Source organism: Ascidia mentula, chromosome 1 (genome assembly GCF_947561715.1).
Source record: "Ascidia mentula chromosome 1, kaAscMent1.1, whole genome shotgun sequence".
Lineage (NCBI taxonomy): Eukaryota > Metazoa > Chordata > Ascidiacea > Phlebobranchia > Ascidiidae > Ascidia > Ascidia mentula.
In genome coordinates this window covers 14,764,233-14,908,411 of record NC_138566.1, presented here as the reverse complement: position 1 = coordinate 14,908,411, position 144,179 = coordinate 14,764,233, and the positions used below count along the sequence as shown (strand labels likewise).

General features: G+C 39.3%; 7 protein-coding genes and 9 pseudogenes across 7 annotated transcripts; 6 read left to right on the top strand and 10 right to left on the bottom strand.

Moving 5' to 3' along the window:
• Positions 1–24,549: 24,549 nt before the first annotated feature.
• On the bottom strand, positions 24,550–25,561 carry LOC145892950 (uncharacterized). Its single transcript, XM_082982046.1, has 5 exons — positions 25,414–25,561; positions 25,201–25,360; positions 25,086–25,144; positions 24,837–24,973; positions 24,550–24,762 (listed from the first exon to the last, which is right to left on the bottom strand). Exons 1-5 carry the CDS (start codon positions 25,559–25,561, stop codon positions 24,550–24,552), a joined length of 717 nt encoding a protein of 238 aa, XP_082838172.1.
• A 4,590-nt stretch (positions 25,562–30,151) lies between these two features.
• LOC145888359 (general transcription factor II-I repeat domain-containing protein 2A-like) lies at positions 30,152–31,551 on the bottom strand (annotated as a pseudogene).
• A 9,803-nt stretch (positions 31,552–41,354) lies between these two features.
• Positions 41,355–42,149, bottom strand: LOC145888350 (uncharacterized protein F54H12.2-like). Its single transcript, XM_082979084.1, has one exon. It carries the CDS (start codon positions 42,147–42,149, stop codon positions 41,355–41,357), a length of 795 nt encoding a protein of 264 aa, XP_082835210.1.
• A 10,103-nt stretch (positions 42,150–52,252) lies between these two features.
• On the bottom strand, positions 52,253–54,171 carry LOC145888339 (uncharacterized; annotated as a pseudogene).
• Positions 54,172–54,877: 706 nt separating this feature from the next.
• LOC145888335 (alpha-protein kinase 2-like) lies at positions 54,878–56,009 on the top strand. Its single transcript, XM_082979060.1, has 2 exons — positions 54,878–55,175; positions 55,378–56,009. Exons 1-2 carry the CDS (start codon positions 54,878–54,880, stop codon positions 56,007–56,009), a joined length of 930 nt encoding a protein of 309 aa, XP_082835186.1.
• Positions 56,010–57,079: 1,070 nt separating this feature from the next.
• Positions 57,080–59,177, bottom strand: LOC145888326 (uncharacterized). The gene is made up of 4 exons (XM_082979047.1): positions 59,078–59,177; positions 57,996–58,021; positions 57,679–57,924; positions 57,080–57,586 (listed from the first exon to the last, which is right to left on the bottom strand). The coding sequence occupies exons 1-4, from the start codon at positions 59,175–59,177 to the stop codon at positions 57,080–57,082; spliced, it is 879 nt and encodes a 292-aa protein (XP_082835173.1).
• A 2,615-nt stretch (positions 59,178–61,792) lies between these two features.
• Positions 61,793–66,231, top strand: LOC145888312 (uncharacterized; annotated as a pseudogene).
• A 724-nt stretch (positions 66,232–66,955) lies between these two features.
• LOC145888296 (uncharacterized) lies at positions 66,956–76,359 on the top strand. The gene is made up of 9 exons (XM_082979038.1): positions 66,956–67,039; positions 67,261–67,284; positions 67,530–67,553; positions 67,853–67,926; positions 70,489–70,620; positions 70,905–71,041; positions 71,145–74,472; positions 74,519–74,783; positions 74,866–76,359. The coding sequence occupies exons 1-9, from the start codon at positions 66,956–66,958 to the stop codon at positions 76,357–76,359; spliced, it is 5,562 nt and encodes a 1,853-aa protein (XP_082835164.1).
• Positions 76,360–83,384: 7,025 nt separating this feature from the next.
• Positions 83,385–88,356, bottom strand: LOC145888280 (uncharacterized; annotated as a pseudogene).
• Positions 88,357–90,246: 1,890 nt separating this feature from the next.
• Positions 90,247–91,082, bottom strand: LOC145888263 (uncharacterized; annotated as a pseudogene).
• A 2,476-nt stretch (positions 91,083–93,558) lies between these two features.
• On the top strand, positions 93,559–94,541 carry LOC145888247 (uncharacterized; annotated as a pseudogene).
• Positions 94,542–95,414: 873 nt separating this feature from the next.
• Positions 95,415–96,651, bottom strand: LOC145888231 (uncharacterized; annotated as a pseudogene).
• Positions 96,652–107,389: 10,738 nt separating this feature from the next.
• On the top strand, positions 107,390–110,858 carry LOC145888215 (uncharacterized; annotated as a pseudogene).
• Positions 110,859–119,769: 8,911 nt separating this feature from the next.
• LOC145888184 (uncharacterized) lies at positions 119,770–121,319 on the bottom strand. The gene is made up of 7 exons (XM_082979037.1): positions 121,159–121,319; positions 120,917–121,041; positions 120,701–120,842; positions 120,539–120,647; positions 120,362–120,486; positions 120,202–120,298; positions 119,770–120,144 (listed from the first exon to the last, which is right to left on the bottom strand). The coding sequence occupies exons 1-7, from the start codon at positions 121,317–121,319 to the stop codon at positions 119,770–119,772; spliced, it is 1,134 nt and encodes a 377-aa protein (XP_082835163.1).
• A 3,111-nt stretch (positions 121,320–124,430) lies between these two features.
• Positions 124,431–125,410, bottom strand: LOC145888168 (uncharacterized). The gene is made up of 3 exons (XM_082979036.1): positions 125,266–125,410; positions 124,990–125,091; positions 124,431–124,762 (listed from the first exon to the last, which is right to left on the bottom strand). The coding sequence occupies exons 1-3, from the start codon at positions 125,408–125,410 to the stop codon at positions 124,431–124,433; spliced, it is 579 nt and encodes a 192-aa protein (XP_082835162.1).
• Positions 125,411–133,388: 7,978 nt separating this feature from the next.
• On the top strand, positions 133,389–134,293 carry LOC145892966 (uncharacterized; annotated as a pseudogene).
• Positions 134,294–144,179: the final 9,886 nt, after the last annotated feature.

Here is a 144,179-nt window from a genome sequence, read left to right as displayed (position 1 = left end):
AAGTGAGAAGTTTTTTGAATGAGTACTGGTCACTAGATGATATAAAAGAGTTGTGGCTGTGAAGGCTTTCGGTTTGTTCACTTGCGTTCTGAGTTGTAACAGGGTTCAGTAATAATAGATTGCAGCTGCAGTGGAGTTGAAGGTTGGTCTTTAGATTAGTTTAAGGTTAGAAATTGTATGAACAGTGAGAAAGTAATAATAATGAAAGTTTGAATATAGTTTATAAGCTAGAGATATAATATAGTTCAAAATATGTGCAAAAAAAGCTATAATATTGCAAAGCTGCAGACAGGGTGTGTATACGCACTGTTTCGACCTGTAAGGTCTCATTAGTGCAGCTGTTGAGTGGCACTGTGCTAGCTTTCACACTAGCAGGCACACTAGTCTCCACTTTGTGGTACCTTTCGGTCAACGTCGATCTGCAGGGTACCCTATACTAGGTACCGAACAACAGAGACGACGAACCACTGTGGAGCGCGCTATGGCCAAACGGAACTGCTTGGTAACCGATAGTGCAAAAGGCAAAAAACACCAATGTAAAAACTGATTTAGTTGCTTACTTTTTACAAAAGGTTTTTGTCACGAAATGGATAAACCACCGGGAAAAAAACGGCCGTTTCCATGCGCCACTTGTGGTGCTAGATTTTGGAAGAAAGAACATTTGTAAAAACACATGTCCTCTTGCGATAAACAAGTTACATGTGCTCATTGCGAAAAAGTGTAAGTACTGAATATTTTTTTTTATTTTCGTTTCTTTGTACTAATTGTATTTTATTGTGCTTGTTAGTTTTGGGGCGAGGTCGAATCTACAAAGGCATTTAAAAAATACTTGCCCGAAAATCCACGGTTCAAGAAATAGGTAAGTTTGGATGAAATTGTTTTACATTTCTAAAATCTAATATATGTTTCTGCAGTAAAACCACAAAACGTACATCGGACACTGACAATTGTGGAGCAGAAGTCCAGGAAAGGCCAAGGTAAATGGCAATGTTGTTAAAAAATAAAATGAATTCAAACGAATTCCGTTTTTGCCCAATGCGATATGTCGTGAACAGAACAGAAAATGCGGACCTTAGTGAATCAATTGGCGCCACCGTAAATCCACGACCAACGCCAACAAGAAAAACTATTGGACTAGCCGCTGAGAAATTGGTCAATTTAGCAACAGAACCGTCAAACCAAGTCGCTACTGACAACATTCAAAATCAAGAACCTATGTTTGGAGCATCCAATATGTGAGAGTGATTTTAATGAATGTTTTTTGAGCCGATACTATTGTACAGTTTATACCTTCAAAATAGCTGTTGGGTTGATGTGTAACGTTTGTCACAACCCTATACTTTCTTTGTAGTAACAACAGTGATGAACATCAGTTTGCGAGTGAATTTCTTGACAACATTTTAAAGGAACTTGAATCTGTCCCAATAAATCGCAATGGAAGCTTTGATGCAGTCGGTCTTACATGTCCTGTCGACGCGAGGTACTGAATACGCCGACAATTGATATAGCGACGCCAAGTGAAATTCCACAAAGTTTGCCAGAGAGGTATGGTTGGGTTTACCGCCGTTTGACAGAGGGGAGTTAAACAGTCTTGTTTTCGCAGCGAGGCCATGTTGCGGTCGCCGACAGACTATGAAACACCTGCAGACATTGATAGTGGCGTTATCGAAGCTAACAGCGCAATGGCGGCCACCGGGGGTAATGATAATGTTAGTTCCGTTCAAAGGTTTGTGAGCTTTTGCCTGTTTAATGTTTTGACGACCATAACCTGAAATGTTTGTTAGTAGCGAAACAAGGGCCGACCCAGCAGTTGATTCCGACCCACCTTTGCCACAGTACACAGCTTCACAAGAACTGAGAGTAGAAAAAAATTGCAAGGATGGACAAGCGGTCAATGAACGCGCAAATTCATTGGGTGCTTCGCGAGAGCAAATAAATCGAATTGAACCGAGTGGAAATGGCGCCCACCGGCGGTGACGTTAGTGTTAGTTGCGTTGAAAGGTTTTGCGGCCGTCGAAGATGGTGAAAGGTTTGTAGAATGCGTTAATATCCTTTAACTAAATTATAATATTAGAACAAATGCTCATGAAGTACAATTATAACTTAGTGAAACTATGGACGTCGATGGGGGTTATAGTGAATATACGGGCCCCCAAACTGCAGAAGGAGTGGCACCGAGCGGCGGTGACGACAATGTTAACTGCGTTGAAAGGTTTGTAACGTTTTGTGTGTTTGACTTTTTGACGATCAGGACCTGAAATTTTTGTTTGCAGCGAAATTAGACCCGAGGCAGCAGTTGATTTGGACTTCCTTTGGATACAGTACACGCCTTCTCAAGAGTTGGAAAGGGAAAAATATTGCGGGGAAGCAGAAGCGAATTCTTCTAATCCGTCCTCTCTTATTCAAAGAGGTTGGTAAGTTCTTAGACATGGTTGTCCTTGGACCCAGCATTATACTCACTTTTCGTGTAGGGGAAGTAGTGGTGAAGCCCAACAACGACGACAGGAATATGAGCGAGATAGACTCATCGCTCGGAACATCAGAGCCATTCAAACACACCGAAGAATCGGTAAAGTGACAAGCGTCTTCAACTTCCGCGCACCAATTTCCTACGAAAATTTAAGTAGTATTGCCGATGAAGTTTTGCGCTTTGGCAATCGAGCCTTCAGGATCAATGCCAGTTTTGGCTTTTCTATGGAAAATGTAGCCGGAGAACAACGTTATTTCCACTTGAGTTCTAACAATTTTCAAGTTTTTGACACACCTTATGTTGTTCGCACACGCGACGACTTGATTGCTTTTCTTGAAAGCCTAGAAGACAAAGATGACTTAGAAAGTGTGCGACTTCTGCGACCTGATAGCTCTTGGAAACCTAACGAAATTTTGAATGTAACCTTTTATGTTTACTACATGGAAAGTCCATCAATTGGAAAGGTGGTTAATTTGCCCCGGTACGTTTCGCGAAATTCCGGTCTATTTGCTTTAAACACAGCACCAAGTGGACAAGTTTTTTCTGATAACCTCTACTTTTTTCGTTGCCTTGCTATACATTTGGATTAGAGTGGGAGGGACGGTATTTCATCGAGGGCTATTGAACTATGTAAATAGTTTCGTATACACGCCGGTTTGGATCACATTAATTTTCCTGGTGTACAAATGGACGATCTGCCTAATTTGGAAATTTATTTTAAGATTTATTTTAACATAAATGTTTTCCAACTGGTTGCCGGGGAAGATGTCAAGTGTAAACTTATTTGGCGTAGTGTTGCACGCTTAAATGACAAACGGGATCGAATACTCAACCTGAATTTATTTGAGAAACATTTTAGCTACATCTTTGACATAAACAAATATTCATCGACCTTTTGTTGTCGGATTTGTTCAATTTCTTTCGACAGACTCGGAAAATGTGAAGAACATCAGAAATCATGTCAGGCTGTTACAAAGTAGGTCTTTAAGACAGGTTTCTTCTCTGAAACAGCAAGTGTGATTGATCGATTAAGAGAGGTTGGCATTGACGTTGATCAATCAATGAATTACTTTCTTTTTTGTGCTTGCTTTGATTTTGAGAGCTATTTTTTGCCACCCGGCCGCTAAGACCACTTTGCTTTCAGAGCATATTGCCTTGAGTATGTCAATTTGCTTAAATGTGCCTGGGTATACGTCATCAAGGTGTATTGTATCCACAGGGGACTGTGGGGATGTAATAAAAAGATTTGTTTCCTACCTTAAAGAAATACAAGAAGCTGCGGCGTCGTCCAAGGCAGTAGGCAGTAGACAGCAAATCGCCTAAAAAAATGATGCGACACGATTTATTCAAAATCATCCACATATTTCAAACGACGAGGGACCAAACTTCCTGTTTCTTAAAAAAAGTTTTAAATTTTGTTCTATTTGATGGGTTTTTAAGCCCCTTAAAAAACACCAAAATCGCATTTAACCCAATGCATTTTTCATTTCGCGTAATACTCGTGCGTGACGGCGCACTTTCAGCAGAGTTTCCATTCCATGTTTTAGTATTCTATGATTCAACCAATGAGCAGGCGCGCAGACTTTAACTTCGCTACTGTTTCATTTTATTTTTTCGAATAGATAGTTTTGAAAAAAGGGAACGTGGCAAGTACCTCAAACCTGGTACAACAGAATTGGTGAAAATGCAACAGACTGTACAAGCTCAGTTATTGATAACTGCCAAGATAATGATGATGTCGATTTTTCTGATTCTAATACATGTGAAGGGAAAAATGAAGCAGCTTCAAGTGATACAGATGTTCAAATTTACAATACATGATTTGCACCAACGCCAATGCGCGAGAATCGGGGTCATAGGTTAAGTTGTGCTACGCGCGTTTTGTTGTGTAGAAAATGATAGGACTTGGTTGGTAAATGTGAAGTATAACAACAGTTCTGGGGAGTTTTTAATTTTTTTTGCAGCAAAATGAAAAACAAAGACCCTAAGTATGACATAGGCGTTGCGGACGTGGATAGTTGGGAGTTTGCGCGAACATTGTAAGCTGTTTGGTTTGCAAACCAATAACAAAACAAAGTCGGAACATGTTGGTCTTTTCCTCAGATGTTATGGGTGTAAAATTAAGTTGTTAAAACCAGCAAGGGAAGTAGCCTACATAAGTATTTTATGTTTTTCTGAAAAAGAGCAACTCCTTGACCCATGTGATGGCATTGCAAAGGACAATCTGCTGTGTCTAAATGAAAACGATGTCGATTTACGCGGGCAAAATGCTCCTAAATGTCAACCTATAAGCAGAGCATTTGAATACCTGGAGTCTCATTATATTAAACCTAAAAAATGCTGCCTATTGCTTAAGTACTGATTTTTCGCATCCAAAAGTGTACACCATCCAAAAGATTCTCCTTGCGTTAGACCATGTGGAGAAATTTTGCAGGCTGCATCTGTACAGGTAAGTTGTTTGGGTAGTCCTGTTAATTGTGAAGTAGCCAAAAATAGGAAATCAGTATGCCTTGAAACCATAGCATTTTTTAGATTAAATCAAAACTGCAATCACATTGCAGCATCGAGCCGAAGCTACAGCAACAAAATTAAGAGAAATCGTGCACTTCACTTCTCTTTCAGAGGAATGTATCGAACTCAAATTTTATAGGTTCATTGAAAGCTAAAGAAATAGATTTCTAGCAATCTGGCTTAGACAAAACAAGTGATTATTTTTATATATTTAAATGCACATTGTTAAACTGCCCTTCTTATGTTGTACTTTGTTAAATGCCTTTGTTTGTTCCTTTCAGTTTACTGTCATATTACTTCGTGTAATTGAAATTTTTGTGTTCACACAGTGGTCCTGATTTATTAATGTTATGTGCAAACATTTGTATCAACACTCCAGTACGTTTCTTTGTGACAAAAACTTTTAAGTAAGCAGCAACTCAAAATAAAAGGCTCGGATAGGTCAACATTCAAGTCAATACTATGAATTTTTAGTTGCCACGAAAGAAATTTTGTTAATGCTGTTATGATTCTTGAAACCGATGAGCAGGTAATGCCAAACCTCAGTGTTAAATATTTTTCCAACAGTTAAAATCATCACTAACTCATCATCAAATAACAGACATATACAGATTTGTTTGCTTCTTGTTGCATTGAAGTTTGAATCTTTCCAGTAATTCATCCCAACAGATCTCTTATCATTTTTTGTTCAAATTTACCAGTTCAAAAGATGTCAGAAAGTTAAATTCACATCGACATTATTCCAATACATTTTGTTTTCGGTTTAATGAGTTCACTTGCATCTGCAACTACCACCTGCACGGTGCACCCAATATAGAACTTGGTTCAATTGTTTCATGGCTTGTACTTATGTTGTGACTATTAAAAGTTGTTAGGTCTCTTTACTTGCTCGTCAACCAGATGGTGGTTTCCTAGCTTCTACAACACTGGTTGTATGACCCATGTGTAAATTAGGAACTGCATTTTGTGTTGTTGGCCTGCCTTTAACAAAGTGCTGTTTGGAGCAATTGTGAGTCAATTTGCGTTTTTTCACGACCTTCCCAAAATTCACCCATCGATCATGATCTTCTTTATGTTTTGAATTCGTTGGAAACGGGTGAAGCACAAATAGAGAATCACATACGCACCGCGGCACCGACTACATTCAAGATTGCATTCATGAATTTCACCCTGTCACTGTTTAGATCTCCACTGGTGAAGTTTTCTTCGATTGTTATTGCAACCAATTACGCAACATCCAAGTCCTGACATTCAGTTTAGAATCAAAGCCGTATAACAACGTATAACAAACAAAACAAAAATAAGTGATTATTTCCAAAACTTCCTATAACACAAAACAGCATTTCGCTCGCGTAGCACAACTGGACCTCTGACCCCGAGCTGACACTAGAGGCGCTGTTTTGGTGCAAATCATGTATTACACTGTGCAAAATTTGTCAGATTTGTAAGCACAAATGGCTTTATCCCTGACCAAGCTTAAGAGCGATTGCAAAATGCCAGAGACATCTATGTTGTTAGTAAAAAACTGGGTTGAAACTTTGTTGGAGCAAACTGTTAGATGTGTTATTGGTGGAAAAAGATCACTGCTCAAAATGTTGAGATAGGACAAGACCAGGATGCACAAATGTGGAATACTTTGCTTGGGGCAATTAGCAGTATGACACGATGTTTGGATGCTGCTGCTCGTGGCAACCCTAATCCATAAATTTTTGTTAGTGCATAACTGTCAAACTGTTGGTGTTGTTTTTAAATTTCTTTCTCTGAAAGATACATAAGTTTCATGTAAATGCAGCAAACTGACTCCATTAAAAAGCTGCTGTTTGTACCACAACGTTTAACAGATTTTACAACATTCACTATGGTCTATGTAATTTTTTTTTATTAGCCAAGTACATGCTGCAGTTGTTTCACAATATAAGTCTTGTTGATCATCTACCTGTATCGGTTATCAACAACCGCTTGCAACACCATCGATGGAAATCGTTTTCTATTAAAATAATCTCTAAGGCCTTCTTTAGGAGCTTGAATAGCAATGTGACATCCATCTATAGCGCCATATGCTTGTGGAAAGCCACATTTTTGAAAATTTTGTTTTGCTATTTGTTGCGCCTCTGCATCATCAGGTAAAAATATAAAATGCCGTCGCATTTTTGCCAGAGCCCTGCAAAAACTACACAACAAATTTACATTCTAACTATAACGGCAGAAATTGCGCGTCTGGTACCGCGCCGTCGTTACACCAGGAAAGAATCTCAATTCCCGAAAACGCGTGTATTTGGCACACATCACAACACGAACACGGTTTTTTTGTGAAGAAACGTACATTAAGATACCAGTTGTTCATTGTTAATAAAAATAACCTTACCGGAGTTTTGAGCCAGATCACAAGTAATCTCAGCAAATCAATCAGATTGATATTGCTATGCAAACTTATTCAAACAGAATATAGGCAACTTTAGCCACAGTAACATACACTTGACAGCAATTACAGCACGTTCTCGTGGCACCTTAACAACTCAGTTGTACAAAGCATGGCAGAAGGAAAAAGGTTCTTTTTCGTTATGACGTCACATAAAAGGCCAAATTGACATTGTGTTGAAATTCAATTACGTATACTGTGTGACGCAACGTTGTGTACGAGTGATTTTCGATGTTACACTAACAATATTACAAACATCACCCACCTCAGTACATAACGACGGAACTTGTGAACACCAAAAGTGTTACCAACAACTCTGTACTCGCATGATGAAGCTAACTTATATAAACCTATGGCTATTATCATTTCTAATGATATAGGTTGCCTAACCCACCTTAATCTGGTAAATAAAAACAAATCATGAAAAACCTGGTAACAGCATTATAATCATTACACTGAAATATGAATTTTACCAGGCTCCTTTTCCGAAAATGATTTGAACACCTTTGACCACCAATCGGTTGACCTGCAAATTACAAACATTGTAGTACAAAAGTACAAAAAAAGGTTTGGGTTTTGCCTATTAGCTGTTGCGCATCCAAAATCTTCTTGTTCGTAGTCGACAATGCAAAAAGTGTGCTATCATGAGGTGTTCCTTTCTTCTTCTTGGCTGTCTTGATTTTGAAATCATTGCACACACGTACAATGCAATACAATTATATATTACTAAAATGTGCTTCTCCATTTTAAAACAGTGTAGTTCAACAAAGTCTATTACTATGATTTTATCACTCTGTCTACAAAAGTGAAACAAGATAAACACAATGCTAACCACAAAATGGTATTACTCACAGTAAAATTACTACCTAACTAAAGCTAATTAATTAAATGCAGGAAAAATTGGCAACTGATGGTACTGAAGTGGGTCACAGATCCTGCTCCCGCAGGTTAAAAAATAGAAGTTGCAAAAACGATAAACACCCGCAAAGTGTAACCTACAGCGCAAAATTGAAAACCTATAACGCGAAAAAAATCACCAAATTATCAAAATTAGTTTTCCAATGCTGTTACATCTTGTTTGCCAGTAATTGCCGATTTCTATGAATGCGCATTTTTCTCTACACTAATGTGTGTTGCAATATCATACGGTCTGTGACGCAATAATAAGAGACCAATTTTTAAGTGACAACGCAACGTGGTTTTGTCCTTTTTGTGTCCGACAACTGTGCAGCACAGTGCTACGTCATTTTCATTCTTGCAAAAGTTTTTTTGTGTTGCGAGCGGACATTTTCTGGTGAGTCTATTTGTACATATGTGTGAAACGACTCAAGAATCAAATAACCGAAATGTGTAAATTGTAATTTTGGCAAATTTAACTGCGACGACTTAGAAGTCAGTTCGCTGAACAGCATAGCTGCCCTTGTTAATGTGATTAAGTTTACACACGATGTTGACGCTGTCTTTGTACTCACAGTGTCTCTCTTGCATTTGTACACACGTGAAGCGTGTGGTATTCAATCTTCTGTCGCCCAAAGTTATCGGTAAGCATTGTGTGTGTTACGTCATAGTGGCGCATTGTAGTTTATGTTGCCTGTTTCGTTTAGGTGTGCGACAGTAACTGCTTGGACCGTCTTTGTGGTCCAGAGTTTTCCGGTTCCCAAATAGTTGGTGAGCCTTATGCTGTAATTATCTACGTGAAGTGTATTTGTTTGACACATTGCCTTCTGTGTAGAAACCGTGTTCTAAGGGTCCACGTGTCCTATACGTGTCTTTCGTCTCCTCCCGACGTCGCGTACTGCACATTCGATAACAAACATAACATCAACTGAGTGAGCGAGCGAGTTTGAGGCCCATTAAAGATACGCGTTTTAACTGCGGGAATTCCGCCTCGTGTGACGTTCCGCGCCAAGAACCGGGGCGCGTTCAACGGACGTTACAAATGCGTTAATGCGCAAAAAGCAACAGAATGGTCAGCACAATAAACCCGGCAAATTTTTAGGCTGAGCTTCAACTGTGTAGGCCACCTGGTATAGTAGGCCTAAAAAAACGACGTTTTGGGCCCAGTAATTTCGCTGAGTCATGATGCGATGACCATGTTTGGAAAGTTAGGCCTAGTACTAGGCCCAAAAATTGGACATGTAAACGCAGTAATATAGAAACACATCAATATGATGTTATGGGCAAATGAAGGTTTCTTTTAGCCAGTGATATGTTGACTTGCTGTGTAGCCATTGCTGTGGCGTATATAAGCCCATTTGTTCAGCAATACAGGCATATACAGCGAAATGGATGTAGAAATATTAAAATGTTTTCAAAAATCCAACAACAGTAAAATTATTTGCGAGTTTGACATCTACCCTGCATTTAAAAGAATAGCAATGACTTGTGTTACCTGTTTTTTTTTTCTTCCTCGGGAGTGAAGCATGAACCGAAAAGTTCCTCCGTATCGTTGTTGTCCTGCAATTCAAATAAAACAAACATTCCGATTTGTTTTCAAAGAAACCAGTTGTAAACCTTGTATAATTTCTGCCTATTGAGTCTAGTATTTTGACATGGTATGCAGGCTTTGAAGTAACACGACTTTTGAAGGTATGGAAAGAACAGACTTTTAGAGAAAATTAACAAATTTGCAGAATAAGCTAAAACAAGCTGGGAACGTAATTTGCTTTTGAAGTAATGGCATTATATGCGATAACCGTTTTAGAAAATCGTCCCTTCTTTACACATAAAGACACACTTTTAACCGTATTCGTCAGTCAGTTTAATCTTAAGACATTACTTCTTTTTTGCGACAAAGCGAGTAATTGCAAACCAGTAGCACACAAAAATGTTAGTTGCAGCATTTATCACATTTTTAAATTTCTGTTTGAACGATCAATTTTATTTATGAATATTCAATGTGTTATGCAGTAAATAATGCTCGACGTGCCCACACAGCGAAGTACAAACTCAGCTAGTAAAAATCATCAGCAGCACTGACGCACGACAATAGCCTTTGTGAACGCACAAACCACGTCGAATCTGCGCCCGAATTTGAAGTTACGGGTCAGTGTGGTAACCTTGTCTACACAAAAAAACACACAACATCATGTCAGTAAAAAAATTATAATACTTTATGAACCAAAAATAGCAATGTGATTAATAGAAACAAATACTTACATTATTCATGATAAGTGTTGAGCAATCAGGCTACTTACTTTGCTTTCTTTGGCATTTTGTTCATACTAAAAAAGTAAAATAAGTGGGTTATTTTTTTTCTAGTTTGGTACGTGTAAATGAACATTTACTTACTCTTGCATGTCCAAAGCAAAAGTGAAAATCAATATATATAATCCGCCACTTTACCATCTGGGCATATTTTTTCTTTCCTGCAAAACAAAACTTGGACCTCAACAGTTGAATTTCCAACTCTTACTTGAGGTTGTCGATTTCGAACCCGAGGATAATTAGCACCTGGGGCACCATTTTGGAAATGTGCTGCGAGTGCCCCAGGTGCTGTGCAAAACAGCTTGTCTATATTTATTGGACACTTATGAAAACTCGTATTCTTTACAACAAATGTTTAGTAGTGTGCACGTCATAGACAAAGGTTTATTTTTGCAACAAGAAACTTTTTGGTGTCCTATACCAAATACGTAAGTCTACTTTTCAGGACTGTAAGTTTCCGCCAATCATGTGTGAGAAGCGAAATGAAAAAAAAGCGTAGTTGCTGTGTTATTTGCGGTGACTAATCGACTTCCTGAGAAGAACTGCAAGGGGTAATAGTTTGAAATAGCAAGCATGATTCAGTCGATTTACCATCTTCTTCAAAAGATGATGATGATTCAGCAGGGCGCACATTTGACCTTTCAAAGTTATCAGCGTATTTGGTGACGTCTTTTAACAGCAATTGAGTAAGATCGGCATGTTCGACAGTTTTTTAAGTGCGCGATGTCAATCGGCATAATTTTTTAGCTAGTGTCGGTACACCGGTGGAAACAGAGTTTGCTTTTTGTCAGCGTATTAATGTTCAATGACTCTAAAACCATCCCACCGCATGTCCTGTTTCGGCGGCATGTTGAGAAAGAGCTGTTTTATCCTCAACCTTGTTTTTAGTGCACGATTAAATATTATTTCAAAATGAAATTGTAAGCTACATATTTTAACACTCAAATACATATATAGTCAAGTGGGGTAATTATTGGACGATTTCTAAAAACGTTGCGAAATTTCTCAAAGTTCAAGTTGAATATTTTTGTTTGTTCTGGATAAGGCCTGCTGTGATCCCAAATGAAAGTATTGATCTATTGTACCTATTTTAGAAGATATTTTAGTGTTTTTCCGTCCAATTAGGTTAATTATTGGACACATGCGGGGTAATTGTCGGACAGTGTCCAGTAATTACCCCACATGTAAAACATTACATAAAATTATTATGATACTTTTATGGTATAGTGTCTTACTCTGAAGTCACTCTGAACCTTACTGCAGTTAAAACAGGGATTGTAACAATAAGAAATTAGTAATTTCTGATTTAGTTAACATTTTCCTCCTAATATTTAAGACTGGTAAATATATCCATAATCATTTTTTCTGTCCAGTTTATTGTAGGTTTCTTCAATTTTTTGGGTAGTCGTCATCTTGCCATTCATAGCCTTTCATGGCAAATATGACAGGAACACCATGACACAAGTTTATGTTATGTAACTATCACATCTTCTGTATATTTGCTTCTAATTATTCAACATTGGGCTGGTATGAAACATTCCGTCCAGCCTTTTCTGCCACTCAATTGTACATGGGATTGGACAGGTTCTGAAAGTGTAAAGAAGGATAGAGACAATTAATTCAACTAAACATACAATTTTCACTTAAGTGAAGTATTCCATGAAAATTCAGCCTTTTAGTTTGATCAGAAATTAAAAAATATGGGTTGAAGCAGGCTTTCTGGTTAAATCATCTATTATATATATCTGGCAATGTAAACTAACATTATAATCAAGGACCAATTTGCAGAAAGTCTTTTCTCTGCATGCTAAGATCAGAAATATTGATGATTTATTTGTTGCAGAGTCTGAATTTACAGCCTGTCAGCCCGAGACAGCTTAACTTAAGCTGACTTAAAAGCCCCATGTAAATTCGTCGTTTTCGCGCGTCGAATTTGAAAATCACGTGACCCGGTTACGAGTCGACTTTTATGGTGGTGAACACTCGGGCCAAAATCTTTTACCTCTAGACGGTATATATTCTCATCCTGTCTAAAGTGTAAAGTAAATCCATGAGTTCCTAAGGGTGTGACTACTGGGCAGTCGACTTTATGCGGTACAGTCCATGTAAAAATACGTGTTCCTACTGTGCAGCTACCACGATGGATATTGCATTTTGACATAATTCCTCATGCACCCTTCATTTGTTTATGTATGGGATCATATAAAATAGTGGACTTTGTCAAAACACCATTATAAACAATTCCCTTTGAAGAAGTAGGCCATCTATAATTTACCTTTACTTCATTAAGAGGATGACCAAACATTATTAGCGGATTGGGTTAATCGTCCTATTAGGGCTGCGCTATGAGTGCGTTGCCAATCTTCACAGGCCCATGAAGACGGTGGTGCTTTGGCCATGGATTTCTTAGTGTGGAATTTACCTCCAAAAAAATAGAAATGAAATTGGAAAGATGATTCAAAAAATTTGACAGGAATATTTTGAGTCTTGTTTTTTACAGATGGTGGGTTCTGGTATGGCGTATTCCCCCTTATATAATGCTTCGTGACAAAGTTTAAATGGCTGCATTCCACTATGAACCAGCTCCATGAAAATTTATATTACAAAGACAAAACCTAACTGGTACATTTTGTTGTTGGTTCGTGTCTAATCTCGATATCGAAAAGGTTTTCGGATTATGCGTCATCTTCTAGTGACGTGTGTATCCTGATCAGGGGAAACGATAAGTGGAGCAACGTCGGAAATAACAGAAGTATCAGTTATTACGCCTGTATCTATAGATGAATCTGTATGAACATTTGGATTATTTGTTTTTGGTAATAGTGACTTTAAGTCGATCAATGGTTACTGTGTTTTCTCGTCCGTTTATAGCCAAGGTGAAAAACTTTGGATGTTTATTCAACACCTTATATGGACCATCATAAGCTGGATATAATGTCCCTTTCTTGGCGTGTACTCTCACAAAAACATGTGTGCAGCTCGCTAGAACGGGTCGACATAAACATTAATCGGTCTCTGCGGAGAAGTAATGCCATGCTTACGCATTCTGCGTTGTCTGATTACGGTGGTGGAGATCCTCTACGCATGTGAAGGTCGCCTGACAAGTTGTGCGCTTGCGCACCAGTGTACCTTGGCTACAATATACCCCGTGAAGCCACTGAGCTCCTGTAGCTAAGTTGGTAGAGCGTTTGGCCTGGTTAGCCCAGGGTCGTGAGTTCAAACCTCACCGGGAGCTTGATTTTTCAGATCTCGCTCCGACTTGTCGGGAAAAGTGGCTGATCCAGCTTGGCTGCGAAGCCTGTGAACCTTATGATCGGTCTCTGCGGCTTACGATTTGCAAAGTTCAAATGTGACATAAATGCGGTTAATTGCTTGGAATAATTTGATAAAGATGTTTCCGGTACAATTTCCTCAAAAAATTCACCAGGTAATCTTAACGTTTGGCAATAGACTAATTCAGCAGCACATGCACCTATGTCTGGCTTAAAAACGCTGCGTAAACCCAAAAGTACAAGACCTAAATTGGCGTTCCAATTATTTGGTTGATTATGAGCTTTGAGAGCAGATTTTAAATACTTATGTTGTACCTCGATGAATCCGTTTCCTGCTGGATTATAAACCGTGGTTTGTTGTAATTTTATGCCAAATTGCACACAAAAATCATTGAATGCTTTAGAGGTAAACTGACTACCGCGATCTGTCGAAACCCGCAATGGCGCACCAAATCACCAAATCTCATTAACGTCTCGATTAAGACCGTGCCAAACAAAACGACTAGCCACCAAGCAGCGTGTCGCTTTTACACCTGGATGAGATAATCCGTGAAGCGTGTGAAAAGCACGTTTCCTCAAAGCATGAGGAACAATATGTCTAAAGCTTCCTGTGGAAAAATCGCCAATCAACTTTAAATCACTGTTAGGAACTTGCCTTTCTGTTAGCTCCAATGAACCATACAAGTCCTGTAAACTTTCCTAAAAGTCCGTATCTGAGCTAAATCATTCAACGAAAGTAAGCTGTCATTTAGTGAAATTGCATTTACTTCGATTCGGGAAAGACCATCTGCTACTACATTTTGAAAATCACTCAGGAATTCAACATCGCTTGTATACTGGGCAATATAATCCAAATGACGGTTTTGCCTCGGAGTGAAATTGCTCGTCTTTGATCGGAAAGCCTTAACCAAAGGTAAATGATCTGAGACAACATTAAAATTCCTTCCCTGCAGTATATCCTTAAAATGCTTGATCGCTAAATACATCCCAAGCAACTCTCTGTCGAAGGTACTGTAATTTTTCTGCGCGTTATTTAATGCCTTGGAGAATGCGATGGACTCCCATACGCCTTTATTGTTCTGATTCAATGACGCGCCTACAGCATAATTGCTCGCATCGTAAACCAACGAGAACTTACCATTGATCTGAGGATAACAAAGAAGTTGGTTCAAATCGAGTTGACGTGAGTTTGGAAAGTGCCCGTGGCTAATTGTAACAGGTTGGTGTCGGTACAAAGCAATTGCGTGTTAAACAATAGCATCACGATACTGGGAACTGTTCTTTAATATGACATGATAGATGCACTATTATTTCTGTAGGTTCCAGTACTGAAGCAAAGGATTTAATTCTGTCCAGTTGTGGATTGTGTGCAAGGGCAGGACTTCTTCTGCATAAGTTTTGTTCAGACAGTAGGGATGTGATCAAGGATATTCCGCAAGAACTTCGAACTGAATCCTTGAAGGATTTTGGTGAATGTGTGCTGTCAATTGAAAGGGTTTTAGGTTTGACATGGTGTATTGAAAGTAATTGTTTTAAGTTCCATGTTGTTTTTAAGGATTTGCCTTTTACAAGAAGAGGAATACTATCCACTGTTAGTTCTATTTGTGATCCTTTGGGTTTTGTTGCTCCAGTGGTGGAAGGAAAGCGGATACTGCAACAGCTGTGCAAAAAAAGCGGAATTGGGATGAACCCATTCCGGATGAATTGAAAAGCCTGTGGGAAAGGTGGCGTAAGGAGGTTTTGTTGCTTGGCCAATTGAAAGCAAAACGTTGTTACAAACCTGATAATTTTTCAACCCCCCAAACTTTTGAACTGCATCACTTTTCAGATGCCTGTGAACATGGTTTAGGGCAGTGCTCCTACCTTCGTCAGGTTGATGAGAATGGTTTGGTGAGTTTCTCTTTTGTCATTGGCAATGCAAGAGTTGCACCCTTAAATGCTGTAGTAATATCAGCAAAAATGAGCAGTTACCTCAAAAGAGAAATGTCTCTCCCTAATTGTAACATCGAAAATCACTCATGCACAACCCCTGCGTCACACAGTAAACATATAATTGTATTTCAACACAATATCAATTTTGCCTTGTATGTGACATCATAATGCAAGAGAACTTTTTTCCTTCTGCCATGCTTCGTAAAACTGAGTTGTTAGGTACCACGTGTAGCGTGCTGAATTTAATGTCAAGCTTATTTTACTAAAGCTAGAGTTGCCTTGATTCTATTTGAATAAGGTTGAATAAGTTGCTGTAAGATATATTAATCGGATTGGTGTGTTGATGTTTCGTGTGATCTGGCTCAAAACTCCGGTAAGGGTATTTTTATTAACATTGCTTAACTGGAATCTTAGTGTACGTTTTCTTCACAGAAAACCGTGTTCGTGTTCTTGCTCGTATCCGTGTACGTGCTCGTGTTCGTGTTCTTGCACGTGTACCTCGTACGTGTTGTCAAGTGCCTGTGCCCGTGTGGCAAATACACGCGTTTTTGGAAATTGACATTCCTTCTTGGTGTGACGACGGCGCGGTGCCAGACGCGCAAATTCTGCCGTTACACTAATGTTAAAGAGTATTTCTGGACTGATAGCCAAGTAATTTTGGGTTACATAAATGATGAGGCAAGACGGTTTCCTGTGTATATTGCCAATCGGGTTCAGGATATACAAAATAAGACTGATAAAAATTCCTGGTATTTTGTCAGTGGAAAAGATAACCCAAGTGACGGTGCAAGTAGAGGCATGACTGTTGAACAACTAAAACGGTCACCATGAAGATTCAGGGGATCATTGATGAAAAATGATATCCCAGAATGGCAGAATGTCCTCTTTTTTCAAACTGTGGAGTTGATTTATTTGGTCCATTTGCTATCAAAGAAAAAAGGTCCAATTTAAAACGGTATGGAGTTTTATTTACATGCATGTCATCCAGAGCAATACACTTGGATAAATGCCCTTAGACGTGTTCTTGCCCGTCGAGGTCCAGTTCGTCTTATGAGATGTGATAGAGGTACAAATTTTGTTGGGGCACACAATGAATTTTTTAAATTGCGTAATGAAAATGCTAAACCGGACTTTATTTCGAGGCATAATTGTGACTGGGTTGACTTTAAATTTAATGTTCCTTCTGCGAGTCATATGGGAGGTGTTTGGGAAAGACAAATTCGGACAGTCAGAAGTGTTCTTGAGCCTTTGTTAATGCAATGTGGAGTGATGAATCATTTCGAACATTTTTAACCGAAGTGGAAAATATCGTTAATTCCCGACCACTGGGATTTAATTTTGTCAGTGAAGCTGGGGTACCCGAACCTATTACCTCAAATCATGTACTTACAATGAAATCTAAGGTACTCAGGGGCGTATCCAGGAATTTTTAAAGGGGCGCGTCCAAATTTGTTTAGGGAATTCCCCGATTTTCAAGTACAAACTAAGTATAAACTATTGTGGGCGAGAATCGCAAAATACGAACGCCGGTGTTCGCGCCAATCGTCACATAAACGGTGGCTTTCTGGCTTGCGCATTTGTGTAACGCTATGGAAAGTTTAACAACTAAACTAATTGACTATCACGCAAATAAACCGCTTGTCATTACAACGTGGCCACTGAAAAACGACGTTTCGTCCATGAACTGACGAAAAATGACACTTGTTTCGTAACAATGCAACATGTTTGGCAACAATGCCAAGTGTTCGGGAACAATGCTCCCTGTTTGGAAACAATGGCGAATGCAACACGATGCGGTTTTGGGGTCAACGTCAAAGAAAATTTCTGGTTTTCACGCGGATTTTGACAAAAAATACAGTGGCGTTTGTTTGGTTATCAAAAAAGACCAAAATATTTCACAAAAGGGGGGGGTCCGGACCCCTCGGACCCCCCCCCCTGGATACGCCCATGAAGGTACTACTTCCACCCCCAGGTGTTTTTCAGAAAGCGGATCTCTACCTAAAGCGACGCTGTAGAAGAGTTCAGTTCATGCTCAACCAGTTCTGGTCTCGTTGGCGGAGAGAGTACATCTAGACTCTTCAAGTTCGTCCGAAGTGGCAACAGACAACTCTCAACTTTAAAGGAGGACAACTTACCACGAAGCCAATGGAAGCTCGGACGTGTTAGTAAAGTCCAACCATCTGAGGATGGACTTGTTCGAAAAGTTACACTGGTGGTTGCTGACGGGGCTGGGAACTGCACGACCTTGGACCGACCTGTTCAGAAACTGGTGCTTCTATTCCGGTCCGATTCACCCAACGAGGAGACACAAACTGTATTAGGGAAAATGTCCCGGCACATAGACATTCTTGAGGAGCCATGTGACTGCAACGCACCGGATACTTGTTGCTGCAGTGCAACTTTCTTTTATCGCCTTTTTCTGTTCCACGCGTCACTTGTCATTTGTTCCGCTTCATTAATTTTGTGTTAATTTTTCTATAGTTTCTCATTTTCAAGGTCAACCTCTATATAAACGCGTCTTTTTCCTCTTTATTTCTTTTCATTTCGTAAACGTTTCAAGGATATTGCTACTGTAACGCTGTATGCAAAGGATAGTCACAAAGGCATTTTTGTTATTCTATTAATTTCGTAACGGTGTTTTATTTTCATTTTTCAGTTACCACATTTCTCTCATTGCTCACGAATAATACAAACAATTTGGTGGAATATCTTTTGTGGCAGGCTTCCGGTTGTGTAGCGCTGCTGCCGCATCACTGTGTTAATGCCAAAGATTGTACAGTACAATTCACTAATTTATATACTTTATTTAGACAGCAGAAAAAAAAAGAGGTCATATCCAATGTCGGAGGAGCGTAAGTTGCATAAATCATGTGAATGTAGTCATTTCATATCTAGGATTTCAAAAGAGAGTGTTCAGCATGTTGCTTGACATAAAGGAAAATATTAAATCAAGTAATTCTAGAGATGCATACCAGTCGGACCAAATCATATATATACAGAATCAGCTGCACACTTTAGACGACCCAGAGCATACACAGAAACTGGTATGATACATAACAAAACATTAAAAAGCAGTCAAGATTATGTCAGTCGGAAATTATTCCTTCAGCGGATGCCAAAAATGTATGTTTAATTTCTGGTTCATCGGTTTTTAATTATTCCAACAAGATAATGTGCAATACAGCTAGAACTTGACATTGTCAGTAAAGCACATGCACTGTTTTTCCTTGTCGGTTAACTTCAAAAATAATCTTCTCAAGGTATATACATTTTAAAATTTCAGGTTGCACAGATAAGATTAGGAGGTTACACCAAGCGTGAATCTGTTAACAAAACAATTAAAACGTAAGTATTTGTAGTCTTTATATTGTAAACATAGGTTTTATTTCCAGATTGTTTTGAACTTGAGAGGAAACCATGGGAAGTTTGCTTTTGCAGATTCATCATTTTTAGCAGTAATATTAGGTAAGTGGTGTTGTTTCATGTTTTTGACTGACGTTACTTCCAAGCAGGTTTCGCACTACCTTTATTTGAAAGCATACGCGGCAACCATCACCCAGATCTTAGCGAGGCAGAATTTACTCGCAGGGCTGCTGAATATCTCAAGTAAGCTCCTGCACGAAAAGGAGGCAAGGGGGACTCTGCTGAGGATTCATTCAATTTTCCTCTGCCTAGCTTGCCTATGTGATTTATTATTCTTAAATATATTGTGACACTACCATTCTTGTTGAGTGCTTTGCATTAACCCATTTTCTTGATGTTGAACAGGCGTGCATTGGTATCGATTTGACGTACACGAAAAACGTTGAAAATCTTTTAGTCAACACATATTGTAAACGTGGTCATGACGTCATTTTAATGACTTAGAATTTACGTTGTTATAATTTCCCCCCAAAAGACGTGGAATAGTGTTTGCAATTTACACCGATTTTAAACGAAACCACGACATCATTTTAATGACATACAAAATACGTTGATAATTTACACACCAAATAATGCTTCAAATTTAAACGTCGAAAAACCATACGTAACGACCACTATCTATACGTCGAAACGAGCATGTGCCCGCTGGGTAAGTCCATAGAAAACACAAGTTGTCCAACCCATTGTTACGCGATAGAAGCTCATGGCCGCCTTTTTGTGTCCAAAATAATACAGTGGACATAGGCCAAACTATAGAAATTTTTTTTTTGCAGAAAGTGTCGAGCTCAAGAAAAATTTTCTTTTGTCGTGATTAATAAAAATTTAAGTTTAGATTAATTAGATATGAGAATTCAGTGAAACGGTAGCGATTTTGATGACAATTTACTTGAATACGCACCAGGATTAAGGTTAGCTAGTGCAGCTTTCAAAAGATTATTACATTATGGGAGGATGCTCAGCCCCAAACTGCGTAAACAGAAGCGAGAATGGTTTTAAAATGTTCCGCTTTCCTACCGCTGTATCCATTCGCAGACGCTGGCTGCAAAATTGTCGCCGGGATAAGTGGGTACCAACGAAGAACAGTCGGCTTTGCGAGGTTCGACTGAAAGATACTCCGTGCACAGATCAGTTATTATTAACCCTAGTGTGTTTAGAAACATTTTGAACCGAACCAGTTCGAACAAAATAGAAAAGACGGCCTGAAAAAATTGAAATTGGGAGCCGTGCCAACATTATTTAATGTTCCAAACTGCCCAGCTAAACTTTCTAGTCAAAGGCGCCTTTTGAAACGGCACAGGAATATCAGCAATCAAGGAGATTTTTCCAGTAGGGAACTAAGCTAAACATTAGGCCTAGATAGTAAACGTATTTATTAATTTAGCATGCAGTCACGACCACAAATACAGCAAATCAGAAGCTGAAAGTGCAGAAAGAACAGAACCAACAGAAGTAGTACAAGTGACTTGTACAAATTGCACAAAATACGAAACAGAAAATAGCCAATTGAAGCGACAGGTACAAACATAAATATTTGTTTTGCTCTGTATTTATTGTTTCAAAATTAGATCACACTTTTGAATGCAAAACTGCAAAACATGGCTTCTAACTTGCCGAAATTTTTGCATGATGACCAAATCAAGGCTTTGCAAGGTGAAACAGTTAACAGTTCGAGATCTGAGTGGTCAGACGAGACTATCAAAGTTGCACTAAAAATTAGATGCGCAGTTGGCAAGCAAGGGTATCTAACAATGTCAAGTTTGTTGTAGTGAGCTTTAACTGAAACCGCGTATTGATCTCACGCAGATACGAGTTTCTAAGATCGCTTACGTACCCACTGCCCTCGTAATCAACGCTCTGCAATAGAATTGTGCCTCTAGGGATGAGTCCGGGAATACAAAATGTAGTTTTGGACTGGATGAAATCCAAGTTGGAGGCGACCGAAGAGCACGAGCGTGTTTGTAGTTTACTGCTCGACGAGGTTCAAATTGCAACAGCCGTTGAGTACGATCCCGGCATCAAGCAATTTGTGGGGTACGTTAGCCCTGATATGATGCCAAAGTCAGGAAATTTAATGGCATCACATGTGTTGTGTTTTATGGCAAAAGGCATCACAACACACTGGAAACAAGTAGTTGGTTGGTTATTTCGGTAAAAAATTTAAATGTGTAATATTCGTAATGTTGTGTTTTTTAACAGCATATTTTTACACTGGCACTTCAATTAGTGGTGAAATTTTATGGAAAACAACAAAGGAAATGATTAAACAGCTCGCCTTAAGGGGTTTCACAGTCAAAGTGGTGATTAGTGACATGGGGGCTTGCAACCAAGCAATGTGGAAGTCTGCTGGAGTTGTTAGCAACAGGTGATATCCTGTTTCATTTTTTGATAAATAAACAGTAGCAAAAAACTCACCTTTTTCTGCATTACAAATGTTCAGAGATGAAGTTAGATGTTGCATTCACCATCCTGCACTGCCTGAACAACTTCTTTACTTCATGCCAGATGTGCCTCACCTTTCAAAAAACTTAAGGAGTGCTTTTTTAAAGCATGATATGTATTTAAGTGACAGTGTTGTGACCAAATACAACCTTCCCACAAATCAGGTTTGCACAAAACTAACTTAACCCCGTTAGCACATACAGTCAGTAACTTAATTCAAGTTCTAAAAGTAATAAATGTTTTTATCAAGGTTTCAAAAAGCTGGGTGGAAAAACTTATTAATTATCAAGAGGAAGGTGAGTTTAAGCTAGCCCCGAAGCTGACGAAAAGCCATATTCATCCAACACAATATCAAAAAATGAGGGTGAATATGGCAGCTCAGGTATATATGTAACTCAGTAAATAATATTCAATTTTTCTATCTGTCCTCACCTTCAAATTCCAATCAGGTATTGAGTCATTCAACTGCTTCAGCCATAAACAAACTTTATCCTGAAGCACTGACAACTGGATTTTATTGTCAGTACATTAATAATTGGTTCGACATCATGAACTGTCGATGCATGCAGGATGCCCTTTTTCCAAATTCAGCAGAAAAGTTAGACCAGCTAACAGAGGTAAATATTATTTTAGTAAAACAACATCAATAATACTATAATTGTTACAAAAAACTTACCAAAAATATTGCATATCCGCATTTAAATCAACATAAAATTATTTTCAGATGTTGGACACATTTCAAAAAATACATATTTCCAGTTCATGGAAGCCTGTACAATCAGGAATCAAATTGGCCACTACTAGTTTGTTAGCTTTGCACCAGGAGCTTGTCGTTCATGGCAACTACAAATTTTTAATGTCCGGGCGGCTAACCCAAGATGCCCTTGAAAACTTATTTTCACAAGTTCGCAACAGGGGATCGTCACACCCAAAGCCAACACAATTTAGGCTCAGTCTAAGAATGATTTGCCTGTCACAAATGATGCAAACAACTAGCAAAGGAAACTATGAGCCAGATGACACTCCACATTTAGTCAGTTTTTTAAAATCCCAGGGAAATAGCTGTGACCCATCTGAAGGCCTTGTAGATGACGACAGAAGCAACTTGACAATCCTGGCAGATACAGCTTCATCTATGCTGTCAAGTTCTGAAGAACAGGGGTTTTATTATGTTTGTGGTTGGGCAATCCATGATGTCCTTAAAAAAGTTGATTGTGCAACATGCACATTATATTGCCAAAGTGAGGATGCAATGCCCAGTCAGGAAGGATTTCTAACCCTTTTCAGATCATTTACCCCCAGCAATAATTTAATGCATAATGAAACAACAACTCACCTCTGTCTTCCTTCCAGTCAATTATTGGAAGTTTTGAAATATGCAGAGAGCAAGTTTCGCCAAATTGTTGTTGGCATGGAAGGCAAAAAGATGTACTTCAATATTTACTTACTGAAGCCCTGCCAGAAAATGTCAAGTTTCCCAACTGTCACGAGGTTGTGCCAAAAATTGTAAAAAAGTACATGAAGTTACGACTCCACATTCATGGCAAGACTGTGACTAAACAGGCTTCCCAAAAAACACAATTTGGAAGCAAAAGTGCAGCAAGATGTTCTGCAATAAAATAATTATAAAGATTTTTATGCTAATCAGTAACTTTTGTTGTGTGTTATGGCTGATGCTGATATAATTCATTTAATAGGCCTACATGACGTATTTTACCCACAAAACTTATCAGTTAAACATCTTGTGCGTGATACTTACCTTCTACATTGAAAAAACACACCAGCAAGCAATTTTAGACCATCTTGTGGACAGCAATAAAGTTCGAAACCGTTAAACCACGATGGCATCTACTGAACAGGCTACACGCGTTCCAGGCTTCTGGACACAAAATGGCGGCCAAAAGTGGCAGTTGGAGTACTCGTGATTTCTATGGCTCTGGGTAAGTCATTCAGTCAGGATGAAGTTGAAAAGGAAGTATAGAATTGCTATGTTTTTATACGGTATAATGGCCGAATTTCCATTGCTATTTACAAAAACCTGACATGGCAGTCTTGTATAAACTTCAACAAAAAGTCTTCAAGTCATGCAAGCAAAATGTAAAAAAACATTTGCCAGGGACCATTCAAGGGATTACGGGAATGATACTATACTGCTTGATGGACTACTTTGGTGAAGAAGTAATTGCTGTAAGTATTTTATGATAATATTATATGGTGATGATGTGTTAACGCAATTCCTTTTTTGTGAACTCCTGGAATGATTCCTATATTTCCATGCATAATTGCACAAGGCATTTAAAGGCCGGGCCTTTTAAACTTTGGGTTGCGACCCAGAGTGGGGATTGTGAAATGTAGTTTTTGTGGTTGTGTATGAAATTGAAGACAATTACGCTTTTACATTAAGAAAATTCATTTTGAAAGTGTAAATTTTTTGAGGCATTGAGCTAAAGTATTGTGCATTACAGCAGTGCTTCCAAGAAATTATTGCATTATCATTACGTAACATCGTTTAGTCATGTCTCATTGTGGGTCCACAATAAAACTTGCATTAAAAGTGGGTCGCGAACTGAAAAAGGTTGGGAAGCACTGCATTACAGGATCCTTCAGGCTGGTTTAAGGGGATGCACACTGTAAAACAATTGCGGCTGCGGCCGGGGAATCCCCAGACAGTCTGCGGCGCTCTTGTGCGGCTGTACGGGCGTATGCGCACACAGCGTCTGGGCCGCACACCTGCAAGGCACATAGACATAAAGGCTTAACTGTTTGTTTTGTATCACCTCAAACAATTCCTCACAAAAAAACAACTTCATGTAGTTTTGTTTTATCATTTTTAAATTTTATTAAAAAGAACATTGAAAGAAAGTAACGAAATTAGTCTAACTGGACTGTTGTGCAACATTAAACTCCATGGCACAATCCGCAAATAATACACTGTTTATTTCCTTCATGTACGCCTCCACAAGCTCTGCAGGTTTTTCTCTTAATTGTGCCACCACAAATTTACCGAAGTGGTCTAGTCGATCTAATTTCCTTTCCTGGAGTTCTGCAAGATGACTTGAGCTTTGCCTTAAATAATTTAGCATCTCTGTCTGCAAAACAGAAACATTACTGATTTTACTTTTTATTCATAATATCATGAACTAAAGCATAGGCTTGAGCATACCTGTACTTTCTGTTTGTCTGTTTTTTTTCTTTTGCAACTTGGTTCTTCTGGTTGAGTTGCATTTGCAGGCATGTCTGCAGTAGCAGCATCAGAAGAAAATGAATTATCTTCTCTGGTACTTTCAATGCTGGAATCCTCTTTAAATATTATAAAGCAAAAATATAACTTCTTTCATGGTATTGAGCGAAAGTGCTACAATAATGAAAGACACACTTGAACATTATAAGCATAAACATTTAACATACTGACCAGGGTTGTCGAAAAAAGACTGGGGAGAACTACTGTCATCAGCAAAGTTGTCTACAGATCTACATAAACAGGAAGAACAATAAATCCTTTTTATTACTACATACCATCCACATACCCTCTATGCTTGATATAACTATCCAAAAATGATAGTTGGTTGTAATACGGCCATCTCTCTGGCGGGAGGGTACCAGACCCACTTGGAGCTCCAGTGTTTTTTTTTGTTTTTTTACCATATGCTGTTCGCAGCGTACGCCAACGCTTTTGACACTGGTCAACTGAAAGTAAAAATCAATTTAGTAATTATTTTTGTAATAAGATGCAAACTTACCAGTAGAGTTTAATTCCTGGGCAATGTTTCTCCATGCAGAATCTGTTTTGCCTCTAATTTTGTGGTCTGGATGACATGGGTTGAAAATTAGGTTAGCTTGAGACACAAGGTCAATAAGCTTCATATTAAAACTTTGTTCAATATCCATTGTACTGCACTACTTCCTAGAATAACTTGGTGTGAAAAGAAATAGAAACTGTCAAATCATAAATTGATGGTTAAGGCACTGCAATTTAGCAAAAACTGGCAGCTTGAATTAAGGAAAGAAGTAAATACAAAAAAACAAAAATTGTTCATTAACCATGCATAAACTTTATCTACTCCACTGCCATGAAACTGTTCCATCTTTTAAAAAATATTTTTTTAACTGATCCCTGTAAAAACCTGCATTTCTGGAATAAAAGTTCGAGCCAATATGTCCAAGTGAATCCATATTGACAGTTGAAGGAATAGTTTGTCTCCAGTTACCATTCACTGTATTGCCATTTCCATCAAATTGATCCCCATAAATATGACATCCTGCCTGACGTGGACTTTGTAGGAAGTTATGAAGAACCACACAGGCCTGTACAATACACTGTTGCGATCTTCGAGCCGTTCGCGGCGATTTAGACATGCAAGGAGATTCCGAAGATTAATTTTTGCAAGTATGGCACTACAGGCAAAGGAAGTTCCAGTTCAAAAAAGGTCAAAATTACATATAGATATAATAAAACTTCTGCATGAAGCTAGATATAGGTGCAATTATTTCCATTGTTTCTGTGTTAACTTTCATTTTAGTGTTGCATGCAAATTGCTTTTTTTTTGATAATGTTATTTTGCCAGGTTGCTATTTCTCAATAAAAGTACAAGACCACACCATACCTAAACAGAACCAAGAATATATTTTACAAAAACATACAGTGGAAAATTGATATAAAAGGAAACAGGAATATATTTCACAAAAACATGCAGCGAAAATTCAAAGGAAAATTGCATCTGAAAGGAAACAGGAATTTATTTTATAAAAACATTTACATTTAAAGTCTGTCTAGTTGCCATGGAACGGAGCCATCCACACTAAGGAAATAGTTTGCAAAGGTGTCTCGAACTTGAGATGCCTCGACCGTAGATCGTCTACCTGTTCTCTGCAATGGACAAAAGAGGCTGAAGCATTTTGACTTCTCCATTGGCCGTCATGAACAACTCCCCTTGTGTCTTCAAAGTCAGCTGAATTTGGCTCCACATAATGAAGGGATACTTTATGTCTTAAAAAGTTATGCAGAACAGTGCAAGCTTTCACAACTAAATCCACTGTTTCTGGCTTAAAGCATTTTCCACTATTCTTCGGGCACGGGACAATCTATACTTAAACACCCTTAGCTTAAGTTCCTGGATAAGGTCGCATTGGGTTTGTTCTTAAAGGAAAAGCCTCGTCACCTACAAACACAAAAGGAACTTGTATATCTGTTCCAGGTAATGAGTTTAACACAGGAAGGGAAAGCAAGTTATCCTTCAGCCTACTACCAAAACTGAAGTTTGATAAAATACTTCCATAAGAATCAATATCCACAACAACAAAGTTATACAGGGCATCCACAACTGCTAACAAAACAATACTAACTTTTTTGTAATTAAAATAGAGCGATTCCGACTTAAAAGGTGCCTGAATTAAGACATGCTTTCCATCAATGCTTCCAACACAATTGGGAAATTGCCAAAATGATTGGTACTCTCTTGCAATTTTTTCTCATCGATTTTTCGTCAGGAACAGGTATCTCCAGTTGCAAGAAATCTTTAATAGAACATTTTGAATAAAGGGTGCAAAAACAAAAGTTAAGCCTTTTACGGCAAAGTAATGGCCAGATTTTTCCCAGCAGGTATTGATCTTCTTAACTGCGTGTCCATCTTGGATATTTTGGAGCAACTTTGGATAATAGCTCATCAAACCTCAATATTCTCATTTCCCTCATTAACTTATGATATTCCCCTGACAAAAAAGTATTGTTTTGCCAAAATCCAACTAATTTTAAAGAACCTTTACCATTTTCGATGCGTGATTGAAGAATAGGATGAACCCAATGACTTCTCGATTTTCTGATTGCTTAACTGTGTTTGAATCTTATTAATACATACAATAGCTTTAATTTATAATTTGACCTTCCATTGCCCCGAAACCTCTGGATAGTAGGCTTTTTCATAAGTACAAGCTTCATGGTTTTTAGCTAGTTCAGTTTCAAAATAATAAAAAGTCCTGCAATTGTCTTTCAGTTAGTTGGTGTTGCTAACGAATACGTCAACTTGGCGGCGAGTGGGGGCAGAGATGCGTGAAGTGATCGAAGTGTAAAGTTCGCACCGCTTTGTTTCGCGTCGCACGACTGCGCACAGTGTAAACATAGAATACTAAAACATGGAATGGAAACTCTTTTCGTCACGCATGAGTAACACTTTACGCAAAATGAAAAATGCATTGGGTTAAATAAGTTAGTGTAACCACAGGAATTCATTTAAAAGAAATTCAAGTAGTTCTATCTTTAATCTTTTAAAATATGTGGATGATTTTAATTATGACGCGCTATAATACACTTTTTACCCGTGTGTCACAAGTCACCGAACTGACTGAAAAATTGTTAATACGTCATCGCGGTGACCTCAAAGATGACGTAAGACATGTATTATGTCATTCAAGTGATGACGTAATATTTTAGATTTGCATATCTGCCTGAAGAGCAATCATGGGATTCAGAAACCTAACATATGAACAAAACAGGCCGACCCAGAGGTCACATTTTTGCAGTCATCATTGGGTATGTATCAAAATATTTCATAACTCCTCTTTTTGTAAAGACATATGTTGGATAGATAGTGCAGTACTACATGAAGTAGTTTTTGGCCCAAAATGTCTTTGGCAGATTGTAGTCATTGTAAGCGAGATAAGATAGGGCCAATTTTTGCTGTTTTTTTTTCAAAAATTGTCTTTAAACTGGTTAACCATACTTAAATCTGGCCTTTTTTCATCTTTTATGAAATTATATATGAAATGATAAATAAATGTTGGTAATTATCTAATAAATATTGACAGAATCAAATGAATTCTTGTGTCTTTTTTTATATTCCATTGGTTTTGAGCAATTCATGCCACATATGAGCCTATGCTTTGTGAATAGCAATGAACCTGCTTTTATTGTCCTAGTAATCTACTTTATACATTTTTCCCACACATCACTGAGTTTTCTATTTGATTTCATTGTAAATATTTGGTTGTATATTGGCTTTTTGTCTGAAAGTTGGACTTTGAGTGTTGATTTGTCCAATATCTGAGAAGAAAACAATTTGAATTTGATGGAAATTATTTTGTCAAACTATTGCACACATAACAGAAGTATATTTTTTTACTCAAAACACTTGATTGAATGCTCATGACACAGTTGAGAATATGTAATATTTTGTTCAACCAAACATAATTGCCTTCTGTTTTTTTTTCGAATCGGACCTTAATATATTAAAAATACCTTTTTCACTAGTCATTTTTTTTCTTCGCAGATCAGTTTCAAGTAAAACACAACAGGATTTGATATGGATATGTATTAAAATGAGTATATTCTGAAGAAACATGTCACGTTGAAGTAAAAGATGAAAGTTTTCAGAATTTGCTCGTATGCAAACACTTCTATACAAATTATAGTTGGTTTATATTGGAAGTATTCCCACTGCCCTTGAGTATTTGCAACCAATCAACATATATTTTGTCAAGGCTTAACTTTTTCAAACCCATGTTATGCACAAAAATGTTGTTTTTGTTGTGCACTTTACTGGCAACATTTGCGCTCAAGCAGTATGAACATGGTGTTTCCTGATATCAACTGATTTTAATAGTTTAGTTCATCATAATATCTTCATCTCCATCTTGATCAAGATACAGAAATCGCAGAAAAAAACATTCATACTATCGTTTGTCAACTATTTATGTCAAATGACATGTTTTTGCAAAATAAATATTCCCAAACCACCGTATTACTGTGTGCAAAGATACTCTCCTAAAAAAAACATAACAAGCAAAGTATTTAATTTGACATAAGAAGCATAGTGGTTGATAATATTACTCGATTTGGCCTCCCATTGCTTGCGAACAGCAAAAGCGCGCAATTATTTGTTCATATTTTGACTTAAAGGCAGTAGACAGCAAACCGCCGTAAAAAATGATGCGACACGATTTATTCAAAATCATGTACATATTTCAAAAGACGAGGGACCAAACTTCTTGTTTCTTTAAAAAAGTTTTAAATTTTGTTCTATTTAATGGGTTTTTAAGCCCTCTAAAAAACACCAAAATCGCATTTAACCCAATGCATTTTTCATTTTGCGTAAAGTGTTACTCATGCGTGACGGCGCATTTTCAGCGGAGTTTCCATTCCATGTTTTAGTATTCTATGGTGTAAACCAGCCTTTAAGCAATTATTAAAGTCGCTGCGGATCAGCAAGTACTGGTGGTGGATATACCAGCTGAAGAAAGCATTGACAATATGCTTTAATGCAGGGGTGCACAACCTTTTTACTACTGCCGGCCGCAACGCACGCACTACTGTGTCCTAACGGCCGCCGTTGAATATACTGCTTTTCCAACGATATACCCCTGATAATTTCGACAAGTTGACGTGAGCAATATAAGAAAGGAATGAAAATGATTCCATACCTGAAAAATGTGCACTATTTATTATTTACAAATTACGAAAATACAATGTAACGAGTATTGAAGTATTTAATGGCTGCCTTGTTCTTGCACGCCCATAGACAAACTTTCGAAATTAGGTTGCTCGTTTGATATCATCAGACGAAGACCCGACTCCAAATTGCTGTCCAACATACGTGTTCGGTACTTGTTGTTCAAATACTTCATTTTTGAAAACGCTGCTTCGCACACGTAAGTGCTTCCAAAAAGAACAAGAGTTTTCTGGCCAATTCTTGCAGTTTAGGATATTCAACTGCACTTTTCCAGGTATCCAGCAAATCTTCTTCGTCTTTAAATTTCTTGACTAGCTGCTCGTTATTTTTCAACTCAACCAGCTCCATTTGAAGACGTAACGGTGCAATTTCGGTTTCCACCAGATGTGGATAAGCAACGATTCTGATTGTTTGCGAAATTTTCTCAAAATCTTTAAAACGGTTAGCGAATTCCTCCAACAGCCCGTCGAAAACGCCGGAAAACATATCGATTGGAATATTCCCAACATTTATTTCTTTGCTGTCAATCAGCGCTGTCAATCAGCGCTGTCACTTGCGGAAAATGAAAGAAATTGCGTTGCCTTAGATGACTTTTAAAGAGTAGACATTTGTCACTTTTTTGTACAGGAGACAATCTGTTGTTGTTTTTCCTTGCAAACTTTGGTTCAGATAGTTGACATGAGCCACCAGAAAAGCAAGAGATGTGAGGAAGTCAACGTTGATCAGGGGGCAATACTTGTTTTTAAAGCCATAATATTCTGTTATTTCTTTTCGCAAAAGCAGAACACGGCAAGACGTCTCTCCCTGAGACAACCAACGGACGGAGGAGTGATAAAGCACATCCTCTACTGACGTATCACTTGAGCTTAAAATTTCTTGAAATTGCCTGTGATGAAGAGCATTTACGTCTTTCAGAACGTTACTTAAAGCAACGGATTTGGCACACAATGCTTCCTGGTGGATAATACAGTGAAGATTAACGAGCTCGTTATTTTCATGCTCCTTACATACGTAATCTGACAATCTTGTCACAAATCCTTGTTGCTTACCCGTCATGGCAGGTGCGCCATCCGTGCAAATGCCACAAAGACTTTTTAAATCTAATCCGGACCGAATGCAGGCATTTTTGACTGCATCAAATATGTCTTCATCACGGGTGCGGGTAGCCAGTGTTTCCATTGAAAGAAGATCCTCACACAACTCAAATCTGGTAGATAGAGAACGAACGAAGACTAGCAGTTGCGCAGAGTCGTTGATGTCCGTAGATTCGTCAACAGCGAGCGCAAGTAAACTTCCTTCTTTAGTAACTTTTGCTTTCAGAGAGAGCTTCAACTGCTGAGCGATGTCAGATTGCCGGCGTTGCACAGTAGCGCGCGAGAGAGGAATCGATGAGTAATCTATTTCTTTGCCGGGATGAATGCATTTCACAACGTCCATGATACATCGCTTAACAAGTTCCCCATCGGAATAAGGCTTTCCTGCAACACCAAGATGATATGCCACTCTGTAGGAAGCTTTGCAACGATGATTGGTGGAATGAACGAAAGACGAGATGCAAGCGGTTTGCTGACGTACACGCTTTTTTAAATTTTCGACACAGACCTTCCTAGACTCTCAATCCAACTTTGCATAGGCGTGTGACAAATGCCGCTGAAAATGCTGCTTTGCATTATCCCCTTTTACAGTTTTAACGATTTGGCTGCAAATTAAACACTTCATGGTATGTGTTGCTGTCTGCATCATAAAATAATCCACCTCCCATTTGGGATTAAACGCCCTTTTCTCTTCTTTTAGCAACCTTTTGCGTTTCAGTGACATGACTGATTGAGTCCACTGTTTAGCTTTTTGACAAATGTACATGCGTACATGACAATTTACAGACATGCTATCAATGTTTTGTGACGTCACCATCCGTATTGTTTCGCTTTGTCTCGCATGTGTTTCAAAAGTTGCGGTGGCTGCAACAGTTACTACTCGCTACAGCGAACGAATGTGTACAACGCGGAAATGGAAATGGGCCTAATTAAAAGCTTAACTCTTGAGACCGCTTTAAAAACAAGTTTCAGAAGCAACGACGGCCGCCAATGCATGTATTTGCATATAAATGTGCACGGCCGCAAAAAAAAGCGTCCGCGGCCGCAGGTTGTGCACCGCTGACTTAGACGTACTACTTAAATCGCAGTCTATAAAGCTGAAGAAGCAAGACACACGAAAATCAAGAAAATTGCGTATTCAGATAAGCAACCACCTTGATTCGTTTCTTGAAGAACCACGTCTCAATAAATCTGAAGACGTACTGCAGTATTGGGAAAGACAACGATACTTGAAGCCAGAATTTTACCAACTTGCAAACGTGGTCTTTGCTGTGGCCGCAACACAAGTTAGCGTGGAACAAGCATTTTCAGGGCTTAGATTAATTTTGTCTCCTCAACGGTCAAACATGAAAGACACTGTTTTGGAAAATGTATTGCTAATTCGAATGAACTGTAAATGTGCAGTTTACTTTAAATAAAATGATTTAAACCAACATTTTAAACACATAACTTGCTTCAACAGTACATCAAAGGACTGAAGGACAATTAAATTAGTTTTGTTCAGTTAACGGACCGGCGGAAAGTATACTGACTATAGTCATTTCTGTGCATGCGCCAGCTCGCTCTAAGATGTTAATTTGCTTGAACCGGAACTGAATCTGAACCCGTCACTTTTAAATTTGACGAACCGCGAACCGGATAAAACAAATTTTAAAAACCTGAACCGGAACAGAACCGGATAAAATAAAAATTTCAAAACCGGAACCGACACTGAATCCGTTTGACAAGCGGTTCGACTCCCTGATATACACAAATTAAAACAAAATGACCATCCAAAAACATCAAGTGCAACTTTAGCACTCATCCGTTGTCAATTCTGACTATTCTTTTTTCATATAGGGATATATTAGGGCAGCAATACTTGCAAATTTAGATGCGAACATAACATACACGAAGCAGATAGTGGTGTAGTCGCTTGATACAGGCGAATATTAGAAACCTTTGCGGGCCGTAGGATTTTTTTAAATTTAGCAGCTTGCCTGGAGCATGCAGATGAACGTGGTGTAAGTTAAAATCTCAACAGTTTTCAAGTTTCCCAGCGATATAACCTTTACCGCAAGCACTGAGTTGTGTATGAAACAAACCAATGAACGTGATTAATTTTGCAACACCTATTGTTTCATTATCATAAAAAATCATTTATTGATGACAGAGGTTTACATAGGTTTAGTCCCATCGTTGAAACTGTGTATCCCATAGAAAAATATTTTTACCGACAATCAATTGACATTTTTTGTTCGTTGTGTTCACGTTGTGACAGGGGACAGGAGTACTAGATAGCGGCTGCAGTGGAGTTGAAGGTTGGTCTTTAGATTAGTTTAAGGTTAGAAATTGTATGAACAGTAAGAAAGTAATATTAATGAAAGTTTGATTATAGTTTATAAGCTAGAGATACAATATAGTTTAAAATGCAGGTGTGATCGAAACTGATTTAGTTGCTTACTTTTTACAAAAGGTTTTTATCACGAAATGGATAAACCACCGGGAAAGAAACGGCCGTTTCTATGCGCCACTTGTGGTGCTAGATTTTGGAAGAAAGAACATTTGGAAAAACACATGTCCTCTTGCGATAAACAAGTTACATGTGATCATTGCGAAAAAGTGTAAGTACTGAATATTTTATTTATTTTCGTTTCTTGGTACTAATTGTATTTTAATGTGCTTGTCGAATCTACAAAGGCATTTAAAAAATACTTGCCCGAAAGTTAAAAGTAAAAAAGTTAAAAGTTCGCGTGCAAACCTTCTTCAAAACATCTTGTTTATAGAGAAATAATTAATAATGCTCCACAACCACAATGTTGATGCATTCAAATTTATTCACGCTTTCAAAACACATGATCAACAACATGAAATAATTGTAAATAGTTTGCTGCTATTATTTCACAAAACTTCATTTGTTGTTTTTTGAATATGTGGGTCCAGAGCATGCTTTATGTGAAAAACAACCCAATTACAAGCCTAGTAAGTAGGTCACTTCATTACCAACTGCTTGAAAATATAATCTGTTGTTTTTTTCTCTTCTGTAAACAATAAATATGTCAATTTAATAAAGAACTAAAGGTGTTACCAGCAATACGTTATAAATATCCGACAATATAAGTGCTTAAGCATTAAGTACAATCTAAATTTACTAATCTAAAATTATGGGTATTCTGCAATCAATCACAGTGCCATTAGATGATTCATTTTTGAAGTGATAGTGTTTAATTATTACTGACAAAACACAGCTTTGTGGCAAACCAGAAAAAGCTACCGACACTACAATATTTTCAACTCTACAACACGCTATTTCGCTACGATGTGCTTACGACGGAGTAGAACTCAATTCTACTCGATCGTAGCGTCGTTAGATCGACATCCTTCGTCGTAAGCGGCGCCGCCGAATGCTTCTCCGACGGCGCTCCGATGCAGTGGGCATACAACTGCTCCGACGGTCGTAACCGACGTATCGTAAGGTCCTTACGACGCGCTTACGACGGCAGTGGGCATCAGCCTTAACAGCCCAATGGCAGCCACCGGGGGTAATGATAATGTTAGTTCCGTTCAAAGGTTTGTGAGCTTGTGCCTGTTTAATGTTTTGACGACTATAACCTGAAATGTTTGTTTGTAGCGAAACCAGCGCCTACCCAGCAGTTCATTCGGACCCACCTTTGCCACAGTATACAGCTTCACAAGAACTGAGAGTAGAAAAAAATTCCAAAGATGGACAAGCGGTCAATGAACGCGCAAATTCTTTTCAAGGCGGAGATAATCGAAATGATATCAGTGGCGTAGACGTGTTGAGGCCATCGGCCGTCGAAGGTGGTGAGAGGTTTGTGGAATGCGTTAATATCCTTTAACTAAATAAATTGTAATATTAGAATAATGCTTGCAAAGTATAATTGTAATTCAGAGAAACTCCAGACGTCGACGGAGGCAATTATAAGAGCTTGTCCACGAGCCGAAAAACTGCAGAGGCTGTCTTTAAGTCGCCGGGTGCTTCGCGAGAGCAAATAAATCGAATTGCCCCGAATGGAAATGGCGTTGCGCCCACGATAGTGTTAGTTGCGTTGAAAGGCTTGTAACGTTTTGTGTGTTCTAATTTTTTTTTATAACCATGACCTGACATGTTTGTTTACAGCGAAATTAGACCCGAGGCAGCAGTTGATTTGGACTTACCATGGACACAGTACACACCTTCTCAAGAGATGGAAAGGGAAAATGTTTGCAAAGATGCGGAAACGGTCAATGAACGCGCAAATTCTTTTCAAGGAGGAGATAATCGAAATGATTTAAGTGGCGTTGACGTGTTGTCGCCAGCGGCCGTCGAAGATGGTGAAAGGTTTGTGGAATGCGTTAATATCCTTTAACTAATTATAATGTTAGAACAAATGCTCATGAAGTACAATTATAATTTAGTGAAACTATGGACGTCGATGTGGGTTATAATGAATTTACGGGCCCCCAAACTGCAGAAGGAGTGGCACCGAGCGGCGGTGACGACAATGTTAACCGCGTTGAAAGGTTTGTAACGTTTTGTGTGTTTGACTTTTTGACGATCATGACCTGAACTGTTTGTTTGCAGCGAAATTAGACCCGATGCAGCAGTTGATTTGGACTTCGTATGGACACAGTACACACCTTCTCAGAATTGGATTGGGAAAAATGTCGCGAGGAAGCAGAAGCGAATTCTTCTAGCCCGTGCTCTCTTATTCAAAGAGGTTGGTAAGTTCTCAGACATGGTTGCCCTTGGACCCAGCATTATACTCACTTTTTCGTGTAGGAGGAGTGGTGGTGAAGCCCAACAACGACGACAGGAAAATGAGCGAGATAGACTCATCGCTCGGAACATCAGAGCCATTCAAACACACCGAAGAATCGGTAAGTGACAAGCGTCTTTAACTTCCGCGCACCAATTTTATACGAAAATTTAAGTAGTATTTCCGATGAAGTTTTGCGCTTTGGCAATCGAGCCTTCAGGATCAATGCCAGTTTTGGCTTTTCTATGGAAAATGTAACCGGAGAACAACGTTATTTCCACTTGAGTTCTAACAATTTTCAAGTTTTTGACACACCTTATGTTGTCCGCACACGCGACGACTTGATTGCTTTTTTTGAAGACAAAAATGACTTGGAAAGTGTGCGACTTCTGCGACCTGATAGCTCCTGGAAACCTAACGAAATTTTAAATGTAACCTTTTATGTTTACTACATGGAAAGTCCATTAATTGGAAAGGGGGTCAATTTGCCCCGGTACGTTTGCCTCGCAATACATTTGGATTCGAGTGGGAGGGACGGTATTTCATCGAGTGCTATTGAACTATGTAAATAGTTTTGTATACACGCCGGTTTGGATCACATTAATTTTCCTGCTGTACAAATGGACGATCTGCCTAATTTGGAAATTTATTTTAAGATCAACATAAATGTTTTCCAACTGGTTGCCGGGGAAGATGTCAAGTGTAAACTTATTTGGCGTAGTGTTGCACGCTTAAATGACAAACGGGATCAAGTACTCAACCTGAATTTGTTTGAGAAACATTTTAGCTACATCTTTGACATAAATAAATACTCATCGACCTTTTGTTGTCGGATTTGTTCAATTTCTTTCGACAGACTCGGAAAATGTGAAGAACATCAGAAATCATGTCAGGCTGTTACAAAGGAGGTCTTTAAGACAGGTTTCTTCTCTGAAACAGCAAGTGTGATTAATCGATTAAGAGAGTTTGGTATTGACGTTGATCAATCAATGAATTACTTTCCTTTTCGTGCTTGCTTTGATTTTGAGAGCTATTTTTCGAGAGACAACTTGTCACCCCCGGCCGCTAAGACCACTTTGCTTTCAGAGCATATTGCCTTGAGTGTGTCAATTTGCTCAAATGTGCCTGGGTATACGTCACCAAGGTGTATTGTATCCACAGGGGACTGTGGGGATTTAATAAAAAGATTTGTTTCCTACCTTAAAGAAATACAAGAAGCTGCGGCGTCGTCCATGCTTCACCGATTTCAGGAAATCAGGAAACAGCTTGAAACAATGCTAGACCATTCTTGTAAGTTGGAGTCTTGTGATCCAAGCAAGCACCCTCTTCAACGACTATCATCCGACTTACATCTGTACTTAACTAATTTAACCTGCTTATCTTTCAATGGAAGTAAATATGACCTCAACTTGGCAAAGATACATTTGATTCCATCTCTGATGGCCGAGGACAAAATATTAAATGTAATCAAAAGAAACAATGATTTCATGTCTATTAAAACTACGTCCTTTAACTTTCTTGATTTACGCAATTATGTTGCGGCTGTTGCAAGCCTTTAACTGCAAAACACGCAAAGGTTTTTTTCCTCATGAATTCATGACTTCAGTTGAAAAGTTACAAGAAACTTCATTGCCTCCAATCACAGCTTTCTACAGCTCACTGAAAGGTTCAACTATAACCGAAGATGAGTACCAGTTTTGTTTAGACACATGGCGTGACGAAAAAATGCACACCCTGAAAGATTTTCTTGTGTGGTACAATAACCGTGATGTAGTTCCTTTTCGCGATGTTGTTTCTAAGCTTTGCTACTTTTACGAGGAACGTGGTGTTGACGCGTTTAAAGAGGTAATAAGCGTACCTGGTTTAACTCTACAATATTTAATGAGGTCTCTTGATCGAAACACGCCTCTTGCACTGTTTGGAGAAAGATTTAAGGACATTCACAATTTCATTCGGGCCAATATAGTTGGAGGTCCAGCAACAATTTTTCACCGTTACCACGAACAAAATTAAACCAAAATCCGCACTGTCGACTACGGTACTAAAGCCCGTGTATGTCAAGCAGTCATCGGCTTTGACTGCAATGCTCTTTACCTCTGGGGGATTATGCAACAGATGCCAAACTCTTTTTTCACTGTTTCAAAATACGAAAATGAAACCCAAGGATTCAGTTTGATGCAATCTTCACGTCACGGTCACATGGCTCAGGTGTGGCTTGATTGGTGCGCACAAGAATGTGGTCTATTTATTCGTCATCAGTTCAACAAGGGGGGAGAAGCTCGTCTCGGTCAACGAAATTTACCCGTGGATGGGTACTGCGCAGAAGTTGAAAGTTTTTCAATTTCACGGCTGCTTTTTTCATGGTTGTGATCGCTGTGGTGTCCATTTCGATGACCTCGAAAAAGCTACAAAAGCCCGTGAAAAGACAGCTGAACATACAGCATACCTCGGTAGTCTTGGATACGAGGTTGTTGAAATGTGGGAAAGTGATTGGTATGCTTTGCAAAAGAACAATCAGCGAGTGCGTGATTTTGTTAGATCTCACCCAGTTCCCAGATCCCAAAAAATATAAACTTTTTCACCATGCGAGAAGCATTGCGGAAAGGTGACTTGTTCGGGCTAGTGGAGTGTGACATCATTGTCCCACCTGAAAAAAGAGAATATTTTAAGGAATTAAGCCCTGTGTTTAAAAATATAGATGTATCCAGAGGTGATATTGGACAGTATATGCGTGGACATGCAGAGAAGTACGGTGTTTTGAAAACTAAACGAAGGTGCTTAATAGGGAGCATGATGGGGAAAAAATCTTGCTTGCCACCCCTCTTCCGAGATGGTACTTGGAACATGGACTTGTTTTGGAACACATATATCAAGTGGTTTGCTTTGATCCTAAGCCCTGCTTCAAAACCTTTGGTGATGAAGTTACTGCAGCACGACGTTTGGGTGATGTCAACCCTGACAAAAAAATCATTGGAGACACGTTTAAACTTTTAGGTAATTTTTTTTTTTTTTTATTTCCGAAATTTATTTATTGTTAAGTGTGTGCTTCATTTCCAGGCAATTCCAGTTACGGCAAGATGCTAACGAACAAAAAGCTTCAACGTGATATCTTCTACCAGGAAGCTAAAGATGCTCGGATGTCAGTTAATAACCCGAGGTTCCAGCACTTGGAGGAAATCAATGATGACCTGTATGAAGTCTAGATGAAAAAGCGTCGGATCAACCAAAATTTACCAGTGCACATTGGATTTTTCGTTTACCAATACGCCAAGCTGAGGATGCTACAGTTTCATTACGACTTTTTCGATCGATTTGTCGACAGGGAAATGTATCAGTTGTGTCTCATGGACACAGATAGTTACTACGTGGCGATGGCTGGTAAACGTTTGGATGATGTGGTTCGTCCCCAACTGTTGAAGGAGTTTTATGAAACTTATCACATGTGGTTTCCATCTCCAGCATGCGACCTGCATCGCTCAGAATTTGTCAAGAGGCGTGTTTTGGGAAAAGAGTTTACCCAACTGGAATGCTGTCAGAGGCGAGATGACCTACGCACCCCTGGGCTTTTTAAAGTTGAATGGAGTGGCACAGGTGTAGTGGCTCTTACGGCCAAGGCCTATTATTGCAAAGGAAGCACCAACAAACAAACTTGCAAGGGGATCAACAAGAAGCAAAATCCACTGACTTTTCAATCTTATCTCGAAGTGTTAAAAACGGGGGAAAGCGCATCGGGTACATACACTGGCTTTCGCATTTTGAATCAAAGAGTTTACACGTATAAACAGACAAGAAGTGGGATCACTAATTTCTACGGCAAACGTAAAGTTCTTGCCGACGGGGTTTCAACCGTCCCCCTCGATTTATAAGTGTTTCATTGTTTTCGTGCTTGTGTTGTATGTGCACTGATTAATAATGATAAAGTGATCTGTTCGAAACCTAAGCTAATAAAGTAAGAAGAGAAGTGAGGCAGCCCAATTAGCATAATGTCAAAAAAAAAACTGTTCTTGAACCTTCACTGTTCAGGTAGTGATTCATCTTAAAAGGGTTGCGCCATCGCTGGTAAACCATTCATTGGGAGTGAGGCACAATGTGAGAGGTGAAGAAATTCCGAACAAGATGAGCGCTCATGTATTGCACAATTTGTTGGAATATTTTATGGCTGGTTTTCAACGGGATCACGTCATTTTGATTGTATATAAGACGGTATAGATACTTCATTCCTCATCAACGAACAGAAGCAACCAACGGAGAAGATGTCACTCAACAGACGTATTGTTCCCGACACCGTCGATTCAACCAGACAGCAAAGCGCTACACAGCTGCTGACAGAGATATGCAGAAGTCGCCGACCTGCAGGTATGTCCTGACGAGGTTTTGCTTTTCTTCCGTTTCCTAATTTTTGGTTGCTGTAGGTACCAGACTTTGCTGTGCAACCTTGTATGTGAAGTTTAGAGGAGAATGTTTTGACCACGACGAACTCCGGAAACTGGCTCCTTCCCTGTTTCCAGAAACACCCTACGTGTTGCTATTTCCCAAACCGTTTGCCGACGCTTTCAGTCGCGTGCAGGTGGCGTACTGGTCCACAGCAGACGCGGTGGAAGATTGTATCATCGCCGACCGAGTGAAGAATATGGCAATCGACGTGGCTGTCGATGGGATTGCATTAAGTTTTAAATCTAAATCTGTGTTTTCACCCGCGGCGTATTTGAGACCAATAATAGAAAATGCCGATTCTTTTGAATTTTACCAAAGTCGCTCGCAGTTGATTGATTCGGTTGTTCGCGAACAAGTGCTTCAAGTGCAAGAAATTTTTATTTCTGCCGCTCAAGACAAACATTCCGATGTTGGTGCTGCTTTTCTGTGTTTTCCACTTTCACAATAAACCTTTCATAAAACTCGCCCCGTCCTTCGCCATCAAAAAACATCGCAAGCTAATGCATTCCGGGTCTATTACTGGGATCAGTATTGACAATATATGCTTTAGGATAGGGGTGGTTCAACGTAGTGAGTTCATCCCGCGCATAGACACCATAAAACACGGATCCAATGGCTTGGTCACGAGATAAAATAGATGCGATTTGAAGTTTGTCCATTTAAGCCGAGTAATCAAAAATTACGTTTTTTAATTTGTCAATCTCCAATACATTGTCATTTTCTTCGTACACCAAGATAGTTATAGTGTTCGCGAGAGCCGTGCCAAAGTGAACCTCTAAACGAATGTTACCGTGCTTAACCAAATCAAAGGTAGCCAGATCCGCCATATCAGGACTGAGGTTAAAGCAATAGAGTGTGAATCCCTGGCCATATTCGGAGAGTGATATTCCACTACCGGCGTTTTCAAAAAATGTTCCCATCCCAGTAAAAAGGCTAATGAAGCTCCTCGCATAATTTTTGATGTGAAATTTGGTTAAAGCGCCTTTCCCGGCACGATTTTCCCGTCATGGTACAGAGCCAGGTAATTCACATCAAAGTGTTTAAAATTAAACGGATTTTTTGCATAAGCTCCATTAAATGCGTCGTTGTCAACAAACCCCACCACTACTCGCTTTGGGATCTGGCCACGTATAAATGGGTCATGTGTCGTTGAAAGGTTTCCACGTGGGACTGAGTACACTTGCACAGATGTTCTCGTGATTGGATATTTGGCAGTAGCCTTCTCCAATGCTTTTATATGTCCCATCAAAACAGGGGCACTCGGACGTACTTTACGAACATACAACCGAACGTCTTTGAGGTTGACCTTGTAACCGGTATCCGCCTCGGCCATAATCGAAAACGGATCTTTGCTAATGATCAAGCGGATCTTCACGTCAACGCCATTTAATACATAACGAAACTGATTCATCATGTCGATATGGAGCTTGCCTAACATTTCAATGTCACGACTACCACTTGCACAGTCGCGTCTGGTGATATATCCAGCATTTCCAACATCCAAAGTCTCAAACTTTCCTGCCGTATCTTTATGCCACATTGCCGCAGTTAATTGGGATTCTTTTGCATCATTCCCGAAGCTTAAAAAGCTCTCGAGGTAAGCACGGTACGGATACGTGTTACTAGCAGGTGTGACAACTTTGTTGTTTAAAGACAGGTCAACTTGATCCCAAAGAGCATGTAGCCAATAATTACAAGGACCAACGGCAGCGTCTGCGTCAATATTTGTCCCATCTGCCTTGGTTATGCACGCTGTGCACAGAAGCATAGTGAAGGATCGCAGTTTGTTAGTCGAGAGGTGTAGAAGGTGTTGCATCACCGCGAACCCAACATTAAACCTGTCCAGAGAGTCCCAATGAGACAACATGCTGCCTGCAGGTCCTGTCAGAACAAAATGAGACCAAAAGCCATGATCTGAGAGACCGAAAACTATGATCTAGGTGAGATCACGTTGTGATCTGTTGGACCGAAAACCAAGATCTGTTTATTTGTGGAAACAGTCGCAAATATATAGGGATACATCAAAGACGAGAGAGAAACAAAGAGATAATTGCTGCGATTACGCGATAAAGGGGACTAAGAAGAAGTAGCGCAAGTTGAAAGACGTAAAGAAAGCGAGATAACCAGCGATGGCGTCAGAAAGACGGGTGTAAATGTAAAAGAGTAGAAAGCAGTTTCAGAAGACCAAGTTAAAACAAAATATTAAAGTGTTTCGAATCATGACAAGCCGAATTCCCTACATATAGCTTCCCCACCGGACTAGTGTTTTCCGAAAACTAGTTCATGCGCGTGCAGTTATCCAAGTCCTCCACATATAAAGTTGTCCGACATGGCATGCTCTCTGCATCTCGTGAAGTGCGTTGTAAGTATAGATGACTTCATCGTAATGACGATTTTCTTCACGAAGCACGTGAAGTGGGAGTTGACGAGCATTGCCAATCCAAACCATTCCAAACCACACTTCTGACCCAATATTTTTCCATGAGTAGGGATATTGAATGTCACATAACGCCACCTCCCATTTTCCCTGATCCAAGTGAATGCTTTTGGGAAGTTTAGTTTTGAATTGCGTCGTTGTATTTTCGGGGTAAAACTCCAAACTACTGTTGCTCGGAAGAGTCACGTAAAACATTCTTGTTTTTCAAACTCGGTGCTGGCAACAGATAGCCAACCCCACTTGCCAGTAACGCTGTCCAGAGATTCGGGTTTGGGTGTCCCAACGTCAAATTCACAAGACTGGTGATGACTACAACAAAAATGAGAAACACTTGACAAAAAAACACAACTTCTTCACGAGGCAAACTTCGCCCACACCACACCCAATCTCCTCCTGAAGTCATTGACACGCTATACTCTGTAATGTACGACGTCCTCGGCATTGAGCCACGAATTGAAACTATCGGGGTAGTCGACCCATTTTATAAGACATTGCGCTACCCCGCGCCTTTTTCGCTTTTTCAATATCTTCTCAATGTTATAAAGGTCCTTTTCCACACTTTGGAGTTCCTCATCATAAAACGACCCTTCTATCGGTTCACGATTATAATCGACTAGAGAATAGGTATGGGGATTGGTTTGGCGCCGGGATTTTACAAAAAAACACTTCTTCCGTCCAGTTTGGTAAGTAACCTTTTTTAAACTTTGTACGGGTTACTGCGATTCTAACTGGGGAACCCACTGCAAACTTCCAGGACATAGGTGGATGCGATATATCGCCGTATAAATTTTCCCAGACAGTATCCTGATTATCTCGTTTCACCGGCGAGGGAGTAGTTCGAATGCTGCGGTGATAGCTGTTGTTGTAGCTTTCTACTACATCATCTAGCACGTCAATATATTTCGATGTCTGGGCATACGTGAAGTACCGCCATAAACGCTCCTTCAAAGTCCGATTAAATCGCTCAACAATGGAGGCTTTTGTTTCGTCATTGTACGTCGTAAAAAAATGAATACCGTGATTTTGTAACCAATTCTGAAAAAGTTTATTCACAATCTCTTTGCCACGATCTGTCTGTAATTTCCGCGGTTGGTGGTCCCCATCTTGCAAGATTTTTTCGAAAGCTCGCACAAGACTTGGCCCCGTTTTTTGTTTTATTGTGGGACAACCCACGCATACTTTGAAAACACATCCATAACGGTAAGTAAGTATTTGAACCCATTGTTGTAACGACTTAGTTTTACCAAATCAACCAAATCAGCCTGCCACTGAAAATCAATACCACACGAAGACATTTAAAATTTCGACGTAGAGGTTTGTGGAGTGTGTAAGTGTCCTGCTTTCGCAGCCAATCTTTTACTTCAACTCTATTTCGTTTTGAAGCACGGGCGAGGCGCTTCACGCCCCCGAGACTTCCTGGTTGCAAGGGGGAATAATATTCCTTGGAAAACTTTACAGATTCACCCATTGCTTTGCAAATCGTCTATTCTGCACCGGTGGCGGTTTAGATCCAACTGGGCGCTGACCTGGCGCGGGTCTTGTATTTGTATACCCAAGCAATGACTTTGGTGCATTTGCTTTTTCCAATGCCCACTGGAAATCAGTCCATCCAATAGGCGTCGTTGACGTCGATCCGCGGCGTCGCACAGCATTGTGAATCAGATCCTCAATGTTGCTTCCCTGAACAACTTCCCCTTTAACCGAAAGCTCTCCTGTCGAGTTGAAATCAATTTCTGGACTTTCCTTGATAATATCCATGACTCGCTTCGTTTTGTATTTAAACGTCTTCGGCATAGAATCAATTACACGACTTTCGACATTTTTCTTTGTTTCCTCAACTTCTCCAGCCACAGTTTTTCCTCGGGCTTCTTCGGTAACCGTAAACTTAAGTGGTTTATTCACAAGGGTGTCAAAAAAAATAAAATTGATACCGTTGAAGTGCCTGGTTGTAAAGTTCTACTTTGTTTTCCATCGTCCCAGGTTCGTTTATGATGTCCTTCATTTTCCGATTGAGTGTGGTTAATGCGTTTTCAACAGGCGTCGTTTGTGAAGGTGTGTTTCCCTGTAGACTTTTCAAAATACGAGGGTCCACCAAAGCGAATTTTTGAACACTTTCCATTTCACCTCCCACCAGACAAAAAACTAGTGATGGCGGGTATTATGTTGCCAATCAACGGAGCTAACAACGCTGATAAAAATCCTCCACGTTGGATAGTCTGACGTTTTCTTTTTGCAGGAGTTAACTTTTTTCCAAGTTCACGGATGCCGTTTTTATATCTGCAAATTTTGACTCGTTCCGTGGGTGTCAATGTTACGTTTCCTTTCAAAACGTTGTATGCACATTCGCAAATGCACTGGATTAATTCACGATCTGCGACTATTATAATCGATCGAGCAAGCTTGGGTTTGGCTTTAGTGAGTTTCGTAAGAACTGGAGCTTGGTCATGTAGTCGCCTTGACATGCTACAGAGATTTTGGTACGTACACAATCTGGGTTTCACCGCGAAAAATGTTGGTTCCTAAACGAAATTTTTCTGCTGTGCTCTGCTTGAAGTCAAAAAGCAAATAACCGTGTGGACGAGAGGTCGCGTCACTATATGATTCCTGAACGGCACGCGTCCGCCCTGGTTGAACTTGCTTGGCAAGATGAGTTATTTGAGATGCGTCTCTTGGATTTTTAAAAACAGCGAGGTAATGCGCGTTCAAGCTGATAGTGCGTTGCTCCTTTCCTTTGTGAAATAAATTCTGAACAATGTATATCACACTTATATTTTTGTGGTGGCTCCCTTTTGTGAAAAGATTGGTCACGCTGTTGTCGCATTCACTGATTGTCAATAATCAAAAGTGTTCTCTCTGATCAATCAAAATCAGTTGCCAATCCCCGAACAAATTCCACACCGTTAATCCCTTCGTACGCCCCTTGCCACTCGCCGTAACACCATACAATGCGTTTGGGATTTGGTAAAGTTAACTTCTCGTTTATGAGACGTTTCAGTCTCTTCTCTTCACGAAGGCATGCTTCTTCCCGATTCGGACCGCACACATCTTTTCCTTACCACTAATTCCGGCAACGAATTGCCCACCTTTGATTTTGAGAAGAAACTCACATCCAGGAGAATGTTTGGCATGTTCTTCCCAAGCAACGTCATTCAGTTCCCAGTTAAAGAGGCAACATCCACAATACCAACATTTCACTTTATCGTGTATACCAATAAAGTAAAATCCAGCTTCGGCTAAATCCGCCGGTGTTGATCGGGTATGATAAGGCCAAAATCCATATTTGAACGAATCTATACGTTTTCTCTCTTCTTCCATATTAACATTTGTAGGGTCCAAACAAGGATAATTCCTCGTTCCCTCGACCAATCCACCCGGGGCGCATATGACCGAGGTTAAAGAGTATTGAGCATCACTTCTATATCTTCGTCCAAAGAGAGAACGACCAGTAAGAAATGACATATTTCTATTCAACTCAGAAGGCTAGTGAACAAACCGAAAGCCTTCACAGCCACAACTCTTTTGTACCATCTAGTGACCAGAGCTCATTCAAAAAACTTCTCACTTGGGTTTACGTCCTTACTCGACCAACTCATTCAACAAATGAACCACTCTAAGTTATTTTTCATACAATATGTGACCAAGCCCACATAAGTGAACAGTGCGCGATCTCAGACCAAGTGAAGAGTGTCCGATCTCAAATCAAGTGAAGAGTGCCCGATCCCTAATAAGTGAAGAGTGGCCATGCTACTGGGCTCATTCCTACTACTCAGCTCTAATATTCTGATCATAAGGTCCACAGGCTTCGCAGCCAAGGCATTGCAGCCAAGCTGGATCAGCCACTTTTCCCGACAAGTCGGTGCGAGATCTGAAAAATCAACCTCCCGGTGAGGCTTGAACTCTCGACCCTGGGCTAACCAGGCTAAACGCTCTACCAACTGAGCTTGATTTTTCAGATCTCGCACCAACTTGTCGGGAAAAGTGGCTGATCCAGCTGCGAAGCCTGTGAACTTTGGATATATGTTTGTTATAGATGTACCTTTAGTTTTACGCAAAGTTGTCATGGCCGTGTCATATGCTCTTTAAAGGACTTTCTGTGGTTTGTGTTCCGAGTGCTGTGAATAGTCGGTTGTGGCTGCTTTTTTGTGTCGTTTTGTTACGAGTGAAAGAACAAATTCATAACAGCGAGCGCAAAGTGCGTCTTATTTTGCATCGCGCAAGTTTGCCTTCCAATGCTTTAATATGTTATTTATTGTATTGGTATATTTATAATTGTGTACACAGTTTAAATGAAACTACAACCAAAAAATAACAAACGCCTCATGATAAAATAAAACACAGGCTACACATTAAAGGCATTGATCGAAAATGTGGTGGATTACATTGATGTCGGCATTGATGCTTTAAATTTATTGAAATTTGGACATATGTTAGATATTAATTCAAACTTGGTCCACCTGAAGTTTAACCCCAAATTACCCAGCGGTTCACCCACAGGTCCCCGAAACGTAAAATTTTTAACGCTGGTTTGGTAAAGAAAGAGTGCTTTAAATTTATTGAAATTTGGACATATGTATAGAATATATAAAGTGGTAGTATATCCACCATTCCAGCAACGAAAGCCACCATTCTTGTTAATACTTAAAAAAAGATGCAGAAAAGGATCCATACAGATGTAGTTAACGCCTTACATGTAATATTTTATTTCGATTAAATGCATGGTATTAAATTGGTTGCTGTAATTACTGCACTGAATAGTTAAAACTTGTTGATGTACTATTGCATTATTCTGCCACACATGTTTCTTTCATACTAAAATAATATTTTAAATTTGATAAGCAATTATTGTATTAACTGTACAGATCACAAGCAAATCGATCATCACTGGGTCACAATTTGATGGAATATTATATATTATATAAAGGAGAAACGGATTCCAGAAAACCTTCCTGAGGAGGCAGTGCATGACAATCCACCCCCCCAAACATTAACCCCATATAAAACTGCATGTCCGGTTTGTAACAGTTCTTTGGAAATGAAAAATTCTACAAATGCAACGGTGTATGGACTGGGCAAAATATAGCAAGGTTAACCGAAATCACAACATGTACATTAACTCATTCTAAATACATGTTGTCATTAAAAAGGTATTGAACTTATTTCACAACTTTAATAATGTGACACTTATTGCATTGAAGCTTTGTTTGTATCTGACCAAAGGAATTGAAGTATGCCTATATACTGAACTTTAATTAATTATGAATAGAATTAACATAAATAATTATGTAATAGCCAAATTTGGCATTCATCTTAAAATATAAAAGTATTAAGCCAATAAATAATAAGCTGTAGACAGTGCACACTGTTTCGACCTATGAGTTCATTAGTGCAGCTGGTGCATGAGATAGCCCATATTTGCTTGTCTTCCTCAGTCACCAGCTGCCCATAAGACCTCATAGGTTGAATCATTGTGGACTGTCTGCAGTTTAGTATTTATTGACTTGATGCTTTTACATTGATACTGTGACACTGAGCTGACTTCACTTTGTTTCCCAAGCAGATTCTTGGCCATTGTGAGCCAGTTGACTCTGTGGTTTATGCCAATTGTGGCATCGTTCAGAATAGGTGAGGCATGGCCTTTTAGTCTGTTGCTCCCAACAAACTGGAGTGCTGTTGGATGGCTACACTAGCCAATACAGCCCATCTCTTGTATACAGCTGTACCGATGAGAGCTTATAGGTTGAAACACTGTGCACCGTCTGCTGCTTACTCTAAAATGTTTGTGTATATCGACCTGAATTATATTGTTTGTTGTTTCCCGAAAGCAATGATGGGAAAGAACTTATCATTCCATATGATAAGATCAGAAATGCTTTTTATCATTTTTGTGCCCTCACAACATATGATTATACATTTGCATGTGTTAAGTGTGGCACAAATCCCAAAGTCGTAATTTGAGATGGTAATTGGAAAAATACTTGTAGAAGACCAGGTAAATTATGTTTTGAATATGCATGCATACATTTTGGTTTGTATTAGTCACAGTACTTTAGTTCTAAGTTGTGCGTATACATGTGTTAGTAACTATAATTAATGATTCAGCTGAGAGTATCAAAAAGACATAAGAGTATGGTGATAACGTGAACATTGCCAATCTATGGAATGATTATGAAAAAGAGATTATTGGGAGGGGTTTTTGCGGTAACAAACAATTAGTTTTTTATCAAAAATATTTTGCATGTTTGTTTATCAAATAAAACAGGCACAAAAGAAAACCCATGGAAAATTGAAATGGGCTATGAAACAAATGCTCATTGGATAGGGCCATTAACCAGAAAAAGTGATAACCTGCCAAATATAGATTTAAAAAGATTTCTGTGATTAACAACAAAACTGGAGTTCACCAAAAGAAAGTAGACAACATTGACCCCAATGCATCACCGGTTGCCTTGTGACGAGACTGAGACTCTCTATGACGCAGGAGTACAAGAAACTATTTTAATATAATTACTGATATGCGGTCTAAACCCTGGGGGATGGGGTTAATGTTCAGCTGTATGTTCACAAAAATTGCAGTGTTTTTGCTTCTGTTGTCAAGTTTCCATCTTGCAGTAAGACTGATCCTTGCACTAAACTTCTGTGTCTCTAAGCTCTGAACGGAATTTACCAAGTTTACCAGTTCAAACCTTGATAAACATCATGTTTTTGCATGTTTCTTGTGTTGACAAAATAACTGTTAGTTAAAAATTAGCGGTCCAGCGTAAAAAAACGTCAAACTGGATTGATCTGTCACAAAATGAAAAACTTTTTCCCCTGCCGTTCAACCACAAACCAAAACCCGACTAAATAATACAGGAATTCCTGTAGCAAAAGTTTTTTACCAAGTGGAGCTGTAATCATGTTGAACACGTTAACAAACCCAAAACTTGACTAAATATCACCGAAATAACAGCAAAAGTAATTTTACCACGTGTGGAGCTGTAATTCTTGGTCGAACTTAGCAATAATCCGTATATCCAGTGATGTTCACCGGCATGTTGCGGTTCGCAACTTTTGAAACAAGAAGCTGGCGGAGTAATCAAAATATACTTTAGCTAGGAAATGTAGTTTTAAAATGAAACTGTTGGATAGTTGTGTGTTTTGGGTGGTAAGTACTGAATTCATAAGAAGAGTCGTTTTGAGTATATAAAAATCTCGCACTGCAATTCTTGCAAAAAGTAATTTCTTGGACTGGCCTAAATTGCTGCTAAGTAATACAACCAAGATATTGCTTTTTTAATATATGTATATAAGTAAAACCGTTTTTGTACTAATAAACTGGCGAGGCCTAACATTATAAAGATTGTTGACATAAGTTTGAACATTTTGTTGTGACTTTTTTCAGAAAATGTTTTAAAATCATTTACTTTAACTACTATCTTTTTATAGGTACATTTACTAATGGCATTGTCAGGTTTCAGCAGTTGACAAACGTGAAAAAGATATTATAAATTCTCCTTCTGGGTCACATGCTTCAAACCACAAAGTCTGGGAGCTGTTTTCGTCACTGTCATTTATTGAGTGTCTTTGGAAAAAGAGAGAGTACGTAACAGTGAACAATCCTGTTTCTTCTTGTATGGTCAATAAATATTCTATTCTTTGCTCAGGACTGAAAGTAATGTTACATTTCACGCACCTGTGACTTTGGACTTGACTGCATCTGATATTAATCCTAAAGATGATGAAACTTTTCATTTGGAACCAGGTATAAGCTTTGTTAGTTTGTAAAACTATGATAAATATAAATACTTTTGTTTGAACACTTTACCATTACAATTGTCACTCCGGAGAAACAAAGCCCCAAAATAAAAATTTTAAGCTTGGATAAAATCCGAACATTGCAATCAAAAACAAAGCCGGTGCGGGTCATTAAGTTGGATGCAGCAAAAGGTACTACAATTGATGACTTTTAACAATCTTTGGCAGGTGAAGTAGCTGAATGGATGTCAATTTTTTTAGTTTAGTTGGTTTGCAAATGATTTAAGACACTACTTGTACATTTTTTTCTGGAACCTTTTACTTGAATTAACAATTTGTTTGATTTACTTAACTCAAATGCTTGTTTTCTGTTTGTAGGAATTAAACAATTACCTAAACCGAAGATACAAGAACCGCAGCTGCTTAAACCTGGCAAAACTTGTGGTAGGCTTTTTTTACGTTTTACATAATATAAAAACTTAAAAGACCTGTTTTGAATATAGGATCACCAATTAAAAAGAAAGAGCCCAATTTCACCAAAAAAAGACATGGACAATGTGTTGAAGAGCTGTGCCAGCTATCTGGAACGCTCATCATCATCAAAAGAAGGTGATTTTTGCCATGATATAAATAAACATTTGCAAGTATCTTCACTTTGGATTTGGACAAAAGACCAGTTGTATGTGTTAAAGATGTTGGTTTAATGGTATCAGATATCTGGCACTTTCATTTTCCCATTAGCCATTTATTTCCCCATTAGCATTTTGAAGTGATAATGCAACCACTTAAATCACAAATGAGGCATGTTTATGAACCTCACAGCAGGTCTTGCTATAATCCGTTATCACGGCCGTCAGGATATTATCAAAAACATTCTCCGATTTTCCCGATGTGTTGTATCCCGCAATGATTTGGCCCCCTTCATGCTGGCATGTCAACTGCGGGTTATATTACTCAACAATGTTGTGTGTATTACGTCTGCATGTCAATCTTCAAGTCTGGCCTATAAAACCATTAACGGGTGGTGTTTGTGACATAATTTTATTTGCAAACATTGATTAAAGTGAAAACAATTGAGTTCGTTAATAGGTTTAGTGTTTTAACAACTGATTTGTTTTTTTAGACGAAACTGACAGATTTTGCAGCTGTCTAAGTTTGGCTCTAAAAAACGTACCGAGAAAAAAGCGGAATATTTTGCAATTAGTTTATGATGCACAAGACTTTTAGTCGTTTCTTGTATTTTTTTTGTGCAAAAATGTATTTGTGTAGTAACGTACTTCTTCATGTTTATTGTTGTGTTAGTGCAATTGTGTTGAAACGTACCTGATGTTTATTTCAGTGTTAATGCAATTGTCTTGTATCATATTTCTACATTAATGCAATTGTATTTTGACGCACTTCTCGATGCCAGTCACTATGCGATTTCTTCAATTCGCTTTTAATACATTTTGTACAGTGTTTACTGTGTTTTGTCGTATTTACTTCCAATACATTTGCAATGTTTTACGGAAATTGAATTTTGCAGAAGTAACTAGTAAACGTAACAAGAAAAACGTAGTCATTTCGCCACCAGCTGCCTGCTGCCACATGCCACTGTTCGATTTCTTCAATTTACTTTTGATACATTTTGGGCAATGTATATTTCTCTATTTCCCAGGCACTGTTCAAATAAAATTGCACTGTTTTATTAAAATCGAAAACTAGTTGACACGAAAAACGTAGTCATTTTGCCACGGCAAGCTGCCAGCTTCACTGTTGAAATAGTCGCGAAAGTTGTCACGAACACTATGTGCATCAGATGAACTTCTGCCGCGTAATGATGCAACCGGCAACAAAGTGTTTTTGCTGACAAAACTTCGCCACGAATAGTCGTCAGTTTCAGCATGGACATATTCTACACCTTTTTCAATGCGCAAAAGGTTGTGCAGGACGCAAATAGCCTTTATGACGTGATCCGCATACTTCGGGGCCATCCGGATTGGTGCTCGCAACACTAGAAACCTTTGAACCAATATTCCAAATGCGTTTTCAACTCGGGCTCGCGAGTGCCTATCACACATAAAGTTATTTGTATGGCAAAGCTGAAAATAGTTTATTAATCTCACCTGAAATCATATATTTTGTTCTCCCTCGTTTGATTTGCACCTCCATATGGTCGCATCAAATTTGGATGTAAACCAAATGCAGCATCTCCCACGAACACAAACGGCATATCAGGAGAAGTGGTACCTGGTAGTGTCTTGGGCTCAGGAAGATCCAAATATCCATCTAAAACAGCTTTACCAAACAAAGAATCCCCTTCGCGGCCATAACTTCCAACATCTATCATTATGAAGTTGTGATTGGCATTAACAGCTGCCAGGAGCACAATACTAAATTTTTTTTTGTAGTTAAAGAAATAAGATCCGGACTTGGCAGGAGATTGAATGGTACAATGTTTACCTGAAATAGTATTTTTACATGTCAATTTCACTTCCTCCAAAATAGCATAATAAAAAAGACACCATACCATCTATTGCACCAAGGCAATGTGGGAAGTTCCAAGTGCTTTCAAAATCATTTGCAATCTTTTTCCATGCTTTTTTGTCAGGAAAGGGCATATATTTTTCATGAAACACATCCATATGGCTTCACATGTTTCAATTATAATTTTGTGCACTATTTGTTTGCTCATTCTGTATGAGCATCCTATTTGGAAATAAGAATCGCCAGTTGTAAGATACCTGAAAATCTATTGATGTTACCAAGTCACTTAGCGAATTGAGATCGTTTTGAAAGTGAGACTTAACATCAGTTGATAGTTTTTTGGTGCCGACAGTGGTTTCTAAAATACCTTGCAGAACTTTGCTCAAAAACGAAATCTTGTCTTACTGTGTCAGACATTTTCACAGCATGAATATGTTTACATGCCACAGCATGTACCAAGAAGTCGGGACATGTACATGTGTGCATATGGACACATATATTGCATTTAACTTGGCAATTTTTCAAACACTGTGGTTGTATTTGTCTCACAGTATATTCGTGGTCGGCGTTGTTACCAACTTTCCATTCGTTGTCAGCTACAGTGCTCACTTCCGACACTGCTTGCGAGCTTGAGTCGTTTTCGTATTTCAGCAATGCGGTGAGTACACTTTCTATTTTGCATTTTAATGAATTGTTCCAAACACTTTGTTCCAAAAACACAAGTCTCTGGCAAACTTCAAAAGCGTCACGTACATCTTGGTGTTGGTAATGGATCCAATCCGGAAACAAGAGGCCGTCTTCCAGCACATAGTTCTTTAGAAAGTATTCTTGAAATTCTGGGGAAGTGTCAGCAAGTATGGTTTGTACTTCTTGCAACATTTTTGCGGAATTTCTGCTCGTTTGTTTAATACTGCAGTGTTTTGAGGTATGCATATAATGTTGCCTGTACGTCTGGATCCGAAACGCACCTAGCAATGTTTTTCCTCCAGCATTTATCAACATGCCAGTTTCAATAAAGCCTCTTTTTGTGGGCTGCAAATACAGTTTGCCAGGCGTTGTAGAAGTCACTCGTAAATATATCAGTGATAATATCGTCACACCTCTCCTTCAGTGCAGAAAAGGCATAAGTGAGAAGTGCAGTATGGTGGCCCATTGCTATCAACAGCCTTTTTTAAAAAAACACCAACTTTACACATATAAAAAGCAAAACATAAATGAAAAACAAAAGTGAAAACACAAGTGAACGCAATTCAAAATCAAAACACAATTAAAAAACAAAATTAAAATCAAAACGCAAATGAAAACACAACTGCATAACAAAAATGAAAACACAATTAACAAAACTACACGTGGCCCAGCGCTATCAAAATCTAAAGATATCGTATGCGTTGCCCAGCTGAGTTCGAACTCGAACGGTCTGAGGTGCTTCATTCATATGCAGACATTAAAAAGTAATTGGGAGTTGTCCTCGGAAGCGTCCTACAATTCTCTAGGTGACTAGAGTTCTTCTGTGGCAAACATCATTCGATCCGGTTAAAAGAAGCAAACAGGCTGCATGTTTTGGGTTTACATTAGAACGTTGTTTGGAAATGTTCAGCTGGCCTAAGGTGTATCCATATTAAACCACACGGTTATGTAATTTTGTTGTAAATACGTGTTGGCAGAAATGAATTTTTTGTAAACTTACTTAGAAAGAGCCAACAATGGTTCATTTCAGGTATATAGATTTCACCTGCATTGTCAGTCTCTTATTTCAATAATCTGACAGTGTGGGTGATATAAATATCCTTAACTCTGTTGTATAGTTATGATGTGGGAAGCATTACTTAGATTACAAAGTCACTTGAAGTGTTGTTGGCATGAAACGCAAGAAAAGTCAAGGAAAAGAATGTAGTGTGCCAGATGACATAATGGTTCAAAGAATGTCATCAACCCCATCTGGACGACTGAAAAAGTTTAACCCATTAGACACAAGAGACTTTGTACCATTCCCATTCGATGAGGTAAATCTTAACAACATTAAATTAGCTTGTGAAAAATATTACCAGGCTCCACAGGGAACATGTGATGTGTTAGCATCAGATAGAGGTCCATCATGCAGAAGACTGGACCAAGTTAAAGGCAAAAATTTTTTTTACATCAGATTTTTGGAATCCAGTACAGACGTCCTAAAAGTTTCTGCAAATACAATGCTATCTAAAAACAAGTCAGGCTATGTGCCCAAATCAATTTCCATTAGCACTTTACTTAAAAGCTGGCAAAGTCATTAAAAACGAAGTTAAAATCATTTCAACACAACTAGAGTCTTTTTCATTGAGTGACAGTACATGGGTTAAAATGAGCAATTCAACATTACAAGTTTCCACTTCATCTGCAAGTGGTGCATTTCGAAATGCGTATATGGCACACCAGTTGCCACCAACACAGTGCAAAGGAGAAAAACTAGTTTTAAAATTGTACAAACAGGAGGCAGTGGCTACTATAGAGAATGATATGAATATGTCTGTCGAAGATCATTGTCGAAAACAAGTCCAAATGCATGCTGTGGCCAGGCACATTTCACAGAAATTGTCAGCAAAAGCACCAGTTGCTTTTGGTGAAACTCTAAAGTATGATGACATTTATTACTGCAAGTATGATGAAAGCCCTGCTACCATTGAATCTTTTTGTGAGGGAACGTTTGAAAAACATGCCAATAACGATGGTTACTGCACCAAATTAACTGGCGATAAACAGCTTCAAGAAAAGTGTGAATGCCTAGTTCATTATAGTTATGTCCAAGGTGTGAAATATAACCTATTAGACCCAGAAATTGCTACCACAACTTTAACAGATGACAACTTCGAGGTTTTTTTCTGTGCTGGTAATCTATCAACAACTGCTATCGACAACTTTATCTGCCACCATGCTTGCAACAAATTTTGTGAAATGATGAAATTACCACCATTGCAACAAGAAGATGCTGAAAAGAGTCTGTCTGAAACCAAATAAGCCTGACTACATTTAAAATTTTACTACAATCAGGCTTATGACTTATCACATGTTGTGGTCTTGTTCTCCTTGTTTGCGTCACACTACAATCTGGGCTCAAAATAGGAAATAAAAATTATATTCTGAAATCCAAATAGCTTGATCGTCATTGTGTTACTGATCAAGATTCAATGAACATGAAGCAACACACAAGAATAGGAGCACACACACTGTATTTTGCCTGGTGGTTCTTGAGCCTCTGCACACAAGTGTACATACAGTGTCATTCATGTTTCTTGGGTTTCTTTCTTCTGTTTTATTTAGTATTTTACAAAGTTTTGGTGGCATTCTCAATATTTTTATTCCACACACACTGCCATCCCAAAATGATATTTTGTACATGTGCCATTTTTTTATTGAACCAAATGCTTACATGTTACTGTATCATCTTTTACAGCATTATTTAGTCAACACATCTACTACACAAACATGGAAAGCAGTGGTGTAGTATCAACAGCTGGGACTCATCTGTCATAAAATTTTGATAAACTCCTTGCATATGTTGGGAGTTGTTGCGCTCTTTGACACATACAGCTACATGCGGCAGCGAAGTGGCAATTACCGTGCCACACTTTACATTACAAAATAGCAAACATATATTGAGGTCATCACAACTCCTGCCTGGCCGCACCCTATCGTTTTGCATTGTGGATGAACCAGTCAGCGTTTAAACAGGTATTTGCAACTGTAAGGGTAAATAAAATTTTAAACAACCAGTGATAAGCAGCCTACATACGTACATGTTAAATTTCAATACATTTGGTTTAGTATGTCTAAAGTTACAGGCATGTAAACAAAAACAAAATTGGTGAATCCAAACTAAAGTAACAAAATACTTCGCATTTTATTAACCATCAAATTGGGAAAACTTTGTTATATATTGCTGTTTTGGGGGGCCTGTGGGTAAACCGATTGGTCTATCATGTGTGAAAATTAAAACAACTCATTGACCAAAACAAACTTTTGTTAGACAGAAAAAAAAACATGTGCCCCCTTCCTGGAAGTAGTAATGTTGTTACACAATAACAAATTTAAAAGTTTCGACGTAAAAAGCAGTATTTCTGGGCAGCATCTTCTGATAGTATCAACTGAGGGTTAGGTAAAAGTTCAGAACACCTTTTTTTAAGTTCGTCATCAAGCCAGTCGTCAGGAGCAGAAAGCACACCAGATAATTCTGCAACTTCTTTAAGATCTTCTCTTGTAATTGAAAGGCCTTTACAAGATGTTGGCAGATGAACATTGGTTTGATGTCTTATTCGGTGACTGTTCCAATTATTAACAAATATATCACACTCTCGGGCTACAATAGGTTCATAAACATAAAATAGAAGTTGGCGATCCAATGCACAATGTGGGTTGTATTTTCCATTAAGAATTAAGGACCTAAGCTGTGTTTTGAAAAACATCTCCAACCTTTCGTGGAGTTCCCTCCACCAATGCTCAATTTTATTGGTATTGGACGGCCCATATACAACACTATCTGTGGGGTCCACAAGGTCTTCAAGTTTGTTTCTTAAAAATGTGTGAATAGTTGAAGTCTCAAAAATCGTGGCATAATGTTCCATTTGTAAAGATATTCCAGATTGACATTTCTAAGAGCAACTCCTTCTGGATCTTTTTGTGCCAATACATGTTGCACCAAGTGTCTTGGAACAAAGATGTTATGATTGCATCTGAGTTTTTGGTTCATTGCCCTGTAACCTAATAGTTTGCCAGGACCTTGCAATTCCTTATCAACTGCATCACACACGTCTTCAAGAGGTGTATCATAGCAAATATGAGAAATGTCGAAGAAACGAAGACGACGGTCCAAAGTTGCAATACTCCATCGATATTCACTGAACTTTTTTTTCACCAAACTTAGGATTTCCTTTCGCTTAAAATTTTTTGCAACACACTTTTGCAAACAGCAGATGGGTAATGGAAATAATTTATAACAGCATATACCTTAGCCAGTCTGCTGAGTATGGCAGCTGCATAAAAAACATCAAATGGTATTAGGAGATATGGATACACCTTAGGCCAGCTGCACACGTTGCCAAATTTTTCCCAACATTAACCTAAGGTCATAAAACATGCAGCCTGCCGTCGCCTAAGATGCTCTAATCCGTAGCATTTGCTTCTTTTAACCGGATCGAATGATGTTTGCCACAGAAGAACTCTAGTCACCTAGAGAATTGTAGGACGCTTCCGAGGACAACTCCCAATTACTTTTTAATGTCTGCATATGAATGAAGCACCTCAGACCGTTCGAGTTCGAACTCAGCTGGGCAACGCATACGATATCTATAAATTTGGGCCATCACGTAATTGATCCCATTGAGATGTCATTGGGATGATAGCGCTGGGCCACGTGTAGTTTTGTTAATTGTGTTTTCATTTCTGTTTTGTCTTTTATATGTGTTTTTTTTAAAAAGGCTGTTGATAGCAATGGGCCACCATAGTGCAGCTTCTCTGTTGGAAATTGTGCACGTCGCTGGTATTGCCTCTCCGTCGTCAATAACCATAACCGTTGTTAAAATAAATTTATATTTGGTGGTGGAATGTGTTAAATGTATGCAGATTATTTTTTGTCCGAAACGTGTTTTTGACATTCTGTTTGTATGCACAAAACAAGGTCGTCCTTTAACAAAATAGAATGGCTAAACATCTTCATCCATTAAAATTGGATTAAGTCGTCTCAGAATGTTTTTCAATGTTCAGTATGTCTCTTTTGGTAACAATGGCGTCTCTGTCAATTTTACTAAGATTGTCACGAATGTTGTCTAAAAGTTGTTTGGGATCTACCCCACTTGCCAATTTCCCACAAATCAAGCTGCAGACAACTGCAAATGGCAAATTTTATGTGCGTGGCCCATGTGATCTGCACAAAATTCAATCGAAATAAGACCTGATGTAACATGAGTTCGCTTCGTCATGAAAGCAGGACATCTACCGCCCTTTTTTGCACTCCCCTGAGAATTCAGGGACTGGACAACAGCACCCTTCGAATCGTAAACGCCTGATCTATTGCAATAATAATATATCACCTCGTAATCCTTCGAGTGTTTCTTTCCATTTTGTTGTACAAACCAGGTATTCGTTCTCTTTTCTAAAGTCGTTTTCAGGAGCAAATTCTTCTTGTGACATGTTTAATTTTTTTGCATGATTGTTGTAGTGCCAAATTAAGTCTTTGTTACGCGATGCTTTAAAATCGCAAATACTACAGTAAAACCGCTTGCCTTGAGCGTGTGGTTCATATTGATCTCCGTGTTTCCTATTTCGATGATGATTTTCTTGATATCCGACATCATGCAAGTCATAGTCTATTCAGTATTGTCTAGATTTGCAAAATAGGCGTTAAGTTTATAGTCCTTTTTTGTTTTAGAGTAATAGTATTTGGTGATGTGATTGATACCTATTTGCATCGTTTTTCCTGTCCAGAAAAAAAATGAAGGCATTCAAAAATTTGGTTTTTGAGAACTGTAACGAAAACTTTTCCCAAGTTGTACGTTTTGTCTACCTATAGAATCGACTCTCCACTCCAGTAAAAACGTTTTAAATCTTCAATGTTCTGCATTATGAAGAATGACTGCAGACGGTAAACCATGTATTACTTTTTGCAACCATTTGCATGTTTGGTCCATGGTAATAACCTGAAGGAGCTCGTCCGGATAGTTGCTAACCTTCGTTTGAAGGGCTTTCGTTTTTGCTACTCTTCGTTTGACATCATACTTTTTGTTGTGGAGCTGCTTGAGATCCCTTTGCCGGCTGCAGTTTTCCTTTTCCTTAGGTAATTATTTAAAGATTTCTGGCGGCAGGAATACAGCTTAGGCAATACCGAACTCGGGATTAGCGGACCAAATTGGTTTGGTAGCCAAGTTCCAGTTTCTTCTTTTGTGTAATACGTTCCGACTTTGGTCCAAATGACTGTAATTGGCTAATTTGCGTGTGTTGATGATGTTGCGAAAACTCTATTTAAAGTCTACTTCAGTGCTTCAAAGTATATTCAAAAACACGCCTGCGGGACGGTTTCACCAATATAACACTCTTACCGAAACGTCAAACTGCAAGTAACAATGTACACAGTTATGGTGAAGAAGTGTTTAATCATAAAATGCAATGTGAGCCTGTAGTTTTTGGAATTTCCGATATGGAAGAAATCTAGAAAAGATCAATAATTAACGCAGTCTCTTAATTTTGTGTTTGTGTACCTAGATGACATCTTAGTAGCAAGCAAAACATGTTCTGAAAACGAATTTTTACACGATTGGCAGATCACGGTCTAGTCACTAACGTAGCCATATGTCAGTTTGGCGTCGACCAAATTGATTTCCTCGGTCACAGAGTCAATTTGCATGATGCCGCTGCCTCACAAAGTGAAAGCAATCAGCAGTTTCCTCGTCCCACAACCATTTCTATCACAGGTTCATACCAAACGCAGCACGCATCATGTCCCCAATCTAAGAAGCGTTTTCGGGGAAAGCGACACAACTCGTCTGGAGCAATCGCCTGACTACATTGTATTTTTAAAAAAGCGAAGGCAGCAGTTGTACGCGCGACGCTTTGACACCACCCTCTGCCCCAAGCGCCAACTGCTCTCACTACTGACGCGTCAAAAATAGCGGTGCTGTAGCAATTCATTGATGGTGTCTTTTTTAGCTAACGTCCAAGCGACAACAGCGTCACTTGACAACAAAAGCCGTGCTGGAGACATTTGTATTCGCTTTCGGCGATTTCCCCCCACAATATCCGTTTCAACGGTCAAGTCGTTTTTGTTTGTGCACATAACGTATATGTGCAGCTGTGGCACACTTGTTAAACCGACCAAGCCAGAAGTGCTTCTTGTTTTGGTGTGTAGGTGAATCAAAACAATTTCTCAGTTATGTGTTATGAAATATACACTAATGTTATTACTTCACATGTTCTTTCACATTTCCGTTAAGATTTGTCAAAGAAATAGTATATTATAGTTATTAATGAATTAATTGTTTCGACTTTAAGAAAAGGCGCCATTTTCGAAACTGCATTCGTTACGAAAACGGACCGAAACTAATGTGCACAGCCACCTTAAGGAGGAAGTTACTACTACACCGGGGCCCAAAGTTTTTTTCAAACATGAATGGGAATTTTTTGGGGGGAATTTTCCAGTTCCCACGAGCATCAATGAGATTATCAACAGACTTATTTACGCCCAATCGTCTGCGAATGATAACGATTATCTCACATCAGTTATTATGTGAACGTGAAGTCACCTGCGCCACGTCAGATTCTACTTACTGGATGAAGGTAAACATTTTTGTTGTCACTTTAATATCAAATATTGTACATTATGTTGGGAAACAACTTTGTTGTTATAACTTTAACATCAAATATTCTAATTATTTAGACTCACAAACTAACCACAACATGTGCCACCTAGGCCTATCCAATATGTGCTAAAATAGCCTTAAAATATTCTCGAAACATTCGCCTGAGAAAGCAGCTCCATTGCAGCAACTACAATACAAACCGACTCCATGGAACGCATGCTTATGTGATGACTAATAATTCACATTGTTACGTCATGAAGCGAACCGCGGGAAAGCAATCACGTGAACAAGGAACGTTGAAGCTTGCGAGTTGCGAGTGCAATTTGTCTTGTAATCTTGTTAGAAATCTTAGTCCTTATTTTTTCTCAGCTATAAAACAATTTCTACCATATACGCATTTGTATTTGACATAAATCGTTGCCAGAAATTTTTTTTCTATTTTTGCAGAAAAAAATGGACGTAAAGTTTATTAATTCTTCAATCAATACTGTGGTATTTAATGCTGGGCAAAAAAATGCCAATGAACGGGTAAGTACGTATATGTTTTATACAAATAGTGCGTATGAGAAAAATGTGTTTGACTTTTTTTTAGCAGAATCCAAGAACCAAACGAAGGAGGTAATGATATTCCCTCGATGTAATCCACTGTGTTAACTTTTGATCTCTTCCATCTAGAAGATTCAGAAAACTACATGAGTAAAATTTCTTTTCATATTTGTTATGCTTAACTTAGTGTTGCTTGCAATTAGGTTCAAAGGCCCCAATTGCATTTTATGAATAAACAATCAACACTTCTTTATCATAACTTAGCTCACTTAAATACCACAACAAAAAGTACCATTTTAAATTGGTTGTATTTGCCAGTGTCAATTTGTCAAATTTTAACTGCTTTCTTTGGTTTCAGACAAAACAAAATACCAAAGACTGCCCAGTAAGTGTAGAACTGTATGATACATTTACAAATTATGACAAGACTTTATTTTTTTTTCAGATGGGTACCTGCAGAAATATTTTTTGGGACCAATGTAAGATTAGCAACACCTTAAACACAAAAAAGCATTTTTAAATAGGCATTAAAATTCTTAGTTATACCTGGATGTTGTAACATCATAAAATTATGCTAAACACGCAAACGCACAATAATATGTTAAGAAACAAACTAAACAGGTGTTTGAAACTACAATATGTATGTTACAAGTGCATTTGGTAATGAGTAATTGTATATATAACATGCTCCCTTGTCTTATTATTGAAAGTATTGTACTTTTTTGTTTAGTGGCAAGTAGACGTTGTTTAAATTAGTTTATTAGCATAAGTAATGGGATATATAACATGCTCCCTGTTTTATTTCACAGAGGAATGAGGGAAATAATGTTGTGGTAAGTATGCATTCGATCATTTTTAAAAGTAGTGTACTTCTTTGTTTAGTACCAAGTAGACGTTGTTTAAGTTACTTTGTTGGTATGAGTAATGGATTATACATAACATGCTCCTTTTTTATTTCGCAGAGGAATGAGGGAAATGATGCCGTGGTAAGTTTGCATTGTTTTGTTTTCAAAAGTAGTGTAGTTCTTTGTTCAGTGGCAAGTAGACATACAAATTAGTTTATTAGTATGAGTAATGGGATATACAACATGCTCCATTTTTATTTCACAGATGAATTAGGGAAATGATGCTGTGGTAAGTTTGCATTGGTTTGTTTTCAAAAGTAGTGTAGTTCGTTGTTCAGTGGCAAGTAGACATAAACATTAGTTTATTAGTATGAGTAATGGGATATATAACATGCTCCATTTTTATTTCACAGATGAATGAGGGAAATGATGCTGTGGTAAGTTTGCATTGGTTTGTTTTTAAAAGTAGCAACTGTCTAGGAAACTTTCGTTTCAGGTTAAAATCTTTCAGTCTTCTTTAATTAGACATATATTTCGCTTCGTTAAAAGCATCATCAGTGTCTATAAAAGCAAATTAAGAATTAGGTTCAAATAAAATAAAGTAAAGGCTCTCCACTACCTCACAACACACCCTTTACACAACTAAAAACCTGCCACATGCAACGGGTGGAAGCGTTGAGAACGGATAAGATAATAACACAGGAAAAAAGTAAAATAAAAACACGGGAAAGATAAAGAAACAGTATCTGCTTAAAGCAATGTAAACAAAAAACATCATTTGCACCGCGGTAAAATCATTTTTTGTATATTAATTTTAGCGTTTATTTTATTTAACCATTATCTTCAGCCATGTCCAAATTTGCGGTGCGTGGTTGTTCAACGAAAGTGACTTCGTAACATTGTTCAATGGGTGGATGTTGAGAAAACGATATTCACCAAAAGTAAAGCGTATCATTATCCAACTCACGATTTTCACGGTTGGAAATGTTGTCACCCAGTTCAAGGAAAGGTTTTCTGAAATAACCAATGGTATAGCAACTGGTGACAACCACTCAGTTGCTATTGCAAATATAGCAATGCATCATGTTGTTTCCGGAGTGGCACATGTGTTATGTCAGGCCGAAATTTTCAAGAGATTTATTGATGATATCATTTTTATCTGCATTGGCAAAACTATAAAGCAATCAGCGCGCGAGCTCGCCAGCCCAAAGTTTCTCTCTCTGTGTGGAAGCCAATGCGCCAGCGCGTGAGCGCACGGGCGGACCCGGCCTAAGACGTCATAAGATAAGCGGTGATTGTCGGACGCTTAAAACCCCGCTTAACGGCGAAACTGCGCTGCCAGGTCCTCGAGTCCGGGTGAAGTAAACTACTTGTAAAACCAGCAATAATTGCAAATATTCGCACTGGAGATGGTGTAAAGTGCTAATTTTTATTGGTTTGTGGAACGTTTGTGCTGCAGAAAATGTAGTAATGTGAATAACAGTGGTAAGTTGCCTTGAAAATGTACTTTATTGTTGGTTTTTCAAACTTTGGTGAGCCAACTTTTGCTATGGGAGTAAAAATAGGCTGGAAAAGACTTCTAACAAGCATGCTTTTTTTTGCACCATGGATAAGTAATATCTCATTTTGTTATATTTTTCAACAGGTTTAATGCATATATTTGATAATTTTGTACATAAATTGATTTGTTAAGAATATGACTGTTCAGTATAAGCTGCCATATCAAAAAGTGGCATGAAGTCCAAGTCACAATCCCAAGGATCATGAAGTGCTTTGGAACTGATGCAGTGACAAGCTGTAGACAAAGTGCATCTATCATAAACATTCCATTTCCAGTTGTGTTACTAGTGATATCTGTTACATATTTCTTGTACTAACACAGAATAATCTTGATTGTATATTTATTGCTTTAAATTCAAGGACTGGTTCCTTGAAACTTGAAGTTTTGGTTTAACTGCAGGATAGGACAGTTTTTGTGATTGACAAAATGAAATACCAATGTTTTATTGCATAGAAAGAAACAAATATGAAACTACGTAGACTTGCGGAAAGAAATTTGGCATTCAAAAACAAATGATGGCTGCACACACAAATCAAACAGAAATCTTTGTGGTAATGGGAAAGACAGTGAGCATAATATTACACAAATAAAGGAACCAATGCATGTTTCACTTGACTTCTGGATAGCTGTTAAAAAGAAAATAACAGACAGTAAAATATCTTGCAAGAAAATACAATTCAATTTAAAATACTTTTTACCATTTACTGTCAACAAACCATACAAAACTACAATTCACTTTGCAAATCTTAACAGAAATATGCTGTCACCACCATTTTGTATACTTGCACTTCTCATGAACTCCCTCTTTAATACAGTTCCCACATTCCAAGTGCTGCATTTCCCAATTACCGGGTCACTATTTGTCACAAAACAACGAACAACAACAACATTTCACACCACATACGTCATCGTGTTACGCTCGCAGAACGCAGTAATGCGAGGAACCACCGTGAAACAGCGGTAAAATCGGACAATCGATACAAAATCTCAACTTAAGCCGAGCTTAGCTGAGAAGGAGTTAAGCGGGGTTTCTGCATTCCACCCTAAGCCAACTAGCTTTAATCGATTGTACCTCAATGGAACATCACACCACCCACCTGCCACTTTCAAGTCCATTGTGCTCTCTGAAGCAATGAGATTGAGATACCTCAATCAGCTACAAATCGATTATAAAAACAGCATTGACGGACTAGAGGCATAGGCAAAGCGCTCGCAGTTTCCCAAACGAGTGACTGCTGATATCATTAGAGAAGCGAGAACTTGGAAGGAGCAGAACAACAACTGAGACAAGCCGTCAATGCAAGATATTAAGAAAATCACTTGGGCCTCGCAGTTTCCAGCGCTACTACAACTTTCAGAAAAAAAAAAAAACTTAAACCAAACTGTATGGTGACATACAAGAGACCACCATCTCTCCAAAACCTTCTGATACGCCCTAGGCAAATTGCCATTGGAAAATGTGCAGATAGCTCTGCAACAGGATCATATCCCTGCGGGCATTGTGCCTTATGTGGCAACCACGGTCGACATAGAACAAACATGGTTAAACCATCAACATGTTTACAAACTCCAACTGGCACAGTTAAGATTATTCAAAACTTAACATGCAAAAGTTTTGGTATATACGTTGCTACTTGCAACATATGTAAGGAACAATACGTGGGACAAAAAACAGCTTTGCCACTCGTTGGTCGGGTCACCGTGCCACATGGTCCAAGTTCGACGTTTCACAGCGCAACGATGGAACAGGGCTTTTGCATTATTTTAAAGATTGCCATCCACGCTCGTTTTCTCAACGTCCACCCATTGAACAATGTTACGAAGTCACTTTCGTTGAACAACCACGCACCGCAAATTTGGACATGGCTGAAGATAAATGGTTAAATAAAATAAACGCTAAAATTAATATACAAAAAATGATTTTACTGCGGTGCAAATGATGTTTTTTGTTTACATTGCTTTAAGCAGATACTGTTTCTTTATCTTTCCCGTGTTTTTATTTTACTTCTTTCTTGTGTCCTTATCTTATCCGTGGTTTCTCAACGCTTCCACCCGTTGCATGTGGCAGGTTTTTAGTTGTGTAAAGGGTGTGTTGTGAGGTAGTGGAGAGCCTTTACTTTATTTTATTTGAACCTAATTCTTAATTTGCTTTTATAGACACTGATGATGCTTTTAACGAAGCGAAATATATTTGTCTAATTAAAGAAGACTGAAAGATTTTAACCTGAAACGAAAGTTTCCTAGACAGTTGTCATATATAATAAGGTGGAAATCTTCAGGGCCAAATTGCAACAGAATGGGAAATGATTCCCAGAATCAATTCTGCCGTATATCTGACTCCTGGTTACTGTTCAAACAAAGACTGTAGACCTTTAAGATTGATCCTTCAATTTAATTCGTTAAAACTTAAACAAAAACCATCAACAACTTACAAACCACGCATCAATCGGTTCTTAAACAATAAAGCTCGTATAGCTTGGCGACAATCAACACAATTGTTTTTTGATCTACTTTTTGACTTATGGTCTTATCGTCTCTTAGTTCAGTCTTGGCTTGGTTAGGCTTGTCTTCCCCCCTATCTCTCTGGTTCTCTCGTTCATCCCTTTTCATGATGAATATGCACGTAATATATATAGCCAGAGAGAGCTCAGGTAAAAGAAAGAAATGACATTGGTGTTGACGTATGACGTTGGAAAAGGTGATGACAAGATTGTTGTCGAACGTCTTGATGACGTAGACGAGGCGCTTGTCAGTCCGCATAAATGATGAATGGTAACCGGTTGTTGTAGGGACAAAGCAATTGCTTGTTAACAATAGTACTATAATACTGGGAATTGTTCTCAAATATGATGTGATAGATGCACATTTTTAAAAGTAGTGTACTTGTTCAGTGGCAAGTAGACTTTGTTTAAGTTACTTTATTGGTATGAGTAATGGGATATATAACATGCTCCTTTTTTATTTCGCAGATGAATGTGGGAAATGATGCTGTGGTAAGTTTGTTTTGTTTTTAAAAGTAGTGTACTTCTTTGTTCAGTACAAGTTACTTTATTGGTATGAGTAATGGGATATATTACATACTTACTTTTTTATTTCGCAGAGGAATGCGGGAAATGATGCTGTGGTAAGTATACATTGTTTTTGTTGTTAAAAGAAGTGTACTTCTTAGACATTGTTTAAATTAGTTTATTGGTATGAGTAATCAGATATATAACATGCTCCCTTTTTTATTTCGCAGAGGAATGAGGGAAATGATGCTGTGGTAAGTTTGCATTGCTTTGTTTTCAGAAATAGTGTACTTCTTTGATGAGACTAAAAATTAAGAATATTTTATGTGAAAGTGCTGAGCATGGATCTCCCTGTTATCATGACTGTTAAGATTAACGTTATACTATCGACGATTGGGCGTAAATAAGTCTCATTGATGTTCGTGGGAACTGGAAAAATCCCCATTCATGTTTAGTATCTTCCCCTTAAAGAAAGCAGGCATCATGCTTTAGTTATCTAACGGACTTCTCGCAATTTTTTAGTTGCAATAACACCAAAATCCATTATAAACAGGTTGAAGAAAATTGCAAAGCAATCGCATTTGTTTATGTTAAGATAAGCGAAGCGATCTGTAGACAGCTCAGATGGTAATTCGCCTAAGAAAAGCATCATCCGTTTCTCCAACTGCCAAATGGATAAGCATGCAGAAGGTCATGTGCACACTAAAAAAACTCAGCGAAAAAATCTGCGAGTGAAATGAGCGAACAACTTTGCTTTGAGTGATTGAATGACTAATTTGCGTTTTCGGGATTTACTGATTTGCCAGCTCAACCAAACAAGCACATTTAACGACATAACAAAAATTTCCACATCCTGTTTTTTTTTCCTAAATAGAAATGAACATACAGTTATAGTCAAACGCCAAGAGAGTTGAGTCGTACAGCTCTTTTCGACTTGTTCAAAGCATATTCGGCCGCGTTGACGCCTGCCTGTTACCTCAACCCTAATACTCTTAAAATCTGGTTGAACAAAAAAAGGAATATACTGATGTTTTTGCTGCCAGGCATACTAATTAATGAAAATCGTTCTTCTGGCACTTAAGTTTCTGAAGTTACATAAAAACTTAAACGCACGTGTGTTTGAATTTTTGCACGTTGGCATTGCAAGCATTGTCGAGCTCACTGTGCAAACGAAATGATTTTGCGTGTTGTTCTGACTGATGGATGGGTTAGACCAGGAGCGGGTAACTTCTCCAGTCGGCGGGCCTGATATGGGAAAATGAAATACTTGGCGGGCCGGATTCCTGAATCGATACCTATACAAAGCATAGAGACCAAAAACAAAACAGCTGAAATGAAGGGATGTCAGGTTTTCACCCATTGCTTCAATGCGGCGAGCCACAGTTCTCGACAAACTGACTTCTTCAAACTTCTTACTTTGTTCTGGACAGACGAGATCAGCTACATTGAGCATGCACTTTTGGACAAATTCACCATCGCAGAACGATTTGCTGTGCTTGGCAATGTTTGCATGAGTACCAGTTTTCTGGGCTGTTTTGGCTTTTATGAATACATTCTGCTGCCTTACAAGTCTTCTGTCCAGTTCGTACTGCCATAGCCTGCATGTTTTGTCGCATAATGGCGGTTAATGTTGTACTCTTTAAAAACGGCAACACTTTCATTGCACAGCAAACATACTGCTTTCTTGCCGACTTATGTGAAAAAGTACTTGGGCATCCAATCTTTGTTAAATTCGCGACACTCCTTGTCAACTTTTTCTTGGCAAATCTATGGAAAAATATTTGCTGTAAATTCTGAATCTAATTTTAACCGATAACAATCACTGTAATTTGACGTAGTAAGCAAGTAGTGGGGGATTGCGGCAGACTATGGCCGCGGGCCACATTATCATGTAAGACTGGAAACTGTCTGCGGGCCGTATTTTGACCGCCCCTGGGTTAGACCATGAAGAGCATCGAATTACATTTCTTTGCCATGATTGTGGTCTGCAAACACCAGTGGAAACATCACATAAAAGTCTCACCTGTGAGGTGTCCATCACAACTTCTTTAATTTGTAAGTTGGATACGACAGTGCAGTAAGCTTGTACTTAAGTTTGAACATCTTGTGCTTTGGCAAGAGCAATGTGATCCAAATTCATTGCCGGATTTTGAAGCGAATCACTGCTCTGGATATCAGCAACACAATTGAAGGTCTGTTGTGTATTCATATGTGGCGGACTAGTGGTGTGCAAAAGTCAACGGTTTGTGGTCGGTGTAGAGGGTAAATAAACGGCCCTATAGGAAGTAGCATAAATGGCGAATAGCCAGATGAGCCGCCAGCAACTCTGTACTTCATTTCGTTAATACGCAAATGATGACCAAAAATGCAAGAGGTTTCCAAACCCCGTTCATATGCTGTTCAAGCACCGCTCCTACAGCCCCTATCACATGCATCAACAGTCGGAGCGACTGTGGCATGTGGATGGTTAATGTTACATCGTAAATCTACTGTCTCCCCAAATGGTAAATTTCTGTATAAATAGCGCCTCCACGTGGAGAAATTCTCCCCTCGTGTTCGGCAAGTTTGCTGACAACTGTAGTTAGTTTCGTGGGTCTACGAATCTTGTGTTATTTGTTTTGCAGGAAATTTAAGTTAATTATTCTTAACAAGTTAAGTAACCTGTTTTTATTGCTGTGAACATCAAGTCTCACAGTAATTAGTGACCCAGTTGTTTTCGGTAAGTGTTGTTTTATTTGCATGTGTGTTTATGTCAATAGCCATTGTCTTGAATTGTCAAACCTGGTTTAAAGTGTACTTTGTTTGTTACTTGCAGTTCGACTTGAATGCTCGTTGAAAATTAACTGTTTAAAGTCCTGGTCAAAACGTTTCGGTGAGAATGTTTTATCTTTGAAACCGGCATTTTTCTATCATACTCATGGCCCAATATTTCATTTAGAAAAGCGTCCGCCTAATCCCGTGAAGTACATCTCGCTAATCGAAGCCAACAAGGGCTTTGTTAATACAATAAACTGTTGGAATTTTGTTGGATATTAGTGGGAAGAAGCCTGTAGTTGGGACCTGGCAGGCGCGTTTTTGAATCTACGTAGAAGCACCAGAGTGGACGTCTGTGCCCACCAGGAGCACTGAAGTAGGCGTTACATTCGAAGTTTTCGAAACGTTTGCAAAACAAACGTTTTTGATTTAAAGTGAAGCTATGCCTGGAAGTGAAGGAGGTCAATCCTTTTCATCACCAATATCTAGGCACCAAGTAGTGCTGAAAAAACATGCAGCACCTTCAATGATCCAACTGAAGCATGACAAAGAATTACTGAATGACTGGTATAAGACTGCTGAAAATGCAATCATGTACAAAGATATTTCATTGGTTAATTCTGTTTCAAAACGTATTGAAGAAGTTTCAACTCGCTTGATAAACACATACTCTAAGCTTTTAGAGTGGGTGCCATCAGGTGAAAGGCATGATGACTTTCAACTACAGTTACAGGAAGTCATTCAATGTAAGAAGGAAATGGAAGCAAGAATTGGTCAGTTTCAAACGAATTTCAAAATTCAGGTTGGAGAGAACATTGATGTTAGTTCTTCGTCATTCGTTACATCTCCAGTTGCTGTTCGTACTTTTCCGGCTGTGCAACAGGCCCGAAGTGCGAGGACGAGCTCTTCCAAGTCTACCCATTTTTCAAGAAGCTCTACAAAGACACAGGGAAGTACATCATCCAGTGTAAAGCGGTTGGAAGCAAAGGTTCGTCTTGAAAAGGCTCAAGTGAGATCACGGCATGTTGAGAAAACACAACAAATTGAACATGAAAAACAACAACTTGAACATGAAAAACAAAAACTTGAAGCTCAAAGGCAAACACTAGCAGCACAGTGTGAAATTGAAGAAGCTGAAGCAGAAGTTAAAATTTGGGAGGCAGCTTCTAATGTGTCTCTAGATGATGGGAAAATGAGATCAAATGAAACCGATATTCCAAAACTTTTTCATAATGGTCTTGCTGAAGAAAATGAAGTTCTATTGTTGAAGCCCTGCAAGTCCAAGTACACCTCTCCGCTGGACAAAGCTGACCCAGCAAACCCATCTAAAGCAGAAACTGTACAACCTGAAAGTGCTGTTGTGCGTGGAATAATGGCTGCAGTTGGTGATGCAATGTCTACACCAAAAACAGATTCACTGAAATTTCATGGAGAACCAATGGATTATTGGCCATTTATCAGAAGTTTCGAAGCCACTATTGAAAAGAAGGCACCTTCTGATCGAGTAAAGATGAACTATCTAATGAATTATTGCAAAGGAAAAGCTTACTCATTAATTGAGCATTGTACAGTTATGCCACCTGAATTGGGATATGCTCAAGCTCAAAGCATTCTATATGACAATTTCGGAAAACCATACATAGTGTCAAGAGCCTTTGTTCGCCAACTTACAAGTGGTCCAAATCTCAAACCAGATGATTCTGATGGTTTGCAGCAGTTTGCTACTTCACTGCGCAAATGTCTTTTGATTTTGAAAGGCTTGGGAAATTTTAGTGATCTGAACACCACTGACAGGTTGGTTGAGTTGGTATTGAAGTTACCATACAACTCACAGAATTTGTGGAAACGTCGTGCGGCTACTATTCTCCGAGAAAAGGGTGAAGAAGCAAATTTCCAGCATTTAGTGGAGTTTGTTGAAGAAGAAGCAGAGGTTGCCAACACTGTTTTTGCAAAACTGCTGGTACCTCGCAAAAGAGAAGAAAGGAAGCCCCAGGACAAGCCACCCAAGAAGAGTTCTGTTCACACAGTTGTAACCAAGGCGAATAGAGCGCCCACACAGACCAGGTTTACAAAATCAGTTTCGAAGTGCTTGTTCTGCAGCCAAAGTCACTCCTTCGTTGACTGCCCTAGTTTGAAGAAAAAATCTGTTTCAGAAAGAGCCAACTGGTTTCGTGAGAAGTATTTATGTTTCAATTGCCTAAATCCTGGTCACATTGCAAAGCAGTGCAAAGAAGCTGTTACTTGTTCTGTAGAAGGTTGTGGAAGAAAGCACCATGCATTATTGCATTTGCCCACAAGAAGTGCATCAGCTATAAGAAATCCTGATGCAAGAAATATAAGTTCATCTGTAAGTGATGTGCCTTGTACAGGGAAGGTTTGTTGCAACACATCAAAGAATGGAAGGAGTGCATATATGAGTGTCCTACCTGTAAAGTTTGTTGCCAATGGCAGAGAATTCGAGTCCTATGCCTTTCTTGACATTGGGTCCGATGCTACGTTTTGTCATACAAAGCTAATCGAAAAACTTGGTTTAAAGGGAAAGTTCAAACGCATTCAAATGGATACACTTGGGCGGAGGCCAAAGATGCTAGAAGGAATTGGTGTTGATTTACAAGTGGTATCCATGGATGGTAATGAAGTCATCAACATTGAAGAAGCCATGTCCGTGGATCATATTCCAGTAAGTCCATACTCCTACCCAACTGACGAGGATCTACAAAGCTTGCCTCATCTAAAAGGTCTTGAGATGCCAAAGGTTGACAGTGAGGAAATTATGCTGTTAATTGGTACCGATACACCGTATGCTCATCGCACCCTGGAGATTCGAACTGGAGGGAAAAATGAGCCATTTGCTGCAAGAACTCCACTGGGGTGGTCGTTGATTGGTCCATCACCAGATAAATGGTATGTGCAAGCCAATCGAATCAGAACATTGGAACTGGATCAAAGAATACAAAGGTCATGGTACCAAGATTTTTGTGAAGAACCTGGAGATTTGCAATTCCCCACATCTAAGGAAGACAGAAAGGTTTTAAAGTTTATGAAGGAAGAAGTTAAACATGTGGATGGACATTTTGTCCTACCTTTACCCAAGAGGAATAGCGTAAAATTACCTGGAGACAATTTAGTTTCAGCGCAAAAAAGATTGCTGTATTTGCAAAAGCGCTTGCAAAAGGATGACTTCCTTTGCAAAGGATATGTGGAAAGAATTCAAGAGTACATAGACAAAGGATATGCTGAACAGGTGCCAACTGAAGAACTACAAACAAGTGACCCCACGTGGTACCTTCCTCACCATCCAGTTTATCACCCACATAAACCAGACAAAGTCAGAGTCGTCTTTGATTGCGCTGCAACACAAAAAGGTGTGTCCTTAAACGATAGTCTCATGCAGGGTCCTGACCTTGTTAACAGTCTGGTCAGTGTGCTAACCCGCTTCCGAAAGAATCAAATTGCAATTGTTGGTGATGTGGAAGCTATGTTCCACCAAGTTAGAGTAAAGAAGAGTGATTCAAATTTACTGAGGTTTTTATGGTGGCCTGAAGGTGATCTCACAAAGAAGCCAACAGTTCACCGAATGTTAGTCCACATATTTGGAGCCACCTCATCCCCATGTATGGCTACATTCTGTTTGAAGCACACCACTGAGGAATTTGGACATGAGTTTGACAAACATGTGTCTGAAATAGTGAAGCACAATTTTTATGTAGATGATTGTTTAGCATCTGCACCTACTGAAGAGGAAGCAATTAAGACTGTTTTCCAACTTTGTAAATTGCTACAAAGGGGAGGTTTTCGTCTCACAAAGTGGATTTCAAACAGCCAAGCAGTTTTGGACCGGATCCCTGAAACTGAAATAGCAAAATCAATGAAAGATATCAGCCCGAAAGAAAGTGTCAAGGAAAGAGTGCTGGGCGTGTATTGGAATGTATTTGAGGACAAGTTTGGGTTTCGAACAAGAAGCTATATTGACGAACAAAGACTTACCAGAAGAAGACTATTGTCGGTCATTAATTCCCTATATGATCCTCTTGGTTTTGCAGCACCTGTTGTTTTAGTTGCAAAAAGAATCCAGCAAGAAGTTATTCAGTTGAAGTTGGGCTGGGATGACACAATCCCAGAATTCCTGTCCGAAAAGTGGAAAAAATGGTGTGGTCAGCTGCCTGAACTTAAGCAGCTTTTATTGCCAAGATGTTTGAACCCACCAGATTTTGGAAGAGTGATTGAACGCCAAATCCACCATTTCTGTGATGCATCTGTAAATGGTTATGGATTTGTTACTTACCTTCGACAAGAGGATGAGAATCATTGTGTATATTGTTCTTTTCTGTGTGGAAAATCTAAGGTCACTCCACCAAAAAGTGAAAGCATTCCCAGATTGGAACTTGTTGCAGCTGTTCTTGCTGTTAAAGCTGACAAGTGGTTACATGAACACTTGGACTGACTCAAGTGCTGTTCTTTTTAGCATTTCAAATGAGAGAAAGCGTTTTTCCACATTTGTGGCAAATCGTTTATCAAAAATACATCAGCAAACTACCACATCCCAATGGAGGCATGTAGGAACCAAGCAGAATCCGGCTGATGAAGCATCACGAGGAATTTCAGTGAAGAAGCTGCTTGGATCAAGTTTATGGCTCAAGGGTCCGAGATTTTTACAGAAGCATGAAAGTTCTTGGCCATGTAACCCTGCCCTTAAGGAATGTGTACCAGACGAATTTAAGCCAATTGAAGTAAAAAAGTCAATGGCAACTTGCTGTTCTACAATCAATCCTGTTGACACTTTTAATAAACAGGTTTTCGTCATTGTTTAAGTTGAAGAAGGCAGTAGCCTGGATATTGCGGTACAAACTCTACCTGCATTCGAAGAAAACTGTTCAGAAGGGAAAACTGACTGTTGAAGAGATTTTACAGGCAGAGCTGGAATTGGTGAAGTATGTCCAAAGGTCAGCGTTTCCAATTGCATTTGAAGCTCTGTCGAATTTAGGCACAGATCAAAAGGGTCGTCGCTGGTTGAAGAAGTCTAACCAAACGAAGTGCTTAAACAAGTTAAACCCGCAACTGATAAGCGGTGTCCTTCGACTTGGAGGAAGATTGGACAACGCACCCATTCCTTTTGAATCCAGACATCCCATCATCTTACCAAGTAATCACCATTTGACAAAGCTAATTATTACGCATTACCACGAGCAAGGCGGTCATTCAGGGACTGCACATACATGGACGGCGATCCGCCAGAAGTACTGGATTGTCAAGGGTGGTGCAGCTGTCCGTCGTGCTCTCGTTCACTGTATACCTTGCCGCAAACGCAACGTGCCTCGCAGTCAGCAACTGATGGCAGATCTACCACCAGCACGCTTGAAGCCGAACGAGCCACCATTCTCGTACACCGGAATCGATTTTTTCGGTCCGTTTTTAGTGAAGCGCGGCCGTAGCGAAGTAAAGAGATATGGCTGCATTTTTACCTGCATGACGATGCGTGCCGTGCATATCGAAGTTGCCGAAGATTTGTCAACCGACTCGTTCATAAACGCCTTGAGAAGATTTATTGCCCGAAGAGGAAAGCCAGTTGAAATTTATAGCGACAATGGAACGAATTTTGTGGGAGCAGAGCGTGTTTTACGCGAAGCCCTGGAGGAGCTGAACAAGGAGAAGCTGGAAGCTCATCTTCAACAGAAAGGAATAAAATGGGCGTTTAATCCCCCAGCAGCAAGTCACATGGGCGGCATATGGGAGAGATTAATCCGTTCCATACGAAAAATCCTGAACTCGATGCTACACAAGTCCCCGATTATTAGTGAAGATACCCTACGTACGTTGATGGTGGAAGTTGAAAATATACTCAACTCCAGACCGTTGACGCCCGTCACGTTTAGTCCAAGCAACGACGTTCCTTTGACACCCAATCACATTCTGTTACAGAAGCCAAGCCCTATTATGGCACCTGGGCAATTTGACGAAAAGGACAACTACACCCGCCGTCGCTGGCGCCAAGTGCAGTTCTTAGCTGACGAATTTTGGAGACGATGGACCAATGAGTACTTGCCAACCATCGCTTTGCGGCAAAAGTGGCCAGACAGAAGAAAAAATATCGAAGTCGGCGATATTGTTCTCGTTGTTAACGAATCTATGCCCCGTCGAGGCTGGGACCTTGGTCGAGTTATAAATACCTATCCGGACAAACATGGAGTTGTCAGACAAGTCGACGTCAAAACGAAATCAAACATAATCAAAAGGCCAATTGCAAAGTTGTGCCTTGTTTTCGAGGCTAGCGGTTCCCAAGTGCATTCGACAGGCTCCGACAACTAGTCGTCGACTACTAGTATTGAGCGTGGTGCTCTAAATTGAAGGAAGACATGAAGAAATGAACGCTATGCTGTTGAGCTAACACCCACGCATGTTTATTCATACAGACTTTGCTGCAACTAGCCAATTGAAATTGGCAAATTTTTCGTCTCCGTAACTTGTGTGATTTACGATGTTATTTTGTTTGTGAATTGGAAATGTACTCTTCTGAGCCGTACATTTGTGGGGGAGGATGTTACATCGTAAATCTACTGTCTCCCCAAATGGTAAATTTCTGTATAAATAGCGCCTCCACGTGGAGAAATTCTCCCCTCGTGTTCGGCAAGTTTGCTGACAACTGTAGTTAGTTTCGTGGGTCTACGAATCTTGTGTTATTTGTTTTGCAGGAAATTTAAGTTAATTATTCTTAACAAGTTAAGTAACCTGTTTTTATTGCTGTGAACATCAAGTCTCACAGTAATTAGTGACCCAGTTGTTTTCGGTAAGTGTTGTTTTATTTGCATGTGTGTTTATGTCAATAGCCATTGTCTTGAATTGTCAAACCTGGTTTAAAGTGTACTTTGTTTGTTACTTGCAGTTCGACTTGAATGCTCGTTGAAAATTAACTGTTTAAAGTCCTGGTCAAAACGTTTCGGTGAGAATGTTTTATCTTTGAAACCGGCATTTTTCTATCATACTCATGGCCCAATATTTCATTTAGAAAAGCGTCCGCCTAATCCCGTGAAGTACATCTCGCTAATCGAAGCCAACAAGGGCTTTGTTAATACAATAAACTGTTGGAATTTTGTTGGATATTAGTGGGAAGAAGCCTGTAGTTGGGACCTGGCAGGCGCGTTTTTGAATCTACGTAGAAGCACCAGAGTGGACGTCTGTGCCCACCAGGAGCACTGAAGTAGGCGTTACAGTTAAGTTTGGTTGCATTTGCCACTGCAAGTTTTGCTGCGTCGAAAGCACATTGTAAATCACGAGACCACTGCAGATGAGCATTCCTTATAAATAGGGGACATGATACTTGCGGCAGAAGGAATAAATCTGTAATAAAGTTTATCATTCCAGCAAATATTTACAAACCTTTAACAGTGGTGGGTCGAGGAAACTTTTCTATGATGTCCACTTTACTGGGCAAAGGTTTTGCGCCTTCGGCATCTACCAAATGACCTAGAAACTGGATTTGTTTTTTCCAAAAACACATTTGTTCAAGTTGATTAGAATTCCTGCAGGCGGTGGAAAAGCTCTTCTAGGTGAACAGGTAAACAAAAACAAATGGTAAAGACTGACATACCTGGTCCATAAGCCGTTGAAAAGTCTGGGCTGCATTTTTCAGGCCAAAAGGCATTCTTACGAATTCAAGCAATCAAAACGGAGTTATGATATCATTTTTGTGCATGTCTTTCTCTGCAATAGGGACCTGGTGGTGGCCCCGAACTAGGTAGATCTTCGAAAATATCGTGGCGCCGGACAACCGCGATGTGAAGTCTTGGACATTTAGACCGCAGGGGCGCCATTCACCTGATGGCTTTGGTACCATATGTAGAGGTGCGGCCCAAGGACTAGATGTAGGGATGGGCAATATAGAATACCACACTATTCTAGAACATCGGTATTTTTCTTATTGTTTCTCATAACGTACATGACATATCGAAAAGTTTTTATTAAATGTTGCCCAATTTTCGCTAGAATAGTTTGCGCGCTAACGCCATTTCACAGTCGCCAGAAGGTGTGGTGGGAAAATAGTCAGCCTTCATGTCGAGGGAAAGGGCGATACGAAAACGCTATATTGTGTATAAATCGTGCCCGTGGCCTGCTTGTTGTTTTGTGTTTTCTGACGAAGTAACTCTAATTCCGGTCAGGGCTATTGTGTGTTTGTTCATCAGCGCATCGGTTGGGGGCTTCATAAAAAGATTTTCCACAATAGTTCAGCATGTGTAAATAATTGTCACTCATATGCAAAGCATTTGGCTTTGGGTTCTTTGCCGCAGACATTGGTACCGTTATTTGTTTTATGAAGGATGTTTTTTTGTTTTGTGGATGCCCAAAGCGTTAGTAGAGTACTATATGTATTCCTCCGCTGGGCCTATTTGGTGTACCAGTGTATTGTATTGTATTCATCCGCCAGTTAACAGTGTAGTCTGCCTCGTGGTCGTGGTGGGCGTCTTTGATTTGTGATAAATTGGATTTTGAACAGTTTAAGTTTAAAGTAGAGTTTACTAATGTATGCTTGGCCGAAGGTTTGATGAAAACATTTTCGCCAATAGTTCTGCATGTGAAAATAGTTGTAACCCATATGGAAAAGAATTAAGTTGTCTGTCTCGTGGTAGACGTCTTTGGTTTGTAACAAATGTAATTTTAAAGTTTAAAGTAGAGTTTTGTCGCGTGTCGCTTGTTTAATTTTACATAAAATAGTCGTCTGATTTGTAGTGTAAAAACCGTTGACATTCGGGTTACTCGCGCATAATAGTACAATAATTTGTATCTGTATGAATCCTTTTTATCTTAAATGATTTATGTGTAATTTTTGTTGTCTAGACACTAAAAAACAAACTTTTGCAAAATGAATAAAGATAGCAAACGTTCTGAAATTAAGCGAAACAAACAGAAGAAGCTTATCATAAACTTTCCGATTGTTCTGAAAGTGAAGAAAATGAGTTATGTGCTGGTAGTGATGAGACAAATGCAGGTGCCAACGACCCGTTTTCTAAATGTAGTTGGAAATCCCAGAAGACATTTCATCATGTGGTGAGGTACATGGTAATCCTACGGTTGTTAATGACAGCGAAACATCCCTTTCTGACTGACTTTTCTGTTACATTAGCTGATGATTTGAAAAAGATCAAACAAAATGCAGTTGACCATCTTTTGAAGTTACTTAAAAATGATGTCAACGACCTTCCGTCGTGCTCACGAACACTTCTTGCAACTCCAAAACTTGTATTGGCTTGCAAGATCAGATTATGATTTGAAAAAGTTGAAAAAAGAAAATGTAGCAGTAAAACATTTGGATCTTTTAACATTGACGGCCTACCATAAAAGTTCAATGTCCTGTTTTTGGCCTGTGGTTTGCAGCATTGTTATGATTTAAGAACTTAGTGACATTTTGAAATATGGTTTTGTATTTGATGGTCTGTCATTGCCCTGTAAAATCCACAGTAATGTGTGTGATGCTCCTGCACGTTCCATGGTCAAAGGGACGAAACTGTTTTCAGGCTACTATGGCTGTGATAAATGCTCGCAAAAAGACATTTGGATTGGTCGTATAACATACCAAGAAACATGCAATTATGTGGTGCGAACGGATGAATCTTTTAGGAGCCAAGTAAACAAAGAACATCACAACAAAAACTCTCCATTTCAAAACATACCTATTGACATGGTTAGGCATTTCCCACCAAGAACATTAAAAGAAATTGAATACTGGAAAGCCACAGAGTTGCGGCAGTTTCTGTGATATACAGGAAAAATTGTCCTTCGTAAGGTCTTGCCAAAAAATTTGTATTCACATTTTCTTACTCTCAATGTTGCAATGTCAATTCTGATATAGCCAGCATTAGTATTGTTACATTCATCGGTAGCTCATTCACTGTTGAAGAAGTTTGTTACTGACAATGTACATAGCTTACTTCATTTGTCTGCTGATGCTATCCAGTTTTGTGGCCTTGACGCATGTAGTGGTTTTAGGTTTGAAAGATTTTTGCACAAGTTATGAAACCACAGTATACTCTTATGGTAGTGCAACGGCTCCTCTTTTCTTTGTTTCTTTTTTTCTCCGTCACGCATGATTCCAGGAGATCAAATGCGACTTTTTGCATACGAAGAGATAGGAAACGCGCATATACAAAGGGTTGCAACTGATGTAGAAAAACTATATCTTATTACGTATGGTGTGGTATGACGTAATTCTTACAGAAATATGGCCAACCCCATAGGATGCTTGAAGGCATTTGGATTTTGAGCCTTTTTAGTGTGTTGCATAAACACCCACTTTCATTTCATCTAGTGTCATGCAACCATCCAAGTTATCTTTGCCCTTCATTACTCTTACGATTTCTTGTATTGCCAGATCGTTCAGTCCAGGCTGACATGGAAAATTGTTTCTGTTGAAGCAGAACAGTTCTGATATGTTTGCAAAATATATCTTAATCAACCTGTAGTTTGCAATTGTCCGTTTGGATGGAATAGCAAGGATACCACTGCTCCTTACATGTTCATAGGCTGAAGGTGAGCGTGAAAACAGTTCAATAGCCCATCTAATCACGCATTGCTTTGGCATATTTACAGCATCAACCTACCTTCTTGAGTTTATAATTTCATTTGAGTTGCGAATTTGCTCCTTGATAAATAATTTTTGCCATGGGTTAAGGTCATCCTTATTTTCTCTGAATATTGTTTTTTAAGAAATGTATTAAAAAACAAATGAGCGGTACGTGATTGGGAAAAGTTTGAGAAACACTGCGTTAGAGAAATATGAAGTTCATGAGCGATTTTGATCGACAGATAAACAAGGCTTATCCATCTGACGCCGAGAAGTAGGGATAACTCTGTGAATTTTGCGTAGAAGACGCCATGACTAACATTTTGGAATGCAAAAGCATGCCTCCCGAATTAGGATACAGGGATGCATTGGATATACTCTACAGGAGACATGTTAGAGCACACATGGACAGACTGACCTGCCGGCCGCCACTTAAAGACAACGACTTCAGAGGTTTGCGTTCTTTTCGAGCACAGGCTTCTGAGAGTTATAAGCTGTTCAGTCAGTGGAACTGTCAGTACACACTTCATTTGCCACAAAACATTGAGGCCGTTGTACAACGTTTGCCACAGAACGCGATCAGACGATTTATCAAGATGTCATCCGAACTCCGTTTGCGAAATCGGCCTGTGTCTTTTCAAACCTTGTTGGATCTTGTCGAGCTGTTGGCAGAGGATAGTCTTTCGCCTATGATGAGGTTTGTTTCCGTCGATGAACGTAAGTCAAAAGGTCAAGCAAGCATGAAAGGAAAGCCGCCCGAGCGAGTTGCAGCTACCTACTCGACGGTGTCTCAGCGGAGACTTTTGTGAATCACGACTCCCCCCGACCCACTCAAACCTGCCTCGATTGCGAAGCCTTTCATTTTTTTGTGGAAATGCGAGGTCTTCAAGAAACAGTCGCTCAAAGAACGCCACGCATTGGTACGTCGTAACAAGCTGTGTTACAATTGCTTTCGTCCCGACCATTTCGCGTCCGAGTGCACATTGAATCCGGTGTGTCGGCTAGAGGATTGTGATAAAAGGCACCATACACTACTACATTGGAGATATCCTACTGGTCCATCGGGTCAACGCACAAGTTTACCGGTGGAAGGTCACGGGGCCGGCGTGTCAGGAACGTCTGCTACCACGCTTCGAGCTAGCTCTGTGCGTCTGAAAGTGGTGCCAGTGACTGTCTTTAGAGCCTTGCTTTACCCATGCATTTCTAGATGACGGATCGGATACTTCACTTTGTTCCGAGGTCTTGGCAAAAAGGCTGGGATTGCGTGGTGTGGAGGACAACTTAACGATAACCACCGTAAATGGAACGCAGACATTGCGCAGTAGTAAAGTTTCGTTATCAGTACAGGGTTTAAAGGAGAACGACGATTTTTTATGGAAAACGTCATGGTCGTGCCCAAGTTGCCGAACTTACAGGGTAGCATTCCTACAGTAAATGATGTTAAGCGGTATCAGCACATCCGCGACCTTGAATTCCCTGTGATTGATTGTCCAGACAGGCACACGAGGCGACCCCGTTGCTATACGCACTGGGTTGGTGTTTGTTTGGCCCAGGAAGAATTTTTATGTAGACGACTGTCTTAAGTCAGTGGCAACAGTTGCCCTGGCCACTAAGCTTATCAAGGATGTAAGTGCCATTTTGCGTGAGGGAGGATTTCATCTGACGAAATTTCTCAGCAATTCATCTGTTGTGCTTTGGAAAGAGCGTTGGGTGTTCAGTGGGACATGGCCAACGACTGTTTTGGAATTCGTGTGAATATAAAGGAAAAAACACATACTCGCCGCGGTATGTTGTCAATGATCAGTCAGGTCTGGGGTTTATTCAACCATTTGTCCTTCCCATGAAAAGACTGATGCAAAACCTGTGCAACCAACAACATGGTTGGGACGACCCACTTCCCCAAAGTGTGGCCGAGCATTGGAATGTCTGGTTGCGCCATGTGCCTTTGTAAAAAAACGCGACAATTCCGCGTTGTTTCAAACCTCCTGACACTGTTATCGTATTGACTAAACTTCACTGCTTTGGTGATGCGTGCGAGGCCAGGTATGGCGTCGTTTGTTATCTACGTTTTGAGAACTCAAGCGGGAATATACACTGCTCATTGGTGGTAGGAAAATCACGAGTGACCCCTCTGAAGCCGGTCACGATACCTCGGCTGGAATTAGTGGCCGCAGTAACTGATGTCAAATTGGGGACAATGATTATTCACGAATTGGACTATGACGTAGAAAATGTGTGGTTTTGGTCTGATTCCACCACGGTGTTGCACTACATTCACAATTCTTCACGCCGTTTTCAGACCTTTGTTGCGAATCGACTCGCTGTAATTCACGAGCACTCGATACCGTCGCAGTGGCGACATGTGGGAAGTAAGGATAATCCCGCCGACATTGCTTCGCGTGGGTAGACACATAAACCACCTCACGGACGGGCGAAACGGGACTTCCCCGTTTCATGCGTGGCTACTCAACATTAGTTTTGACGAAGACTTTGCAATATTATAACTCTAATATTTAGTTTGTTTATGCAAAAACGTTGTTACACACTAAGAAAATTTTGATACTTTAGGACGTGTGTAGCATTGCCGAAGCATGTGGTGAACGAAACAAACGTTTCGTTGATGGAATATGTTTTGCTTGCTTTTAAAATACCACTATGCAATGCCTTGATAACTATTTTAGTTCAGAAAGAATGATATTTTCAACAAACATGTGTGAAAAGCTAGTTTAACATATCACGAGAACCGGGCAAATCCCGTTTCGCCCGTCCGTGAGGTGGTTTAAGTGTCTACCCTTCGCGTGAGTTGATGCCCAGCGAATTTCAAAAGGCCAGAACCTGGTTTAGGGGCCCAGAATTCCTGTGTAAAGGTCGGAAATTTTGGCCAGATCAACCGCATGTCCTTCCCGTGCTGGATGCAGATTGGAGATTTTTTCTTGGGTTGTACCGTGCCTTCTTCCTCGTCCGTAAGGTCTTCGAAGACTGGGAGGCGGCGCTTCAAGGGCGCGCCAACTTTCCCTCTAACCGGTTCGCTGTCGGCGACCGTCTCGTTCTCTAGGTCTGTTTCTTCATCACTGGATGTTTCCGTCTGCATCGAGTCCACAAAGTCGCGGATATAATCTGCTAAAGCACATATATCCTCGTCTATTGGGAGTCCATCTTCCAACTCCTGTGCCAGTCCCACTATCACGTCGTCGGTAAGGCTACCGGTGATCTTTTTTTCTGCTCCAGTATTAGGATTACTGGCGTCCTCTGTCCACTGCGCCTCAACGAACCTGCGCTCCATAGGAGCTTTATCCTGCAGGTTGCTGAGGCGAGTGATAGGATCCTCAATGTTTGTTGTAATAAAACAACACGTCGCCTTGTTATCCTGGCGATCTCCGTGTGTCTTCGCCGACCAGGAATTGTGATACATAAATTTAATGGCACTAATCAGTTTGTCGTCACTGAAGAGTGCTGAACCCGCATCATCTATCTTCAATATTTTGTGCTTGAAGCGTAGGGCCATTTGCCCTACGCCAGCACTATCATTTGTCATTACGCTGGCCACCTCCGGGGGAAACAGAAATTTTCCCAGTAGGGTTTTGCCCTTCCCGGCCTCACCGTGTAGCACGATGTGAGGTGCCAGCGTAATTCCATCTTCCTCGGGGTTCCACGCTTCCAATGCCGCCTGTACCAGAATGATTAGAAGCTCCTTGCTGTTCAGCTGGATGCCATTCCATTTGATGTTACGCGCCTCTGCCACTATCTCTTTTTTGAAAGTCCGCAAACTTTGGAGTTGGCGACCTGGTTTTGGTCGTGGACGAGATGAACCCGGGGCGCTTGGCCGAAGGGCCTTATTAAGGAAGGGGCTGTTAGACGTGTTCGCGTACGCACTGCAAGAGCTGTTTACACGCGTGATGTGCGCATGCTGTGCCTACTCGAGGCCGCTTGATAATTGTGTATATACCTGTGTTTCGTTATTGTCCATTGTTGTGTGAAATAACTTCGTTCCCACGTTCGGTATTTTGGGCCGGTATGTTACGGACAATACTCTCCCCAGCACGAAATAATTCTTTCGAGTCTGTATGTGCCTATAATATTCTTTTTGAATAGGTGTGGTCAGAAAATTTTTTTTGAAATCACAACTTAGAAATTGATTTCGAAACTGTCGGAATAAACGTGCATATCAAACTGGACCGACCTTATAGGCTACTACCAGTTGGAGGACTGTAAGGTGGAATTGAGGAAGTGCTCGAATTCTACAGGGTGTATGACTACTAATTGCATTTATAAGTTTTTAACAATTACGAAATTTTTTTGAAGCCTTGTTTCGTAAGGGGAAGTAGAATTTTTTTCTTGGGGCTTCTTTCACGTTACTGATACCTTTGAGGTACAAATGTGCAGTCTGTCAACAGATGTGTTTTATCTGCCGTAAAAGAGTAATCAGAGATCCACTTTCCAACTATTTCTTTTCCTTTTTTCGTAGGGCAAATGACCCAACTTCCGCCTACAGTTCATCGGGTATGAATACATGTTTGCGTTGTGTTTGCTTGCTTTATCGATTTCGCTTTCATTCAATAAAAGCACCGTTAATATGTTGCCAGGGAGAAGTTCCCAATTTTCCATCTTTTTGTTTTTTACTGACGAGACGAGATTCGGATATATAACTATTTTGAGTAAGTCTACTACAGAAGTGATGTACAGCTGTTTGGCGCGCTTTTGTTGATGGTGGCAACAAAACTTAATACTGGACTGCACTCGCCCTAGATAATAATTGTCTTGGCGCAGATGCGTCACGGTTCGATGAACGTGCAAATTTCCGTCCGTCGTGTTCCCGCTCACAGTTGTCACCTACTTTATTCTCAGTCAGTTTGAGATGGTCAACAAAGTAATTTAAAGCCCAATGCAAATAGTAACTGACGACGATGTGTGTAAGTATATCAGGAAGCAATAAAAATGGCGAAAAAAATGACGTACGATACGACGAAAATTCCAACACCTTCAGCTATTGCTTTTGTCAAACAACTGATCAAAGATTGTAAAAAAGATTATAACCCGGAAAATTTATATATTAAATATCCTGCTCTCTCAGCAACCTCTGACACAACGTCAGGCTGCCCATATTCTTATAAAAAATTTTGATACAATTTTGAAAGTAAACTCTCTTCAAGAGAGGCCATCGTTTTCCCCTGCTTCAATTTATGCAGTAGATATACGTGAAAAAGGTAGGCAAAATATTTACAATATCATAAAACAGTGATGACGGATATTTTGGCCAAGCTTACATAAAATAACTGACCTAAAGCTGTACCCAATTAGAAATACAGGCAAAATAGTTGGATTTATCTTTCTTATTTGCCTTTGTTGCAGCACAATTTTTGGTTGTTTGGAAATTACAGAATATTTGGAATATATAGCTGGCTACTTATTGCACAAAGCAGCTGCCAAGTTTAAAGCTGATTTCATCATATCAGCACTCTGCTCTGATCAACCAAGTGGAGAATTTGTCAAGGCCACGGAGAAGATAAAAAAGGCTCTATTTTATCCATCTTTTTCATCTAATCGTCCATGTGTTTATTTTGCATGACAGAGAAAAGAATCTGGAAATAGAAGTGTATTACCAAAATCTTTTTATAAAGTTGCTTTCTCATCATTTTGCTAAATTTTTGCTTCATAAATATTTGCCTCGATCAAACAAACAAGTGCCTAGTTTACGTACCTCCATCAAGCATGTGACACAAAAATAACTTTGTTTTTATTTCTTTATGTTGTATGCTGTCCAATTTACATGCATATCTTCTACTGCCTAGAATCCTTTCAAAACTCAAATCATTGATCACAAAAGTTGTACATTTACAGCAATTCAACTTTTTTTTGAGTGGCTCTTCGCACACTGCAGTCCATGGATTGGACCTACCATATGTGGTGTTTCCACCTTTAACCCGTTTGATTATTTTTCTTTGGAAGATGCCCATAACTTGATATCCAATCTGACTCGCATCAGGATTTGTATTACGGCGCATTGCAGATCTCTGTGTGTTATGGACACAGACTATATTCACATGATGAACTTTAGAATATTAACTTAAGCTAGGTCAGTCAAACATGAAGAATAAAATTTGTTAAAGTTACCATGTACCATACTAATAGCTTGTTCATATTTTGTTATTAAAGGAATTTCACCATACCAAATTTCCGAATAATGCTTCCAGGCAGTCTTGTGTTAATGTCATGTAACAAACGTTTTGTTGATGAAATGATGTTTTGGGGTTGAAAATATTAGACCCTCGTACGTAGGTTTGGCAATAATTCTTTTTTCCTGCCCCGGATAGAATATATCAACCTCGTTCTGAAAATTATTTACTGTTCCTGAAAAAAAGTTGTACTAAATAAACTTACCCTCCAATCTAAAAAGTATTGCATGAAATGCTCCTTGAGCCAAATGAGACGTTCATCATTTGTTCTTCTAATAGGATGTTTTACACCGCAGTAAACAACCTCAAACCAACTGTATCAAAATTAAATTTTTGGCATTTTTAATTTTTTCGATTTTTTTAACATACTGGTGAAGCAAAAGTACAAATTGAGACGTTCCTTGGGATCCCTTCACATCTTGCTGTAGTGACTGGGCAACTGACCAACTCAAAGTATATTTTGCCAATGAAACTTTCATCTTTGGGTATAAACGTAACATATTCATTAGCAGTGCTTTGAGTAATGTAAATTAAACTTTATACTTTGCTATATGATGTAAAATTTACATGTGCCACAGACTAATTCACATAACTCCTTGATGTGTGTCCACAAAATGTCATCTCCGGACTTGCACATGTACTTGGTTCCACCAGGTTTGAAGGATAGTAAGGCATTTCTTGATGTATGTAGGCGTATTTAAATTACAGAATTTCATGGTACAGATTAGGGGTGTTTACCTTTAGTAAATGACTGGTATCACAGACAAGATAAAGAGGATGATCGGATCTACATGGATTGTACGCTGCGAACTCATTTTTCGTGGAAAATTTTCCACCATTTAGCAAGTTGAAACACTTCCTATTCACACTGGCTCCATCAGCAACCGAAGCATTGATATTCTTCACAAACACCAAGTAACTCCCAGAACATTGAAGCTAACTGGTAAGCAGGATTAGTTGTCGTGGGCCACCATGCCAGTGGAATAGAAATTTCCTTTTTGAAACTTCGCAGGAAAAACACTAAAAGTTTTTGATGATTTCAAATATTTTTAACATTCTACATACTGCAAATATGTGTTGCAAGTTTTCTTTCACCAAAGTCTACAAATCCAAGAAGAATCCCATCCCGGATAACTAGGTTCTCTTTTACTGTCAAAATTGTTACAAAAAAAAAATTGAAGCTTTTGATATGAACTACAAAATTTACCTTTTATTTCATTTACAGTCAAGTATGCTTCAACAGGTACAGCTAATTTCTTAATTTCTGATATGGCAAGCTCATTAATACCAGGACATGATGATCCAACATTTCTGTAAACAAACAGTAAAAGTTTTTATTGAATAAAGCTATAAAAATGTCAGTCACCGATATTGGCGCTACGTTTTTGAAGATGGTAGCACCAAAACACCAGTAGTCCTAAGTTGGTGGTATGCTGATGAATACAATTCCAGAGCCCAACGAATTACATCTGGGTGATATCTTCTGGCACTTGACGAGATGCTTGCATTTTTAAACTGGTTTTGGAAAAACATCTTCTGCCATTCATTCATTTCACCTTCTTCTCTTTTGAACATGTTCCGCAGAAGCAAAAATGTTTATTCATGAGTGTGGAAAAGAATATAAGAATCTTACAACTAGATCTGAATTCGAGTGGCCATCAACTGAAACAAGATCTTCTTCATTAGGTTTTGGTGCAAAAGTTTGTCTGTTGTATTTCCTATTGTATTTAGTTTTTACATCATATTTCATGTAATCACAGCACGAAGATTGAGCAGCTAATTTTGCAACTAAAAATACATTTGAAGAATGACATACCTTGCTTTTAAAGATGGATGAATTGTTGAAGTACAAATGGGCCATTCACTCTAGTCAAGAAGATCATGTTATATCTACTTGAATGTGACAGTGAAGATGTTGAAACAAATGATTGCTCTAGTAATGGAAAGCAATCTCCCTCTATTCTACAAAGTTCATTGCTGATTTTATTGATTACTTGGGTTAGCCCCAAAACTCGACAAGCAGAGTCGTTGCCTAAAAAAGTTGATGATTTAGACCAGTTGTTTATTTGTGTGTGCCGTCCAATTTCAAGGTGAGACAGGGATTGATTCTGGTGCAATAGCTAAGGAGTTCTTTAGTCTTGTTTTGCAAAGTATTTGTGAACAATTCTTTCCTGATGGTGCCCCAGTTGACTCAATGCTTCATGTCCAAAATGGACATTTCAAAGCGTGTGGTGAAATAATAGCTGCAAGGTGGGCCAGCTCCACATTGCTTACACCCAAATGTGTTCACAATTCTTGCTAACATGGATTCAGTTGATATAACCAAACTAAATCTTGACCAACAGATACAGAGAGTTTGTGCTGACCCACTTGTTCATACTGACATAATAACAGAAAATGGATACACAGGCAAAATCAATATTGATAGTTCTAGTGAAATTAGTCGCACAATTATGGTAAGCATCACTAATAAGCGGCTTTGCTACCTCAAAGAGTTTGCTTCAGGGCTGAGTCTGTTTGGCTTGTTCAATGTTGTCAAAAAATAATGCCTTACTTTTTGCACCATTATTGACTGTTGATGCCAATTATGTGTCTATATTGAGGATAACTGTATTCGGGCCCCCACAGAAGAGGTTTTGACTTACTGCTGTACTAACAGTGAAAATAAAGTGAATGCAGAAAGTATTGGAGAGACAATGACTGCAGCAGCTGATTGTACTAACAGGCCAAAAACATAGGCCAATATTTGGTGACAGTTTGTCCATATCTGTGGAATTAATTATGACTGCATGAGCAACAACCCAAACCACACCATCTGTTTTCCTGTCGTTGGCGCATGTGCGAAAACAACAACGCTTCAAGATTTCAAATCCATCTTTATTACAGCAATGTCCAATGGCCAGGCTTTTAGTTTACATTGAAAAAATTATTCTATTTCATTGTTTATATACATCAGTAGTTGTCACTTCATTGCATGTTTCAAGTGTTATATGGCAAAACAGCAATTTAGATTTTTTACGTACTCCTCACTATTGTGTTCATGACCGTCAGCATTGTCGAAGCAAAATTAGTGTTTTATTTTTTTATTCAACTGCCTCGTGTTTGTTTTCAAAATTGTTTTTACCTGACACTTCTATTGCATTTTTAAGGTACTGCTGCATAATTGTGAGATTTTTGTGCCACTGCTACTTACCACTGTACATTTATGCACTCACTTTTCTTCATTTACACTACATGCTGTCTTTCACACTTTTCTATTCCATTATCTGTTCGCAATACAATGGGGAAAAAATTCGATTTGTATCCTAGAAAAACCACCTCTTTTAGATTGTAGTAGTGCAGTACGCTAGTGAGACAATGTAATTTGAAAATTAACATACTTGCACTAACAACAAAGTTCAATATACTGAAGTACAAACATGCATAAATGGCTGTGTACTTTGACTTTTTATTCTTTTGCAACCTCCATTATCCCTTTGTACATATATCATTGCACACCACTTGAAATTTATCTTGTAAGACTGCATTTATCATGTTTCCACCATACCTTTCTGGCATTAAGTAAAGTAAATTTGGGCGACCAGCTATAACATTGTGTCTTGATTTTCGTATTCGATGACAATTCCAGTGGGTGAAGACCTTTAAACTCGAGATCACCAAAAAAGTTTCACCACCAAGAAGTGCGAAACTTGCACAATGTTGACCACCAACTGTCAATTCTCTGATTCCTTGGTGAAGGAACGTGTCGATGTGCATTGATACTGTTTCTGAAAAAGCACTGTGCTGCTGCCAATATTCCATTTTCTGTGCCCAAATCAAACACAATTTGCACTGGACAACCTTGTACATGTGCGATGTACAACAGTTCTAAGGTACATGGAAGCTATAGTGTGTGGGCATTTATTGGAGCGTATAACATGAAGCCATAGGACCTTACGACTAAAACCATCAATGGCTGCATATATGGAAAAACCAAATGGCTTTAATTTGTCATAACTATCTATATGCCAGGCATTATTGGGCCCTGGATTGTTATACTCTCTGCGCTTCAGACGATGGCCCCTCCTGAGTTCACAGCCATCAGGATCAATTTTATTCAAAACTTCTGCAACAAAGGATCTTGGAACTCTCAAACCCTCCATCTCCAAACCATACCACACAGAACGGTACCCCCCACATGAAGATGGACCTTCTATAATTTCTTTGATTCGTTTTTCAGCATCATTTATAATATTCGGATCTTTTTGCCAAGCACCACGTCTATGCAGCCCCATTTCTTGTGAGCATCTTTTCAGAGAGTTCATATCCTAGTTGAAAGTAGTGGGTGATGAGGTGTGTTTCATCAAAGGTGGTCCCTGCAAGGAAAAATTGTATTGTCCAAACCGAAATAACAAAATTGCAATGAATGTAGGCCAACTGGAAATACACAATACAAACACACTTACCATGGCCACAAAATGAATGATCAAGTCCCACATAGTGATCACAATTTAAACAATTCATTCAGTTGAACCATAGAATACTAAAACATGGAATGGAAACTCTTTTCGTCACGCATGAGTAACACTTTACGCAAAATGAAAAATGCATTCGGTTAAATGCGATTTTGGCGTCTAAGTTAATGTAACCACAAGAATTTATTTAAATGTAATTCAAGTAGTTTCATCCTTAATCTTTTGAAATATGTGGATGATTTTAATTATGACGCGCTATAATGCACTTTTTGACCGTGTGTTACAAGTCACCTTACAGACTAACGTAAGACATGTAATTACGTCATACAAGTGATGACGTAATGTTTTAGATTTGCATACGAACAAAACAGTCTGACCCAGAGGTCACATATTTGCAGTCATTATTGGGTATGTATCAAAATGTTTCATAACTCCGCTTTTTGTAAAGACATATGTTGGACAGATAGTGCAGTACTACATGAAGTAGTTTTTGGCCAAAAATGTCAGATTGTAGCCTGTGTAAACCAGATGAAATGGGGCCAAATTTTGCTGCTTAATTTTAAAGATTGTATTTACTTGGTGGTAACTTGTAACTATCTAAAAAATATTGACATAATTAAATAAATTCTTGTGTCATTTTTTATATTCCATTGGTTCTGAGCATGCCACATATGAGCTGATGCTCTGTGAATAGCAATACATTTTCCTCACACATCACTGAGTTTTCTATTTGATTTCATTGTAAATATATGGTTGTATATTGGCTTTTTTGTCTGAAAGTTCGACCTTAAGTGTTGATTAGTCTAATATCCCTGAGAAGAAAACAAATCAAATTGGATGGAAATCATTTTTGTCAAACTATTGCATGACACAGTTGAAAATATGTAATGTTTTGTTGAACTAAACATAATTGCCTTTTGTTTCAGCCAAATTGGACATTTATATGTTAAAAATACCCTTTTTCACTGGTCATTTTTTTTCTTTGCAGATTAGTTTTAAGTAAAACACAACAGAATTTGATCTTCTGAGAGAAACATGTCATGTTGAAGAAAAAGATGAAAGTTTTCAGAATTTGCTCATATGCAAACACTTTCATACAAGTTATAGTTGGTTTATATTGGAAGTATTCCCACTGTCCTTGAGTATTTGCAAGCAATCAACATATATTATGTCAAGGCTTAACTTTTTTAAACCCATATTATGCACAAAAATGTTGTTTTGTGTTGGACTTTACTGGCAACATTTGCACTCAGCAGTATGAACATGGTGTTGGCTAGGTATTTCCTGATTTTAATAATTTGGTTCATTATAATATCTTCCTCTCCATCTTCATCAAGATACAGGAATCGCAGAAAAAAGCAGCCATACTATCGTTTGTCAACTGTTTGTCAAATGCCCTGTTTTTGCAAAATAAATATTCCCAAACAACCGCATTACTGTGTGCAGAGATACTGTCCTAGAAACATAATTAGCAATTAGTTGATTTTACATAACAAGCATAGTAGTTGATAATATTACTCGATTTAGCCTCCCACTGCTTGCAAACAGCAAAAGCGCGCAATTATTTGTTCATATTTTGACCCAAAAGGCAAATCGCCGTAAAAAATGATGTGACACGATTTATTCAAAATCATCCACATATTTCAAAAGACGAGGGACCAAATTTCTTGTTTCTTAAAAAAAGTTTTAAATTTTGTTCTATTTAATGGGTTTTTAAGCCCCTTAAAAAACACCAAAATCGCATTTAACCCAATGCATTTTTAATTTCGCGTAAAGTGTTACTCATGCGCGCACTTTCAGCGGAGTTTCCATTCCATGTTTTAGTATTCTATGGTTGAACAGTCCCTGCCAACAACTGGAGTAGGTAAATGCTTACTTAGCTGATATAGTCAGAACCTGGCCTGTCTATGGTGGCCCACCCCCAAAAAACAACAATGGACATAAATACAAAATGAAAAATGATTTGCAAATGAAAAATAAATTGTAAATATCCAATTGCAAATGAAAAGTAATTCGCTAACAAACAGTAATTTGCAAACAAAAATCAAATTGCAAATGAAAAGTAATTTGCAAACGCAATGTGATTTGAATTTTTTTTTCGCTGTCTCGACGTGGCCGAGACGTGCCAGTGCCAAGTGTTTCCCAACTCAAAACCCTCACTTGCCGTCCCTTAAAGTCAAACAAGTGGGAAGTTTATTAAATGCGATATTTATTTGAACGAGCAGTGATAGCTATTAAAGTTAAAATATGCAATTTAACAATTATTTATAATGTTTTTGTGCTGACTGTGCCTTAACCTAAAGTTAAAATAATTTGGAAACACGATATGGTCCAGTGCGTGTTACGCGCGAAGGTTATTTCTTGATTTTTCTACATCATCGTATGTATTTATTTTTTCTTCTGCTTGCAGAGGCGGTCGAAGGATCCCGAAAATAAGGCACCAAAGGGTAATTACGCACAGATTGTGGAAAAAAAATGTTTAACAGTACAAAGATGTAGCCCTGAAGTTTCGGGAAAAGCCCAAAAATATTCCAAGATTGGAGCTCGGGAATTTGTTCCTTACTTGTTCGACGAAATCACCATTGAAAACATTAAAGAGGCTTGTAACAGACATTTTTCCTTTGAAGATCAAGGTTTGACTTGTGACATTTTAGCTGGAGAGCAAGGTCCTTCATGTATATTGTTGAATCAACTTCCTAATTTTCGAGTTCTACACATAAGAGCAATTTGCAAGCAAACAAAGTTGTCCTGCAATGATGATGATGACAGTGTAGAGTTACCAAGCATGAAAAGAAGGAAAATAGTAAGTGGGGCTACAAATAACCCTAAACCATGTGTGAAAAGTGAATATATCATTCCAAAAAGCCTCTCAGTATTAGATATGATAAAATTAGGTTGTGCAATGGAAGCAACCACCACTAGAATTAAACTTTCAGAATTCCATATTTCCAATTTCATGTGGAGTACCGAAAAGGAAGTTGATATTCAAGTTGAAAAAAATAGTTTTAGTGAAGGTGGCTTCAGAAAAGCTTTTAAAGTTCATTCTCCAAGTGACATTTTGCCCGGAACTTGGGTTTTAAAAAGTATCTGCCTGCCACTATAGAAGCAATAAAGGAAACAAATCAAACTCCTGAAGAACACACTCGTAAGATTGTGCAGTCCCATATGCTAGCAGCGAATTTTGCAGCACAACTTGCTCAAACAGTAAAAGGCTTGCCGACTTGTAGTTTTGGATACGTGCCATCATACACAAAAATTTTCTTGAGCAGTTTGTCACTTTGGAAGCTGTATGTGGCAACAAGCAATTAATTGCCTGCCAAAAAGCTTGCAGCTTAGCTCATTACAGCTATCAACAGTCTGGTCAGCAGCTTCTTTTGACTGACATTCAAGGTGGAACACTAGTGTACACTGACCCAGAGATTGCATCACTTGAACAAACAGATGAAAATGGAGCTTGTTTGTTTTGCACTGGAAACTTATCGAAAGTAGCAATTTCAAATTTTATAGATCAGCAGGAGTGTAATGATTTTTGTAGGCTCCTAAATTTGTAAAATGATTCTTCGATTTGTCTTCACTTTTTGTTGTAGCATTTACAATTATCATGGAACTTCTTTGTACTCACTCACTGTATGTAAAGTAAATCCTGCCATCTTAACTGTGAAGTGTGATTAGTTAGTTTGGTATTAGCTTGTATTTTTACCTCACATGACAGCATATTTGTTGGTACAACACAACTATAAATGTAGTACTTTACTTTTTGCCTGTAAGTGACCTTGCATAACACCACTGCCTCATTGTGTACATTATTCATTGTCTAAAGACTTTATTTATCCTAGTTTGTAGCATGTTCCCTTTCTTGCTATTCCATTATCAACCAAGAAGCCCAACTTCAATGTTATACCCAATTACCCATGTAAATATATTTTGTACTTGCATGTTTCAGACCAACTTATGCAATATATTATTCAATGTTCACTCTCTCATTTCAACGAATTAAATCATGTCATTCCTTCAACCCATTGGTCTGTTAGTGGTACAATATGATCTGATACTCGCAATATGAGTTAGGCAATACTATATTAGCACAGTCAGTTGATGGAGACAATAACCACTGGACATATTAAAAAAAACACTGTTGGTAGCAAATAACTCATTCTAGTTCAATGCAACCTTGTACAAAGTTTAAAAACACAAAGGATCTCTGTTTAAATGAGAAACAATCTTTTCCTTCAAGAATAAGTATGCATCTGTGCAATCTGACGCATGCAACTTTTCAGGATTGGGTATGTAAGTTTGTAGTAAATCCTGCTGGCGGGAAAGTAAATATTCTGTAGGAACATCCAGTACTCCTGATAACTCAGCAACTTCTTTTAGTTGTTGTTCACTTACAGTCAAGCCTGCAGATAGTTCCTTGTGGATTTGGATATATATAAGGAAATCCAAAACATTGATTGTTGCCTTACCACATTTTTCAAGCCCGTATTTTTCCGGAAAGTTATAAATGTGATCAGGAACACCATCAGGGAGATAAGTGTCTTTTTGGTTCCATTTCCTTTTTTAAGACAGGTATATACACAAATGCAAGTACATCTCTGTTAACAGTGTCATAAACAAAAACAACCACGAATATCATTACCTATCCAAAGCCATTTCAGGGTTGTAATGACCCCTATCCTTCAAATACACTTTTGAAATATTTTTCAAGTCTCTCATGCAATTCTTTCCACCATCTCTCAATCTGTCATTAAATATTTTCACCTGATTGGAAGTTGATTTTCCATAAATGACAGTGGTACTTGCATCACTAATGTCACCATGAAAATTTCTTAGATATGCATGCATTGTTGCCATTATACCAGTCTCTGTACCTTTGTCAAGTATAATATATGATGACATAGTTCTTGTTTCATACAAATAATCCAAATATGGGTCACAATTATCAGTCCACACTCTGAGCCACAAAATTCTTCGACTTGCTGTGTCAATACAGCCATACACAGCTAAAGGAAAAGTGCTTCTTTGAAATCCCATTAAATCAGATCCTTTGCTTGTAAAATAACCTTTTTTTGTTTCTCTTCTTGCGTTACATGGATTCCTGGCTTGAAGACCTTCAGGATCTAATTCAGACATGGCAGCATACACTAAATGCACATTCATTCCATGGCTCTATAACCCAAACAATTTCCTGGGCCATTTAGTTCCATATTTACGGCTGTCACTACTTCATGTACACCAACTGAATGATCGGTGTAAGAAATGTCAAAATGCTTGAGTCTGCGACATAGCTCCAAGCATATCGAGGAAAATCTCGTTTCACAAAATCTAGAATTTCTTCTCTTTTGATAGATTTTCTCACATAATCCTGCAACGTTTTTGCCAACACCGCGTTGTCTTTCCAATCATAATCTTGCGAAGACATTGTCAATTTTCCTTAATGACAGATAACCCGCAACATTAGTAAATCGTCAATAACTATATGTTTTGTGTTTTCCAATATAACTGTGTCAAAGCGGTCAAAGTTTAAGCCCGACGCAACCGACCATAACGCGCGATAGTGTTTTCAAACTATTTTAGTCACAGACATCGTGAAGCTTTATTACTAAACGTTAAATTGTATATTTTCACTTATCAATCTTCTTTAACTTTAAATAAATATGACATTAAATACATTTTAAATTTTGTTGACTTTAGGGAAAAAGTGCAAGTGAGTGTTTTGCTTTGGGAAACATTTCTGGCACTGGCACGTCTCGGCCACGTCGAGACAGCGAAAAAAAAATTCAAATCACTTTGCGTTTTGCGAATTACTTTTCATTTGCAATTGGATTATTATTTGCAAATTAATTTTTGTTTGCAAATCATTTCTCATTTCATTTTGATGTCCATTGTTGATTTTTTGGGTGGCACTCATAGGCCACCATACCTGTCACTACATTTTGCGAAGTAAATATATCTCGAAACTCAAAACTTTGGATCTTCTAGTCTTGTCACGCCAACTGGACAATTCCAGCCATGCAAAGACAAAGATGAAACATTCACATCTATAACCATACAAAAGGTAAACTTAAGGAGTTTCAAATTGTAAACCAATTCACAAACTTAATCCACCCCTGGGACTAAGCTATTACTTCTTTCAATCAAAAATAACACCACCTTTCTGCAAGTATGATACACAAATATATTGGATGTTTTTACAAAAGTTTTCTTTATCACTGTGAAGTTCTTGTTTGCATCCCAAGACAACTTGGTCAAACTTTCAGTGTATAATTTTTCTAATAGACTGCCTTGAGAGTGGTGGCTTAAGGGATGGTCTTGCTCCATATTTAAAAATAAGTTTGGTTCCCTTTGTGATACAAAATTTTACTCAGTACTATCAGTTGGTGTTATGATTAAATCAATATAACGTTCGCTTCCTTATGTAGCATTTCCTTGATGTTGTCGCCTGCTTGCGAATCCCACATCGCCAACAGAAAATTAGTTAAAGATTTTCTGTGCTCACGTTCTTCCGTTATCGCGAAATTTAGCCGTCGCACGCCTAAAAAAATCCGAACTGATCCTACACTGTAAATGCGTGGATTTTAATTTTCACCTTTTCTAATCGACCCATATAGGTGATTTACTCAACCTTTGCATATGGTGGATTTGCATATGGTGGATTTGCTTTTCCACCTTTCCTGTGGGTAGTTTGGTGTTTCCACCTCGACTTCATTTGTAATTTTCCAGGTTGATCTTTTGGCATAAACGTGCTGTATTTTTACGACGTTTCGTCTGCCATGCGGCGAGACTTCATCAGGTTTCAAACTCATCCATATCTACAATTAGTGATGCACCGAAACAGGATTTTTTTTATTTGGCAAAAGCATTTGGTGGATTGGATCTAATCTTACCATACAGCCTTTTTGGGCATCTAAATGATGATCTCGACTACTATATCAACTGCTCAAAGTTGACTTTCATCATTGCGGTGACAAAATAAAACGAACACATTCGTACAGTTTGAACGATAATTCCAATCTGCACACCGGTTTCGGCCGAATAAATTTGGCAAACCGAACTTTCGGTGCATCTATAATATAAGGCACTTTTTGTACCCTAGTTTTACGCAAAATACCATGCAATACTGATAAAGGGCATTGCTATGTTTTGCACATTTGCAACATATCCAGCGAAAAGGGACAGGGTCCTGTTTCCATTGGAAGGCCTGTTCTAATGAGTTGAGGTCTTTTATGATATACCCATTCACATGTACATTAATTGTGTTGCTGTAGGAGTTATGGAGAAGTAAAATCCTGCAAAAATGTTGAAGTTTTAAACTACTCAACAAAAAAAAGTGTTTATGGAATAGCCGCCGTTTAACATCCAAGTGTACACCACCCCAAACGATTCTCCTTGTGTTAGACCATCTGGAGAAATTTTGCGAGCATACTGCACCTGTACAGGAAAGTTGTTTGGGTAGTCCTAATTTTGTCTTTTTAATAATCAATGATAGAATGTTAGTGAAGGAACTAGCTTGCAGCATTCGCATTCCGACGGATGCTGATCATTCAGGTCATGTCGTAAGGGAAGTATGTACAAATTTAAATTGCTGTGTAATTGAACACCAAAAATAGTATCTACCTTCCAATAATAAAGGCTGCAGGATTTCTACAACCTATTGATCAAAGGTTAATTGCAAAAATTGATGAACTGGTCACCGAAGGAGTAAACAGTATTGAGGAAATTTTGAGAGGCCTTTGAACATTATGAGCCCATGAACTCTTCAGAAATGAAGATGGACCCGCCCTTTCAGATAGGAGAAAAGGATGTGCGAAACCACTTCTATCGAGCTTTTTCAAAATACAGGTTGGCAAAAAGTGGTGATTCAAATGATAAGATATATTTCCGTCCTTACATTGCTGGCAAGGAACCTGATGTTGTTGATAATGGGTAATCAGCAACAGTAAATAAATCAGAACAAACTATGTTGTTTGTGCACCAGTTTGCCTGGCAACTCAATTTATTGATTCGTTATGGGCAAGATATTTGTTTACTTGATGCTACCTACAAAACATCCAAGTATGCCCTTCCTTTATTTTTTCTTTGTGTGAAAACAAATGTAGGTTACCAAGTTGTGGCCAGCGACAATTGGACATTGAGGAGGTACTGTTCATTTCAAAAACTTGGGCACCTTCTTGGAATCCAAACTATTTTATGGTTGATGAATGTGATGCTGAAATACATCCAATTGGCAGTGTTTTTGCAAAGATGGGTCAGAAAGTCTGACAACACAAGGACGAAGTGCTTGCACTAATGAGAAATGTTGCAAGTGCAGAATGTGTAGAAGGCTACGAAAAAGCATTACAGTTGCTACAGTCCAGCTTCCACTGGAAAAATAATGTAAAACTGCAGAAGTACTTCAGTAATATTTAATAAGAAAAAAATGTATGTATAGGCAGAGAAATAAAATATAGGGTAAATCATAACTGTATTTCAGCGATGGTTGTGGTTGCATCGAGCCGATCAGTTAAAGGTTCTCATTCGGACAAACAATGGTGTGGAGAGACAAAATGCCATGTCAAATTTAGGACTGACAAGTCCCTGCCTGGCCTAATTACTAATTTACAGAAGGAATTTTTGCCGAACGGTTGGAAGAAGTAAGTTAGTTATTGTGTTTTATCAGTAGTGCTTTACAAGAGCTCAATGACAAGATACAAACAAGAAAACTTGCGGTCATTAAGCAATTACAGAAGTCACAATGAAAACATTCCCACCTATCTACAAAATCGACCAAAAAAGATGGTGCAACATTGTATCAAACGAATAGGAGACAATGTGTTTACTGTAGTGAGCAGTTCCACATGTGAAGTGTATACTGTAAAACTGGGTAGTGGTAGTGAATTTCCAAAATGCACATGCATTTATTTTACACTAAATTTTGTACCATGCAAGCACATGTTTGCAGATGTTGGTTGGTATAGCCTAACAGAGTGGTACCACAGCTCAGTGTACATGGTTTTGGATCAAATCTCTCCAGGAAACGTTTGTCATGATACACATGTTGAAGAAATTGTTGACTCACCAACAACATTAAAAATACCTCCTGTCAACAGTACTTTACAAGTAATAAGCAATGTGGAGCCAATAATATGAATTTGTGTATAAGCTGCAGACAGATGGCCACTGTTTCGACCTAAAAGGTCTCATCAGTGCAGCTGCTGTGACTTTCAGACGACTTTGCTGACCTTCACAAGTAAATTCAGAAAAAGACACTAAAAGTTGCAAACAAACGCATCGGAAATTTGTTGACCTGATTAAATTTTTGTCAGATGATGTGACTACAGAGAAGGTATTGGCAAAAGGGTGTTCAAGCAATTATTTCTGAATTTTCCAAGGCATGTTCCATTGATGCCGGATTGAGAATAGCACAATCACCAAAATTGACATCTTTGAGAAGAAAAAGAAAAGTACCGACACCTTTACAAGGTTCTCATGATGAACTACCGCGTAAGCGGCCCAAACCAAATCCTTTGGCTCTCGTTTTGGAAAGTATGCAAATATGATGCAACCGTTGCACCAAGTTACCACACTCTTTCCGATGTGTAAACAATGCAAAGACAAACAACTAAAAGTTTCAAAAGTCCTCTTTTTGCAATGCACGTATCATGAAGGAGCCTCAGTGTTCTGAAACCAGCAGAAATCCGGGCACACCTGGCTTCATTAAAATTTATAATCCCATAAAAATAGCTTTGCAGAATGGACCTCATTCAAGCTCCTTATTGGAATTGAAATCACTTGATGACAAATTGCCTGCAGATGAAGTTTGTGTTTTGCAAAAGTATGACAGCCGATTTCATATTGGTTGGCTTTATGATGAAATTATCAACAGCTACCTATGGCTATTAACTTGCATGTTTGAACACACCATATATGCATGTTCAACTGTAGCTCGAGCATTACAAAGAAGAGTGTCAATAACAAACATTTGGAAGGGTGTTAATGTACAGCAAAAACGGCTGATTTTTATACCCTGTAACCCTTCTGGTGGTCATTGGGTACTTTTAGTTGTTCATATTGAAAGAAAAACTCTACATTGATCCAATGTCAATGCCCTGCAAGAAAACAGACCATTATGTTTCCACTGCACGAAAGATGGTTAATTATCTATTAACTGTCAAGTTTGGTTGGAAAATTGCTTCCGTGGTGACTCCAGAAAGAGAACAGCAGCCAGATGGACCCAGTTGTGGAGTTATGATTTGCATGTATGCAAAATGGCTAGCATCAGGACAATGCTTACAACAATTTGGTTCTGTTAAAGGGTACCGAGTGCAAATCTTAAACTTCATTGCTCGCAAATGCCTTACTAATACAACAAACAAGGAAGTGTGCAAGTCATGCAAAGATAAAGGTGACGACTCTTCGGAAGTTGTCGGGATTGAATGCACTCGATACAAACAATGCTTTCATTTAAAGTGTGTTAACTATTTACTAGAATATGCAAAGGAAGATAAATTCTTTGTTTGTCCAATGTAAATACGCATATTTTTTAAATGCAAGGGCAAAGGCATAGTTGAACGCAAGTGTGGTCAACCAACGAAGATAGTCGGAACGTTCTGCACAAGGATGAGGTTTATGACAAAATTAAACTTCCCTTGTGTATGAATGTGGTTGACCGTTAAGCCATTACATTGTGATGTGCCTGATGCTTGCTGAAACCTTAACTTGCTGAGCCCGAACCTTGTAACAAACAGTTCATGAAAGACCCAGTTTGATATGGCTCCCTCAGCCGTGGTTGGAAATCCTGTGCAAACATAGACTGATTAACACTAACACCTTTTTTATGACTTGCAACTTCAGTGCATTAAATTTTTTTATTCCTTCTTTCCATTTTTCTGTGAAACAATAAAAAAGCTTTAGCAACAGTGTGTGCATCTAGTCGCAGGATATTTGTTGTACTTACAACGGTCTGATCATCCTAAATTTGACATACTTCTGCATATTTCGCAGAAATCCTTGGCTAATTTTCAACAACATTAACACATTTTAGTATAAAGAGTATTGTTATTGGATGCAAAGTTTAGTTACAGTGCATATGTACTGAGACTGGGTCATTTTATACTTACAACATGTCTTTTAACTTCAAGACAATATATACTCACATTGTCCTCCTTTGGTACTTGCCTCTGAAACAAAACATATTAAATTAAAACTGATACACCATGATAGATTATTGTACGACAATATATACTCACATTGTCCTCCTTCTGTACTTGCCTCTGAAACAGGAACAAAACATATTAAACTAAAACTGATACACAACGTTAGATCAGTATGAGACAATATATACTCACATTATCTTCCTTTGTATTTGCCTCTGAAGCAGGAACAAAACATATTAAATTAAAACTGATACACAACGTTAGATTAGTATAAGATAATATATACTGATATTGTCCTCTTTTTGTATTTGTCTCCAAAACATATTAAATTAAAACGGAGGTATTTATCAAGCCAATGGAATACCATTGTTACGACCGCTTGTGCGCAGCCTGGTCCTGCGCTGTCGTCCCACTAGGCAAAAACGCGCCCACCCAACTTTATAACCAACAGGACCGAGTTTACAAATTGTATCTACGTTAATCATTAACATTTTAAATTTTCAAGACTCGGAAATTATGTCGCCGAATCAAAGCACTTCACAAGTTCAAAACACATGAAAAACTAAACGTACCAACCCAGGTCTGTATTAGCCTGCGGCTAGTGGTTTCATCAACGTTCAATTCACAATATATTATAACGTCTTAACCCTTATTTCGACTATAAACCAGATAAAATTTAGTTAGCTCTTTACCAGCAAAAGTCTAACAGCAGTACAATTTCGCCTGCCACATGCGCGGATAAATACAAAACACGGTGAAAGGTAAAATCAGCCAAGCGTTAAATTCTCGCTGTAACAACCATGTTAGATTAGTGTAAGAGAATATTGCCTCTGAAACAGAAACAAAACTTATTGGCATTTAATAGGCAAATCCTTCACAATAAGATTAAATACTTGGCCCTTTAACAGTATGTAAAGTTTTACTTATCAACTAACAAAAACCTTATTTACAGTATGAGTAGTAAGCAATTACATATGCCTGGCAGCATCAGTAACAATTAAAAAAAATGCTTTCCCAGATAACTTGATGTGTGACACTACTTACTTAGCTTTTTTGGGAATTCTGTCTTCTCTAAATTAAAGGAACCTTGTGTTAGTTGGTAAGTTGTGAATGGAATTGTGTAAAAAAAAATACAATATGTATGCAAAAAATCTCACGCTTGCAGCCGTTGAAATTCTTCCAACGGAAGAGTCACACCACCACCGAATTAATACTATGGCAGTTGATTTCCATCTTTAAATTTATAAAAACAATAATAAATAAAAGCATGCCATTACAAACAAGGTTAGATAGATAAAACTAAACAAACAAATGCATTCGCACGCTGCAACTGTTTTAAAATTAATTATGTTATTTTACATTGATATTACATGTGTTTGAACAGCTGATGATTGCTTTGTTCAATTAACGTTTTTCTATGTTTCCGAGATTTCTATGGAATTTGCATATCTCGACTAATTCTGGTGACGGTTCTTTAGCATCTACCTATCATCCAGATTGGAAAGTTTGCAAACTGCGCGGAGGATTTTTTTCTGTGGATGGTAATTGCGCGGACTAACGATTTTTTTGCGCGGATTGTAGTAGATTTTTTTAGTAGACTGTGCCTTTAGTAACAACTCTGAATGTATTTTTAAGAACCGAATCATAATATTTCAATGTTATAAGCGTTTACTTCAATGAAATTGCACTTTTCACAGATGATCATATAGGTTGGAGTCCCGTGTTCACAGCTTTTTGCTCTGGGAACTTTCACAACGTACAACTTAACAAAACGATTTGCCACAAACAACTGTAAAGCAAAAACAAGCGTTTCAAAACGTTTTAACTTTATTTACACTTCATTTGTAACTTGCCAGTTACTTGGGTTCCTCATTTTTTTGTCGTGTAACCACTTTAGAAGCAGCGCCATGCCTATGTTTGCTCCGACGATCTTTCGATATGGGAATGAAGTGCCTTCTTATCCCATGTTTCTTGCTGCCTTCAACATAAAGTGTAGCCATCTCGAACAAAGCCTAGTCACACTGGATTGCATGGGGCAGAGACCAATCAACGATTGTTCTGTTCTTCAGAACTTCAAAACTTTGTTGCCCATCCATTTCCTGTTTTTGCATACATAATATCAAAAACCAAGCAAAATTCCTCGCCAATTTTCGTGTATAGCTCGGGGTCGGTGTATATAGTGTTACGGAATTATTTCGGCAGCTTTGCAATTAAGCGGTTAGATGTTTTTGGGTGGCGATGTTATCCCCCAATTAACCCTTCTACCTAATTCGGTACTTTACACAAAACTGTCTCCCTAATTCTGATACTGTCCAGAACCCTCCAATAACGGTTCACCACAAAGCCAAAGTAACCCAGGCTGATTTAACTTATTGGACGTCGTGTTCAACTATAAAACGAATAAAAACAATACAAAACGCCACCGGCCAAGATCTCGACCGCGCCTTCCCGACACGCGGAAAAAGAGGAGAAACGAAGGTAATAAAATAGTGTGGTGAAAGTAAGTGAAGTGCGAGACTTAAAAGCAATGTACGTGGGTAAACTTTCTTTCGTTAAAGGCAGTAATGAACGATCTTCCATCATCGAAAGAAACTTTGAAGACCTCCGCTTGTGTGAACGTTTTAGGAACAAAGGAAGAAAACTCAAGCAACCGAGTTGTAGAAACATCAATTTTAGAAAATGGCTCTTGGCTTGGGTCACAATCTTCCGTCTTGATGTGATCAAACATTACTGCAAATGAGTTTGAAACATATTCCCCCAAACTACATCAAGTAAAGTTGACTTTAACCTCCAATATACGCCAAGCTCCAAATTTTCATCACGAACATGTGGTAATTGGGCCACAAAATTAACACATTTTTCGAATTCGGACAACCCAAAAGATGCAAGCTTTCGCTTATTAACAGGATGATTTTGACAATAAATTTAACAAATCTTTTAAGGGCTTGACTAAAATCCTGACTGCCTGACTTCAGCACCAGTGTTTCCAAACAAAATTCAGGAAAAGTAGCCATGCAATCTGTGCGTTGCAATTGCCTGACTTTCGTGATTGTGTGTTGGATTCGCAGAACACTCTCATCTTCAGACTTTCTGTAGGTCTTTTAAGGGTCTAAGTAACAGCGCAAATACTCCCAATCACACAAAAGCTGCGCAATTCCTGTACTAAAACAAAAGTCATGCATTTAAAATACAAACGTATGCAAGTCAGGCAATTGCAACGCATATTCACGAAAACCAGGCAATTGCAACACATAATCACGAAAGTCAGGCAATCAGGCGACTTTTCCTAAAAATAGTTTTGGAAACACTGCTGTTGAAGTCAGGCAGTCAGGATTTTAGTCAAACCGCTCTTTAACCGCTTGAGGTCTTCGAAGCAATCTTTTCTGTCACGAGCCTCCCAGTTAATTGGTTGCCCAGGTTTAACATGACCCACAACTAGCCAGCCTTCAACCAGATCACAGCTGCCATACTTTAGTTTAATACTTTGCTAGCAATGGGCATGTTGACAATGAAAATCTCTCTGCCTCCAATGCTGCGCTAAACTGCTGCATTGATGTGTCAACTTCCAACCAGGACACCAGTGAGCTTGAGCAGGGGCCAAACATGTCCAATATGCCAAGGAGATCTGTGACAAAATCAGCCCCATATATTATGTAGCCCAATTCCTGTCTATTGTCGTGATCTTTGTAGGCTTCTATGTAGACCTCAAGACTTTCCTGCAGATTTTTCAATGACAAGTAGCTGGAACTTCGAAAGTGTTGTTGGGCAAAAGGGGAAGATACACTGACCACATAACGGGGGCATCTACGCAAACCAGATTATGACGTCACAATCGCATTTAACAATGGACAAGGTTGTGCGTGCGTAAAGTGCGCTGTAGTCTTAAAGCGTCCACTGAACTGTGAATGTTTTGAAGAATATAAAGTGGGTTGGGCCCAGATTTCAGTTATGGTGTAGTCTGGAAGCATTAAATACTCTAATGTGGGTTGGGCCTGGATTTCAGTTATGGTGTAGTCTGGAAGCATTAAATACTCTAATGTGGGTTGGGCCTGGATTTCAGTTATGGTGTAGTCTGGAAGCATTAAATACTCTAATGTGGGTTGGGTCTATATTTCAGTTATGGTGTAGCGTGGAAGCATTAAATACTGTAATGTGGGTTGGTTCTATATTTCAGTTATGGTTACTTTAATTTGGTTTGTTTGTAGTGACCATTTGTATTTATTGTTTATTTAGGTTCTGTTCTGCTAAAAATCGAATTGATTTTGTGCGAAAAGATGTTTTTTTGTGAAAGAAGTTTCAGTCTTTTGAAAGATGTTGTTGACTCTCATGAGTCTCGGCAATTTAGAAACTGTGTGCCAATGCCAAAAAATTTAATAATCTCTGAAGATATTGTTCAACATTAGTAAGATGAAAAACTTTTCTAAATGCTAAAAACTATTTTAATACTTGCTTTAGCATCCTAAATGAAGTGGCATTCGGTGAGAAGGAATTTACATTATCAAATACTCTAGAGAAGGTTAGTTATTACGCTGTGAATATTAAAGAATGGAACTTGCATTGTCACAAATTGGTATGTTCAGGCACATGAACACGTTTTGGTTGTATTATGGAAGTATTTCATTTGTGCTTTTATTTATTAGTGGTATGGATCCAAACATGAAGCAACAAATATGCTGCATCAATTCAAAAAGTCATGTGCACTAACTTTAAAGTCCCCGTTAATTAAATCACACGGTGAGTTGTGTTGTTTGTGGGTGCTTGTTTTCACGATGGTACTGTTTTTTTTTTCGAAACCTCTTTTTACGTTTGAAGATGCATGTAAAAGCTCAGTGCATTGGAATGATGCTGCCATACCATACATTATTACACGTTCAGAGTGCTTTGAATCACTTTGGCATTTTGACCGCCAATCTGAACCAAACAAACTATATCAATATGTAATAACCATCTTTGATGTTTTGGTGTTTGCAAAGTTTGAAGGCTTAGTAAGTATACATTTAAATGTTATTAACTATCATTACATTAATGTCTTGGGCACAGAACAAGCTATCAAAATACAATCTTGAAAAGGCCAGCAAAACAATAAGAGAAAGCCTTAATAGCCAAGGTGCAGATTTACAACAGGAAGAGAGATATTTTGTGAAGAATGAATTCACTTGTTTAAGTAAAATGGTTAGTAAATTGTATAGCTTAACACAATGCTTTGTGCATATGTGTGGTTGTTTACTTTAGCAAAATATAACAGAAGCAGCAAAGGAGAACAGCAAACAAAATTTGCAGGTAATATATAACTGGTAATTGGTGCAGTTTATAAATTTAAGTTTAGAGTAAATCCAACAATTGTTGCAGTGGGCTTGTTCAATGACTCAGGCAAATGATTTAGTTGAGAAATTTGAAATCTCCACATTGACAAAGTTCATTCAGTTCTCGAAGAATTCATTTGGTATGATAAAAAAGGCATGCTTTTTAGCTCAGTTTTATTTATTAAAAGAAAGTTCATCAAGCCATAATTGTATGACAATACAAACTGATATTTTTTTTTTAGATATTTTAAAATGTCGCTTGCATTGAGACAGTACATCCACTCCCTACATCATAGTGCAAACATTCTAAAGATCGCAACAAGATTAAAAATGAAAGGCGTCATGTTGCGCCACCTACCCTACACATGTAAGTGACTTTATGTTTTCTATGATAAAATATTGAAACCCCTTTGATCAGTTGCAAGATCATCCAAATCCTTGCAAAAAACATTTGTGTATTCATGGGACCAAAAATTGTAATTCAGGAAATTATGAAGTTTCCACAGTTTCAGGTAGTTCTTCAACTTGTTTGAATCTAATTTTATTTAGTTGGATATCAATAATTTCTTCTGTAATATGAATAGATAATCTCGAAATGTAAATCTAAAATGGACAAGACAAGTGTTGTTGCAAAAGATTTGCTGCAAAACAATGATAAGCACTTGTTAAAGCAACAAACTTACAGAGTTTGCTTTCCATCTCAGGATGACCACACCGGTCATGTTTTAGGGGAAGTAAGGATGTTATTTAAATTAAATGTTTACTTTTGAACTGTTTATTCACCATATTACATATTTTAAGGCTGCTGGTTTCCTTCAACCTGTTGATCAAAGAATAATTGCCAAAATAGATCAATTGGTTACAGAAGGTGTATGCAGTATTGAGGAAATTCTTAGAAGCCTAAAACATTATGTTGCCCATGAACTTTTTCAAAATGATACCCCACCATCCACTTCAAACAGGAGATTTTATCCAACAAAAAAGGACATTCAAAGTCATTATTACCGAGTATTTTGTAAACACAGATTTGCAAAAATTGATCAAACTAATGTCCAGTGCTTGGTTCCGGCCATTCATTGCTAACATGGAACCTGAAGTAGTTGATGGAGAAACAGCACCAGTCATTCAATCTGAACAAACCATGCTGTTTATCCATCAGTTTGAATGACAGCGTATTCTACGCTACGGCCAAGACATTTGTCTAATGGATGCTACCTACAAGACATCCAAATATGCTCTCCCATTGTTTTTTCTCTGTGTGAAGACAAATGTTGGCTATCAAGTTGTTGCCAGTTTCATTACACAGAATGAAAGACAATTGGACATTGAAGAGGCACTGAAAATATTGAAAGAATGGACTCCTGCATGGCAACCATCATTTTTTATGGTAGATAAATGTGATGCTGAGATCAATGCCATTGAAAGCATTATGTAAAAATAACTATTTTCTAGATGTCCGTGTCCTCATTTGCGATTTTCATCGTGAACAGGCATGGGAAAGATGGGTCAAAAAATCTGAAAACCAAGTAGGTCCAGTCAAGTTCAGTTTGGGAAAACAACCCAAAACTACAAAAATACTTCACAAATATTTGGCTTAAGGATAAACAGGTTTGAGTTTTTACAAAACATATATGTTAAATGTAACTTCTGTTCATGCACGTTTTCTAGCGTTGGATGTGGCTCTATCGAGCAGACCAGTTAAAGGTTTTGATCCGCACCAACAATGGTGTTGAGAGACAAAACCGAGTTTTAAAAGAATGCCATGTGCGATTTCGGACTGATAAGTCGCTTTCTGGCTTAATTACAATTTTGCACCACGAATTTTTGCCAAATGCATATGAGAAGTGAGTGTACCTCCACTAAAACATTTATGGTTATATGCAAGAACATGCAATCAAAATTAATCAATAAATTTTACTTTGAGCAGATACAAACAACAAAACATGAGATCTTCTGGCAATTACAGAAGTTACAACGCTGAGGTTCCCAGCTTTCTTCGAAACCGACCAAGAAAATTGGTAAAACATTGTATAAAACGTATCGGAGAAACTACAAACATTCAGGCTAGTTCTACATGTAGAAAAGGGGACTTGTTCACTGTATTAAGCAGTTCCTCTTCTGAAATATACACCATAAAATTTGGCACCGAAAGAGATTTTCCAAAGTGTACATGTTATGATTTTTTACACAATTTTTTACCATGCAAACACATGTTTGCAATTTTTAACAAGTATGCAGATGTTGGATGGCATAGTCTGCCAGATTGGTACTCCAATTCTGTTTACATGGTTTTGGATCCGGTTGTTGTGAACAAATTGTCAGCTGAAACTGTTTGTGATACTGTGGTCAAAACACAAGACATCAAGAATTCCTCCACAAACCAATCAATTTCTCAACCTGAAAACATTGTAACTGACGACAAAACCTGCGATACTGACAACAAAACCTCAGATCGCAAACAAAGCCATCAAAAGTTTATTGATTTAATGAAGCATTTGATAGACCTTTCATATGATGTCAGTTCCAAGCAGGTTTTGGATGAAGGCATTTCTGATGGCAATGCCATGGTGGCTAAGTTTTCTAAAGCATGTTCATACGATTCTGGGTTTAGAATTACTCAACCTCCAGAACTTAAGTCATTGAAAAGGAAGCGAAAAACAACACCTTCTGAAAATACTGTCCATGATGAGTTGCCCCGCAAGCGACCAAAGCCCAATCCATTTTCATCACAGGTTGGACAATTTGCCAACCTTATGCAGCCGCTGCACCAAGTAACAACTTTGTTTCCTCGATCAAAGAAAAGTGTAAAATTAACAACCCCACAAGCAGCAAAAGCCTGTGACCAACATGAATCTTCTGGTGAGGCTTGTATGGATATTGTTCCGAACAAACACTCAATGATGCAAAAAAACATCACAGCCCATGTTACCGGTTACAAAGCTTCTGGTACAATTTTAAAAAACGGCCCTCATTCAATTTCTTTGTTGGAGTTAAAATCTCTGGATGATGCATTGCCACCAGCTGAAGTTTGCGAGCTTAAAAAGCATGACAGCAGATTTAATGTTGGTTGGCTTTATGATGAAGTCATTAACAGCTACTTGTGGCGATTAACTGGTGTGCACCAACACACACTTTATGTTTGTTCGACAGTGGAAGAAAAGCTTCAATTAAAAAAGTTTGGGAAGGGATGAATTTGCAAGGGAAACAAACACTGTTTATACCTTGGAACTCTTCAGGCTTCCGCTGGGTTTTGCTTGTAGTTGACATCCCTGATCGAAAAATGCTGTACATAGACCCAGTAGCAATGCCTTGTGTAAAAACAGACAGCAATGTTCAAACTGCAAAAGCTATGGTGAATTGTCTAATGGCAACAAAGTTTGGTTGGAAAATTAATACTGTGGAAATACCACACAGAACAAAACAGCCAGATGGATCAAGCTGTGGAGTGATGATATGTATGTATGCGAAATGGCTGGCAACTGGAGAAAAACTTGTGCAAAATGTTTGTACCTACAGCTATAGACTTGAAATGTTTAGGGAAATTGCTGGCAAGTGTCTTCCAGGCACAAATGAAATAGAGACATGTAAAGTATGTGGAGATGAAGGCGCCAATCCCCTGAAAAAAGTTTGGATTGAGTGCACTCGATGTGGACAGTGGTTTCACAGAGAAGCAAGCAAAAAAAGATAAATATTTTGTGTGCACATTGTAAATCAAACAACATTACAATCTGTTAAACAAATAAGAACACCAGCCAAATGAAATTTACTATACCATAACAACCACAATGTCCCAATTTTTTTAGTTTTATCACTTCTGCAAAGTGAATGTAATACCGTACCTGTTGCATTATTGTCTCTATGTTGAGTATTGTTTCTATTGCTACCGTATAAAAGAAGTAGTGATGCACCGAAACAGCTATTTTTAGTTTCGGCCGAAACCGAATATTCGGCAAAAGTTGCCGAATTAATTCGGCCAAATAAACCGAAACTAATTTTGGTATCCATCTCTTTAAATGCAATAAATTTAAACAAAACATATACTGGATTAGATCTTATCCTATCATACAGCCTTTTTTGGCTCTGGAAGAATAACCTCGTCTTCTGTACCAACTGCTTAAAGTTGATTTTTATCATTTCTGTGAAAGTCAACAAATGAAACGAACATGTCCGTACAGTTTGAACAATGATTTTAACCTTTTCTAAACTTTGCGTATCAGCGTTAAATGCAGTAAAAAAGTTTCGGTTTCGGCCGAATTTTGCAGAAATATTCGGCCGAAACCGAATAATTGCGAAAACCTTAGTTTCGGCCGGATAAATTCGGCAAACCGAACTTTCGGTGCATCCCTAAAAAGAAGTTTAGCACACTTACGTAGACAAGTCGGGTCACGAGAGACTTGATGTTTTGAAAAGGAAGAAAGCAAATCCCTTCTTCTTCTCTCTCTCTTTCTCACTCACACACACGGCTGAGCTTTCTTTGCGGTAACTTGACGAATCAAGAGTTCGTCTGCCCTACACTCGGGGATTCCATCCAGGATGTGAGGCTTCAAGCAGAAGTAAGAGTTTTTCATAATTATTTTCTTGTAGAATTAATATTGTGCGGCGTATGTACACTAACCGTAAATCCATCTCACTCATCTCATCCCAACAAAAATTAACTAAATACCCAAACTAATGTAATAACCTAATTCAATTATCTAAACGCCTATATTTATACAAAACTTTGAAAAAGTACGACGGTCACGATACCAGGCCAGACAACGCGCCAAGAAAGAAAGCTCAACAGCATCAAAGTGTGAGCGAGAGAGAAGATTTGCCTTCTTCCATTTCAAAACATCAATTCTCTCGTGAACCGACTTGTCTACGTAAGTGTGCTAAACATAAAAGAACGCTTGTGACCTCTAAGGCGCATTACAATCAAGTCTGCAAAGCAATGAGTGCTTACCTGTGTCAGAACACTACATGGTGTCAGAAGTAAACTCAAGATGGATCAAGTTTTGAAGCCGCCTGGTCCGATGCAATGGACGGGAAACGTGGCACAAAATTGGAAAAGCTTCAGGCAGCAGTTTGAGTTTTATGTGACTGCAATTGGGTACGAGAGGAAAACTTCCAAGGAGAAATCGTCTTTATTACTTTGTACTCTTGGATCAGAAGGTATTACTTTGTAACTCGTTCAAATTAGAAGCTGGCGATGAACTTAATTTTGCTACAATTATAGAGAAGTTTGAAGCGTATTGCTGCCCAAAAAAAAATGTTACTTATGAGAGGTATAAATTTAATTCTTGTCGGCAAAAGCCAGAACAAAATATTGATCAGTTTACCACGGAGTTAAAACTACTGGCGAAAAGTTGCGAGTTTGAAGATCTTCAAGAATCACTCATAAGAGACCGAATAGTGTGTGGTATTGCCAATAATCAAGTCCGTGAAGCTCTCCTGCGGGAGGAGAAACTTACGGTACTAAAGGCCATTAACGTTTGTCGTTCCAAAGAGGTTACTCAGAAACAAGCAGGATGTATCAACAGTGAGCCCCCGGAAATGTTCATCAATCGAATTCAATCAAGTGCCAATCAAGTTGTGCACAAGCACCAGAATTGCAAATTGTGCGGCTGGCGTCATCAAAGGTTCCGATGTCCAGCTTATGGCAAAGTTTGCTTCAAATGCGGTGCCAAGAATCACTTCTCGAGATGTTGTGACGTTCCCACTGGACCTAATCAGAGTCACCGAGGCGTTGCGGAAGTTTTCAAGGGTGGAGATGAAGAATTTCATCTTAGTTCAGTGAGTACAAATTCGTGTAATGATTGGCATGTTTCCCTTGAGATAAATGCACTTCAAAGTTGACACTGGGTCGCAAGTAAATATTATTACACGCCACGCTCTTAAACAACTTCAACAAAAGGCGCAAATAGTGGATTGTCAAACTGTGCTTCTTGACTATTCGCGTAATCGTATTCCGGTTGCTGGAAAATGCACCTTATCTGTTAAAAGGGATGGAAAAGTGTACCAGTTCAATACAAATGCCTCTTTGATTATTGGCCTTCACGGGTCAGAAGTTCTTAACCTATTACATCGTGTTCAATCTGTTGAATCAAGTTGTACGTTAGTTGATCACGATTATAAAGATGTTTTTGTCGGACTTGGTTGCATTCCAGGTGAACATACAATAAGACTGGACCCAGAGGTGATGCCTGTGGTGCACGCGTGTCGCCGAGTGCCGCTGGCATTAAGAGAAAAATTGAAAACTGAGCTTCAGCGAATGGAGGCACTCTGTGTAATTCAAAAAGTCAACGAACCCACTGCATGGGTAAATTCTCTTGTAGTTGTCAATAAACCAAATGGGAAATTACGCGTGTGTCTCGATCCTAGGGACCTTATAAAGCAATTATGAGAGAACATTTTGCGCTTCCCACCAGACGAGAATTGATGTCTCAGTTTGCTAATGCTCAATATTTTTCAAAGCTGGACGCGTTGTCAGGATTTTGGCAAATGAAACTAACTGAAGAGAGTTCAAAGTTATGTACATTTAACACGCCTTTCGGGAGGTATCGCTTTGTTCGTTTACCTTTTGGCATATCTTCGGCCCCCGAAGTTTTTCACAAAGCAATTCATTTGTTATATGAACATATAGAAGGTGTGGACACATTTATGGACGATATTATTGTTTGGGGAAGAACTAAGGAAGAGCATGACGATCGGCTGGAGAAAGTCCTCAAAGCTACACGACAGGCCAACCTTAAACTAAACAAAGAAAAGTGTTTGTTCGGCGTTCAAAGCTTGACATTCATGGGGGATTTGCTGTGTAAAGATGGATTAAAGCCGGATCCCCGCAAGATTGCTGCGATTGTAGAAATGAGAAGGCCGACATCTGTTATAGACCTACAACGCTTTCTCGGAATGGTAAATTTATTGGGGCAGTTCATACCCAATCTTGCTGCGAAATCAGCCTGTTTAAGAGATCTCACAAATAAACCGAGTGAGTGGAAATGGACACACATGTATGAGGCAGCATGGCTGAATTTGAAACATGTGGTGGCAAGTCAACCTCTTCTCAGGTTCTACGACCCTACGGCGCCCATTAAGGTATCAGCAGATGCATCTTTGGAAGGGTTGGGGGCAGTTTTATTGCAGCCGTTTCTGGGTCAATGGGCACCTGTTGCTTTTGCAGCTCGTTCACTTAGCAAGTCTGAAAAAAGATATGCCCAAATTGAAAAGGAGCTACTAGCAATTTCATTTGCTTGCACCACATTTCATCAATATATTTACGGTAGATGTGTTTTTGTGGAAACGGACCACAAGCCCTTGATATGTCTATTTTCTAAATCGCTAAATGATTGTCCATTGCGCGTGCAAAGGCTTATGATTAAGCTACAAGCGTATGATATTAAAGTAACATTTACCGCAGGAAAAAATATGTTCATTGCAGACACTTTATCTCGAAGCTGCCCACAATTCGCTTCTTGCCACGAATCTGATGCTGTGGACGCCTATGTGGAAATGGTGCTTGATTCACTTCCAATACATGAGACGGTGTGGGACAATGTTAAAGTGGAAACCAGCAAAGATGTTCAGCTGCAAGCACTGTTGGAGATTATTACCCGTGGATGGCCTAAGAAACGGAGTTTGTGCCCACGGCAAGTACAACCATTCTGGGACTATTGTTTTTAAAGGTTTAAAGTTTGTTGTTCCACAGAGTTTGCGCGCTAACTTGCTAGCAAAGATCCACGTCGGCCATTTAGGAATGGAAAAATGCAAAAATCTTGCACGTGCACTGATGTTCTGGCCAGGTATCAATGAAGATATTAACAATCTTGTCATGAAATGTCCTACTTGTATGATGTTTCGGCCAAAGTTTCCAAGTGAGCCTCTTCAACCTCACGAAAAACCCGAATTTCCTTTTCAAAATGTGGCCGCGGATTTGTTCTTCTGGAATGGGCAGGACTATTTGGTCATTGTGGATTACTTTTCCAATTTTCCAGAAGTGTTCAAGCTTGCAAGTACGTCATCAGCTGCTGTTATAACTTGTATGAAACAGGCCTTCTCACGACATGGGATTCCATTTAATTTGATTACAGACAATGGCCCACAGTTCAGTAGTGCAGAATTTAAGGAATTCTCCAACGCGTGGAAATTTTCACACAAAACCTCAAGCCCACATTTTGCGCGATCAAATGGCCTAGCTGAAAAAGCCGTACAAGTGGTTAAAAACCTTTTGAAGAAGTCGAGAGAAAGTGGCGAAGATTTTCATTTAGCCCTACTTGTTTACCGAAGTGCACCATTGGATTGTGGTTACTCACCAGCAGAATTGCTCATGGGAAGATATATTCGAAACAACCTGCCCGTTCAAACCGAAAACCTGAAGGTTAAGTCCTCACCATCAAGAAATTTTGGAAAGGAAAAGAAGGAGATGGTAAAATACTTCAACAACAGACACAATGTTCGTTCTCTTCCATGCTTAAAGTGTGGGGACTCTGTTAGAATTTTTAACAACGCCAACAAAAAATGGTCTATATGTGGTAAAGTTCTACGACGTGTGGCTCCCAGATCTTATCTTGTAAAATCCAACGATGGTGCGTTGTATCGTATAAACCGTTCGCATTTAAGATTTGATGCAACTGTACATCCGTATAATGAGTTTTATGTTCCTTCTAATAGTTCGCCGGTAATTAGTAGCAACGAGCCTGTTCAAAATATTGTCACTTTGTCACCTCATGCTGCAGTATCACCGGATGGTGGATCGTCAACCAATGCCGTTCTTCCACGCAGGTCAAACAGAAATGTTGTTGCACCCAAACGGCTTATTGAATCAATGTAATTTTAGTTTCGTGCGTATGTTAACTGCCTTTAATTTCCGTTGGGGAAGATGTTGCATTATTGTCTCTATGTTGAGTATTGTTTCTATTGCTACCGTATAAAAGAACGCTTGTGACCTCTAAGGCGCATTACAATCAAGTCTGCAAAGCAATGAGTGCTTACGTGTGTCAGAACACTACAGTACCTTTTGGGTTTTGGCCCAAAGGGTGTAACACTCTTGGAGTGACGGTAAACCTGACCAATCGGGACTCTACCTGAGAGGTGTAACACTCCTGCGAAGTGAATTTCCTACCATACCTTTGGGTTTTGACCCTAATGGTGTAACACTCGTAGAGTGATGGTAAACCTGACCAATCGGGACTCTACCTGAGAGGTGTAACACTTTTGCAGAGTGAATTTCATACCATACCTTGCGATGGAAAAACTGACCAATCAGGCTTCAACCTGAGAGGTGTAACACTTCTGCAGAGTGATTTTAAGACCATACTATTTAAGTATTGTGTTTTCTTCAACATGTATTATGTTGTTCAACCCAGTTTCATATGGCTACTGGCGAGGCGTCTGGGTTATCAAAAATGCCAACGACCACATGAAAAAGCCTCCTGGGCGTGGTAGGAATTTTTCAAACACAACATAAAAATGCAGTCCATCAACATATAAGCAAACATTATTTATTTGGAAAGCCTGAAATGCACTTAGTTCGCCATAAAAAAGAGAAATCGATTACAAAACAAATAGCACCGTTTTTGTAGCAACACGTGACAAAGAGTGCAATGTTTGTGCCCAAAGGAAGTTCATTTAAATTTGCATTGTCTGGCAGTGGCAGAAACAGTTTATTGCATCACAATTAGCATACACAAAACAAAATATATAACACAAATGCTGTTTAACATGAGATTAGTGTGTTTTATAAAGATTTCAACTTTGCAAAAAATATGTTTGTAAATTTGTATCTGGTTTCTTGCAGCTTATTTAGGGTGGCTTCTATCTTTGCAGAATCTGCAGTGTTAAAGCTTTGTGTAACGGCAGAATTTGCGCGTCTGGCACCGCGCCGTCGTCACACCAAGAAGGAATGTCAATTTCCAAAAACGCGTGTATTTGCCACACGGGCACAGGCACTTGACAACACGTACGAGGTACACGTACAAGAATAGGAACACGAGCACGTACACGGACACGAGCAAGAACACGAACACGAACACGGTTTTCTGTGAAGAAAACGTACACTAAGATTCCAGTTAAGCAATGTTAATAAAAATACCCTTACCGGAGTTTTGAGCCAGATCACACGAAACATCAACACACCAAGCCGATTAATATATCTTACAGCAACTTATTCAACCTTATTCAAATAGAATCAAGGCAACTCTAGCTTTAGTAAAATGAACTTGACATTAAATTCAGCACGCTACACGTGGTACCTAACAACTCAGTTTTACGAAGCATGGCAGAAGGAAAAAAGTTCTCTTGCATTATGATGTCACATACAAGGCAAAATTGATATTGTGTGGAAATTGAATTATATGTTTACTGTGTGACGCAGAGGTTGTGCATGAGTGATTTTCGATGTTACACTTTGTAACAATTTTGTTTTATCAATCAAGAATCATACAGGAATATCCATTTTTTTTTAATCCAATGTAAACAATATACGAAGTGAAAATATTTTGTAGTATGACGACAGACACTACCATACATAGTATGATATAAAATAATTTCATTTTTGGGAAGAAGTAAAAAGGACCACACAAAATGAACTTTAAAGACTTAACAGTAGCCCTGTTTACATGGACGTCTAAAGCGGGTTCGCGGCACGCTTCTTACCCGCTTCCCGCCATTATCAGAAAAAGCGATACGCATCACAGCCCAAGCTAGTTCGGAAGCGGTTTCGGCGAACTAGCTTAATAGGGGTGGGTTCGGAAGCTAGTTCGCCCAACTAGCTTCTTTTCGCGAACCAGCTGTTCGACAAATTTGGCGGCAAAATCAAGTTAGGTTAAGTTTGCTTGTTGATGTTTTTCGAAGATATTCTTTTTGAGGTTATAATTTGTGTGCTTGGTATAAGTAGCTTATTTACTTTACAAAAAATGACAAAAAGATTGCGAAAAAGTCCAGTAATTTGGACCAACGAAGCAATACACCAGTTGTTAAAAAGTATTGAAGAAAGAAAAGTCCTGACTTTAATTGATGGAAAGGGAATCAGGAACCAAATTCTTTATAAACAAATTGAAAAAAGTCTTCAAAATCAAGGACTAATGTATTCATGGTAAGAAAACTACATGTACAATACAAGTTTGTTATAAACTTAAATCTTTTTTCAGGGAGGAAGTTCGTGATAAATGGAGAAATCTTAAAAAACAGTACTATACAAAAAGAAAAGACATTTCTAAATCAGGGGCTGGAGCGTGCAGTTGGCAACACTTTCAGCAGCTACATAACTTACTATCAGGTCGACCAAGAGCTCAAGTAAGTAAATTAAACTTGCAAGTGTCATAAACATAACACATAATTTTGTTTAGGCAATGAAGGCTGAAAGTGGGATAGACACATCTGAAACACCCCAATCTAAACCTGTGCCAAAAGAAGGTACTTTTGTGTCACAATTTTACTTTATATTTTGTTACATTGCAATGCTACATTAGGGGGGGAGATGATAACATTAATATTGGAATCCTGTGAGGAGGATCATACTTCATCCAACGAGGAAAATGACATGAGCACTTCTTTAAACAGCTCCAAAGAGTCCTTGGCAGCGGAGAGCCCAAAACTTCTGTCTGGTGGACAGAAACAAACAAGTGGTCATACCAGAAAACGAAGTAAGTTAAATGTTGTATTTCTATGCAATGCTGCAAGGCTAAGTCTTACTTTTGTCTTCAGAATCAGCCACAGAATATCATCTGACAAATATAGTGGCGGCCTTTAGAGAGGAGTCGCAGAAGGATAGGGAAGTGACTGAAAAAATGTTCGATCGCCTTGTCAGTGCGATCGAACACCGAAGTAAATGAGTTTGCATGTTTTGTAGTTCAACGTTTGTTACTGTTCATTTTTTCGTTTTTCAGGAAGTTCTGCATGTCCCTGTTCTCTTCGCATTGTACATTCCTATTCATTCAAATGTTCTTTTCTTTCTGTGCTCATTTACTATACGTTTTTTGCAACTGTGATACCACTTTCCACTAGACTGTATTTGTTACAATAATTCTATTCTTTTTACTGTCATGTATTTCCGATATTCCAATAACGAAAGAGCACAAAAAAGTAGCCATTATTACCTTGAAGATTGACGCAGCGGTAGAGTTTTGTTTATATGTTGTAGCAATGCATTTCTGCAAGTAGCACCGTTGCCTGTTTCAGTTGCACATGGTGTGCACACAGGCTGTGAAAGTAAAGTGCTTTGTGTGGTTTGGTTACTGGCGGGAATAGGTATATTTGAAGCTTCACAAATGTTATTTTTATGTCAGCATCAATTTTTTTTCCCATTGTTCTCCATCGGGCTTTTAATCTTCCAAAAGCATGTTCAACAGCGATTCTTACACTACTATGATAACAATTAAATGACTCTTTGTCTGGAGACAAATTTGTTCCAACAAATGGTTTTATGAGCCAAGGCAAGAGGGGGTAAGCTGGGTCGCCCAATATCATCAATGGGCACTCTACACCTTCAATGTAAACTGGAGCCTACAAAAATGAAACCACTTTGTAAGTTTGTTGTTTATCATTTTTTTGACATACTACCTTAGGCAATTGCAAAGCATTTTTAAACAGTCCAGATTCTTTGAAGACCGAAGCGTCATGACAGCTGCCAGGCATTTTTACACTGATGTCAATAAATCTACAAATTAAAATGATTTTTTTGTGTGTTTCAGTCTAATATGCTATAAAGCAAATTGTTTACTTTCCACTGTCATCAACAACTCCTTGTAATATGAGGGAATCCCAACCCTTTCGGTTTGTGTAATCTTTTTTCCCAATGCTTGGCGCAGTTACAGCAATATGTGTGCCATCAATGCAACCAAACACCTAGAAATATGTTGTGTGTTACAGAAAAGCAAAAGTGTTGTATGTATCATACCTGAGGAAAGTGGTGATTTGCTTCAATACGTTTTGCAATTTTAACTGCATCATCAAGTAGTGGGATGGAAATAAACTTTTTCACTTTTTTGCAAAGTGCAAAGCAAAGCCTACAAATATTGCATAAGTACTAAATACAATTGATGTTCAAATTTATTCTTACCACTTCAAACAATTGTGAACAGAAGACGAACTAACTCCAAAAAGTTCAGCAACAGTCCTATATTCGGCAGAAGATGCCAGTTTAAACAGTGCTATTGCTGCCCTTTTTGTTGCTGTAATTGGTGGTCTAATTGTTGAGTCATCTGAAAAAAAAATTGAAACTTATGTATAATCTCAATCTATTTGAGGCATAAAATTTATGTGTAATTGTTCCTACCAGGTTTTATATCATCCCACACTTCTTCACACAAACACTCAAAGCATTCTTTACTCAATCTGAAATGGGTCAACCACTGGGAATCATTAAAACCGGGAACTATAACATTCCACCATTGACCTGACCTAAAATAAACGAAAATAACATTTAACTTAACCAAGATACAAAACTATGAATGCAAAGCGAAGCACAGTATTCCAGTAAGCATAAAGCTTGGCCCATAAATACCACCAATATCTCACCTCTGTAATCGCCACGGCCGTCCAAGTCTTCGATTTTGAGAAAGCAACGCATTGACATGTAACAACAGCAAAGCCTTTCTTCGTTTGCACCGTTTTTGGTAATTATGAAGTAAAAGAAGAGCCCTAACTTCCAATAAACTATCTGTTACCGCCATATCCATTTTGCGAGAACCGAATTTCGCGCGCTCATGTAAATTGAGCCCCGAAGCTCGCTCGTTATGGTCTGTTAGTTCTTCACGGCTCGATGCCGCAAGCTCGTTCGCAAACCATTTCATGTAAACAGGGCTAGTAATTCTTACTTTATAATTATACTTTATTTCCACAGATGTAATATTCCAACAGAAGCATTGCAGATGTTCAGCTGAAATTCAAGTAGCATTTAAAATTGTTTTTTTTTTTAATAAAATCATAATAAACCTTTTGATTTGTGTCTTCTGTTTGACTTGTCGCTTCAAATGTCATTTGTCTTTTGTTGAAACCAACATAGTCAAAATAGATTGACCTAAATTATGTTAATGGATCTAAACACATTGGCAACATGCTTCATTCTGATGGTCTGAGCTTGTGCAAAGTAAGCCAAGCAAAACCAAAATATAATAGTTCCAGTCATACACCAACCCACAGAGTATAAAGTTATTATGCTACACTATAACTGAAATCTGGGCCCAAACCACATTAGAGTATTTAATGCTTCCACGCTACACCATAACTGAAATCTGGGCCCAAACCACATTGAGTATTTAATGCTTCCAGACTACACCATAACTGAAATCTGGGCCCAACCCACATTAGAGTATTTAATGCTTCCAGACTACACCATAACTGAAATCTAGGCCCAACCCACATTAGAGTATTTAATGCTTCCAGACTACACCATAACTGAAATCTGGGCCCAACCCACATTATATTCTTCAAAACATTCACGGTTCAGTTGACGCGTTTCAGACTACATCGCACTTTACGCACATTTGACGCACGCACAACCTTGTCCATTGTTAAATGCGATTGTGACGTCATAATCTGGTTTGCGTAGATGCCCCCGTTATGTGGTCAGTGTATCTTCCGGGCAAAAGCGCTTGTCACCTTTCGCAACCGCGATTGCTCCTTAGCCATGACCGAACAGTTGGTGGTACATATTTGAACGTTTAAGCAACTGTCAACAAATTCAAGATCTTTGAATTTGGAAAAAGCTTTGTCTAGCCAGTGACTTGGGTCCCATTGACATGGCCACCAAAATTCATCGTTAACGTCACGACTGCTGCTAGCTTCGGTGTCAAGCACAGAAAATATTGCCTTGTTAACCGTGGAGACAAAGCGCCCGGTGAGATACTGACTATCAGTAACTTTTCCTTGCATTTGTTTCATTCCAAATGCCCAAGTCTTTCACACCCGACAGCAAAGTTGTTGCTAGCTCTTCTGAACTGCCCCCAACGCCCTCAGAAGAAGTATACACCAAATCGACTGAAGCGACTATTTCTTGCCGTCGGCCTTGCACCACTGAGCATACCAATGTTACTTGGTTTGTTTCCCTGTGATTTGTTGACTTGACATAAAAGTGTGGAGGAAATCCAGTATTGGCAAGTGGAGTAGATAGAAATTTCGAACATTTCTCTCAGCTACGGCTGCCATGTCTGGAAAAAGTTTTCGAGAATGGCCAAAATCTCCGATTGGTGCACCAGCGGCATACAGTTCTGCCAATCGGTCTTCATAGTGTCGAGCAGCAGACTTGGACTTAATTACCCCAATTGCAGTGCAAAGTTGATTTTGTACAACATGTTTTTTTGTTATGCATTGCGCTTTTTTGATGCAAATCACTCGCGATTTTTGGTGATACCAATCTTCGATATGACCCATTTGAAGATTGTCGCAGACCTCTGGTTTAATAGTCACTCCCATCGCTAACGACCCCTGCTTTGCAGCGAGTAAACCCGTACTTCCAATGGAATTGGTGTACTCTTTGCTTCAAATTGTCATCAGAAATTAGCTCAAAGCCTATATTCTTCAATAAAAGCAGTCAAGTTTGAAAAAGGCATCAATAGCAAGTCAACTCACATCAGGTGTTTTTTGCACAGAAACAACTACTCCGGCCGAACAATACAAAAAGTAATCGCGTGTTGTATTTCTTAAATCGCGTGTTGTATTCTTCAGTCACAAACAGTTCAAGTGTATTGGTACAAAACGGTGCGCAGCAGGAACGCAATTATTAGCCACTGCGGTGCGCAGTAAATACACAGGCGTAAGTTGCATTGCCAGACACGCTGGTTGCACGGCCGTTTTGTTAGGTCAACTTTAGGACACATAATGATACAATTACACAACACCTCCACGCCAATATTGGGTTCTGGAACAACGCAAAATGATAACAAAATATGAAATTTGGGAGGCTTCGGACGCAGTTTCGAGCGCCGGGGTAAACTCTCCCTGTGTGACAACTCCTGCGCCGCAGGTGTATGAATATTGTCAGGACTAACGATAGTCTCAGGGGTGACCGTGTCACGCGTATGGGCACGACCTGACTCTTCATCATCGGATACATCTGCTGGTTCATCTCCTGGCTCGTCATCTTGTGATGATGCATATCTGGGTCGAAGTTGGTCAATATGTCGTCTCCATATCGGTCCTCGGGAAATAACTTTAACCCGAACACTTCGACTTCCGCAACGTTTGACGACAAGTGCGGGAACCCATCGTGAGTCATCATTCGCTTGGTGAGTATCCGGTACTGTTTGGTATACGAGAAAAGTTCTCAATGCGTTCATATGCGGCTCAGAAGACTTTCGTAAAGCCTTCCTAAAAGTTTGCACCAAGCGCTCCGCTGTCCCATATGTCGCAGGATGATTAGGTGCACAATCCTTCTTTCATTGCAGTAGTTTCGGAACTCCTCCGATGTAAACGATGGTGCATTGTCGGACACTATCGAGTTTGGATATCCGAAATGCGCGAAATCTTGGTCGAGAAGATCCATTGTTGCTTTAGCGGTGATTGCTTGAGCACGGTGAATGCATGGATACTTCGTATAAGCATCAATTACAACCAACCAGTTGTAACCCATAAAATTTATGGCATGGTCGACATGAATTCTACTACATGGCTTCTCGGGTAGTATCCATGGATGTACAGGAGCCTTCGGCATTACGTTTCTGTGCTCATCACATGTGCACTTGCGACACATGTCCACAATGTCTCGATCAATGTTTGGCTAGTTGCTTCATGCGCTGCATGCCGAAATGGCCCAAATGCAGTAGCTGCAAAACTTAGTTTTGCTGGAATGATCATTCTGGAACCATGCATAAGAACTCATACGACGTAGTGAGAAAATCACACACTTTCCGGAATTGTTCCGTCGGTTTATCGGAAGATTGTCTTGGCCAACCTGCGTGCGTGTACTGAATCATCTTGCTCAGTATTGGGTCGGTTAAAGATTCTTTCCGAAGTGCTGAGGAGTCCATTTGCATTTGCCTTTCTACTGTTTCGATTGCGCATACGATGTCTACGTCGTCGGCACTTTCCTCTCCATTGAAAGTTACATCATCGCCTTGTGGAAGTCGGCTTAAAACATCAGCATTGTTGTGTTCGCTGGTTTGGCTGCTAAAGCTGGTGTAGGCTTTTGTGGACCAAATAAATCTTCCAAACAAATATTGAAAAAACTTTAAAGCGTAAACGATTGACAAAGCCTTCTTTTGAATTTGACTGTAATTCCTCTGCCTTATTGTCAAAGTTTTAGAAACATTGGTCGCTCACTGCCATCGGGAAAACGGGAAAACAACGTAGCACCAATTCCAACACTTGAAGCGTCACAGGCAATACCAACAGGAATGGATTAAAATGAACCAAGACTTGGTCTGTGGATAGCCATTCCTTCAGCTGATTGAAAGAACGCTTGAGTGCCTTTCTTTGTGAGACGATAGAGTGGTTTTGCTACAGTTAAAAATTCTGCGGGCAAATATTTTTCATAAAATCGAACATCATGCGGAGCGGGCATCCTTTGTACAGCGTCGACTTTAGGACCCTTCGTGATGCCCTTGTTGGAGAGAACATCTCAACCTGCTGTTGAGCAATTTGCATTTTCCATCCTGCAACGTAAGCCTTGGAGTCGTTGCAACAAACGTTTGAGATTGTGAAGGTGGTCCTTGGCAGACGAACCACTGGCCAATATATCATCTAGATATACTGCAACATCAGGTAGATCTTTAGTGATATCATCCATAATTTCTTGAAAATAAGCTGGCGCAGAACTGATACCAAAAGGCATTACGTTCTGGAATAAAACTCAGCAATGTGTGCTCAGAGCAAGCTTCTTCCGACTTTCTGGTCCCAACTTGATTTGATTGTACGCATCCGCTAAATCGATCTTCGTGAAGCCATAACCCCCACCTAACTTTCGCATTAAATCTTCTGGTAATGGCAATGGGTGACGATGAACTTTCAATTGTGAATTGACAGTCACTGAATAATCACCACAAATTCCTAAAGCAGGCTTTTGCGAAGAAGTGATTGATTTGCCGACCGGAACTATTGGCGTACCCCATTCATTGAACTTCACTGGAGTCCAAATTCCTTTGCTTATCCCGGAATCCAAAACCTGGGACAAATCATTTTGCATAGAGAATGGAACTGAACGCGGTTTGCAGAAAACTGGTTTTGCGTCGTCCTTAAATTGTACCTCCAGTTCATAATCTTTAATGCAACCTAAATTGGGCTTAAACAGTTCTGCGAATTCACTGCACAACTTGACACACTCTTTATATAGTGATATGTCTTGCGGCCCTTGAGCGGTTACGGCTTGTAATACCTCTGCAGCTTGTAAGTTTGAATTGACGTACAGAACTTTGTCCAACGAAATACCCATTTTCTGTATTCCGTTACGCCCCACAAAATTCACATGTGGAATGTCGCAGACGTTGAAGTAAAGGTAAGCTACCTTTCCGGAATCAGCATAACTGGTAGCAGACGTCGGCAAGTTGTGCCTGCTTGCAGACTGATACTGCGACGTTGCCTTGTGCAGCTTTGGAATCTTCTTCCAAGTTTCTTTTGACAAAAAATTTCCACCGGTAGCAGTATCAAGTTCTATGTTCAGCGAACGATCGTTGATGCAAATTGGAACTTCAACGAAAATGTCTCCTACCACAGTTTCCAAGTTGTATCTGCGTTAATCAGTTCCGTACTAGCCCGCAGCTAGTGGTTGCACCAAAGTCCCAAATTTACATGCATTATTATGTCTTGCCCCATATTAAACCAGAAACCGGATAAAAGGTAGTTACAACCACCCAATTAGTCGTTAGATGCGTATGTTACCTGACACAATTAGCTATTTGAAGCGGGAAAACAGAATCTATCGCTCTATTGTTGGACGCTATCACTGTTTCGCATTTTATTTTGCCAATGGTCAAAACGAAATAATAATCGCGATGTATTAATTCAGGTTTAACCCTAAATAATGACAGGTATGAGGTGGGAATGCCAAATAGCTGACTTTTTTCTGAACACACGAGTCCATTTTTATCTGATTAATTAATGCTCATTTCTATTCAACATAATGCTCAGCTTTGAACATTTTGTGGGAGTCGATGCGGATGCCATCATACCATTTTTGTAATCACCAAAGTCCGACATGCTTTATGTATATTGCCTTCTCATCGTCACTTCCAAAATCTGAATTATCTTCCATTCCCAGCTCCTGTTGTAAGGTTGTATGTCATGTCAATTCCCAGAACTATTTGCCAGTCATACATAATTGGTGAAAAAGGTTCTTTTATTGTTTGCGCTGCTTGATGTACAAATGGGTGTGTGGTCACCATACTAATTACTCGTAGGTATTCATCTGCCACATTAGAAAAGGTACCTTCATCAGAATTTGCTTTGCCATTGGTGATGTCATTAAATTGATGGGCATTTAATTGTTTAACATATGCCTCTTACTAGGACGAATATTTTTCACATATTCTTCGTTTCTTCTGCTGATTGTGAATTTGTCTTCATATATACCTGGGAGTGTTTACTATTACCATGAGGCTGATGGCCAGGACATTGACCAATATATTATGCAATTTTCTTTTTTCCAGCAGGGATTACTGCAGCCTGTTTAACACCAACTTATGTTGTAATAACTGCTTTTTGAGAATGAAAGCTGGTGTTTTGGGAAAAAGGGCCCCAAAATGATTTGGCAACCACATCTTGTGAGTGGTAGAGCACACTCGACCCCACATAATATGTATTTGTGGTGAACAAACTTTTTGTGGCAGATACGTAGTGGAGAGTATTGACACAACTGCATCATACAGGCGATTGAAAGAAACACAACTAATGAACAGGTGTAGCAAACGGATGTTGATTGTTTATTTGAACTGCAAACAAAGGGCGCCTGTTGTTTAGTTTCGTTGTAATAAAACTGTTACTGGGACAGGGTGCTTTTGCTGTGAAAGCATTTATGATTTTATAGTTTTGAAGTCACTGTAGTTTATGATTGCTTACGTCATGCATAAACTTTTCTAAAACAATACGAAGACAAACCGTAAGTAAATATATTTTGAGGGTAACATGGACCTCCGCCCGAATCAACTCCCAATATACAAAGGTTAGTAGTCTCTAACGAGGTTAAAGGTAGAACATAACACCTGAAACGACGTTATGTTATGTCACGTCGTAGTTGCTGTGTACCTTTTGGGTTGCCAGTAATCAGAGACAAAAAAGCGTTTGGATTGTGAGATCACATTAACATACTTTCGTAGTAACATAACTTGGGGTTCTCCTATGTTTAAAACTATTCGACATCAACAATACAAGGCGCCTTGTTTGACGTCAAATTCCGAAATACTTCTATTTTGATGTTAGCGACTGTGCATCCAACGGCAAAAGCACCATACGAGTGCATTGCTACCAATTCCAGAATGAACCATACCGCACGATTGAAAATCTCTCGAGGTATGATATCTTGACCACCAAAAAAATAAAAAACGCAGACATGATCAGCCAAAGCTTGGGAGTTATGTAAAGCAAGCTGTAACATATTAATCTCACACCACGACGACATTAAATTAACTTGTTTGCTGCCACGTAAAACTGTGGAAATACCGCCAAACGTCGTAAAAACTTCGTTTCTATTGTCAAACGGAGCATTAACATAATGTTTAGGGCCTGAAATATTGTTGAATATCCGCGAACAGCTTCTGCTTTTTTAAAAGCCTGAAGCGGTCTGAAATGTGTGACAAGGGCAAGTAGGTCTTTGGTGACCTGGGATTGACCAACAAAATATTTGTATCCAAAAACACAGTGTAGACTCTGAATGCCCGGTCTGTGATGGCCAAGTGTCATAAAGGGTATAGCCTGCTTTTTTGAAACACGCCGTTTCCTTTTCCCGGTGTCACTGACGGTTTCTATAAAAAGTTCATAATCACAACACAGCCAAAAAAAATAAATGCTAGCAAGCACTCACCAACTGTTTTTCACAGGCCACGTTTTCTAATAACAGCTTATTCAAATAACATTACTATTTAAGCCAAAATTGTCTCCTGTAAGGGGTAAATAAACAATTTTACTAACACAAACTATTTCACCCTTCCAGCACGCAGCAAACAAATCACTACCAAGGAACAATGTCATTCGAAACGAAGTGTTACGCATAGTGGTCATTGTTTCGTCACTATAAATGACGTGGAGATGTAACATACCCCCACCCAAATGTATGACCCAGGAAATACATTTCGTAACACAAACATCGAACGTTCAACAACGAAATGACGAATATAGCGGCGACAATCAAACATAGTTTTGCAATCGGTCGTTTGACACGGTTGTGTCGCGTTTGCACGAGCACCGAGCGCACAGTTCCAGTTTTATCGGGGAACGTATCCGCAACTCGACCCACGAAAACCACGTCATTGACCTGGAGGTCTCTCTTCTTCTGGAACCACTTCTGTCTGGAGATGATATTTGGTAAATATTCCCGTACCCAGCGAATCCAGAATTGGACCTGCGCCCAACGGCGCCACACGTAGCAGTCCTTTTTATCGAACAAACCGGGAGGTAGGCTCGCATTCGATCTCATCAGCAATAGATGGTTGGGTGTGATATGTTCGTCATCTCGAGGGTCAAACGTCACCGGAACAAGAGGACGCGAATTAATTATGGACTCAACCTCGACAAATAGCGTAGCCAATGTCTCGTCAGAGACAACTTGCTGAGTCATCAAAGACGTCAGGATTCGCCGGATGGACCGTACCATTCTTTCCCACGCACCACCCATATGACTGGCGGTCGGAGGATTGAACCACCAACGAACGTTGCTTCAGGTACTCGTCGATCTGTGAACAGTTCCACGACTCCAACAATTCCCTCAAAATCCGTCGATAAATGAGTCAGTTGAAAGGCTGTGAGCAACTTCAATATGAACAGCCCTGTTAGACAGGTAAACACTGCCCCGTACCGTTTGACGATGCTTCGCCCCTGCTTAACTGGATGGGGGCCAAAGTAGTCAACGCCGACATGTGCAGGCTCGTCGGGATGCAGTCTTGCCGGAGGAAGATCGGCCATTATAGATAAGAATATCGATTAATAACCCGAATAATCCGCTTTTTTTCGGAAGTCTCTGGTAGTACGATAGGGCTGACAGGCCAGTGATCCTCGGACTCCAACAAAAACTTGGGGCCGTGTAACCAGCGCCCCGACGTCACCAATGTTTCGTCACCAACCGTCATCCCTAGGGAAGCTTCGTCCGCAGGATTGAGCTTCGATGGAACGTGTCTCCAACTTGACAAATCACTTCGCCTTTCAATCTTTGCAATTCGATTGGCAACAAATGTAGGAAATCGCTTCTTCGAATTGACAATGCTCTGGAGCGCAGCTGTGGAGTCTGTCCAAAACACACACCGACATGTCCCAAGATCAAGTTCTCGCCGCATCATTACATCAAGCTTCACGGACAACACTGCGGCAGTAAGTTCTAGTCTAGGAATCGACACCGTTTTTAACGGTGCCAAACGACACTTGCCAACAAGAAAGACACAGTGAACACGCGAATCAACGTTGACTAACCTCAGGTAACACACGGCTCCGTAGGCAACAGATGAAGCATCCGCAAAGTGATACACCGAGGAATTCGCAGGTCATGAAGTTTTGGCAAACGACTTAGCCAATTCTTCCACTGTGTGGCTTCTGATTCCAAGATGCAATCATCCCAGCAAGTAATAGTTTGGCTCCTAATGTACAAGGCGCAACAAACCCAAGTGGGTCGTACAGTGAACCCAAGGCAGAAAGGATCCCTCGACGCGTCATCGGTGTTTTGGGAAGATTGACCTTAAATCCAAATGTATCCTCGTGCACACCAAGCACTCTTTCCGTGACGTCATCGCCGAACCTTCTGTTCCGCACGACCTTCCTCTTCGGGAATCTCAGACAGAATCGACGGGTTGTTACTGAGCCATTTAGTTAAATGAAACCCTCCGTGAGAAAGCAGATCCGAAAGCTGCTTCGTCAATCGAATTCCTTCCGCTGTTGACGCAACTATAGTTAAACAGTCATCCACGTAAAAATTTCTTCTTACCACCGACGATGCATGTGTGTCGAAGTTGTGGCCAAAATCAATAGCCGTTTGCTTCAAGCAAAAACTCGCGCAACTTGGCAATGAAGTCGCCCCAAACAGATGCACAGTCATTTGGTGTTCCGTGGGTCCCTTGGCCAGATCCCCATCGGGACACCACAAAAATCTCAAAGCATTTCTATCCTTTCGTGTAACACGAATCTGGTGGAACATTGACTCTATATCGGACACCAATGCGAACCGTTCTCTGCGAAATCGAGTTAGAATTGTTAATTTTGAACTGTTTGCTTTTCGGTACACCAACTAAAGCGAAGTGCAGTTCGGATTCTGAAGCAACACCGAAAAAGAGAATACTTTTTTAATATTATTTTAAAGAAAAATTTTATGTAGTTTCACTGTTTCCATGTCCCTAGCTATTTTGGAAATTCAAAGCATTTTGTTTTGCATTGCCCTAAACCTAAATTTATCCTTTTACTGCTTTCATTTAATTTCAGGAACGTTTCAGCATATTGTTTCTGTACTTGTTACCGTTTTCGGAATTATTGCGAAACAACTTTACGAAGCTGATTATAAATTAGGTGCTGTATTTTCGCAGCAAGGTTTATTCGGCTAGTTTCCTTATTTACATTTCTTTGTTCATTCTTCTACGCAACACTCGTTTAATGGATACAATTGTAACGACACAAAAGACGTCGTTCAAACTTTTCTTGTTTACTCGTGGAGTATTCTGCAAAAGTAGCTACAGTCTGTAAGTGGGAGTTAGTTTTCAGAAAACCATTGTCAGTGGCAAGTTATACGCATAAAATGTGAAATATGCGAAAAGTTTAATGAACGTATAAAGTCAATGAAAAACTACAATGCAGCGTGGTCCGAGTCGGTGAAACGCGACGGTGTGAAGAAGCACATTGAATCTGCTGCTCACGTTATGGCCGTAAACATAAACTAGTGGTTTAAACTCAATGCAAATAATTGAGCAGGCCGACATCAATATAAACTTTAATACGGCCTATTTTTCAAGCAAAAATGAATTGCCCTTTAGTCTGTAGAAAAAAGAGTCTGTAAAAATGGATTAGACACCAAGGCTGCTTATTGCAATGACCACCAGGCAGCTAATTTTATAGTTTAATCGATGCTTTCCGTAAAGCAAATTACTATTCCATTCTCTCAGACAGGAGTACAGACACAAGCGTTATTGAACATGAAGTTATTTACGTGCTTTTTCTGGACTCCGGCACACCAGTAGTCAGGTTTCTGTCAATTGAAAGTTTAGAAACAGCAGAGAATTGTCAAATCTCTTCGGGCGGCTTTCTTGAAAATAGGCATTAACAACATAGAGATGAAGATGCACGGGTTAAATGTGGATGGTGCTGCCGTGAATACAGGTGTACACAAGGGTGTTGGTGCGAAAATAAGGGCAACCGCAACGTGGCTTACTTCGGTTCACTGTTTTAATCACCGAATTGAACTCGCGTTTAGAGATGCGTTCAATGGCCAGGTGTTCTTCAATCACGTTGATGAGTTATTACTGAAACTGTACTACCTCTATCAAAGGAGTCAAAAACGTCTTCGAGAACTTGCAGAACTTTGTGTCGGCCCGAAACCTACAAGGCAATTCAGTTAATTTTGCGACACTATGGGCTGTACATTTCGCATCTTAACAAGTAAGTAAATGGACGACGGCTTCATATTGTGTGAACATGAAACCCACGATCCAGTTGAGGCAATTGTAAGTGTTACACAATTTCGTTGGACGATGAACAAATTAAAGAAGGTTTTGACATCTGCTGTTGACAACTCTGGGAATAAAGTTGATACAATTTCAGTTCTATTGCAAAGCTAACGGCAAGATGCTACACAGCTATCAGGGAGTGGTTTTGCATGACTTGGATCGCCACAATGTCAACATCAATGATGCATACGCTAGCATCATTGAAACAGCTTGCAACACGATGGATTTGCGTTTTGCTGATATTCAAAGTAGCGTGGTGGTTAAAAGCTTACCAATAATTCTTGATTTTACCGAAGAATGAAAATGAGCTGTCTAGTTACGCGGATTTGAACATATCTGAGTTGATAGAACACTTTCGAAACTCGTTACAACAGAATAATTCCGCAATCCATTAACCCCGTTTACATGAGGGTTTAAGACAGCTTCGAAGCTGACTCGCCGATCCGACTCTCTCGTTTTCGGCGAAGAGAAAAAGACGAGCCTTCTCAGCCTTCGATCTAACGCGGAGAGTGGTTTACGGGACAGCTTAAAGCGATTAATACTATGTTTCCATGTCGCGAGTTTTGTCCATGTGACCAAATATGGAAGTGACGCAATTGACGCAGGCCAAAATGGCTGAATTTTTGGGCCATCAAAATTGGTGGTCCTTGACTTTGGCCAAGTAATTTTTAGGCCATGTAGTAATTGCAGCAGGGTTTGGTAGCTTTTTGCGCAGCACACAGCAGTTTTTCGGATGTTTTGGCGCAGTTACGTATCGCATGATACAATCAACGTCGTTGTCTCGTCGCAGACTGCACGAATTGCTTAATTTACGTACATAAATCAAAGTAAATAGAGAAAACGTCAAAAAATTGACTACAGGAATCAGCCTTTGCAAGTCGGTGACCGACGGATCTGTCTTTACGAATCAATATAATTCCTAGAGCTCCAAAGGGAGTAAAAGACGATCAGCGCCAGAATACGGGTTTTATCACAAAAGACTTTGTGAAACCGACGGCCATGGGAAGACGGTTTTTAAATGGGTTATCGCACCACCCCCCTTGTGTGTTTAAATCTATTGTGTTCGGAGAAGCAGTACGTATGCGCCGCCTAAACGAGGTAGACAGGGACTTCATCCACAGCCTTGAACGGTTGAAGCAGAAATGTCTACGTTCTCATTTCCCCAAGAAGATGACATCCGATGTCGTAACAACAGCGGCAAACTGGAAACAACGTTTTGGCCCCGCAACACGGAAACAGAAGTCCCACAAAAGGGTAGTATGGGGCACTGCATTTCCAAACCAATTAAAACTCTCCACAAAGGAAAGAGCTCTTAAACCTGCAGCTTCAGTCACTTTTAAGCGACCAAAAACACTGGGTGCCATTTTAACAAACCACCGTGCCCTTGCACTTGGAAATACACAGGCTGATGGGTATTCTCAGCCTTGCGGGAAATGCGCTTTATGCGGGGGCCGAAAGAATTTTAAGACAATGGTTTACTCTGCCACCTGTATTTCCACCACACCATCCTTTTACGACAAAAACTTACTTGGAAGAATTATGGAATTTACGTGGCTACCTGCACAACATGTAAAGAACAATATGTTGGACAAACAAAAAATCGTTTCAGCACGAGGTGGAATTCACACCGTTCCACATGGCGAGCAGGTTGTTTTAAAGATGCCAAAGGGGACAAGATGGCACTGGCAAAACACTATTTAAATAAACACCCCATCGCATTTAAAAATAAACCGAACATTGCAGATTGGTTCACGGTAACTTTCGCCCAAGAACCTCCCATGGCTTTTTTAGACATTTGTGAAGACAAATAGCTAAACGACCTCAGGGCGTCAATAAACATTCAGCCAATGATTTTACCCCGCATAAAATGACCATTTTTGCGCTCTCCCGTCTCTCTTTATTTTGTTTTCATTTCCATCACTGTTTTTGTTTTCTGTGTTCGTCATCGCCTTATCGCAGTTCTACGTCACTACCCTTGCTCGCCCCATTTTTTTGCGTTTGGCTACTAACACCTTCAGTGCAGTCTCTCGTTGTTTCTCTTGGTACCACAGCGGCTTGTTGTAGAAAACAGTTTTTTATCGTTTTAACCGCTTCGGCTTTTGTCTTGGCAGTCCCGATAGTGGACTTACTGTTGAGTTTTTGTTGTGGTTTTTTACTTTTAATTTTTATTGCTATTCTGTTTTAGACAGAAACTGAAGATGCCAAATAGGCGAAATTAATATTTATGTGAAATAAACATCGTATTCTGGCGCTGATCGTCTTTTACTCCCTTTGGAGCTCTAGGAATAAATCAAAGTATGTAGCTTTATTCCAACAGGTTTACTACAGGCTTTTTTTGTGTGCCTGCCTTTGCAATTCGGCGGTTAGATGTTTTTGGGTGGCGATGTTATCCCCCAATTAACCCTTCTACCTAATTCGGTACTTCTCACAAAGCTGCCTCACTAATTCTGATACTGCCCAGAACCCTGCAATGACGGCTCACCACAAAGCCAAAGTAACTCGGGCTGATTTAACTTATTGGACGTCGTGTTAAACTAAAACGATAAAAACAATACAAAACGCCACTGGCCAAGATCCCGATTGCTCGTACACAACACTGTAACAGAGGTGCTACCAACGCGACGCCCAGAAGAAGACTCCTGGTTTTTGGAGAAAATCGTTTCTTACTCAAAAAGCACCAACCAATCAGGATGCGCCTTCCCGACACGCGGCACATCCGGGGCATACAAAAATAAACGGAGCGTTAAATAATAGGAAAAAGAGGGGAGACGAAGGTAATAAAATAGGGTGGTGAAAGTAAGTGAAGAGCGAGCAATATGCGTGGGTAAAACAATATATTAAATAAAGTGGTACCAACGAAAGAAAACAGTGAAATACAAATAATAAAAACTAACAAAAGTGTAAGGACGTGGAGTAAATAAAATTCGTTACAATAACAACTACAAAGAATTTTATGCATGTCGATGTTAGAAGATTGTCATACCAAGCAGAAGCGAAGATTCTGGATAAGAAACAGGTTGGCAATGATAAAAATATTGTTTTTATGTTTTGTTTTAAAACTGTGCATAATATAGATCAACAGATTGGTGGCCAAAATTTAAGTTTCAGTGTCTGACATTGAATAGATGGAAAGTTTTAATCAACTTTTGATGAGTGAGGATGATATGAAACCTGGTTAGTTTTAAGAAACTTCCAAAAATAACAGGGTGGTGCATATACGTAGTAGCCTATAAAATATATGTTGTGTTGCAGATGACTATTGGATCAGAAAACCTGTTCCTGACACGAGAGTTGCAATTGCAATTTGTAAATTAGCCTCAACCTGTGAATTTAGAGTGGATCTTTTATTGGAGTTCATAAAACTTCAGTTCATCGCTTTTTGCACAGGTGTGTTAAATACGTTGTAAACATTTGCATAAAATGCCTAACCATTGTATGTTGTAAGTTTTTGTCAAGCACTTGCAAGAAGAAAAGAAACTTTCATTAAAATGCCCAATCAATCAGAAGCAAAACAACTTGTTGAAAGCAACTTTCAAAAAACAAGTTTTCCTCAAGTGTACGGGGCTATTGATGGTTGTCATATAGCAGTCCGTGCCCCAAGTGAAGGATCGAGGGATTATTTGAATAGAAAGCGATTTCAGTGTGCAAGCAATTCTTATGTCTTGCCTGTGGACTTCCAGTATCTTAAACAAACCTGTTCACAATTGAAATTAGGTCTAAAATCTGCTGTTTACTCCACCTTTGCCTTGTGTCCTCCATACTTTATCCTCTATTTGATAACTAGACTGGAACAACATTTTTGAACTCTTTTTCAAATAAACTGGCCATTAAATACATAAAATGCAATTAAACTCCATACAACCGCCATATGGACCGTCATTTCACTCCTATTTGCCAGGTTTTCGCACTTACACAAACCCGTAAGACATGGACCAAATACTTTGGGATTATGTAATTCGTTTGTGCGGTTGTGCGTTTAGGGTTTGCTGTTTACAATAAACCTTAAAAGTAATAAACTAGTTCTAGCACAACTAAATGAGAATGCTCTATGCTGCAGGGGCTAGAAGGATGTGCTTACTCGAGTTTAATTTTGATAAATATTGGGCAAGTGTTAAATGAATTGTGCAAGCATGAAGATACAAAAAAGCAACAATCGTTTTGAGGACGTAAGTTGCATTTTGGAGACCTGAAGGAAACAAATGCATTGCAGGATTTCTGACACTTGCTTGAAAGAAAAATGATGTATTCGTAAATATGAGACTCATGTCCCTACTGATGTGGCACATTTTCCATCACAAAAAGGATCCTGTGAAGAAGGACAGAGATAATTAATACAACTAAACACGAAATTTTTACTTGAATACTCTTACCATGGTGTTGTTGTGAACACATTCCAGGAAAATGCAGCCTTAAAAAATAAGGGTTGCAGCGAGCTTTCTAGTTAAATCAACTATTATATATGTGGCAAAGTAAACTCACATTATAATCAAGGACCAATTTGCAGCAAGCCTAGGCGTAAACTAACTGCCAATAACTTTTCTCTGCATGCTTGGAAATATTGATAATTTATTTAGTACAGAGTCTGAAAAGCTGAATTAAAAGCCTCATGTAAATTCGTCGTTTTCGCGCGTCGAATTTGAAAATCACGTGACCCGGTTACCAGTCGACTTGGCCATGTAAACAGGGTTATTGGTTTGATGGCATTTAACCAAATCTCCATCACTAGTTTGAAAATGACCAGTTGCATAAAACCGCAAGGTAATCAGCAGCTGAATCATAGATATTGCTCGACAAATTATTCAATAATCTAACAAAAATTCTTACATTCTGTCACCTGTAGCACCAATATTAGCTATTTTTGTCGTTTTTACAGACTACACCCGAACTCAGTAACCTGGCAGCGCAGTTTTGCTGTAGTCAAGTAGTTGCTACGCCAAAAGTTAAGCGCCCGACAATCGCCGCTTTACTTATGACGTATTACGCGAGGATTTAAGCCGCGCTTAAAGTTAAGGCCGGGTCCACACAGAAACTGTCGCGAGCGTAGTGTTCGCCTGCACGCTCACGCATTGGCTTTCACACAGAGAGAGAAACTTTGGGCTGTTTCTGTGTGAAGGGTTTGCAGGTGACTTGGACACAGAAGAAGCACTGCCCATCGATTTTATGGAATTGTTTTGGACCCCACAATTCTGGGACATCATCGTCACCGAAACGAACCGGTACGCTGATCAGCAAATTACTCAAATGTCCACAGCGGGACACCTGAAATATATTTCCCGTTACCGGAAGTGGACACCTGTGACTCACGATGAGATCAAGGTTTTTTTCGGTCTCAGTTTTGCCATGTCCTTGTGTCACAAGCACAGCTGATCACCATCGTCGGTCACATCAACACCAGAATTTGGCAAATACATGCCACGTAACTGGTATCAAAATTTTTTAAAAGGAAAGAAAGAGATGACCCTGGCTATGACCGGCTTTTCAAAGTCAGGCCTGTATTGGATATAATTTTGCCACAATTTCCGAAATACTTCCTGTCTGGCAAAAATATGTCTCATCATGAGATGACAATTCCCTTGAAGGCAAAAGCAGCATCAAGCAATACAACCCCAAGAAACCATCAAAATGGGGTTATAAAGCTTTTGTAGTCGCCGACGCAACCAATGGCTACTGTCTTTTTGGGAAATTGTACACCGGAAAATCTGATGAACAGCCGAAGGGAAATCTGCCCAAAACCCATCATATTGTAAAAGACCTGATGGCACAACTCCTGAATAAAAACCATGTAGTGTACATGGATAGTTATTACTCATCCCCTGCACTCTACATGGATTTGGCCCAATGTTCCACAGGGTCATGTGAAACATGCCAGATGGGCTGAAGCCAACAAATCCGAAATTGAAGAAAGGAGATGACCCTGTGTGTTTATGCGGTCTCGGCAACTCCTTTCGTGTACGTGGCACGACACGAAGCGAGTCACACTCCTAAGCACTGTGCACAATAGTGGTTGTGTGGAAAATTTAATTCGCACCCGTGCCAGTGGAACCGGCTACAGGAGTGTGAAGAAGCCATACTGCGTGGACCGCTACAACAAACACATGGGAGGTGTTGATCCTACATGTTTCCACACCGTTCCAGAAAGTGGTACAAACGTATTTTTGACATGATAATTAGTGTATGTTTTGTAAATGCGCATGTCATTCATCAAAATGTCAAACCTCAAAACAAAAAAATGTCATTGAAAAAGTTTACTGATTCTGTTGTTAGTAGCTTGTTGAGTTTCAAACCATCGCCTGTAATTGCTGCATCACTTCACCATGTAATTGTAAGAGCCGAAAGATATCGAGATTGTGTTCATTGTTCAAATAGGTCATCGTCACGCAAACGCTCATTGTATAAATTTGAACGTTGTTCTATGTATATCACCCTGTTTTAGAGACTACCATGCCAATATGCTGTAGAATGTTTTTTTTATGCTAGCCATCTATTTGTTTTTTTTATGAATACAACTAAAAAAGTAACCCTTTTTGAAATTGATTTGTTATATTTTTAGTCATAGGGTGTTTGTCATTAAAAACGGAACACACCGTTGGAAATGTATGAACCAGCCTTAGACAAGAAAAAATTCAGCTGTATGAAATTGAAGCTTCCCTACTTACTGGGTAACGCCCACAGCCACAGCCACTACTGTTTGATTCTTGAACAAATTGCATGAATGTGCTTCCATATATGATGCTTTGATAGCAAATTATGCATCAGGGATATAAGAGAGGTGACTGTGATATAACCAAATCATCAGCATGGAACTTTTTGTGGATATGTTTTTGATATACCCTTTCGAAAACCATTGGTGATTGTTACTGTAGAGGAAAGAATTACTCAATTGTCTATTGTGAGGAAAGAAAAACTAGTGTTATGGAACCAGAATAAAAACCTGTAACTATAAGAAATAAAGGTTTTCCATTTTTTTTGTGAATTGGTGTTTTTTTTGCTTCATGGGATAAAAAAATTCCTCCTGGTTGCGGAGCCACTTTTTTGTTTATTTATTATAATTTTCTTTTTTTTTACTGCACCCTCTTCCTGCTATTTTGTTGTTTTGTACGCAAAAAGCTACAATCCCACCAGTCGAAATTTGCATGCGCACATCTCGCCATTGTGACGTCATACGAAAGCTGAGACCCTCGCGCACAATTCGTCTGTAGAACGTTTCGCGCTACTCCCAACGGATAATCGGCCATTTGTTGAGACATGTAATCAGACCACCTGCTGTTCTGGTTAGTTATTTATGATAAATCATCATCAAAAAGTGACTAATTACTCGACAAATTTTATTGCGAATGTACCTTTTTGCTGAAAACCCTAGGTCGCTAGGCCAATTACAACGGGAGATATAATTTTAGGAAATATCCCCCTGTTTTGGGCAAAGATGTGGCCCGTGGCAAAAATTTTATTGTTGGTAAATTTCATAATTTTTTGAACAAATATAGTTGCCTTGCAAGTTTTTTTCTTTGTTCCTTGAACACACAACCTCTTTTTCAATGGATTTGGGTGATCTTTGACACTGCCTTTCTTCATATTGTTGTGATCTTTTCCTTGATGACATTCCAAACACACACTTCTCAAAATAACGTATGGAATTCGTGAATATTTGTCTCAAAATATTCGACTTTTGGAAATGTCTGCAAAAATGATATATTCTGCCAGTGTTTGCTGTTTAACAATGTATTTACGCCTCCTCCAACTTGTGTTGACGTACCAAACACTCACTTCTCTATCAGTCTGTAAGCCTCATCCATTGAACAAACCCACTGTAATATTATAATATTAAAGTACACGAATTTCTAAAAAGCTTATCCCTCTCCAACTCACTTAAACTCTCATATATCTGCTGCTCCAATACACATTGATGCATTAACACCTCTTACAAGGAGAAAAATAAATAAACAAACCATTTCACTAGCTGCATTTTTTGGCTCAAACTTAACTTTTGCAAGTTTTGCACAGAAAATATTTTCCTGTAGTCCATCGAAGTCTTTGAGAGAAAGGCGTTTATTGATCTCCTTGCGTGCCTTTCTGAGTTGGTGACATTTATCCTTATTCTATAAGCAGAAACATAGGGTAAGGTTTTGCATGTAATATACTTTTGTTCTTTGTGAAATGAAGAGTTTAATTCAAATCGTATTTTACGGACCATAAAGCGCACCCGATTATAAGGCGCACTGTCAATAAATTGCTTTGATTACGCACCGGGCTATAGAACGCAACGTATTTTAAGGAGTATGTGTGTAAGACGGTGGTTTATTTATATAATAATAGTATCGGTACTGGTTTTGAGTGTAGGCAATAAAGCACTACTTGATCCATACATTAGGCGTATGGTTGGCCATCGGTGTCATAATTCGTCATATTGTACGCGTACCTTAGATAACATGCGTGTACCTTATTAACGAACGTGCTCGTTATTTAAAGCCTGGCCAGTAGTGTCATAATTCGAATAAGAGCGACATCATGTGGAATAATAAGGTACGCGTGCGTTAATAAGCAGCACGTTCGTTATTAGTGTACATGTACCTTAATAGGATACGTTTCATGGCCAACCGTGTCATAATTCAAACTCAAGTACGCGTACCTAATTAACGAACATGTAACTAAGTAACGTGCGCGCATGTTAAGTTGGCCGATAGTGTCATAATGTTAGGTAAAATTACTTGTGCTGTCTTCAGGTTATGGGAGTCTACATGCTCTTGTTTTCTGCTTTTACTTTTGCAAATATCACTCATGTATCCATCTAGTGGACATCTGTAGTTCGCGCCGTTTACTTTGTTGTCTCGCAACCCTAAAGACAACCTGCAACATGAGGTTTCACTGCAATCAACTCTGCTCTTGGCAAACTTAACACAATTAAATTGCGACGTAAAGATGTAAACTTTGTAAAGTTATTGTGTAGCAACATATTCCAAGCGCTGTAAAATTCTCTTGAACGCCCATGCGCATTGAAAATATAAGCATGTCCTACAAGGACCTCAAAGAACGCGCATTGCGCCAAAGGGCTACTGGTCAACACGCAGAGCGTCAACGCGCCGAGCTGATAAGGCGCGTGCAATTACCTGGCGAATCAGCACGTGAATTCGTTTACGCCCTACAGGCACTGGGCGATGGCGCCTACAGCAACTCCGCTGAAGCTGCCCTTAAAAATGAGGTTCTGTGCATTACCTTTATGCAAGGCTTGCAAGACCGGCGCCTCGCGGACACTATCCCGATCACCATCAAGTATGAGCGATCATTCAGAGCCGCAGCTCAAGTCGTTGTCAATACACAAACACCGAGCTTTGTCCAAGTCGCTGCAGTGAACACAAGAGCATCAGAGATGGAATTAGTACTAAAAAAGTTGGAAGACATGGAGAAACGGTCCAAGGAAAAGAACACACAACCCGAGGACACCTTAGCGGCGTTACAAGCTCAAGTGGATGCCATGAAGCGCGAACGACCACAATACAACAACGTGCGAGCACGGACTTGCTACGGTTGCGGTGGACTGGGCCATATGCGGCGCGACTGCCCGCATACGGGTATGCGCACAAAGGACGTCGACACAACACGTCAAAACATACCTCAGATCGGAAACCACCTAACTGAAGAACAAAGAGGAGAGCTGTTTGCCCTTCTTCGCGCCAACCAGGACGCCTTCTCAACATCTGACGTTGACCTTGGACGCACGGATGTGGTGCGTCACGTGATCGACACAGGAAATAACGCTCCAGTGCGACAGCCACCCCGCCGCATGCCCCACCACAACAAGGCGAAAGTGGAAGAGATTTTGGCAGAAATGGACAAACAAGGACTGATTCGGCCGTCTAAATCGCCGTGGAGCAGTCCGATCGTGTTGGTTCGGAAGAAATCCGGTGAGACTCGTTTTTGTGTCGATTATCGCAAGCTAAACGAGCTAACTAAAAAGAACAGTTACCCGATCCCCCGGATAGACGACAGCCTTGACCAAATGTCGAACGCGGCGTATTTTTCTACGCTAGACCTGAAATCTGGCTATTGGCAGGTCGCTATGGATGCCTCTTCGCAAGAGAAAACTGCGTTTACCAGTCACGTCGGCCTGTTTGAATTTAAAGTAATGCCTATGGGTCTATGCAATTCGGCAGCGACCTTTCAACGCTTAATGCGCATGGTATTAAGTGGGATCGAGTGGCGGGGTGCCTTAGCGTCTAGAGAGAATTCAAACCGCGGGGCTGACGTTAAAGCCGTCTAAGTGTTCGCTTTTCAAAGAGGAGGTGGCTTTTTTAGGTCACGTGTTGTCGAAGGACGGAATACGATGCGACCCCAACAAAGTACAGTCGGTTTCCGAATGGCCAACACCGCGTAATGTGAAAGAGATCCGGCAGTTTTTAGGCTTAACATCTTACTATCGCAAATTTATTCGTGACTATGCGAAGATCGCAGGTCCCCTCCACAGGCAGACAGAAAAAGGAAAGCGGTTCCAGTGGGACGACCAATGCCAGGAGGCCTTCGCTCAGTTGAAACGGTACCTTACGACCGCTCCGATCCTTTGTTACCCTAACTTCAATAAGTCATTCATACTTGACGCGGACGCATCCGATACTGCCGTGGGATGCGTCCTTTCCCTGGAAGTTGACGGTAAGGAGTGTGTTGTGGCTTATGGCAGCCGTACCCTAAATAGGTCAGAGCGCAACTACTCGACCACGCGAAAAGAGCTGCTCGCCGTAATATTTGCGACCAAGCTTTACCGTTGCTATCTCCTTGGTCAAAAATTTATGTTACGGACTGACCATTCCTCGTTGAGGTGGCTGTGGAAGTCAAAAGAATTATACGGGCAATGCGCGCGCTGGGTCGAACATCTCTCCGCTTATGATTTTGATATACATCACAGGGAGGGAAGCAAACACCGTAACGCGGACGCACTTTCCCGTCTAGACTCCCTGGAGGATGATCCAGAATGTCCATACAAGATAGCGGATGAAGGCCGAGGGATTGAACAGGTTAACGCCGTGGACTTGAAAGCAACCATCGGATATGAACAGAACGAGCTGCTGGAGCGGCAGAGTAACGACCCGGAGCTAGCTGCCGTAAAAGAATGGGTCAAGACAGGTATACGCCCGAAATTTAAAGCGATCAAGCGAGAATCCGCCGCGATTCGCCACTACTGGTCCCGCTATAGTGGCTTGTTACTGAAGGCGGACATTCTTTGTTGCCGCGGAAACTCCTCTTGGGAGGATGATTTAAAAATCGTTTTGCCGACAAGCCTTGTCGGGGAAGCGACGTCCAGCTTACATGATGATGTACATGGAGGGGGACATTTGGGCATTGCCAAAACGTTGGCAAAAGTTTCCGAGCGGTGAGAAATCAATCTCAACCGTATGTGCGGAGTCGCTCTGGTCCTCCTTACTCATTCCGAGTTACCAAACTATCACTATCTTATGAGAGAATTGGTATGTAATGTATATTTTTGCACTGCCTTGACAAACTACAATTAAATTTATGTACACAAAATTACAATGAAAACAATTTGGACAATATACAAATATGTCAGTAGTAATAATGAGCCGAGTAGCATGGGCACTCTTCACTTGGTTTGAGATCGGGCACTCTTCACTTGATTTGAGATCGCGCACTCTTCACTTGGTCTGAGATCGCGCACTCTTCACTTATGTGGGATCGGGCACTGTTCACTTATGTGGGCTTGGTCACATATTGTATGAAAAATAACTTAGAGTGGTTCATTTGTTGAATGAG

What these genes read in the sequence shown, in the direction of transcription:
- LOC145888335 (XM_082979060.1), top strand. Translation starts at nt 54,878, where the DNA reads ATGAAACGCAAGAAAAGTCAAGGAAAAGAATGTAGTGTGCCAGATGAC. An exon ending in CATCAGATTTTTGGAATCCA is followed by an intron (nt 55,176 to 55,377) that starts GTACAGACGTCC and finishes CAACATTACAAG; the next exon opens with TTTCCACTTCATCTGCAAGT.
- LOC145888184 (XM_082979037.1), bottom strand. Translation starts at nt 121,319, where the DNA reads ATGGATATGGCGGTAACAGATAGTTTATTGGAAGTTAGGGCTCTTCTT. An exon ending in GTGGGATGATATAAAACCTG is followed by an intron (nt 120,843 to 120,916) that starts GTAGGAACAATT and finishes TTTTTTTTTCAG; the next exon opens with ATGACTCAACAATTAGACCA. An exon ending in GTTGTTGATGACAGTGGAAA is followed by an intron (nt 120,299 to 120,361) that starts GTAAACAATTTG and finishes TTTAATTTGTAG; the next exon opens with ATTTATTGACATCAGTGTAA.
- LOC145888326 (XM_082979047.1), bottom strand. Translation starts at nt 59,177, where the DNA reads ATGTCACAAGAAGAATTTGCTCCTGAAAACGACTTTAGAAAAGAGAAC. An exon ending in AACACTCGAAGGATTACGAG is followed by an intron (nt 58,022 to 59,077) that starts GTGATATATTAT and finishes TTTTTTATGCAG; the next exon opens with CTGCCATACTCAGCAGACTG. An exon ending in CAAGACACTTGGTGCAACAT is followed by an intron (nt 57,587 to 57,678) that starts GTATTGGCACAA and finishes ACGATTTTTGAG; the next exon opens with ACTTCAACTATTCACACATT.
- LOC145888296 (XM_082979038.1), top strand. Translation starts at nt 66,956, where the DNA reads ATGACATTGGTGTTGACGTATGACGTTGGAAAAGGTGATGACAAGATT. An exon ending in ATGTGGGAAATGATGCTGTG is followed by an intron (nt 67,285 to 67,529) that starts GTAAGTTTGTTT and finishes TTTATTTCGCAG; the next exon opens with AGGAATGAGGGAAATGATGC. An exon ending in CTTGCTGTTAAAGCTGACAA is followed by an intron (nt 74,473 to 74,518) that starts GTGGTTACATGA and finishes TGTTCTTTTTAG; the next exon opens with CATTTCAAATGAGAGAAAGC.
- LOC145888168 (XM_082979036.1), bottom strand. Translation starts at nt 125,410, where the DNA reads ATGCCTTTTGGTATCAGTTCTGCGCCAGCTTATTTTCAAGAAATTATG. An exon ending in CCACCTTCACAATCTCAAAC is followed by an intron (nt 125,092 to 125,265) that starts GTTTGTTGCAAC and finishes ATTTGCCCGCAG; the next exon opens with AATTTTTAACTGTAGCAAAA. An exon ending in TATCCACAGACCAAGTCTTG is followed by an intron (nt 124,763 to 124,989) that starts GTTCATTTTAAT and finishes GGTCCACAAAAG; the next exon opens with CCTACACCAGCTTTAGCAGC.
- LOC145892950 (XM_082982046.1), bottom strand. Translation starts at nt 25,561, where the DNA reads ATGGATATTGAACAAAGTTTTAATATGAAGCTTATTGACCTTGTGTCT. An exon ending in AGTTATATCAAGCATAGAGG is followed by an intron (nt 25,145 to 25,200) that starts GTATGTGGATGG and finishes CTGTTTATGTAG; the next exon opens with ATCTGTAGACAACTTTGCTG. An exon ending in CAGACAAACAGAAAGTACAG is followed by an intron (nt 24,763 to 24,836) that starts GTATGCTCAAGC and finishes TCTGTTTTGCAG; the next exon opens with ACAGAGATGCTAAATTATTT.
- LOC145888350 (XM_082979084.1), bottom strand. Translation starts at nt 42,149, where the DNA reads ATGCTTCTGTGCACAGCGTGCATAACCAAGGCAGATGGGACAAATATT.